Raw genomic sequence first — 144,179 nt, 5'->3', positions numbered from 1 at the left:
TCAATGGTAGAAAATATTATGTATATATATCATCTGATATATTTTTTTAAGTATGGCTTTTACATTTTTTCTTTAAACCAACATTTATTTGAAGTGGCTATTAAACTTCTTGATGAGTTTTTCTGCCTTGGAGTCTGCTGTTAGTCCCAAATAAAACCAAATACCTACTCAGATCTTTTTAACAGTTTACCAAGATTAAATGTGCCCAAACCATAACATTTCTGTGGGTTTGACATTCTAGATTCTGCTTTCAACCCAGCAGATGTTTAATTGGGGGAGGAAGGGAGAAAGAAATTTCCAGGTTTATGTAGCCATTAGCGGAAGTCAGAACAATAGATAGGCTTTAGCCAAGCCTCTATTTAAACATCCAGCCGTTTGAACCTGAAGAGGGTCTCTAATTAGTCAATTCTGGTTCCGTATAACTTTGGGCCCCATGGTTCAGCATTCAGTCCTTTAAATAGGTTATAGTAGTGGAATATCTTTGCACATACGAATCTCTGTATTATGAAAATTTTGTGACAGCTTTTAGAAAAGGGGCGTATCTATTAGATATTTTATTGGAGAACATTTATGAATATCAAGTCTCTGCTTAGTTCTAAGTCTTGGCTGATAGGATTTCTTGTGGATCCTATTTCTCTAATGAAATAATTTTCCACCTGGAACTGTCTTTCCTTCATTCTTGTTAGTTCTATTAAAGTCCAAATCAGTATACAAAAATTCAACTTTAATTTTAAAATATCACTTTGCTTGTGTGTAAAAGCCAAGGCGTTTTCATATAGGTATCAAATGTAAGTATAATGAAAACAGATTCTGACTACAGTAGTCCCCCTTTGTATTCTGGACATATGTTCCAAGACCCCCAGTGGATTCTTGAATTATGGATAGTACTGAACCTTATATATACCATGATAGTATACATACATACCTATGAAAAAGTTTAATTTATAAATGAGGTTTGGTGAGAGATTAACAACAATAAGTAATAATAAAAATAGAACAATTATAACAGTATACTGTAATAAAAGTTCTGCGGATGTGGTCTCTCTCTCTCTTGCTGTCTCAAAGTACCTTATTATACTGTACTAATCCTTCTTCTTGTGATGATGTGGGATGATAAGGTGCCTATATGATAAAGTGAAGTGAGGTGAATGAGGTAGGCATTGTGACTTAACGTTAAGCTAGTATTGATCTTCTGATGATAAGTCAGACGTCATCTGCTTCCAGACCACGGTTGACTGTGGGTAACTGAAACCTCAAAAACTAAAAACAAATATGAGGGGAACTACTGCACAAGGCAAAAGAGAAGGGGAGAAAGTATAGTCCTGAAATGCAGAAGATCTGACCTTTGTCCCAGTTCTGCCATTCATCATTAATCTCCCTTTGTTTTTTCATACAACAAGGTTAGGATATTGAAATAAAATATCAAAGGGTTTTTTTTAATTTCTAAAATTTCATAAATCTTGTAAGTATTAGAGAATGGGCATGTTCTATTTATTGTTATTTTACCTTTAAATCTTTGCAGGATATCTAGCACACCAATATTGTAATGACATCAGGGAATACCTTACAGTTTACAAACATCACATGTACTATTAGGTTATTATTTTTTATCTCTTTAGGCCCATCTCCCAGGAAAACGTAATTATGAGGACTAGAACAGATTGTTCCAAGAGAAAGTCTTCCTTTGAACAAAGAGGAAGATTTGTACTCCTAAAATCTCATCTGGTAGTTTTTGTAAAATATATGACCTATTAAATCTAAAATCAAAGCCCACTTAATACTTATTAAAATTGTTCAGCCTCTCATGAAATTTTACACACTGCAGATTAGGAAGAAAATGTATACATTTTTCAAAACTCATACCAATGACACCACCCTTTTTCATTAGCATCATATCAAAATACAAATTTATCCAGGACCTCCTTGAGGCAACATCTGTTCCGTATTTACTTTGCTATTACCAATCTTTTCAGTTTTCTTAAACCTACTTCTAAAGATAAACTTGATTTCATAGAAGTCTAATTTCAAACACTGTAGAACAAGGCCCCCTTTGTTGAATTCAGAATCTACAGTACTTAGATTATGGAAGTGTGTTTTTAATGAAGAACTTCATAGGAGGTATTTAGATCATTATTAATTTCATACGATACCAGTGGGAGCTCTATTAGCATTTCCCCTCTCTGCTATTCACAAAGTTATTGTGATGGTTTCATCATTTCCATAATGCATCATTGTTTTTCTCCTGACTTTTCCTGAGTTCCAGAGTAACATATTTCTCACCCCAAACCCTCTCAGGTGATTAGACTTTATAACTGCCCTCTGGGGCAACTTTATTTCATTTTGAGCAACTCTTGCAAGAAGTGCACACACACAAACTCATCCACAATACAAACGCACAATCCATTCACTTATTCGGTGAACACTCGTTGAGCACCTTTTATATCCTGGACACTCTGCTAAATATTGTGGATGTCAAGGTAAATATTACATGCTTTTCCTTTAAGCAGAGTGCAGTCTATTGGCTAAGACAGACGTATAGCTAAGCATTACAGTGAATCGTTAGGTGGCAGATTAATTCAGATAAGTGCAAAGCCCAGATACAGATCAGCAGGGGAAGGATTGCTAGGACAACACTTTTTAAATTGAAGATAAGAGTGAAGGCAGGGGCTGTGCTGCCACATGCTAGAGCTGGGACTGGGGATCCTCTTTATCTTCAAAGGAAGTCCACTTATTCTCCCACAGGGTGTAAATCGCATACACAAGTGGTTGGTTATTAGACCCTCTGAGCTTCACAACCCCATTCATTCGTTCTCATTCCTCAGACTCAAACCATGTATTCTCATTCCCCAGAGAAAAAAACCTCCTTCACTTTGGGATTCCTGCTTTCTAGTTACGACCTTCCTGTACCCTCCTTGCTGTTGTTCATCGACACCCTTGTCACCGCTCGTTTATCAAGGACCTCAGCACTCTGATCATCTTCTTTCTTGCCACCAATTTCCTAGCCGGTTTCAATGTCAATGCAGACAACCTGAACTAACAAACTTTCTGTGCAGGTCCCTGATCTTTTCAATTCCAGGGACCAGCACTGCCTGGTCCCTCCCACCTGGAACTTACCCACGCCCTCTTATTTGCTTGATCTGGATTCTTAAACTGCTTTCAGCAATTCCTTGCTTTGCATCCTATTTCTCACAATCCCTTCTTTTCAGTGCTCCAGTTCTTTGACCACATCAAGACCACCACCGCGTTACTCTCCATTTTCATTCTATCCTTCCAGCTTGTCTTTTCTTGACTTGTGTCTGCCTAAACCCAAAGGGTTATTAATTCATCCGCTTGAGACCGAGGGTGCCTGACACAAGCACCTGCTGAAGAAAACACGAAGCTTAGCTTTCTCTTTCTCAGCCTCATAGAAATCACTTTAATCTCCTACCAGCCAATCTCCTTGATGCCCTTGGTATTTTATTTATCACTTTCACCTGATGGCTGAAATTCACAATCATAGGAAAACACTGACCATCAGACCAGCACTGCTTTGACTTCTTGACCTCCTTCAGCCAACATCTGCATGCATCACAAACTATCCCCTTCCATTTCATTAGGAAGAGAGACACCCACCTCTGGTGAAAGCTAATCTCTCTCTAACCTTTATCTGGTTCTCATTTCTGCCTATATCCTCACCCACCTGATTCATCCATCACCTTTTTCTCTCTTCATACCAGCCTCTCATTTTCAATAGATTAACGTAGTTAAGTTACTTTCGACTAAAAAACCTTACTCCTTTCTGTTTCTGGTTCCTGCTCCATCTATTTCTTTCCCTTCTCCCCCTCTCATACCTAAGGGTCCACAAAAAAAAAAAAAAAAAAAAAAAAAAACATGTGCTCTTAGCTTCCACTTCCTCACCTATGCTTTATCAGTTTTTATAAAAAAATATTTTACATGTGTAAAATGATATGTATATATAAGATGTAAATGGTAATTAAAATGTGTCCAGAGTTCAGCTTAGGATATAGAATATTATCAATGCTTTTAAAATAAGCTTGTGGAGTGCCTGGGTGAGTTAATCCGTTAAGCGTCTGACTTCTGCTCAGGTCATGATCTCACGGTTTGTGAGTTCAAGCTCGACCTCGGGCTCTGCACTGATGGTGGGGAGCCTGCTTGGGATCCTCTGTCACCCTCTCTCTCTGCCCCTCCCCTGCTTGCTGTCTCTCGCAAAAATAAATAAACCTTAAAAAAAATAAGCTTGTATTTCCCTTCTCAATCCACCCCTTCCCCTACAAAGCAACCATGAATTTTTGCTCTTTTTCATTTGCTTCTCTATAATTTATATAGACCTCAATAATACAATTTCATTTTATATGTTTTGATTTTATATCATATCTATAATACTGTTTGTATTCTTCTATGACTTGCTTCGTTTGTTTGTTGTTTTTATTCCACACTAGGTTTGTGCAATGTATCTATATTGCTAAGCAGAGAAGTTGTGGTTCATAATGTGTTATAGCACAGGAATTTACTATAAATAGATGTTTCCAGTCGTTGCTATTATTCTATTGAACCACAGGACATTATATAGTTTCGTAGTTTAAAAATATTTGATTTCAAGTATTTACTGTGGTTTATTCTACACAGAAAGTTCTGTTGTAAACATTCTTGCACATGTCTTCTTATGCCACGTGTGAGAAATTTTCTAGGCCGGGACATCTCTATATTTACTACATAAGGTAAAATTATCTTGCAGATTTATTGTTCCAGTTAGTATCACCGTCATCAATGTTTAAAAGGTCCCATTGTTTCACATTCTTAACATCAGATGGTATAACAGGAAAAAATTGCAAATCTGTTAGATATAAAATTATATTTCATTGTTTTAAAAAAGCTTTTTTAAGATTTTTTTAATGTTTATTTATTGTTGAGAGAGAAAGAGAGAGAGCAGGGGAAGAGTCAGAGAGAGAGGGAGCAAGAGAGAGAGAGAGAAAATCCCAAGCAAATTCCATGGTCAGCGCAAGAGTCCAATGTGGGGCTTGAACCCACGAACCATGATATCACCACCTGAGACAAAATCAAGAGTCAGGTGTTGAACTGATTGAGCCGCCCAGGCATCCCTTGTTTAAAAAAAAAAAAAACTTTTTACTAAGACTATTTTTTTAGAGCAGTTTTAGGTTTACAGCAAAACTGAGGGAAAGGTACAGAGATTTCTCATATACTCCCTATCTCCACACTTGCATACTCTCCCCCTTTATTAATATACCCCACCAGAATGGCACATGTTATCAATCTTGGACCTACCCTGACACATGCCAGTCACCCAAAGTCTGTAGTTTACACTATAGTTCATTCTTGGTGTTGCATATTCTCTGGATCTGGACAAATGACGACATGTATCCATCATTAGGGTGACTTGAGAGTGTTTTTTCTGTCCTGGAAACCTACTGTTCTCTGCTTATCTGACCCTTCTTTTTCCCAACCCCTGGCAACTGCTGATCTTTTTACGTTCTCCATAGTTTTGCCTTTTCCAGAATGTCATATAGTTGGAATCTTATGTAGCCTTTCGGATTGGCCTTTTTCAGTTAGTAATATGCATTTAAGTTTCCTCCATGTTTTTCATGGCTTGATCATTTCTTTTTAGTGTTAATATTCCATTATCTGGATGTACTTCAGTTTATCCATTTACCTACTGAAGGATATTTTGGTTGCATTCGAGTTTGGGCAATTATGAACAAAGCTGCTATAAATACCTACATGCAGGTTTTTGTGTGGAAATAAATTTTCAACTTATTTCGGTAAATACCTTAAAACCTTTGGCCCATCTTAAATGGTTGTTTGTTTTCTTATTGTTGAGTGACTAGGTTTCACTGTTTTGGTGATCTTATGTCTCTGGACTGTGAACTTCACAAGTGTTTTTGTTTTTCTTCTCCCCCACTTAGGTGGGACAGGATGACTACAGCCGACTGGAGTTAGGATTTACCTCCCTGCCCAGGTCCATTGGGCTCTGATAATATCCCGGCCAGTTAGGCTCCCATCAACTAGTTTCTCCTGAAGTCAGCCCTTGTTTAAGAAGAACACAGATGATTTGGTTTATTTTAAAATGCTTCCTTTTCCCCTCCCCCTGCCAGAGCACCATTTTTCTCTGATATTTATTGTGGGAACCTGGTGGAGGTCTCAGAAGCAAAACTTAAAGTATTGTGGCCTCCCATGGCTAGGTTCCTGTGGAGTTTTTAACTCTCAGAGTTGTCCACACTGATGTCAAGCAACTTGTCAGGACAGGCCAGGCTTTTTCTTAGCGTGTTCCTGGTTCCCAGTGCTTTCCACGAGTGAATCTGCTCAGGTAAGTGGCAACACACTTTCTTGTCCTTTCCCCCCAATCTGGGGCACAACGTTCTCTTTGCTCTCAACTTTTCTCTGGACCCAAGAAAGATTGTTAATGTTGCATTCTTTTCAGCTTTGTACTTGTCTTTAGGATGGGGCATTGTCCAAACTCCTAATGTGCAGAATTGGCTTTTCTGGTTCGGTTTTTTTTGTTTGCTTGTTTATTTTTCTGGTTAGTAATGAGGTTGTGTACTTTTCGTATTTTAATTGGCTATTTGTGTATTTATGTTCCCCATTTTCTACTTAAAAAATTATTTAGTAAGTATTATCTGTAAATTTTGAATGCTAATTGTTTTCACTGATACAGCTGGTAAACACATCTTTCCAGTTGTGGCACATTTTTCCTCCTTGTTTTTAGGTTTTTAGCCTGTCTTTTGATGAACACGATGGTGTTCTTAATATTAATAGAGTCAAATTCACTAATTGTTTTCTTCAGTTTTTTTGTTGTTGCTGTTGTTGTTAAATCCTTTGCTACACGGGGATCTATTTCCGTTTGGTTATGCAAAAAGTTTTAAGTTGGGACTTTGACACTTAATTTTTAAATCCATTTAGAACTGATTTTTGAGTGAGATATGAGGTAGGAATCCATTTTCATTAAAAATATATATATGGATACCCTTTTCCAGGGCACTACCTATTGAGTCGTTCCTCTTTTGCTCACATATCCCGTTGTCAAAACTGGCCTACACCAAGTTTCCTTATAAGGAAACTTTGGTTTAATTCAGTGCCTGCTCTTCACTTCAGCTGATCTGTTTGTCTATTTCTGCACCAAAGAAACCATGATATCTGTGAGGGCATGTCTCCATGCTTGGTTTCAGGTTTCTTGACTCTAATCCTTCCACTTAAATTGTCAAATCAGGCTTTTAAACTTCAAGGAAAATCCATTTTAGAATTTGGAAGAAATTTCGTGGACTCAGTATATCCATTTGGGGATAACTGACATATTTAAAATATCGAATCTTTTATTTATGTATACATATTTCTTAACATACGTCTTTTAAAAGCTACTACAAAAATATGTATGTTTAATTCTACAAATTGTATTTTCTGTTTAAGTTTTGTATATTGATTATTTATAGTTGTTGAATTAAGCTCTTTTACTAATTTATATAATTTGTACCTTTCTTTGGGTTTTTAATGGAGATAATCATACCTGCAAATAATGAGGTTTTTTTTCCATTCTTTTTTATTCTTACATATTTTATTGAATTTGCTTGTTTTCATGTGCTTTCTAAGATCCTTAGTTCAATGTTAAATAAATGTGGTGATAGTGAGCATCTTTCTTTTATTCCTCTTTTGGAAGAGAATGATTTTACCATTTTACCAAAGACTATGATGTTTCTTAAGAAAAGTTGACACACACTCTTTGGGAAGAGTTGGGAAAGTTTCCTTCAACTCAAGTTTGCTGAGAATTTCTAATATGAATGAACACTGTATCTGTTCTGCTTGCAAAAAAGTGAGATGATTTTATGAGTTTTTACAGTTTGTGTTATTAATATAAATTAACTTCAAAAATTTTGACTAGCTTATATTTTGGAAAAAGTCAACTTAGTGTGTTTTTTAATATATTGTTGGATTTGGTTTGCCAATTTGTCACAGGATTTCAGCATCTGTGTTTATAATAAAGACTGAACCTATAATTTTTCTTTTGAGACTTTGCTTACTGGCTTTTGGAATCAAAATTATAATCTCATCAAACAAGTAAAAAAGAAGTGTCTCATCATGTTTAGTTTCTGGAAGAACATATGTGATCATTGGAATTACTTGTTCTTTATATATCTGGTAGAATTTGTTGTCACCGTGGGGACGTGGGACATGGGATGTTTTATGAGAGATCGCAGTTGAATTTTTTCAATGATTACAGTATGACACAGATCTACTAGTTCCTTCATATATCCATTTTTGTAAGAGATAATTTTCTGGAAATGTGCCCATTTCATCTAAGTTTTCAATGTATTGTGTGCAACATTTTACTATCATTCCAGTTTTTGTTATTTTGGAAGCTTCGCCAGCATTATTTATATATTTCCCCTTTCTTCTTGATCAATTTTGTCTGAAACATCTGTATTTGTGTTCAAAGAACAGATAAGGTTTTGTTGATCTCCTTATTGTATCTTTATTTTTTACTTTATTAATTTTGGGGTCTGTCTTTATCACCTCCTATGTTTGGGATTTTTGTTAATATTTTTCTAAACCAAGATGTCTGCTTAATTTATTTTAAGCTTTTCTAATACAAAAGCCTTACTATGTAAGGCTATAAATTGCTTTCTGTGAAATATCTATATTCTACGTTTTTTGATACATAATTTTTTTTATAATTATAAAACTTTCTAATATTTATTGATGGCTTTATGTTATTTAGAAGTGTTTTCAAATTCCTAAACATGAATCTTTTCATAATCTTCTTATTGACTTCAAACTTAATTTTGTTGTAGTTCTAGAATGTGATTCATGTTAAATCTTTGATATTTGTTTCATAACTGTTGCATGGTTTCTCTATATAGTCAGTATCATGAATGCTTGCAAATAAGGTTTTTCTCTAGTTGTTTTGTATTGTATTCTACATAATACAGTGAAAACCTGTTAATTGTGTTCTCAAAGTCTTCTATATCTTAACTGGATTTTTTTTTTGAGGGGAGGGGGAAACTAATGGATCTATCACTTGCCAACCAATATATCTCAAAAATCACTCACTATGACTTATGGATCTCTCTCTGCTAATTTTTACTGTGAACATTTGGAATTGTGAAATTTGGTGCGTGCGATTTCTTTATCATTAGGTAGTAACCCACTAACTGAAACCAGGTTTTTTACCTTAAGTTCAATTTTATCTATTTTATCTGCTATTAGTATAGCCACATTAACTTTAGTTTACCCTTTCATTGAAAAATGTAGGTTTATATTTTACTTTTATTTTTACTCTCTTATTTTGTGCTATTTATGCTTAATGCAGTTTAGAATTAACCTGCATCTTCATATGACTTCAGCACATTTTAACTCTGATCATGCTCTTTGTGACTAACTAGTTGTTTGATTTCTCCCTTGGTTATTATTTTTAAAACTCTCTTGCTGAAAATACCCTAAGGTATGTCATGTCCTTGCATAATTTTCTCCCTTTGAGTTTGGGGAGAGCTTGTGACTTGCTTCTAACCAATAGAACATAGCAAAAATACTGGGATGTCACTACCTTGATTACATTATATGGCCAGGGTGAAGGGATGATACATCCATTATTTACATACTGGAGAGATTGTCCTTAATAACTTGAAGTTAGATGTCATTTGTGGGAGGTTCTATGAAACAAAGTGGACTCCAGCTAACAGCCAGGAAAAGGTCTGGGTCATCAGTTGTAGAGCCTCAAGGAAATTAGTTCTGCTAATAATAGGAATGAACTTGAAATTGATCCTTTTTCAGTAGCCCTTCCATATGAGAACAGCTCATTTATGCCTTGACTGCAGTCATGTGAGACCCCAGGTCATATAACCCAACTATGTTGTATCCAGACTCCTGATCCTTGGAAACTTAGAGATAATAAATACTGGTTGTTTTAAGCCGCTAAGTTTGTGGTACTTTGTAACATAGCAATAGAAGACTAATATACTCTAAATTTATGTTGTATTATTTTATAAAGTTAATACTTGTTTAAGTTCACTCACTTTTACTATTTAATTTGCTCACCTTTCCTTCTTGAACTCAATTTTTCTGAAATGATTTTTTCTTAGTCTGGAAGTATGTATTTTAGAATTTCTTGTTTTTATTTTCTTCAAGTGATATTATAGTAGTATATAATTCTAGGTATGTAGCTATAAAATTGTTTTAATAAATGGGATCCTATATTACAGTTTCTGCCTTCTGTTGTTTGGAATTCAGTTATCATTACAGTTGTTTCTTTGGAGGTAGTGTGTTTTTCTCTCCGGATTTTTTTTTTTTTTTAATTTTTAATGTTTTACTTATTTTTAAGACCGAGAGAGACAGAGTGTGAGTGGGGATGGGGCAGAGAGAGAGGGAGACAGAGAATCTAAACCAGGTTCCAGGCACTGAGCTGTTAGCACAGAGCCTGATGTGGGGCTCGAACTCAGGAACCGTGAGATCATGACCTGAGCCGAAGTCGGACACTCAACTGACTGAGCCATCTGGGCGCCCCATCTCTCTGGATTTTTTTTAAAGGTGTTTTCATTTGTGTTCTCTAGTTTGCATAAGGCTGAGCTTACTTTGTTTCACTCATCCCTTCTGTTTCTCTGCTCTTTGTTTTTAGAATTTTGATTTGACTTAGATTACATCTTAATATTCTTTGCTTCATGTTCCTCAACTGCTTTCATGTTTCTTCTATAACTCTGTGTCTTCTCATGGGGCAAGGTGCTTCAGATCCATATTCCAGCTTGTTCCTGCTCTCCTCAGTCATGTCTGAGGCTAAGTGGCACACCTATCAAATTATTTTTTTAAAGTTCATTTATTTGTTCTAAGAGTGTGTGTGTGAGGGAGAGGGGGAGGGGGAGGGGGAGAGGGAGGGAGAGAGGTGGGGGGAGGGAGGGGGAAAGAGAGAGAATCCCAAGCAGTGTCCACACTGTCAGTGCAGAGCCTGATCTCGGCCTCGAATCCACAAACTGTGAGATTGTGACCCAACCCGAAATCAAGAGTTAGATATTTAAGTGAGCCACCCAGGTGCCCTGCGCACCTATCAAATTGTTACTTTAACTGTATTTTCATTCTATATGTCCAAGTTATTGTGGATTTTTATTTCAACTGCTCACTTTTCTTTATGTCACTTTGTCCTTACTCGTATCTTATTGAAGTTTATTTTTTTGAGAGAGCGTGAGTGAGCATGCATGAGCAGGGGAGGAGCAGAAAGAGAGGAAGAGAGGGGATCCCAAGCAGGCTCCGTGTTGTGAGCATGGAGCCCAACACAGGGCTTGAGCTAGAGAGCCATGAGGTCCTGACCTGAGCGGAAATCAAGAGTCTGAGGCTTAACCGACTGAGCCACTCAGGCGCCCTTTCCTTATTTGTTGTTGTTGGGTTTTTTTGTTTATTTGTTAGGTTTTTGTTTTTGTTTTACTTGAGATACGCTAATCTTGGAAATGTAACAATTGGAATATCTGAGCTCTTTCAAGGTCTGATTTGTTGAATGTGATGAAACATTCCGATGAAACTCTTTCACTGTTGCCTTTTTTCTTTTGTACTTTTAAATTCTGAGATGAGGTAGGAACTTGACAGGAGGAAATTCTTTGAGGCTTGATTTGATGGTTGATTCAACTCGAGAAAACTATTACCTTCTTCTGACAGGCGCTTGGGGAAGCTTTAAGCCTGGGTTTGCTGAAGTCTCTATCAGACTGCAGGCAGGGAAATGTGGGACGCTGGCCTATAGGAGGATTAGCTCTGGCTTAAGACTTACCAGAGGACATTTTGTTTATTTCTTAATTCAAGGCATATTTTGTTGGCATTTTCTTTTTTTCTAATTGACACTTTAACTGAAGATTCGGTTCTTTACAGGTCTCAGAACTGGAATCCAGCTCTTTGACCAGTACAGACCCGATTTTGTCAAGGTCAAAACCGAAGCTCTAGGTTACTGGAATTAACAGATGATTTCATTGCTTACAACTCTTTGAGTTAGTTTTTCCCACAAGTTTTGGCCTCTGATGACTCTGATCGTTTCTCTTACTCTCTCCAACTCAAACATTCAGGAGCTTTGCAGCAGGATCATTTTTCAGGATATTTACTCTGCCAATATTGTTGGAAAAGGAAGTCTCTGTCTACTCTTCACCTTCCTGTAACCAGGATTTGCCCTTAGCATTTTACAGAATCTACCCTTCGTCGGGTCACCAGTGACATCATAATTCCTAAGTAAAGTAAATTCCCATCAGGTCTTTGCTCCTTTTGTAGCCTGTGAAATTATCATCCGCTTTATTAATCACTTTTCTTCCTTACATTATCAGATGCCTTTTTCTTATTACATAGGCATGCACACAGACACATACACACACTAACTCAGCACCTGCCATTACCAACATGTAGTATGTTCTTTTTCACACTGCCTGCTTTCCTAATGAGGTCTACCAAGAAATAATAACAAACCAAGGAAATTTTCCCAATCCTTTTTCTGTCCAGTGGGGTAGTGGACATAGGTCTCAACAGCTCAATTTTCTAAAAAAAAAATTGTTAAAGAACCAATTGTCTTTGAAGACAGCACTGTCATTATTCTAAAAATGCCCCATCCCATCTTAGAATTTTCCCATTGCTTAAAATCCTGTTACTTGCTGATTTTATTGTACTCGTCCTTCATACTTGACTTATTTGCTTCAAATTACTAGTGATTAAATGGCTAGGTGCTCTTCTTTTAATGGCAGCTTTCCAATTCTATACAAGCTACAAAAGCCAACTTGAATAAAGCTGCTCTTGGAATAACTGGAGTGGAAGGTTCTAGAGTTACAAGCCACTTCACCACTAGAACACCAGGTTGGTTTGATTTTTGATTTTTTTTTTCTTTTCTTTTTTTTTTTTTAGCCACATGGCTGGGGCAGGATGCAGGCTCACTAGTGACTGTTCCACAGTCACTAATGAAAAAGATTGCTTCATGCCAAGCTGAACTTTGCTAGGAGAGTTGCCTCTCCATATTTTGTAGTAAAATTTTCTATGAATTAAAAGTTATAAATATCAGATCAAATACTAAGTGAGATCTAGACTTCCTGCCTTAGCTGTTGGCAAGAAACTGGAATAAAGCCTTTGCTGAGGAAAGCCCCCTCTTTCTAGACCAGAAACAGATGCACCCAGTTTCCCCTTCATCTCCAGCTCCTTATAGCCAGGCTGCTTCACTGGTTCCTGTGTGTGTTCAGTCATGATCTTCCCTTACGCCACCTGATCACCTTGTGTGGAGATCTTGGCATTAATCACCAGATAGGCCCTGGTGAGTATCACAGTTATATTGTTAAGATTGATACCCATTTGAGGCTAAGGTACAGACTCCCTCCTCCTCCCTCTTCCCCTCTCCTTGACTTGCAGGCACCCTCCCCCCTCCCTCACTCTAATGTAAATAAAATGAAAACAATTATATCTATAAGTAATGTTGACAATAGGCAGGAAGAAAAATAACCCCCAACTATTGGCTTCCCAGAACCTAGAAACCAACATCTCTCTTAACTCCTGTTTGAGGTAAAAGAAAGCAAAGGGACTTCAGTACTTATGTTGCCATGGTCAAAAGATCAATATAAGTTGTTATTTTTAACTCAGTTAAGAACTTGGGAACCTCTGCAACCGACCACTTCCCTTGTAAGTCTAGTCAATGGTTCTCCTATATGCTGAGAAAAATAGGTGAAGCCTGTTTCCAGGAGCCCCTGCAGTTGAGGTTGCCCACATTCAGGTAAAAGCCTGGGAAATAACTGAACCACCAGAAACCTACTCCTGAGACACAGAAGTAGAAAAAATTTACACACGTCGAAAAAGAGAAGTTGAGGTGTCATGGGTGTGGCAACTCCAGAAACTTCCTCATGGTAAAATGATACAGAAGTGTGTGCTACCCTATTGACAGAAGCTAAGACCAGTCTTTTTATAGCCACCGCAGAGAGTATCTTCAAGATTGCCAAGTGCTGAGATATTTTCAACTCCGGCACCTGGGACGACAGGAAGGGTGTATGCAACTGTGTGAGCGGCTCCCTTTGGAAGGAAGCTGGATGTGCTCTTGAGGACTGGTCATCATTTCCCTTTCTTGCAGCTAGGTAGAATTTAGTGACCTTCCATGTAGATTTTTTGAATTCCATATGAGAGCAAAATAACAAAATGATAACATTGATTTTATATCTAGGTTTTGTTTAAGGTCCACCTTAGGAGAAAATGACCTAAGAAGTAAATAGAAGGCGAATAAATAAAAGATCATTGTAGTCTCACCATTTATTCTATCTGTTGAGTTAGATTTTTATTTTGGCATCCAGGTTACTAGTTCTTATTTCTGTGTCTGAAATTCTATTTTGTAGTTATTGAATAATAAGTGTGTGTGTGTGTGTGTGTGTGTGTGTGTGTGTGTGTGTGTGTGAGAGAGAGAGAGAGAGAGAGAGAGACGTTTTTTAAGATGCTTCTACAAATTAATCAACTTCTCAGTTGGAATGTGCAGGTGTTAGACTGAGTGCCTCTGTGATTGTTGTGGGGTAACAGATGGGCTGTAAGGAAGAAGGAGAAAGTGCTGGCTGCATATAGGTCACAGCTTTTGATCTGTTCTGCTACAAGGATCATATACTCAAATAACTGAAAACATGTGGAAGTATATCAATGTTTTAGACTCCTGCCAGTATAAAGTGAAATAATTGTTTTGAACATAATAACTGGTCATCTTACTTAATATACTAATAATCATTGCTGGGTGATGATAATGTTTGAGTGTCTACGGGGTTGTGCTTCATATTAGGCATGAGGTAGTTTGATTAATCCTTCTAAGAACTCTGAAGTCAGCTCTGCTTTTATCCCCATTTAAAGGTTGAAGACAGACACAGAGATTTAACGATTTGCCCAGTCATTCAGCAGATAAGTGGTTAAGCCAGGATTTGAATGGAAGCTGCCTGACCTCTAAGCCTGAGATTTTAAGCTCTGCCTCAAAGGATCTGTTTGATTTATGTGTATTAATCTTAAAATGGAAACATAGAGACAATTTTTTATTTAGATTTTAACAACATGGACTTAGATTATAAAAGCACAGCAATTGGCAATATATCCTAAAGTCCTGTCTCTTAATTGGCTGGACTAGTTTTCCTCTGGGAAAGTTGTATTTATTGTCCTTTGATGGGGGCTGGGGGGTAGAATGACACTTTGATCCAGTCACTAGAGCTTCCTCCTAAAGACATGTGTCCAGAAAGGGATTTGAAGTTGAAAAATGTTTCCTTTTTCCTTAAGGCTATTCCACACACCCGTCTAATGAAATGGGAAGTTTTATGTTGAGAGATTCACTTAGTTCCTTCTCTTCCCAACTAACGGAGATTTTGGAGGCCACCAAAACAGGATCTGACACCAGAATAGGCTCCCTGTCATTGATCATATTTGAGAATGGTAGGTCATGAAATGTGACCGTTACGGTCAAGATAGAATAACATGGGCTTTCGATTTCTAGCTTCTTAATCCCTAGTTTAAAAACTTAGCTTTTGTAGATCTGCAAGTGGACTTTGAAAACAATAGCATGTTCTTTGAGATGGCTGGGAAGTGAATGAATATGTGAGATAAAAAGTTTTTTTTTTCCACATAGTAAAATATCAGACTATCTTCTTATGTGAACACACGTTCCAGCTTGTATTGCTTCTCCACAATAAATAGCCCATGCACATATACACAAACACATATATTAAACATTGGTGGTGTTTTTGGTTTTTGGTTTTTTTGGTGAAGGCACTATTCTTTTTAACATTTGAAAATCTTAAGCAGCACTATAGATGACTTCCAAATGGTAGACTTGTAGCACTTGTGGCAGTCTAAGAATGTGGAAGTCTGGAAAGCCCCTCAATGGATGCCGTGACATGACTAAAACCTGTGCTTTGAACAACTGCCTCTCAGAAAATACCCCCACACATATTATTGATGGGGATTATTTGACAACATGTAATAAGAAATAGTAATGTTTCCTGACTTAACTCTTTGAAAAGCAAAGAATGGCAAATGTTGCCCCAAAGGAACAAGCCAAGGTAGAACATCTTGTAATTCATCTACATGCAAGATGCATTCCTTTATGGAAAGTTTACTGAGAGGAAATGAATAATTGCACCTAGACTTGAGTATTTAAGTGTATGACACACAAATACAAATACTGCCTGAAAGTCTGCCTACCCTGGTGATGAGACAAGTATAGTTCTTTGTAAAGGGAGAAATTCCCAGAAATCGCCCTCTACGATTCTTTTCTCTAGCTTTACTCTCTTCTAAGCGCTTTCTTATGTGATTATTTTCCATTTAAAAGGTTCAAATGCAAAAACGTCTTAAGGACTTGTGAAGTGTTTTAACATCCTGACTGCAGAAAATAGATCTTCCATCCCTGTTTACATGTATACACACACCCTTAGACAGCTTGCAGCTTTGACCCTGTCCCCTGCCTCCACTACATACCACTCAAAAGCCAGATTAATTAAAAAAAAAAAGTTTAAATGGTTTATTTTTGTGAAACTGCGTGTGCGTTAGTGTGTGCGCAAGTGGGGGAGGGACAGAGAGAGAGGGGGGCAGAAAGAGAATCAGAAGCAAGCTCCAGGCAGCCTAGAGCTCATGAACTGTGAGATTGTGATCTTAGCGGGAGTCAGATGCTTAATCAACTGAGCCACCCAGGCAACCCCTCCCCCTCAGTAATTCTTAAATACAAATTACTTTTTGCTTATTCCTTGCTCTTCTTGGTTTCCAGTTACTTAGGATAAAAGACAAATCCTTCTCCTTGACTTTTGAGGTCTGGTGTGATTTGGCTCTATTTACTTCTTTAGCGTATAACATTCCACCCAACTTTTTGCTTACAATCTTCTACCATTGTAACTTCTTGCTGTTTCTCCCATAGACCATGCTTATTGCTGCCTGATGGCCTTTTGTCGACTTGAAATCTTGTCTTTTTATGTGGATTCCTCATTTTTATCTACCTACTTCCTCAAAAAGGCCACCCTTAGCCATTCCATTTGAATTGAGTCACTCAATTCTGGTCTTTCATAATCCACTGTTCTCTTCCTTTGTAATACTGGAGTATGTATTTTTGCACTTACTGTTTAAAGTGCATCTCTTCTGCCAGAAAATCAATGAAAAGAAGGCAGAAACAATATCTGCTTCATTTTCCATTATATATTCAGAACCTATCACTTCATTTGGTGCCATTGTATATGTGTATACAATAATGTTAATATTTTCAAATAAAAATCGTTTCTGGCTTCGAACTATTCTCCTTTCTCATCTCCAGTTACCTCCAGTTATCTCCCAAGAAACTTCAAAGTTATCCTGAATTTTACAGTGAAGTGAGGCAATACTAGATGTTTCACCAGTTGGTATACTTAGAAGACCAAAAAGCAACCAGTTAGCTAAGGTAATGTCACTAGCAATGTAACTTTTTTTTGGAAGAATTCCAACTCTAAATTTTGGTCCGTATCATCATTGTGATTATCTGAGATATGGTTGGCAGGATATGCCCAGATCTTAAAACTCTGGTTTTATTAGACCATAAAGACCATTTTGACCATAACTGTCACCTGGATTGGCTCTCTGACTCCTTCTGGTAATACACAGGTATGAAATGAAATCTGTACAATTGGTGGTTTGTATGGCGCAGACCAAGGAGCAATACCCATTCTTTGCTGGTAATTTGGGTGTCATGTTGATCTTGCCTTGAGCTGTAGATAAATCTACCATGCAGTCACTCTTAAAATGTCACATTTCAAACTGGTTGTGGTGATGGCTGCTTCTTACTAAGGCACAGGAAAGAACATCTAGGCAATATGGCTTTGAAGAATGTTGGAGAATATTTGAATCATTTCATTGAGAAATGTGACTGGTATCCCTTGACAGATTTCAATTGTCACATTGATTCACAAACAGAAATAACCTTCCTCACCACATCTCAAACATTTTTGAATGAGCTTCTGGAAAATGAAAAACATCTCTTAAAACACCGCGGACCATCCACTGAATGGGTTGCCTTTTCTTAGCACCATCTTCTGGCTTTTTCTCCATGCATAGCTTGCAATATTCCACAGTCTTTGATGATTCTCTTGTGGTGAGTCTACTTCTCAGACTAATGATGCAAATATAAAAAAAAAAAAAAACCTAGTATTTTCTTATAAAAATGTATAGATAAATTGACCTAGTGTACAAACCTTAGAGAAACTGATGCAAAATCTTTAGGCCAAATTTAGAGCACAGCTTGTTAAGCTGCATTTGTTGATAGAAAAATTTCATTGCCTTTCTTTAGATGGTTGAGAAAAATCCCCAAATGATGGCTCAGATCTGTGTAAGTGTGTGTGTTGCAATTTTTAAAATTCAAACACATAGGATTATTAAACTTGTAGCTGGGTAAACAAAAACCAAGATAACTCAAACATAGTAAATTTTGAAAAACAAGCAGACAACAACAAAACAATAGTCATCGTGTTGGATCCATAAGCAACACATTTCAGAGTATTTCAAAACTTGTATATACCAAGTAAATTGTACTTGGGGGAAAAATATGTCAGTTCAAGAACATATCTCAGAATTTTGGCTTGGCACAATACTTTTCAAATGTTAGCGATGTCTTTTTTTCCCTATCCAAAGGCATAGAAGCATGCATTAGTTCTCTGAATTTATATAAAAGTAGAAAGAAAAATTGTTTGTTAGTGTTGGATGCTTTCGTGCTTGTGTAACAAAAAATCTGGCTGAAATGCTTTGGCAAGTATGCAATGCATCATATACTATAATAACTTATGGTGTTTGGAAGAAAAATAAAAGCAGCGAAGATATTGTGGTTTTGAACTTGGCAAAAGAGTTGTAGAATGAAATTGGCCTATGTACTTTCACAAGAACTATTACAATGGGTAACAGACTTTCTAAGGATTGTAAGTAATGAGGTGATAAGCATCACATCCTACAATAATCTTTTAAGGGTCCATATATTTAGAGAATCTTAAAGGGAGATTATTTTATGGAGAAGGGTTTCTGGAAATATGAATAAATGAACTTTTTAATGTAGTTCAAGAAAGTCTTTAAGTTATATTCAAAAGGGATTTTAATATAGGAATGTTTTAATTACGTTAACATTGATAAATATTTAATGAATATCTCCTTTGTGCTGGTGTCTACCGAGGATATAAATATTAGTAGAAAAACAGACGCTGTTAATACAGAATTTATGTTCTCATGGCCTCCCATGTAGGCATATGTCTACAACAATGCTATAGGCCAAATAAATTTTATAAGGGAGTTTGGTTTTGGTAGTGGATCAGGAAAAGCCTTTGTTAGTGTCACTCTATAATCTGCAGGGAAGAAGTAACTATTCCCATTCTCAAAACAAATACCAAATACAGATTAATTAATATAACTACCTTCTCCAAAGATGGAAGAATACTAGTACAATGAATATGGGACAGAGAAAATGAAATCCTCAAATAGGTTTATTTAAGATCCTTTAATAATGAGTAGAGCATTCATTCATTCAATGAAGTTGGATGAGTTTAAATCTCCTTTTTGTATGTTGTCTCTCACCTCCTATCACAGATGTGGTCTTTGTGGGAGTGTCCACTGTTCTGAAGCAGCAGCTGTGAAAGGATCTTTTGGAAATTGGGATCCTCTTACTCTTAGTCTTAGAGTAAAGGGATAGGGGCAGTGGGTGAAGTACAAATGACCCAGATTTGTGTGGAGAGCAGAAGAGAGTTCACGATTTGTTATCTGGAAATCCCTATCTGGAAATCGGGAGCCCATTTTTTTTTTTTTAAATTGGAGTGAATCCCATGAAAATAACTCTCAGAAATCACACCAATATGGTGTCATATGCCACTAGCAGCTTGTAAAGGATTTTAGGATTTGGCATCCCAGCTGTTTCTTCTTAGGTACTTTTATGAAAGAGCTTTTGAAGTTAACCTTGGAAGTTAGGAAAGATTCCAAATGGCCAAAATAGGAAGAACATTCTAGAAAGAGGAAATAATAGGTATGCAGAAGAGTGAGGCAGGTTGTGGGTATGGGGAACAGAGCTGGGGGTAAAAGTTTCACAAGAGACAATGCTGGAAAGAGAGGTAGGGTCATATTGAAAGCTAACATGAGGAAGTTGTGACAAATTTATCAGGAGTTAGCATGTCTCTAACATTTCTACTTGAACATATGACCAAGAAATTTTTCATATATCCTAGAGGAAAATGTACCCTTCCCCTTTTCCTTAAAGTTCTGTCCCTTTGAATCTACTTTGTAGCCTTCAATTTCCCACTTCTGATTCTCAAAATTTATCAGGTATATCTGATAAATTACTCAGATTATAAATAGTTTTGTTTTCTGGGTATTAAAAGGTGTTGGCCAGCGTAATATCAAAATTGAAAGCTGTCATCCAGTTTATAATTTCTATTCTTCATGGGGGGTATTAAATTTTTTTTGTATACATTTATTTTCATTTAGGAATATTTTTATTTTAGGGTTATTGAATTATATGTATAGCAAATTTTACTGTGCATAACTGTACAGTTCTTTGATTTTTAACAACCACCATTATCAAGTTAGAGAACATTTCCCCTGTAACAAACAACTGTTTCTTGCTCCATTGTGGTCTCTGCCTTCTCCCGATCCCTTTCAACTCCTGATCATATTTCTGTCTTTATAGTTATGCCTTTTCTACAATGTCATATAAATGAAATTGTAGAATGTTTTTTATTTTTTGTTGGGCTTTTTTCTCTAGCATAATTCTCTGGATATGAACCAAGTTGTTGGGAATATCAGTATGTCCTTCTCATTGCTGAGTAATCTATTATTGTATGATGGACCAGAGTTAGTTAATCCATTCACCAGTTGATGAACTTGTGAGTTGTTTGTAGTTTTGGGCTATTAGGAAACAGAGCTGCTATGAACATTCACCTCTGGGTGATTTTGTAGAAATATACTTTGGATTTTCTTGATTTAATATTTAAGAGTGAAATTTCTGGGTCTTAATTTGTAAGAGAAGGAACCTATTTTCCAAAGAGGTTTTATCGTTTTGTATTCGTATCAGCAATTTTCTTTTTCTTTTTGTTTGTTTTTGTCTTTTTTTCCTTTTTGAGAGAGAGAGAGCACATGAGTGTGTGAGCAGGAAAGGAGCCCTCTCAGCTTACACATTCCCTCAGTTTCACTAATAGATGTGTTCGCGGCCAAAAAAAAAGGTGATGGGGGTGGGGGGGCTCTTGCTTTTCAAGAGAACTTGCAGCCAGCTCCTTATCTAGCCCACAGAAAAATGTATCGTTTGTTAATTATTGGTTCAAGGGAAGACTTTCTCTCTTTGCCTTCTCAAAATGCTGCCAATTTTTTGCTCTTGATTATTTTTAGATTGTCACCAAGCCCCACACTCCAAGAGAAACATGACAAATTCTCCCCCATGGGAGAAATCTAAAACATGCTTAGAACATTTGCTTCAAAGTTAATTGTCAGTGCTTTCTTCATGCAAGGATTTGTTTGATGTACCTGGATATAGATTATCAGTTGTGCAATTTAGCATGTGCTGCATGGATAGAAGGTCATTTAGGATCTTGGGTTTCTTGGTATTTCCTGGTTTTAGGGATCTCTGCTGTTGGTGAATGGCTTTTCTATGGGTCTGTTAACAGTTGCTTATTTGAAACATTGATATTATACTTCTTAAAACCATGTGTAATCATCATGCATGGGGTCCAGAGAGGGCCTCAAAGGTCTATGTTAATGTGAGATGTAGTTATTAATATTTAACATCCTAAAACAGATACTGAAAAATTTTTAATGTTTATCTTAGAGAGGGAAAGAGAGAGAGAGAGAACATGAGCAGGGAAGGCAGAGAGGGAGACACAGAATCTGAAGCAGGCTCCACGCTCTGAGCTGTCACCACAGAACCTAATGGGGAACTTGGATTCACAGACTGCGAGATCATGACCTGAGCCAAAGTCTAATGCTCAATTGACTGAGCCACCCAGGTATCCCCTAAAACAGATACTTTTAAAACACAGGAATACACAAGTACATTATCTATTAGACATCAGAGGAATGATACTATCACATGTCATGTAATCTCTGGAAAACTGCATTGTGCCCTTGTAAGAAAACAAATGAGAAAGATAAATAGCATTTTGGTATTATTATGAAAATAGTTTGGCATCATGAACCTTCTAAAATGATCTCAGGAACTTTCTAGGGGTCCCTGGACCATACTTAGACATCTGCTTGTCTGTGGTGAGGAGGGATTGGGATTTAGGAAAGATGCCTTGTGTTCTGGTCTCCCAACCCTTGACTTGGATGATGGCTTAAGACAAGAATGGGTAGTGGGGATAGGACAACCCATATATACTATGCTTTGAAAATGCTATATCCGTGGGATAAAGGTATGTTTTTCTTGACTAAGTAAATAGTAACTAGCCAAGCACTGGAAAACATTGGTAGATAAGACAGACTGTGCTCACATGGAGTGTGTTCTCTGCTTTCTAGAGGCAGACAAAATAGTAGACAAAGACACAGGTTAATTTGAAATCATGAGACTGTCAAAAGATAATTTGCATAGATCATGAATAGTAAACTCTAGGACAGAATTTAGGCTTCGGAAGTGGGCAGTAAAAAATTTTCTTTTCATAAAGATGATGGAAAGAGTATGGTATCATTTCAGGATACATAATAAAAATTGGTTTTTGTTAGTGTACTATGAGTACAGGAAACAACAGGCCCCCTATGCCACTCAAAGGGCTTCCATCCCTAATTCAACTCAACTGAAAACTTAGAGCAAGATTTTAGCAGGAACAAGATGGAGAAATGATTTGTGCCATGTTAAGTCCAATATTTCTTTGGGAATGAACATCTTACAAAATAGAGATGGCAAGTGCACGCTGAGAGGAGTCACACTCTACTACAAGCAGACATTTTGGTACCTATGTTCCAGTTGAAAAGTTTTGCCAAGGAATTTCTGCTAAGATTTTTCTGCCATCAAAGAGCCCTTTCTTGGAGAAAGACTTCTGATTGGAAATCATTCAGCAAATGTTACAGCTGAATTAATCTTTCATCCTTTGTCCTTCTAGGTACATAGTCTTAATTTATTACGTAGGTGTTGTAGGTGTGCATTTGGGAATGTGTTCTCTGTGACAGTATTTTCATAATTATTTACGTCTGTTGAAATTAATCAGCTCTAAATGTCTAATAAAAAATTCTGATTTAACTTTAATAAGAATTTCTAGTACAAAATTCGAAGTTAAATTCTGTGTTACAGGGGCACCTGGGTGGCTCAGTTGGTTAACCTTCTGACTTCTGGTCAGGTCATGATCTCATTGTTCATGGGTTTGAGCCCCGCATCAGGCTCTGTGCTGACAGGCCTAGAGCCTGCTTCACATTCTGTTTCCTTCTCTCTCTGCCCCTCGCCTGCTCATACACTGTCTTTCTCCCTGTCAAAATAAATAAACATTAAAAAAATAAATAAAATTCTGAGTTACAAGAAATCCATTTTCTCATCCATTCTAAGAAGTAGATGTATCATTTCTACTTGAGACTTAAAATATTTCAGTGTTTTTTTTGTTTAATTTTTGGGTTTTTTTTTTTTATTAAGAATGAGGTTTTTCTTCATTTGCTTACCCAGAATTATTAATTCATTGTTGACAAATGATTTTGCTTTGCATGACTTTGTATGATAAATGAATTTGGGTAAAATATTTAGAGAACTGGTAGGAATAATTAAGGGCTAGAATTAATAATCACAAGTTTCTTTTGTATATGTGATATGATATTTGTATTAAAGAATTTTTGTAACAGTGATTGTAGAACTTACATGCAAAGGAGCATTATACCTTCAAAGTAATCACTATAAAATAATGCTATTGTGTCTCCAAGTTTTAAACTTGATCTTACTGCTTTATGGCCACACCTCATAAAAATAGGCCATACCAGTAAAAATTGCATGTATTCCACAAATGTTTATAATGCTTAAAACTTTTAAACTGGACACAGAGCTGATTTTAAAATTCTTCGGTATTCCAAAGAGAGTATTATTATTAAACTTTACGCTAAATATTATTTAAAATACTGAAGTTGATGCTTCAGTATTAGTTCTCTGGCTTTTATTTGGTCAAAGTTTGTCCTTGTTTGGCATGAATGTTGAAGCTCCCATGACCCAGCTGTGCCATAATGTAAATACTTAACTTGCCACAGCATAAGAGGAAAAAAAGGAAACTCAAAGGATGGCAACAAAAACTCCTGCCCATTGCATCACATATTTTTTTTTTTCTTAAAAAACATAAAATACTTCTTCAGGTATTTTACTTCCTCTCTTGAAAGAAATGTTCGTTTTCTCTTACAGCAAAGCGAAAGCTGTGACAATCAGTGGAACTCTGCAGCAATACCAGCAACTTGTGGTGTGGGTGATTTTAGTTTGTTTCATCAAATCACAGCCATTGGCATAAAAGAAAAGTTCCAGGCCAAGAATAACAATCACTTGTGTTAGGCCTGGATTCTGTAAGGCTCTTAAGCGCCCTCTCACAATGCACGTATAAGACTACGAGCTCTTGGTATGAAGTGATTAAATATTTAGAGAAAATACATGTGTCTCAAATTCTGATGATTTTCTCCACTGTCCTATCAAATTGAGAAATTTATAAGAGGTAGAATAAGAAATACTAAAACAACCATATATGCATTTTTAAAAAGAACTATGATAACTGAAGAAACAAGGACTTCATAGATTGAAAAGATATATAAGAAATAACATGGAAAAGCAACAGTTTAAAATATTACAAACTTCTCTATTTCTGGAAGCAACGGAAGTAGATTGCTGAACTATATTGCATATAGACACAATGTGTAGTAATTCCAACAGGCATATTCTATTACTTCTGTTAGGGAGCTCTTCATTCCAACTGTTGACCCATGATATGTTTATCCATGAAATTAACCAATAAAAGCTAAAAAGAAAAAAATTCAGGGTTAGTGATATGTGGTTACTGGAGTACTCTTGAATGACTGCTCCAGGAACCATGGTCTTTGAAACTCTTATAGGAAACAGGTAATTGAAATAAGCATGTCTTGACCCAGTGATTGACTTGGATTAATAATTTATCTTAAAAAAAAAGATACTGGGCACAAACAATCATTACAGTGCCATTTTAAATGACAAAAATAAAATCAACTTAAATGTCAACATCCTGTAAATGGTTAAGTAAATCATGGTACATCGATAAGATGAAACATTTTGCTTCACATATTAAGAGGTATGTGAGTGTTTTAGAAAGCATGGTTATCTGCAGCTTGCTATTTTCAAATTCCCAATTATTTACTGTTTGTCTTTAGGCAGGTGACATAACCTCTTTGAATCATTTTCTTCATCACTAAAGTGGGATAAAATACTAAATACCTCACACAGTTGTTGTGAATCCCTTTAATAAATAAACTTAAAGCAGGACTTGCTTCTTAGAAAGCACTTAACAGAGATTAGCTATTAGTATACTTCAAATACATAAAAGTTTATATTTAGCAAGGTCATAAAAAAAGAACAGAAAAAAGACTGAAGGTAAACATCCAACAAGGTGCATAGATGTCTTTACCTGGTAGAACAGCTAGTAATCTCTGACTTTATATTTCTAACATTGTACATTCATGTGTTTTTAAAAGGGGAAGTTATTGAAACACTTGATGTAAGAAAGAAGGGCATGATGTCGGCCCTCATGAAGTTAAGAATTCAACTGAGGACCAGGGTTAAGAATAGGAGTAGCTATCATTTGGGGGAGAAGGAGTTAATACTAGCACAGAGACAGTAGATAAATGATCAGCAAGGATGGAAGAGATACCTAACCGGGAAGGTAGTGCTCCGCTAAGGCCTGACTGAATTAGGTTTAGGTACATGCGAACATCTATGCTTTTCAGAGTGATAAAACAATGAAAACAAAGGCAAGAGGAAATAAGGCAAAAGCAAAAGGAACAACTGTTGACAAGTCACTCAGATTGGTTGAAACATAAGATCACTGAAGTGACAGAAATCAGAAAGACTGTTTGGAACCCACAGTAGAAGGTCTTAAATGATAGGCTGTAAGTTAGGACTACTGAAGGCAGTTGACTCTGTTGAGGTTCGCATTATCTAGGGAAGGAGAGAGGAGGTTTTAACTCAGGTTGAAATCTTGTCTTCTACCTAAAGATATTAAACCATAGAACAAGCAAGATCATTGTACCCCTTTGATTCTTCTAAGTAAGTTTTTCCGTGAACACTCTCACATTACAGGTTAAGATCCTCTGGAGTCTGCCTGCATCTGACTTCCCCAATACTCTGTGTTGACCCGCATGCAGTGGTCTGTCACCTGTCTTCTGAGCAAATACCCCTTCACACATTTCCAACTATGGTCAAAAAACTCCTTTGTCCTCCCACTTGTCTTTTGGACTGTAATGCTGATTTCTACACCCAGCTCATTTTCAGGTTCCACGTTAGCCACGGTGGTCCTCGAAAGCTATCTGTGCTTGCTTTTTTTAAGACGTAGAAGTTCTGCCTGTTTTATACTGACTCAAGATCACTTGATACTCCTTTTTTTAAAAAAAAAATTTAATGTTTTTATTTATTTTTGAAGGAGAGAGAGAGACAGAGCATGAGCAGGAGAGGGACAGAGAGAGAGAGAGAGAGAGAGAGAGAGAGACAGTAACCCAAGCAGGCTCCAGGTTCTAAGCTGTCAGCACACAGCCCAGTATGGGGCTCAAACCCACAAACCGCGAGATCATGACCTGAGCCAAAGTCGGACGCCCAACCGACTGAGCTACCCAGGAGCCCCAGATCACTTGATACTCTTGATGCGAAATTATTTTTTTGGCCTGATATTTATTGTTAGTGGTTAACACCAGACGTGGGTTCAAGATGAAATTGTGATGCTTCTGGGTGTCCTCCATGTAGAATCTTTTACATGGAATGACCGCTTAGCTTATTCTTTTAAGTGTCTTTTTTTTTTTTTTTTTTTTTTTTTTTTAACTAAGTCCATGAACCATGAATTACTAAAACAACACTGGCTATATGAGAAGAGCTCACTTAATCTATCCCCTTCTGTTTCTGCACGGGTTTGTCGGAAAATAGATTTAATTTTCTCATTAAACACATGTAATTTTCAGATGTTACTAGTGTTTGTGCAATTCTTATTGAAGAGTTTTGGGTGTTTAGCAATGGTTTCCAAACACCATAGCAAAACCAAATTGGTTTCTAGCCTCAGATGATTTCTTCCTGCATAATTTTTTAAATGGAAGCAAAAATGAGATCTGTATTTAGAGCATTGAATGCATTGAATAATGTATTGAAAAATATTTGCAGATTAAAGCAGTCCATTTGGAGACTCTTAAATTCTGCTTCAGTTTTGCAATTAATAAAGGTGTATAAAACCAAGAAGTCATCCAGCTGACAGTGGGAAGATCCTCATTTAAAGGCACTTCATAATAAATGCTCCAAGGCAATAGTGAGGCTTACTGCTGATAACTTTTCCTCAATGGTGGCTTGATAAAAACATGCACATTAAGTATTTATAATTGTAACTTCATTTTTACATTAAAAATAGCACCAGCAAGGACTTTTAAATGACAACGCTCAGAGATTGGCAAGGGTATAGTAAATGAGCACTTTCCTACATCATTAGCAGGAATGTTGATTGGTTCCATATTTCTGTAGCATAATTTATTACATATTTCCAGAGGCTTTAGAATGAGCATACCCTTGAATATAACCATCCTACTTCTAAGAATTTTTCCTAAGGAAGTAATCCTGAATGTGCACGCAAATGTAGCTATTAAGATGCTTATCATTGCACGGTTAACATAGAGAAAAATTGGACATGAACAAAAGGTCCTGCAATTTTAGTATGATTATAAATAATTTATGATTTTCACATACCTATATATACATGGCAAGTGTATAGCCACCACATAATATTCGGGGAAAATACTTTCTGACATGGAATAACTTTCATGGTATGGTCAGTTACAATGAACCCACTGACAATTCTTCCAGAAAAACAAAATGTGTCTAACATTGGTGATAGGCTCCAAAGGTAACAGCTGATAAAAAGTGTTGAGGAACATACTACAACCACAAAGTTGAAGCACTGTTAAGGAATATAAAGAAGGTAAAACAGGGTGATGTGATAGAGACTGGAAGGCTGGGCATGGGCCACTTTGTCTAGACCAGTCAGGGGAGGCCTCTGACATTTGAATTGAAACCTGAATGAGGCGGGCTCTTGTAGATCTGGGCAAGAACATTCTAAGCAGAAGAAACAACAGCACAAAGGCCTTAGCGCAGATTGAGCTTATAATGTCTAGAAATGTATATATCAGAATGTTAACTAATAATGTTTACTTCCTACTGGTGGGATTACAGATTTGTTTTCACTTTATTGTAGTTGCTTCCCTGTAGTATTACTTATCCATAATTGACATGGACTAATTTTTAATGAGAAATTATAAAAAGTAATAATAAACTACCATTTTCATTTATGTGCATTCGGTGCACTTTTCCAAAATGATTGCTTATACTAACAAAGATAAGGCCTTAATCTAAAACTAAGAAGGGCATGCTTTGTCAACTGTATGATTAAAACAGCCAATTTTAGGGGCATCTGGGTGGCTCAGCTGGTTTAGCATCTGACTTTGGCTTAGGTCATGATCTCACAGTTCATGAGTTTGAGGCCCTCATCGGGCTGTCTGCTGTCAGCATAGAGCCTACTTTGGATCCTCTGTACCCCTCTCTTTCCACCCCTCCCATCTCTCTCTTCTCAAAAATAAATAATTTTTAGAAAATAGCCAATTTTATAGATCATTCTTATCTTGGCTTGCTGTTTTCTTCAGGAAGTAACTCGTTTAACCTCGGTGACATTCTATGGAAGTGTAATGAACATTTAAAGTTGCACATTTGCTAAAGAATCTAAATCTAGATTTACATGATGGCTCTGCACAGATTGGGGCAAATTTATTTTGGCTCAAAGTTATGATAAATGAAAAGCATCCCACTTAATACTAAAATCAAATAGAAGTGGGGGCAACAATCCTTTACACATGACTTCCGATAACATGAATCTGCTTTTAGACGCAAACGTACTACACATGACCTTACATACAGGACTTATATACAGCACCACTTGCCAGAAAAGAAAAATAAGACATGTGCTTTCTATTGATTGTGTAGGGAACAACTCATTGAATCATCACATTTCTTCCTAGTGAAATAAGCACTTTGGTCTTTGCTCCATTTTCTGATAAGAGGTTAATAAATAATCTAAGGGAAGGTACACATTTGAAATCACACTGTATAGCTATTCTCAGTTTCCTTTTATTTAAATCAATTTGATTTCTTCTCCAAACCTTGCTTGTTTGCTGTGGCAGCAGAGAGCAATGTGATTAGAACCACACAGCTGGTTAATTTACTAAAGATGCATAAGGTCTATGGAAAAAGAAGCTATTTCTTTGCAAAAAAATTTAAAGTTAACAATGCAAACTTTGTTTGGCAAAAGAAGGAAGAAGCTTTGACCTCCACAGGGCTAAATTTTTATGAGAAGTTGCACCCCTAAATTAAAATAAAGCATGTGTGGGATTCTGATTAAGTACACCTTTGGGGATATAGAAGAAGGAGAGATGGATTTTTTGGAGGAAGACCAGGGGGGAAAATCACTTTCTGCAAATTTTCCTTTGGTTTGGCTCTGCCTAGGGGATTGTTAGGATTTATCTGATCCTCTGAAGTTCTATCAGACTTTACCTTTTAATGAAAAGCAGGATAGGTTTAGAGTCCTAAGGGGCTCACTTGGTAGGAGCTTTAATTAAAATTGAAGGGTTTGTAAGAACATTTATATTAAACGTTTCAGTCCACTCGGTTTTCTTTCAGATGTATCTGCTGTTAAAAAAAAAATTAACTTCTCTGAAAATATGAGTCTATGGTTTAAAGCAGTTTATAAAGAAGACAGATCCGTGTGCTGTTCTATAGATGAAAGAACCTCACAAAGTCTTGCTAGGATAGACAATAAAACTGTTAGCTTGGATTACGTGTAAATCAAATTAAAACACATCAGACTAATATATTGAGTAATAGGAGACATAGTACTTAAGATTATTATTTTTAATTTAAATTTTAGTTAACATACCATGCAATATGGGTTTCAGGCGTAGGATTCAGTGATTCATCACTTACATACAACACCCAGTGCTTATCACAAGTGCCCGCCTTAGTACTCATTGCCTATCTAGTCCACCTCCCCGTCATCTCCCTCCCATCAACCCTCAGTTTGCTCTCTTTTGTTAAGAGTCTCTTGTGGTTTGTTCCCCTCTCTCCTCTTTCCCCCCCACCCCTTCCCATATGTTCATCGGCTTTGTTTCTTAAATTCCACATATGAGTGAAATCATATGGTATTTCTTTCTCAGATTGACTCATTTTGCTTAGCATAATATGTTCTAGCTTTGTCCAATTCATTGCAAATGGAAAGATTATCCATTCATCAGTTGATGGACATTTGGGCTTTCTCCATAATTTGGCCATTGTTGCTAGTGCTGCTATAAACATTGGGGTGCATGCATCCTTTCAAATCTGTATTTTTGTATCCTTTGGGTAAATACCTACTAGTGCAATTGCTGGATTGTAGGGTAGTTCTATTTTTGTTTTGTTTTGGTTTTTTTTTTGAGGAACCTCCATACTGTTTTCCAGAGTGACTTCACCAGTTTGCATTCCCACCAACAGTGCAAAAGTGTTGCCCTTTCTCTTCATCTTCACCAACACCTGTTGTTTCTCATGTTGCCAATTGTAGCTATTCTGACAGGTGTGAGGTGGTATCTCATTATGGTTTTGTATTTTTCTGACGAAGAATGATGTTGAGCATGTTTTTATGTGTCTGTTAGCTATCTGGATGTCTTCTTTGGAAAAGGATCTATTCATGTCTTCTGCCCATTCCTTTACTGGATTATTTGTTTTCTGGGTGTTGAGTTGGTAAGTTTTTATAGATTTTTAATACTAACCCTTTATCTGATAGGTCGTTTGCAAATATCTTCTATTCTGTCGGTTGCCTTTTAGTTTTGCTGATCGTTTCCTTCATTGTGCATAAGCTTTCTCTCTTGATGAGGTCCCAGTAGTTCATTTTTGCTTTTATTCTCTTGCCTCTGGAGACATAGATACAACATGTACTTTTTTCAGCTTTTAAAATACATGCTGTATCTTACATCTTAAAAGCTGATAAAGCTGAAATACACCATCTTAAACTAAAATTTGTAGAGATATTTGGATCCTTTCAATTAAAGAGATGAGAAACTACTGATTCCTTTTTTGAACTTTCTTAATTTGTCACCTTCAGATTTATTAAAGGAAAATGTAGATAAAATCATTATAACATAAACAAAAGCAATGAAGTGTATTAGTAAAATCAAGACAGGTTATTCTGACAACTAGAAGAATATTGTAACAAAACTTTTCATAGGTAAATTGCAAAATGTCTCTACATTCTAAAAGGTATTAAACAACTAAGGATGTTTTTGGGTTGAGGAGAGTCCTCCTATCCCTTGGAACACTCACATGCAGTCCATGACTTTGGAAATGCACCAATAGCCATGACATCAGGATCAAATAGTGGACCAAATGTTAGTAAAGTGTAGTCTGTTTTCTATTCATATAAAAACTTAAATCTGAGTTCTGGTATCAGCTCCCTGTACCCCATTGGATCCTTCAGTGCATTTCCTGGGAGGCAAGAACAGCCCTTGACCAATGCTCTTAAGTGTTTTCATGCTTTAAGATATTAAGATCTAACGTCAGGTCATTCTAACTCTTCAGTTGGTGATTCATTAGGCTCTGATCCAAAAAATGTTAATTATTCATCCAATTCACATTCCTTCTGTGAATAATGATCAACTCTGACTTAATATGAATACTTAATCCTTTGGTCTCTAGAAAAGGGAACTAAAATGCTTGGCTATTATGTGTCTAGCTTTCCTAAACATTTCACAATTCTCCCCATGTTTAAAATGTTCAGGGGGCATATATACTAACTTAAAATTAATAGACATTCTTAATAGAAATCCACCACCCATAGAATATTCACATACTCTTCCGCAATGGAAGAAATTCTTTGGGCTAAATCTTGGGATTGATCATAAAACCTCTAAATTAAGAACTATGTGATTAAAAATAGTAAAGGACAGTTAGACAAGCTGCCCAGTCATTCTGAGAACCCTGAAATAATCAGTGTGACCACATAGTCAGAGCGGAGGGACTGGCTCTCATCCAGTTGAACTTTGTGATTCAAGTTAATATGATTAAATATGGCTAAATTATGGTTAATACTGGTTAAATACAGTTAATAAATATTTCCACTCATTTCCTTTTTTGTTTGTCATGTTAATCATTAAGATGAGCAGTGGTGGATGCAGATAGACATTAGAGAGTATATGTGCTGATGTTCGGTAGAGAGAATGTAAGAGTGCTTCAATATCTGGTAACCCTGGGTAAATTCATTTTAAATTACCTTTTGAAACTTGACAGTTGGTGTTCCATGGCCCTACAGGTGCGTATTCTTGGTCCAAGTTCCATATTTTAAACATAAAACATTATACATTTCTACAGATAGAACCTGGTTGGATTAACGGCTGTTAGATACAATCTTTAGCTTTAAATCCTTTTCATTTTAAGCACAATTTTCTTGGTGAGTTCACCTGAGAGAATTTCTGTCCTGTCCCCAGGACCATCTCTCCCACCCTCCCATGAATTTCCTTTCCTCTGAGAGTCCTGCAAAGTCTCAGGGGACATGTTGCTATGCGAACTGCTTGACCACAAAAGAAGTAGAACTTGACCTCTTAGTCTGTAAAAGTTTTCATTACTCAATCAAGGTTAAATATTCCCGCTAGTTTGAGGAGATCGATTGTTTTATGAAGTTAATTCCCTAAGTGAAGAACTACTTCCTGTACAATTTGAGACACAGTGATCAAGAAATTTAAAAAAGAGCTCTGAAGATGAAGAATGTGCTCTGCCTAAGATTATGTGTTACAACCTTTTTTTTTTTTTTAACTTCAGGGAAAAATCTGAAATATTCCCTGAAATACTAAGAAACAGCAAATATCAGCTAAAGAAACACCTTTTGAACTATATGGCAAATATTAAAAAAAATTAAAACTAAAGTTGCATCAATGCTGGAAATAGCTACCAAATGAAAGGTGTTGACATGTCCTTGCAAGAGCAATACTAATGAGAAGGAGAGAAGGAAAAGAATCTTCAGTGGGGAAACCCATGCACATACCCACATATCTAGACATGTACACACACAAATGCATGATAATCCACTCATGTTCTTCCACATGTGTGTGTATTCCGATATTTTGGAACGTTCTCATTGCCAAATTTAGGTATATATTTTATACTGGACTGTTCAGTTAGCTATTTCTCTATGTCAACAGTTTCTACATGACTCTTCATTCTGTCTAAAACACCCAGATCAAAGTTTCAGAACACAGACCACTCACAATGAATAGATCCATTTCACTCTTGTTTCCGTTAGTTGAGTTATATCTTGACTGAGATTGATTTTATTTCTCCCCAAACTGTCATTAGAAATGTTACAAAAAGTAAATGCAATAAGGAAGAGATATACTGGACACATGAAATTTCAGTTAGAACTTTTAAAACCTTTTGAGAAAGGGAGTCATTAAAAAAAATACTTTGAATTAGGTGTAGGCAAGAAAGTTGTTAGCGATCAGGGAGGAAATAGTAATACTTGTAGAGAGATTCTGCACGTACTATGCTTTCTTTGCAAGTGTCTCTGGGTTCTCATTCCATTAGAAATAAAATCGGTCTAGGGTGCCTGGGTGGGTCAGTCGTTTAAGCATCTGACTCTTGGTTTAGGCTCAGGTCAGGATCTCAGGGTCATGAGACCAAGCCCCGAGTTGGACTCTGTGGTGACAGCATGGACCCTGCTTGGGATTTTCTTTCTCCCATTCTCTATGCCCCTTCCCCAGTCTCACATGAACCCAAGAGAAAGAGAGAGGAAGAAGGAAGAGAGAAATTGGTCTAGTAACTAACGATGATATAATGGTAGAAGTGACAAGTGCCATCGTTTTGAGAAGGTAAATTTCTATGTCTAAAGACAAGACTTGGTTCCATATCAAAAGATCAATCAAAAGTTGCACATTTACATGTTTTAAGTTTAAAAAAGAACCAAAGATATATATCTACATCATGTTTTCAAGACTTTCTGCATTTCACTGCATTTTTCATTTAACCAATTACCTATTAGTCTGGATCTCATCATGGAAAAGTGCTTCTAATGTCATTAACTTAAGCTGGTTTCATTGTACAAAGTACTTGAGTCAACTTACAAAAACAGAGGTTATAAAAGCATTTAAAATATTCTATGTAAAATGTACATAGATGTCAGGTAAAAGTATAAAATCAAAGCTCAGATTTTAAGGAAGTGAAACAACAGAGACCATAATAAAGCCAGTTTTATTTAGTTTTGAGACATGGGTCACATTAGTTTTCTAACTGCTAACGCAAAGAGAAACTGACTGCAAGATTCATAGTAGCCAAACTGAAATAAAAGAAAAATGAAAACAGACTAGTTGGTCAGGCAAAGCACAGCTTTTTCTGGTACTGAGAAAAATCTGATAAACAGCACTTCAGTCTGGCATGGTTGTTTGGATAGTGCAATATAGCTGAAATAAAATACATTTATAAAGTGCTCGAAAAACCCAAAAGAACTTGATACATGGCAGTATTGCAGTGTAAATTTCCAAGATAACCTTATACTAACAGCAGCTCATTCTGTAGCACTTGAACATTACCAGGAAGAGTTCACAGCTTATGTGGGTTATCTTCTTCACTTCAATCATAGAAGACAGGTGATAATGCTAGTGCCGTTTTAAGGACAAAAATTGGAGGCCCAGAGGCCAAGTTTATAGGACTAGTAGACATAAGAGCAGCCCCAGGATGCCATATTCCCTCCCATCATAAGGCTAGAAGTTATTTTATCCCAGTATTTTTAGCCCATACTGTTCAGCCTAGTCCTTGGACAGCTTCCCTGAGCTGCTTTTTCTGGCAGTTCTATTGAAACCTGCTGCCATATTTGAAACACCTGGATGGCTTAAAAAAAAAGAAAACTTTTTGGCTTCACCCCCAAAGATCCTGATGTCAGTTTTTCTGGAGAGGGGCTTGGCAGCAGGTATATTTTAAGATCACTTGAGATTGGAGCGCCTGGGAGCTCAATTGGTTAAGTGACTCTTGATTTTGGCTCAGGTCATGATCTCGCGGTTTGTGAGTTCAAGCCCTGCATTGGGCTCTATGCTGACAGTGTGGAGCCTGCTTGGGATTTTCTCTCCTGTCTCTCTCTCTCTCTCTCTCTCTGCCTGCCCCTCCTGTGCTTATGCGAACTCTTTCTCTCTCTCTCAAAATAAACAAGTCTGTAGGTTGAGGATCTATGGAGGTGAAGCAAGCACCTCTTTATTCTTAGTGATAAATAACATTTTGCAAAATAAGTGTCTTTATCCTCATCTTCTGGGCTATCATTGCAGGATGTGACGTAATTTTCCCCCTTCTCAGTTCCCTTCTGCTGCTACCAAATACAGGTAGTGAGCTAAGATAAGTGAAATTAATTCAGTCGTATACCTTCCTTTTTGGTACAAATTGCTAATTAATATCTAGGAATGATTCTCTTAGAAGCACCTTTCACCCGTCTCATGTTCATTGGGGATGAATGGTGGGAAAGGGAGGGGAAGGCTGCTTGTTACAAAGCATTCATCACTGTTCTTCCCTCTGTCCTCCTCACACCCCCCCCCCGCCCCATCCTGTCTCAGTCTGGTCCTTAAACACACTGGGGATTGGGCTGATTGCAGAAGGGTCTATTCAGCTACTACAGCTGCTTAGTCTGCTCCCTCCCCCCCCCCCCTTTTTTTTTGGCAGTTCTCATTAGGATCGATAAACTTATAATACCTCCCAGTTCCAGCTCTATAGCATGAGCTGCAATTCGTGGTTAACACAAAAAGTCCTTCCCCATCCTATTACGTTAATTTTTAGCCAAGCTTGATGACTTTTCTGTTTTTTTCTACTGCTATGTAACAAACCTAATTAAAGATTCAGAATTAAAAAGAAGATAAAAGGTGGCTAGTCATCTTACCAAGGGATGTTTGGTTTATCAAGGGTAAATTTACTTCATGAGTCTTAAATATTGAATCATGCTAGAATATTTCAAAAATGAGTCAACTTAGAAAACAGATACTTGCGTCTAAATGTTGGGAGTATATTTTTTGCATAAAGAAATCAAGCAAGGAGGTAAATGATAAAAAGCAAATAAAATAAAGGGCCCTGGGTGGCTCAGTTGGTTGAGCATCCAACTCTTGATTTAGGCTCAGGTCATGATCCCAGGGTTATGGGATCGAGTACCACGTCGGGCTGTCTTGTCATGCTCTCTTTCTCTCTTGCTAAAATATAAATTAATGAAATAAAATAAAAATTGCAAAGTTAAAAAATAAATTTTAATTTTTTTGTGCACAAAGAACTCTAAAATAGGTTTGGCATTATTAATGTCAGTTTTTCTTTACATTCCGCAGCACTGTCCGAATGTATTACAAAAATTAAGATGGATAAATGATGTAGAAGTGCCTGAGTCAGTTTCTGGCACATGGTGGGTGTATGAGACATATTAGCTGAGTGTGAATAGAGGTGGGGGTTAGCTTCAGGCCAGCAGACTGTATTCGGTGGGGGGTGAAGGATGTCACCCCCAGTACAGAGCTGAGAGAGACAGGCTTTCCCTTTTTTTCCAGCAGAGGAGATGGCGGGAAAAGGGCCCCTTTACCCTGGCCCTGTGCCAGGGCCTCGAGCTATTATTATTAGCTACCATAAATAACTTGAGTTGACACTGACATCCTTCCAGGCCATCACGTTTTAATAATGTTAGAGAATGTATGAACATGAAATGAGTTTTTAAGTACTTAGTATATGTTTGACTTCAGAGTCCTTTTACCAGTGAGATAACAAATCTAATAACAAGTGGTTACTTTAGTAAATCATTGTTGTTGAGCATTTGCCAAAAGGCAAAAACTGATAAATTGCCCTCGCTCTGTCACATGCTTTCTTTCTCCTTCCCTTTTGTCAATAGGGTATTAGTAAAACATGTTTCACGAATATTGCAGTGAGAAAGCCTCTCTCAAAATCACATGGGGCATATTGTAAGCTGACCTACTGTCATTGAAAGTAAATACAAAGGACTCTGGAATTTAGCTAGCTGGATGGCTCACAAGCACTGAGTAGGGGGTGGGGAACTTATCTTGAAGTGATGTTTGTATTTTCGCCCTTTACATACAATGAAGACATTTCACAACCCAGCTGGATGGTGCCTGATCTAGGAACATGTTGGAGCCTCCATACAGCTCTGGGCTCACCTTTTCTAAGCTTGTACTTATGACAACAGAGAATGGTATTGATTTCTTTCCATGCCCTACCACATCAGCAAAAACTCCATCTAGACGTGGAATATGGGATTTTATTTAGCTGGAATTGGTGCCGTTGAAAAATGGAATACCTTGAATTTACCATTTGAACAGAAGGAATTGTGCCTAATGATAATAATGTTTTTTTTTAACCTAACTTCAGTTGTGACCCCAAAATACAGTAAAGCTCCGAGACTCCTTTCAGGTTTAAAATTACTTAACTCTATATGCTAAAATTAAAACCTCTGTTTTAAGCTCATTGTCTTTCCCAACATAGAATTATTATTTTTTAAGGCAGCAGTTTTCAATTCAGGGTGATTTTGCCTTCTAGAGGACATTTGTCAATATCTGGAGACATTTAAGGTTGTCACAACTGGTGGTGTTGTGCTATAGGCATCTAGTGGGTTGCCATGGACTGATTATTTGTGTCCCATCAAGATTCATATGTTCACATACCTCATTCATTCACATTAGGTTAATGGTGTTTGGAGATGGGTTCTTGGGGAGGTAATTAGGTCATGAAACCCCTATATAATGGGATTAGTGTCCTCCTAAGAAGAGAAGCAGAGCTAGCTCTTACTCTGTTTTTGCCATATGAGGGAGGATACAATGAGAAGATGCTAGTCTCTAAATCAGGAAAAGGGCCTTGACCAAAACCTCATTCATGCTGGCACCCTAGTCATGGTCTTCTAGCCTCCACAACTGTGAAAAATAAGTGTGTAGTGTTTAAGCCATCAAATCTATAATACTAGGATATAGCACCCCAAACTAAGAGGTGACTAGAGCCCAGAGATGTTGCTGAACATCCTATGATGCATAGGACAGCTCTCCACAACAAATGTCTGGTCCCAAAATGTCAACAGTGCCGAGGTTGAGAAACCTGTGAGTGATGAATGAATGCATGTAGGAAAGAATGACGTGGGTTAGGGATGGGAATTTGTTAGGAGAGAAATCTAGCACTTGTATTTCCTGGCAACGTTTTGGTAGTTGCCTAGTTGCGATTTTGCAATGTTGATTTTTACTTAAGAGGAAGCAAAGCATGCTCAGACTGAGTGGGAGATACAGATGTGAACTGTCTTAATAATGAGACAGTTCCTCTGCCAAGGACACACAGGAATCCAATTTGCACATTTACACAAATAGAAGACATTGAAACGATTCATCTTCTTAGTTTTACTTTTTTTCTGAAAGAAGCTCTCAGGAGCAATTACATTCACCTTAACCATACCAAAAGAATTCCCTGATGGGACAACTCGTTACCATATCAGGAAAGAATAGTTCTCCATTGAAAGTATTGCATACCTTCCTGCTGGAGGCTCGGGTCTACACACACCAGGCCAGGGTGTTGCCTGTAAACACCTGGTATTCAAAAGTGTAGGCCAGCAACTTGGGAGCTGCCTAGGAGCTTGTTGGAAATGTAGATAGAGTCTCAGGCCCAGCCCGGACCTACTGAAGCAGAATCTGTGTTCTGATATTATCTAAGAGTGCGGAATTCTTGTTATGTGTGTTCAAGATTAAGAAGAACTGCTAGATGTCTTCATTCTGTGCTAATGAAGGCCTAAGTTTTGATAGTGTGAATGAAATGGATTTTACTCTTATCAAAATAGGTGGGCATTTGTTGATTACTAGTTGTGTTGCATTAGGCAAGTTGGTTTACCTTTTCAGCTTTAGTGTTGTCATTTGTAAGAGGAAAGAGGGAGGGATGAGAGGATCTGAAAGTTCTTTTCCGCTTTTGACGAAGGAGGGAAAATAGTATTTTTCTCCACTACACACATAACTTATAACTGAGTTGTCCTGATACGTGTAAACTTGAGAAAAAGAGCATTTCTAGTCATAGATGCACTAGCCCGTGTTAATTAATAGTCACTGAATTCTTATGCAAAATATTCCACCTCCAACCTTGAAAATGAGCCTACTCAAGTCCGGGGTGTGCCTTTCGCTTGGCACTCAGGTCTACTCTTTATAGGGACATTCTTTGCCGCCTTGGTTGCCTGAACATCATGTATAAATCATCCATTACCAAGCACTGCCCTTGTCTGCACAAGCAGGCTCTGCCTGGGGACTCCTGGGCAATGCCTACTTGGTCCTGGTCACCCCACTTGAGTCCCAAAGCAGAAGTGGCCCGCGTCCTTTGAAACCAGAAAGGCTGGGTACAGGTGTAGGAAGAGCTTTCAGCACAACTGACAAGGATGAAAAGTTTCTGCAGTTCAGCTTTTTTCAAGAGCTACGTCTGGAGAGTAATTTGGGGAGATAATCTTTTGCTTTTCTGTGTGCACAATTCAAGAGGCTTAGGATCACAACCGTGAGCCAAATCATGGACACCGCCACATCTCTGTTCCTGTGAAGTACTGGGGGGACCCTCAAAGTTATTTTTTCTCTGGAAATGGAAATTAATTAAAGCATAAAAGTAAAATTTGTTTTTACTGTAAACCATTTCCCACAAAAAATAGGTTTGTTATGGTGCAAGTAGCCAGGTATAAACTGCTCTATGATCTGGAAATGGAAATAATGTAACATTTCTTCACCTCTCAAATCAAATTAGAACTTGGTCCAGCTGCCAACCACTAGGTGAGCTAAACGCAGATGTTACTTCCTCTTTCTAGTTCATTCAAGATCTCAGAGGGCTTTTGTCTTGCTTCCGTGGCAGGTGGTGAGGTGGGATACCTGAGGGGGCATCCAGACTAGTGGCTACTGCAGACCTGGAGCTGTTGCTCATGTCGGGTGCTACTCAAACACATTCTGGCTGGCCTTGCAGCCCAGATGTGTTCAGTTTCCTGCTTGGGCCAGTGGGACTCTCGACAGATTAGTTAGTCCATTCTTACTGTCCCATGAGGAAGAGGTTGGACCTTAGAAAAAACTAGCCCTTCCGTTCTCCAAGAAGGACAAAGTTTATTTTGATTCCTTGCTAATGTGGCACAAGAGTCACCTCATGCCCCTCTGTGAACAGGGCACATGTAGAAAAGACAAATGGAGGTTAAATTCCCAGAAGGCCATCTGCTCTGTTTACAACGTTAACTTCAGAAAAAATCTCCTATATGTAAGCAGAGAAACACCTGTTCTTCTGAGTAAACCAGGGAATTTAAAAAACAAAGATGCATCTATGGAGAAGCAAATCTCAATTTTTTTACAGCTCCGTGGGTGTTTCAGGTGCTAAGCCTGGCTTGAAAATCCCTGCGGGAGGAAGAGAGCATGAATTGGGGAACCAAGCTACCCAGCTGTTCAGCTCTGTCACTTACTATCTCTATAAACTGAGGCAAATATCTACCTCTCTGAGGCTGTGTTTTTTTTTTTTTTTTTTTTTTTAAATATATGTACCATCTGTTGTGGGGGAAAAAACATACACCCCAGTATGTCTTTTATCATAATGGTAAAAATCATAGAATATTTATTAATACTTGGTACATTTTTTTAAAATTTTTTTTAACGTTTATTTATTTTTGAGACAGAGACAGAGCATGAACGGGGGAGGGTCAGAGAGAGAGGGAGACACAGAATCGGAAGCAGGCTCCAGGCTCTGGGCCATCATCAGCCCAGAGCCCGACGCGGGGCTCAAACTCACGGACCGTGAGATCCTGACCTGAGCTGAAGTCGGACGCTTAACCGACTGAGCCACCCAGGCGCCCCGTTACACTTGGTACATTTTTAAACACTGTAGTAGGATTTGCATTGCTACAATCTTTGAGAGCAATTTGGCAATTACCTTTCATTACTTTACATCTACATATCCTCTGAAGCTAATATTGCAATACTAAGAATTTAGCAAACAGTAATATCTCCAAAAGCATACAAGGATGTAAACATAAAGATGATTATTTCCACATTTTAGTAAAATAGTAAAAATGATAACCTAAATTCCCACTAATAGGGGACAGATTGGATAATTTGTGGCATATGCATACAATAAATGACTACCCAAATTCCTAGAAAGGAAAAAAAAATGAATTATATGAAGTGAAAAAGCTTCACACACACGCAAACATCACAATACATGGATGTGATTGCTTATGAATAGAAAATTAAAAAATATATATAGATAGATAGATAAATACAGCAGGCCATTAGGAAGAAGAGCGGTGAGGGGAGATGCTACTTTCACTGCTGTATGCATTCCTTTACTCTGATGTTTTTACAACTTTTGCAAACATGATTCATGTTTGGTCTTTTACATCGGACATATATTTTCTAAGCTGAAGCAAATAATGAAGATGAACAATGTTGATGATATTATTAATCCTACTGTTTGATAATAAACATATTATCATTGTGCATAATTTACTGCATCAAGGCTTCTCTTCTTGGTCTTGTGAATAATTGTCTCCCTTTGAACCGACTCTCTGCCAGGTGATCTATTCTAGCCAGGATCAACAGAACAAAGAGCTCTTTACTAATTTCATGGGACCACTTGGAAAAGAGACTGCTATAGGAGTTACATAGGACTTCTCAGAAAATTCTACCATTTAATTCCATTTCCTGGGCCATTACCAACACGTAAAACTGCGTCCTTCTGAAATGCTCCTTCTTCTATTACTGGTTTTAAGGGCAATTTCCTACCCCCTCCCCTGACTCCCAGGGAGCACTTGGCTATATTTGGAGAAATTTTTGGTTGTCATACTCCTGGTGGGGCTGTAATTGGCATCTCCTAGATAGAGGCCAGGGTTGCTGCTAAACATCTGACAATGCGCAGACCAGCTGTCCTGACAAGGAAGAATTAGCTGTTCCAAAATGTCACTAATGCCCCAAGAGAGAAACCATGCTCCACATCAGGACAGAGGGGACATTTCTTTTAAGCTGTTGGGGAAACTATGCTACCCTCATAAAGACAGTGTCTACTATTGATGGCTATCTTTTTTTAAAAGTTTATTGAGGTGAAATTTACCAATAAAATTATGAGATATTTCAAGTGTACAATGTTAGGATTTGAAGGACAGATGGATTGTGAAACGATTCCCCTCATTGACTTAATTAACACATATGTGACTTCACACATTGACCCCAATCCTCCCTTTTTTGATGAGAACATTAAAGTTCTACTATTAGAAAATTTCAACTATAAAATACAGTATGATCACCTCTAGTCAGCATGTCATACATTCGATCTTCTGACCTTATTCATCTTGTAGCTGAAAGTTTATGCCCTTTTACCAACTTCTCCCTATTTCTCCCACACTCCAGCCACTGGCATCTACTTTTCTACTCTTTGGTTTTTGAGTTTGACTTTTTTTTTTTATTCAACATATTGAAGTATTTGTCTTTCTCTGTCTGGCTTTTTTTCCCCAGGTCATGCTTTCCAGGTCATCCAAATTGTTTCAAATTACAGGATTTCCTTCTTTTTTAAGGTTGAATAATATTCCATTGTATTTATATAACACATTTTCTTGATCCATTTATCCTTCAGCAAACACTTAGGTTGTTTCCATACCTTAGTTGTTGTGATCAATTCTGCAATGAACAAGGGAGTACAGATACTTCTTCAAGATAATGGTTTTATATCTTTTGTATATATACCCAGAAGTAGGATTTGGAATCATAGGATATTTCCATTTTTAATTGGTTGAGGAACCTCCATACTACTTTCCATACTGGCTATACCAATTCATATTCCCACAGTGTGTAAAGATGACTTTTTTCCCCCACATTGTTGCCTGCATTTGTTACCTCTTGGCTTTTTGATAACAACCATCCTAACAGGTGTGAGGTGATAACTCATTATGCTTTTGATGTGCATTTTCCTGATGATTAGTGATGTTAAGCATCTTTTCATGTACCTGTTGGCCAGCTGTATATCTTCTTTAGAAAAAAAAATGTCTATTCAGGTCCTTTCTCCATTTTTTAATTTGGTTCTTTGCTTTTTTGCTATTGAGTTTTATGAGTTCCTTGTGTATTTTGGATGTTAACTCCTTATTAGATATGGGTTTGCAGATATTTTCTCTCATGGTATAGGTTGCCTTGCGATTTTGTCGATTGTTTCCTTTGCTGAGAAGAATGTTTTCAGTTCAATGTAGTCCCACTTGCTTAGTTTTACTTTTGTTGCCTTTACTTTTGGTGTCAAGTCCAAAAAAATCATTGCCAAGACCAAAGTTAAGGAGCTTACTCCCTATGTTTTTCTTCTAAGAGTTTTAAGGTTTCAGGTTGCACTTTTAACCTTTAATCCACTTTTATTTGATTTTTATGTACAGTATAAGATAGGAGTACAGTTTCATTTATTTGCTTGTGAATATACAGTTTTCCCAGTAACATTTATTGAAAACACTATCCTTTCCTCATTCAGTATTCTTAGAACTTCATCAAATGTTAGTTGATCATTTATGCAAAGACTGATTTCTGGGCTCTTTATTCTTCTCCATTGATCTATGAGGCTGTTCTTTTACCAATGCCATACAGTTTTAATGGCTATAGTTTTGTAATGCAGTTTGAAAGCCTCTAGCTTTTTCTTAAGATTCCTTGGCTACTCAGTACCTCTTGTGATTCCATACATATTTTAGGGTTTTTTTTCTGTTTCTGTGAAAAATGTCATTTGAATTTTGGTGGGGATTGCACTGAATCTGTAGATTGGGTTGGATGTATTTTCATTTTAAAATATTAATTCTTTAAATCCATGAACATACAGTAGATTTACATTTATTTATGCCATTTTTCAATTCTTTCATTAATATAGTTTTCACTGCTTAGATCTTTCACTTCCTTAGTTAGATTTATTCCTAAGTATTTTACTCTTTTTGATGCAGTTGCAAATGGTATTGTTTTCTTAATTTCTTTTTTTGATAATTCATTGTTACTATACAGAAATTCATCTGATTTTTGTTTATTTTTGTATCCTGCAACTTTACTAAATTCATTTATTCTAACAATTTTTGAGTGTTATCTTCAGGGTTTTCTATATGGAATATCCTGTCACCTTCAAATAGAGAAAATTTTTACTTCATATTTTCTAATTTGAATGGCTTTTATTTTTCTTGCCTGATTGCTCTGACTAGGACTTGCAATGCTACAATGAATGTAAGTACCAAGAGTAGGCATTCTTGATTTATTCCTGATCTTATAGGAAAAGTTTTGGCTTTTTACTATGAAGTATCATGTTGGCTGTGGGCTTGTCATATAGAGCCTTTATTATGTCAAGATATGTTCTGTATATACATAGATTGTTGAGTGATTTTTATCATGAAAGGATATTTTATTTTGTAAAATGCTTTTCCTGCATCTATTGAAATGATCATACAATTTGTATCCATCATTTTATGAATGTGGTGTTTCACACTGATTGATTTATAAATGTTAAACAGTCTTTGCGTCCCTGGAATAAATGCCACTTGATTCTGGTGTGTGATCCTTTTAATGTACTGTTGAATTCAGTTTGATAATATTTATCAAAGATTTTTGCATCTATGCTCATCAGGGATATTGGCTTGTAATGTTCTTTTCTCATAGTGTCCTTACCTGGCTTCAGAATCAGAGTATTGCTACCCTCGTAAAATGGGTCTGGAAGTTTTCTCTCTTCAGTTTTTTTTTTTTTTTTTTTTTTTTGGAAGAGTTTGAGAAAGATTGATAGTAATTTTTCTAAGAATGTTTGGTAGAGTTCACCAGTGAAACCATCTGCTCCTGGACTTGTATTTGTTGAAGAGTTTTTAATTACTGATTCAGTCTCCTTGCTAATAATTGGTGTGTTTAGATTTTCTATTTCTTCATGATTTAGTCTCGGTAGGTTGTATGTTTCAAGGAATTTATTCATTTCTTCTATGTTGTCTAATTTATTGGCACACAATTGTTCATGGTAGTCTCTTAAGAGTTTTTTGTACTTCTTGTCTTAGCAGTTGAAGTGTTTCCTCTTTCATTTCTAATTGTATTTACTTGAATCCTCTCTCTCTCTTCCTTGTTCTCTTTCTTTCTTTCTTTTTTTTTTTTTTTTTTTTCTTGAGCCTGGCTAAAGATTTGTCTACTTTGTTTATCTTTTCAAAACCCAGCTCTTGGCTTCATCAATTTTTCCTATGTCTTTTTAGTCTCAATCTTATTTATTTCCACTCTGATCTTTGTCATTTCTTTTCCTCTATAACTTTGAGCTTATTTATTGTTCTTTTTCTAGTTCTTGAGCTGTAAAGTTACGTTGTTTATTTGAGATCTTTCTTGTTTCATAGTGTAAATGTTTATTGCTATTAACTTTGTTCTCAGAATTGCTTTTGTTGCAATGCATAAATTTGGTATGCTGTGCTTCCATTTACATTTGTCTCAAGATGTTTTTTTATTGCACTTTGATTTCTTCTTTGACTCACTGGTGTTTCAGGAGTCTGTTATTTACACATATTTCTAAATTTTTCAGTTTTCTTCTTTTTTGTAATGTTTATTTTGAGAGAGAGAGAGAGAGAGAGAGAGAGCGCGCGCAAGTGGGGAAGGGGCAGAGAGGGAGCAAGAGAGAGAATCCAAAGCAGTTTCTGTGCTATCAGCACTGAGCAAATACAGGACTCAATTTTGCAAACCATGAGATCATCACGTGAGCTGAAATCAAGAGTTGGGCATTTAACCAACTGAGCCACACAGGTGCCCCATCAGTTTTCTTCTTTTAATTGATTTCTAGTTTCTTAACATTGTGGTTGGGAAAAATGTTTGATATATTTCAATTTTCTTAAATTTATTAAGACTTGTTTTGTGACCTCACATAAGTTGTAGGCCGGAGAATATTCTGTGTACATTTGAGAAGAATGTATTCTGTTTTTGAATGGAAACTTCTATAAATATATGTTACGTATAACTTTTGTAATGTGTAGTTTGAGTTCATTTTTTAATTTATTTTCTGCCTGAATGATCTATCCATTGTTGAAAGTCAGATTTTAAAGTACCCCTCCATTATTATTTTTTCTCCCTTCAGATGTTAAATTTGTTTTATATATTTAGGCTCTCGTATGCTGAGTGCATAAATATTTACTAGTGGTATATCCTCCAGATAAAAGGACCTCTCTATCATTGTATAATGATCTTTTTGATCTCTTATTACAGTTTTGGCTTAAAGTCTGTTTTGTCTGATATTAAGTATGGTTACCCCTGCTTGCTTTTGGCTTCTATTTGCATTAGATAGCTTTTTTCTCCCTTTAGTTTCAGCCTATGTGTGTCCTTAAAGCTAAAGGGAGTCTCTTGTAGACAATATATAAGTCAGTCTTATTTTTATATCCATTCTGCTACTCTATGTCTTTTGATTGGAGAATTTTAATCCTTTTTTTTAATGTTTATTTATTTTTGAGAGATATATGGAGAGAGAGAGGAGGTGGGGGAGGGGTAGAGAGAGGGAGGGAGAGACAGAATCCGAAGCAGGCTTCAGGCTCTGAGCTGCCAGCACAGAGCCCCACGTGGGGCTCAAACTCACAAACCACAAGATTGTGACCTGAGCTGGAGTCAGATGCTTATCTGATTGAGCCACCCAGGCACCCCTACTTCCTTTTTATTTAAAGTAATTATTGATAGGTATGATCATACTATTGCCATTTTGTTAACTGTTTCCTGGTTATTTTAGAAATCCTTTGTTCCTTTGTTCCTCTTTTCCTTTGTGATTTGAAGATTTTTTTATGGTGGTGTGCTTAGCTTTATCTTTGTGTATTTACTCTTTGTGGTTATCATGAGGCATATATGCTATATACATAAAGCATATATATCAGTCTATTTTAAGCTGGTAACAACTTAACTTTGAGTGTATACAAAAGCTCTGAATTTTAACTCTCCCAACATTTTATGTTTTGATGTCACAATTTATACATTTTTACCATGTGTATCCATTAACAAATGATTATAGTTATGGTTCTTTTTAATAACTTTTATCTTTATACTAGAGTTGTAACTGATTTACCTACCACATTTACCACATTAGAGTATTCTGAATTTAATTATATATTTATGTTTACCACTGAATTTTATATCATATTTTTCCTTTTGCTAATTGACATCCTTTTGGTTCAGCTTGAAGAACCCTCTTTAACCTTGCTTGTAAGACTAGTCTCATGTTGATGAATACCTTCTGATTTTGTTTGTTTGGGAAACGATTTATCCTTCACTTCTGAAGGACAACTTTGCAAGGTAGAGTATTCATGTTGGTATTTTTTTTTCTTTCAGCATTTTGAATATATCTTATTATTCCCTTCTGGCCTGCAAAGTAGCTGCTGAAAAATCTGCTGATAGTCTTTTGAGGGTTCCCTTGTATGTAACAACTTACTTCTTTACTGCTGCTTTTAAGATTATTTCCTTGTCTTTAACTTTTGGCAATTTAATTATAATGTGTCTTGGTGTAGATATCTTTAGATTCTTCTTATTTGGAATTCTATAGGATTCCTGGATCTGCACCTGGATGTGCATTTCTTTCCTGAGATTAGGGAAGTTTCAGCCACTACTTCTTTGAATAAGCTTTTTGCCTCTTTCTCTCTCTTTTCTCCTTGTAGAGCCTCTATCATGTGAATATTGGTCTGGTCTGCTTGATTGTGTCCTATAAGTGCCTTCAGTTATCTTCACTGTTTCTCCTTGATTTTTCTTCTTGTTACTCTAATTGGATGAATCCCACTGCTGTGTCTTTGAGTTTACTGATCATTTCTTTCATTTGATTGAGTTTGTTATTGAATCCCTCTATTGAATTTTTCAGTTAATTTATTCTTCAATTCTATGGTTTCTGTTTGGTAGACTTTTAAAAAATACTTATTTATTTTTGAGAGAGTGCAAGGGGGAGGGGGCAGAGAGAGAGGGACAGAGGATCAGAAACAGGTTCTCTATTGACAGGCTGACAGCAGTGAAACCAAGGTGGTGCTGCAACTCAGAAATCGCAAGATCGTGACCTGAGCTGTCATACTTTCAACGAACTGTGTCACTCAGGTGCTTGCTGTTTGGTAATTTTTAATATTTTCTATTTTTTTGTTCTTGTTGAAATTCTTTGTTCATACTTTGCTCTCTGGATCTCGGTGAATATCTTGATGATTGTTATTTATCAAGTAGATTATGTACATCTTTTTCATTAAAAATCTATTTCTGGAAATTGATCTTGTTCTTTTGTTTGAAACATACTTTGGTTTCTTTATTTTGCTTGCCTTTTTGTTGGTTTCTGTGCATTAGATAAAACATCCACCTTCTAGGTCTTAACAGAGTGGCCTCAAGTAGGAGATAAACCTCATCTATCAGTTTGGCCTGGGCTCTCAGTTTTCTTTCAACCTTTGTGATTGTCCAAGCTGCCTTTTTGTTCTTAGTGAATCCCAGTAGTTGAAGGCATGCCGAGACCTATCATTGTCCAAAAGGAAAGGAGTGCCTTCAGTGCCAGATGTAGATTAAATGGAAGCTGGAAGCTCAGGCAGCAGCTGAAAATGTATGCAGTTAAGTCCCTTTCAGGGAAAAACAAGGAGATGGGTGTTCTGTCATTCTTTGCCTATCCTGGGCTCAGGTATATAGCCATAGGAAGGTGATCCTGACTGACTTCTATAGTCTTACTGGACTTGTAAGTGGAAGCCCCTTAGCTACTACAGTAGGCATACCAGGGATTCACCCTTTGAGCAGAAGCTGCAAAAGCTGGGGCATGGACATGTGTACATGCTCCTTCCAGGGAGATACTGGTGGCTTGGAGAAGACTACAAGCAGTCAGTGGGAGAGGTGTTGGTCAGTTTCCTTGGTTTTTAGGGATGAGTGCAGCCAGCCCCTATATGTGTGCTAAGTTAGAAGCCTGACTGAGGCAGCAGCTTTCAAAGTTTGCAGATGTATGTTTTCAGACAAAGACTAAATGACGGGCAATTTTGCCTGCTCTCTCTGCACTGAATCCTAGGGGCAGAGCCTTAACAGCAAGTGCTTCCACAATGCTAACAACTGCTCCTTTGTTTGCTGTTGGTGTGGACACAGTCTTTGTTAGCTTTATGTTTTGGGGGACTGTCCCTCAGTTGAAAGTCTTAAAAGTTAAGTACTAAATGTTAGGTCCAAACCCTGTGCTCCTCAGGGAGAAGCTGAGAGTTGGGAGTTCCCTCCCAAATGTGTGGTGTTGTGCCAGGGGTAGGGTTTATGGCAAAGTGTACCTCAGCCTTTCCTGCCCATTTTGATGTTGGTATTTTCTCATTTGCCTGATGTGTAGGAGTTGTTCATTAGTTTCTAGATTTCGTTCATTGCTTTGTAACTATAGATTTGATGTGTGTGGGGGAGAAGGGGAATTTGGGAACCTCCTACGTTTCCACCTTGATTGAGCTCCTCATTCATAACTATCTTGATGGTTTGTGTCAAACTTTTAGGCACTTGTAGATTTTTAACTGAAGCAATTAAGGAAGATTAAAGAATTTGAATCTTCTAACGTGTACACTGGCACCATTATAAAACAAGGAAAACAATCATGCCATGAGCATCATTGACATTGTATTCCAAGTTAAGCGATGAATGTTAAATGATCTCACAGCATCAGTTATAGCCAATACCGCAGCGTGTAGTAATCACGGTTGGAACCAGAATTATTTTTCTTTCTTTTCTTTTTTTACATTCTTAAAAATTATTCCAAGAACTAAAAATGAATTTGGTTAGAATGAGAACACATAAAATAAAATAGGATAGCATGAAAAGAAAAATAAATGCAAAATAAAGCAGTAACAATATAAACTGGAGTAGGAGGTTAATGCAAGTTAGGGAGAGATAAAAATGTAACCCAAATGTGCGAGCTCTAAAGGCATAAATCATTGTTCTAGTTGTTCCCTGATTTGGTTTTAAGTTGCCTGGTGTTCAAAATAAAAAGAGAGTCAATTACAGTTTGATGAGGAGAAAACATGCTGTTTTCCTAGTTCTAACACTAAGAAAGCATATGGATCCTTTCTAAAGGACTTAAATACATCCCCCACTGTAAATGCCGTAATTTCTTAAAACTGCTTTTCCTAGTACCCCGCAATAAAAATTCAGATCAAAAACACCAAAACAAAACTCAATGAAACTCTCTGCGAGGATGGTGAAAATAACATGCCTAAACCACAAAGAGTTTTGTGATGGTTAATCTTGACTAAAAGAAAAATTTAGAGTATGTTTATATGTGATACAACTAAGAGACCATACAGTGAGTACTTTGGGTGTGAAAATAACATTAAACTCTTCCACATATTAAAAAGCTGGATAGGGGAATCTATGTGCTTAGGCAGAGAAATGGCAGATAAGTTTAATGTAAAAGGGCATACCATAGCTATTCTAATCTTACCTATAAAATAATAGGACTCTGAACCATAGGAACAGTCCAAGAGAAGATCCTGGGATCTTTTACCATAGTTCAGAATTTTCTCAAATATTTTCCTTGGAATAACTAACATCATTGGATGAGCTCTGAAGATGGTTCCATCGTCAAGTAAGTTTGGAAAATATTAAACACCAGTTCCCTCTCTTGGATAATCATGATCTGCAGTAACACATTAGAGACCTGTAATAAAGGATATCTGATTAACTTTTCTTTGCCTAAGTTTTCCCAAACTTATTTGATCATCAAATCCACATGTTGACATCTTGTGTGACTAATATTCTATAAAACCATGCATTTAAAAACATTTTGTAGTTTCAGAAGACATTGACTTGATGTGCTGTTAAGATTAAAATAGCTTTAAAAATGTCATTGTGAAGAAAGTTCTAGCAAAGGAAACAATAGACATTAACTCAAACTCTTGCATACCACAGCCAGAATACAATTCTGGTCAATCTATTTCAAAAAAAGTGTGGCTTCCTCAAAATACCAAAAGGCTAGTGAAAAATTGTATATTGAACACTTGGAACATGGAAGAAAAACAGAAGTCAGAGTTCCTTTCTGTACTATTAAATCTGGTAAGATGACTTTTAAATGAATTTTTAAATGCTATAGCTGTGATTTTAAAGAAAGCATGGGAGTCTATTATCTAAGTGTTGTCATACTTCTGTTTTAAACAGATACTGATGTAAGTCTTGAAATGTCCATTTTTCAATTAAGAACTTTGATAAATACACAAATGTGAGTATAAATTTTACAAATGGACTTTGTGCAGAGAGGCACACGTTAATTTTCCAGGAAAGATTCAGTTCAGTCAAGAGCGAGGAGCCATCATGAACATCTTAGCTGATGAATGTTCAGTGGGAGATACTTAATTTTATATTTCACTTTAATAAAGGAGGGAAACTTTCTGAATGATTGGTCAGTCAAATGGCCAAATCTTAAATTTGGTTTTATTTGCTAGACAAATGAGGAGCATTTTAGGTAGAATAAGCATTAATTATCTCCCATTCTAGCCTCAATTTCCTCAACTATAGTGATAATAACTTTTCAATAGTAACTCCTCAATAGATTCCAAAGTAGTAATCCTGCCTTGCTATCTGAGAGTTAACCCAGTTGAGCACTTGACCTTCAAGAGAAATTGTAGCTGCTTGGTGCATGTAGTTAAATCAACGATTCAACTCTTGTACCCGATCAGAGACCACCTTGAAATATTTTTTTTTTTTAAGTTAGAACTTGGAAAAAAAATAATCAAAATTTGAACTTGGAAGACAGATGACTTGAGCAGAGACTTTGATGCCACCTGTTAGTCGCTATGTGTGCTGAATAATCTTTTTTGATTGTTTTCAGTAAAAACTCCCCTTATACTAGAGTAGTCAAAATTAATTCTGAAAATGGATAGGAAATTGCTGTGCAAATAACACATTGAAAAAATGTATGCTGTACTATCTTCAGAAAAAAGAAAAAAAGCTTTTCTGATAGTTTTGGGTGGCTTCCTCTCTTTTTTATAAATTCTATTTCTTAAGCATATGCTTCTTGCCACTTATTCTTTTTTAATGATCTTTATTAGACATGAGTACATGATCACATCATGGTACCTACCAGTAAAAAAACAAAAGCAAAAACTTTTCATACTCAAGCACTTTAAATGCATGGCTGTAAAGTGATGTGCAAAATAGTTTTGTTAATTTTAAATGCAGAACAAACACTTAAAGATGCATATCTGACGCTACTTGTGTAATGTCTAACTTACTGAAATAAAGCAATTTTTCTTCTAGGAATTAAGCCAATTTTTTGGGTTATTTGGAAAGATCAGACACATTTATCAGGACCTTCTTCAGAAACACATGTGGGGCTGTAAGCAATGTATTTCCTGGCTTCTGACATGAGCTAAACATCTGGAAAAGCCAAAGCTGTAATGAAGCTGTGAGTTGGCTGTGTTCTTGCACATTTCTTTGCAATGCCAAAGCAAGGCTGGAGCCCATCAGGCACCACTATCATCCTCATAAAGTGGAGGTCCTTTTGCAGGCCCAGATGTGTCTAAGGGTGGAGAGGAAGGATGGGGAACACTGCCAGACCTTCCTGATCCTCCCTTGCAGAAAGGCCAAGAAGAGATATGGAGAACAGCTTGTCTATTCTTCTCTATATAGTATTATAATGGAAGAGTAAATATTTTCCTCATAATGGCTCCCCTGCCTTCTGAAAATTTATAACCATGGTGTTGGTTTTCTATTGATGCTGTAACAACCACAAATTTTGTGGCTTCAAACAATACAAATGTATAATTTTGCAGTACTGCAGGTCAGAAATCCTAAAATCAAGGTGTTGGTAGAGCTGCCTTCAAGCACTAGGGAAGGCTTGGTTTCCTTGTCCTTTCCAGCTCCTGGAAGCTGCCCATATTCCTTGGCCTGTGGCCCTCCATCTTCAAGGCAAGCAGCAGACTATCTTTAAATCTCTCTGTCTCTCTCTCTCTCATTGACCTACGCTTCTGTCATCACATCTCTTTATCTGACCCTGACATTCCTGCCTTCCTCATAGGAACTTGGTATACACCAAGATAATCAAGGATAGCCTTCCTATCTCCATCTTAATAACATCTACGAAGTCTTTTGCTATCTAGTCTGGGGATTCAAATATGAACATCTTTGGCAGTTGGGGTGGGGGAGGCATTAGTCTGTCTACCACAATCATCTTGGTCATTTTGATTGCTTTTTTAGAATACTTTCATCATGTGTCAATTGGGACAATTATATTTACCTTATGGGATGTATCATGAGTCAACGAGATAATCTGGATTATGCAATATGGCAAAGCCCTTGAATGATGGCCTTGGGAAAATTTACTCTTTGAAAGTATTGTTCATTCAGAAGTACAAAGCTTGGATTCTGTACCCACTACTGCCTCTGTGACCTGAACAGGCAGCTTTGCCTTTTGGCTCTGTTTCCTCATCTGTATGCATAAGTGGAGTTTTCAGATCAGGCTATGAGGATTGGTAGCCCTGACATAAGTTTCAGTATAACCCCACCTACAAAAGAAAGGACTTACAACCTTCCCACAGTCCCACCCACTTATTTATAAGAGTATTGGGGCAATGTTTCTCTGGTGTCCACACATCAGTTCTCAAGTCATCGCACTGGGTGCCCTCTTGGTTCTCTGGTCCAGCCAAGAAAACTGAGAATCTATAAGATAGGAAACAGTACAATATGTTAGACAACTAGGATTGGGAATATGAGAGGGGCCAACAAACAAAAAATCTCATGGACATTGCAAATAATTTTACAAAAGCAGCGTCAAAGAGAATGATAATGAAGACACTGCCATAGCCTCTGGAAAGGCAGACAGGATTAAAACCAGTATTCAGAGTCATCATCACATTATCTTAAGGCACTACTTCTGCACTGAGCCAGTCTATCTGCTGTAAATGCTCCTAAGTTTTATTGGCCAACATTTTATCTTACTCATCCCTCCATAGGAGAAAGGCCAAGTGGGTGACAGCCACTGTCCACATTCTTCAAATATGTGAAACAAATCCATCAGTGGTCCTGGGCACAAGGGATTTGATTTTTTCCCATTTTTTTCCTTTGGTTGAAAGTGTAAGAGGCAGTGACATGGAAAACTGGGCTGGCTCTGCCAGCTCAGAGCATCTCAGAATAGTCCATTCTAAGGTCTAGATGGAAGACTGGGGAATAGAGCAGGTGATCCCTGTTTGACTTTTGGGCTAAGTTACCATTTGTAATGATGACAAATTTTCCTATTTCTTCGTTATTTCTCAATAGCTTCAAAATTCAAACGGAAAAGAGATTGCTATTTGTTTTTTGTTAAATGCTTTATGCTATCAACCAAAATCTATTTCTTCTTCTTCCATAGAAATATAATGTTAGCTGGGCCGATGGTTGCAACCAGGTGTGACCACGTGACTAACTTCGTGGGTACAGAATGTGGGCAGAAGTGTAGTATGTGTAATTTCTAACTTACTTTCTCAAAGATCCATGGTCTGGGAGAGTTCCTTCCTTTCCTTCCTCCTGGTTGGAAAAGACAGTGGCTAGAGCATATTGAGGATGGAAGGCTTGCCCGACCTGTCTGGGTGGCTTTGTGGAGTAAAGCCTATTTATAATAGACCAATGTCTATTTTTGACACGATGCACTTTTGGTCTCTTCATTATTACCAGATTGGCCTTTACCCCAACTAATACAGTTTACAAAAATTTTAAGAGCTAGCAATTTTAACATTTATTATCATGTGCTAGTGACTATGCTGAGCACTTTACATGTATTATCCTATTAGTTTTCCAGAAGATCCTATAAGGTAAACCTCATTATTTTATCTTCTTTTTTTTTTAAATGTTTTTCATTTATTTTTGAGAGAGAGAGCGAGTGAGTGAGCAAGCATGAGTGGGGGAGGGGCAGAGAGAGAGAGGTGGACAAAGAACCTGAAGCAGGCTCCAGGCTCTGAGCTGTCAGCATAGAGCCCAACATGGGGCTCCAACTCACAAACTGACATCATGACCTGCACAGAAGTCCGAGGCTTAATCGAGACTGAGCCACCCAGGTGTCCCTATCTTCTTTCTACATAGAAGGGAACTAAAGGCACATAAAATTTAAATAAGATCCTCATATCACACGTCTAACAAGAGAGCAGAGCCAGAGTTCAAACATAATGTACCCTGGCATATTGCGTTGGGACAAGGACTTGGGGCAGAGTGTTAAAGTCACAGTTTCAGAACAATTTCCAAGGAGCTTTAGAATAATGTATTTTGAGGATAGAGAGTATTTCTGGTTTGTCATGTTATCTCTGTGGTCAAGAATGGGGAGCATGTCCAGCAAGGAAAGCAGTATGCTTGAAAGAGCAAGCAGAACAGTCATAAGTGATGGAGGCAATTTTCTGTGGGCTTTCTGCAAATTTTGCAGAAGGTACCAATTTCTTTTGTTCGGAAATAATCTTTTCAAGATGTTCGCGTAGTGAACAGCCTCAGAACAGGTAGTGTCTCCTTTCACAGCAAAGGGTCAGGCATGCCTACCACCATTAAAAAAGATGAGCGTTCCCTCAGTTTAGGGTTCCTTTCTTTTAAGTGCATGTCAAGATGTTTGTCTTGCCTTGTGGGGAACCAACACAGATGCTAATCAGTTGATAGAATTAAGAGGAAGGGAAGTATCTTCAAAGGGAATAGAAATTAATACCCTAGAAAATAGATACCCACGTAGAATTTGTTAAATTCTAACTATGTTAACCTAATTCTAAAACACAGATTACAGTCTCTCTTCTAGGTCTTTATGCCAGAGTCCTCAAATTGGACGTCAATACCCTAAAATGTCAATAAATAGGTAGTTTAGAAAACATTTTAAAGATACAGCATCATGGAAAAATGAAGTTGAGAATAACTGTATAGATATTCTGCAAGCATTACAATATCCAGCATTATCTGAAACTATAATTCTGAATAAAAGAAAATAAGCAGTTTCATGTATCAAGGGTAAAAATGGTATTTGAGTATTTTGATTTTCCTAAGTGGAGAATAATGTGACCTTCTTGTATTGGGGAAAATATACTGGACCAGAACTCAAGATACATGAGGTCAGTGTATCACCAACTAAAGAGACTTGTACAGGATAGTCTGTTTTCTTTTCAAATATAAAATGGGGGGACATGAAATAAATCATTCCAAAGATCATATCTAACACAGAAATTATGTAATCACAGATTGTCAGAAGTAGAAGGAAATTGAGTAGTGATAATGTGATATATATACACATCAGAATTTTGAATTTTCTCATAAATTGTAAATGATCATTTCTAAAGACAGATCATTATAGTTCATATCTGCCTAATTCATCTCCAAGTATCTTTTAATGATAGTCTTCTTTACATTAAGGTAAACTCTAATAGCTTGTAACTTTTATCATTGATCCTCAATTAACTTCTGTACCATAAACAAGAATGTTTTTTCCCCCGCGTTAGTATGTCAGTTATCTGAAGCAATCATGTCACAGACAATTCTTTTGTTTTCTAGTGTCTTAGTTCCTGATTCCTATTAATTCTTCTATGTATGAATTTGTATTCCCTCATGGTTCTCATTGGTTTTAAAATGTGAGTTGCTTCATGCAGGCTGTATACATCAGATACCACAGATATAATTTTGTCTATCCATCCTCCTGAAAAATTTCGTTGGAGCCTAGGGCCTAGGGCCTTTTTAGGGCCTAGTTTCAGAAGCTGATCCTTAGGAGCTGTGGATCCTGTCCAAGCTGGTGGTGGGATTGGAGGTGGGGAAGGAAGCCAAAACGTGTTCTGCCTAGGGTGAAGTTTTAAAAATTTCAATTAAACAGCACAGGAAAGCAAACTAGACAGACATAAATTCTATCCAAGCAAGTGTTGATATCTTAAAGATCATATACTAGGAAAGCAGACAAGTTTACCTAATGAAGGTGATTTTGCTTCTCAGGTGGGAGTCAGAGGGTCCCCAGGACAGGGTAGCCTAGGGCGGGCCTCCACATTCTAATAATTAAATCATAAGAATGTGTTGTTTTCCACATTTTAATGTACATATGAATCGTCAGAAATGCTTGTTAAAAATAAGATTTTCGGGGCACTTGGGTGGCTCGGTTGAGCATCCGACTTCGGCTCAGGTCATGATCTCGTGGTTTGTGGGTTCGAGCCCTGGGTCAGGCTCTGTGCTGATGGCTCAGAGCCTGGAGCCTGCTTCGGATTCTGTGTCTCCTTCTCTCTCAGCCCCTCCCCAACTTGTGTTCTGTCTCTCTCTGTCTCTCAAAAATAAATAAATGTAAAAAAAAACAATTAAAAAAACAAGATTCTCAAGATTTTTGAGCATGAAGTGTCTTCAGAAATCTAACTTTTATAGCATTCTTCATATGATATGAATGCAAGATGGCCCATGAACACCCAGGAAAATACACTATTTCTGGTTTATTCATGGACCCCATGTCCTAAGGACCTGGACCGTTAGTGAGGGACTCCCTCCTGATGGGAGGGAGTAAAATAGAAACTATTCAACTGGGTTCTTGAACATCAATCTCAAACTACACCCTATTGCACTTGGTTGGCTAAATGTTCATGGAATGAATGATTTCTTACTCCCTCTCTCTAACCACTCCCAAATCCTTGCTTGTTGAAAACATGTCTTTAATTTTAAAACTTCTCTCAATCCCTATAATTGTTTGTCTCCTACACAATCCTTTGCCATCTTATGTAGAAGATTTTTGCCCCTTAGTTTGCCTTTTCCGAGGTGTGGGTCAGCACATCATTCTAGCTGAGTTCTAGCTGTGATTGTAATCTAAAGTTTGTAAGATCGTTGAAGTACAGAAGCAAAAGATGCCACTGTCCAGTGGAAGTGACTCCTATGGTAATGGAGAGGGAAGCACAGAGATGGAGGTGTGAACAAAAATGATGGGAGAATCACTAGATTTATGAGGGAGAATGGTTCATTCAGTTTTGTTCAAAGACCATTTAAGTTTCTTGTAGGATATTTAAAAACGGTACTAAATATTGTACAAAATAAACCATGGAAAGTCCGGGCCAGAAACTCAGAGGAGAGGTCTAGACCACACACAGAGTCATACATAAGTGATATAATTAGGTGAGATCATGAAGACAGAAACATACAGAGACAAGAGGAAAAGGGACAGACCAAACCTTATAAAAATGTCTATCTGTAGAGTTACAGAAGGTTGGACAGAGGGACAAAGAGTGATCCGAGATCAAGAAATTTGAGGACAATGATAGGGAAGCCAAGGAAAGAAAATATTAAGGAAGAAAAACTTTCCCCTTAATAGTACACTTGCACCCCATAAAATTGGAAATAGTGAAATTCAGAGTGTGAAGATTAAATAAGAGGTCAGTGATGAAGTAAAGCAAGCAAGTCATAGCCAGCTGCTCTATTCAGTAATGAAAACAAAACAGAAGAATGATATAGTTTGATTTCTTTTCCTTAGAAGGGAATGGACTATGCTTGTACGCTGAAGAAACCATTGCACTGAAGATGTGAGCAAGTGGAGTAAGGGAAATCTGAGAGGATGGTTGGCAGAAACGTAAAAGTCAAAGAGTAGAATACTGAAGTTGATGTCAGATTGTTTCCAGTCAAATTAGAATGTTATTGTAGCCAGAAATGAGGAGGCCACGGGCTGGGGGGTAGATATTAGAAAGATGAGGTTAGATGAGTGGGGGGTAGATATTAGATGGGTTCACTGAGACAGAAGTCTTACGTTTTCTATAAAAGAGGTACAGAGGTAGGCAGACAAAGGTTGGGTTTCTGGCTCTAAGTTCTGAGGAACCTTGGCTCATCATATTGTGGCTTCACCTTTCTAGTTTCTAGCTTCTGTTTTACAGGCTCCAGGGAACTTCTAGCTCTGTCTTCATCACGTGCACACGTGCTGGCTAGCAGAGGAAAGGGCAAACGCAAACTAGGTTCCGTGCCGCTGCATCATGTGTACTGAGGCATCCTTTCTGGAAGTTACCACACAGATTTTCCTTTCATATATTTGGCCAAAACTCACATTAGCTACACTTATCCATGAAGGAGGCTGGAAAATGTAGTCTTTTTCCCTCATTGTGACCAGAGGAAAGTCACAGTTCTCCTACAATGAAAGAAGGGAAGATGCTATTGCCAGTCGCTGCCACAGACACGGTAAACGTTTTTGGTGAGGCCATCAGTTCTGTCACTTTGTCTAGTTGACCAGGAAAAGAAGGTGTTTTGGCCCGGGCTATGGATGGGAGTGGCAGTTGCCAAGGAGGTGGTGAGCAATTTAAGTATACAAGCAAAAATACTGTTGAAATCCTGATACTGAGGTCCAGGCTGAGGGACTGAAAAAGAACGGACTGCATGCTAGGAACTGGAGAGGACAATAAGGTGAAGAGCTAGTTGAACAAAGAAAATAGGATTGGGAAAGGAGAGAAAATAGTGTGATTACAAAAGCAAATTTCAAGTTGGCAGAGTGAAGGCATTTACATGTGCTCCAAGTCTGAGCTGTGGCTGTACTCCTCTGGAATGGAAAAGTAGATGATTAGAGTTGATGTGTAGGAATTACAGAAGGATCCTTGAGGATGATGATGTCAGGAGATAAAAGTGGAAAGGGACATTGACCTGGAGACTAAAAACCAAGATGTTCATCAAATCAACAGTGAACAGATTGAGAAGGATTAGTGTCCTGGAGTGACTGGGTGGCTCAGTTGGTTAAGCGTCTGACTTCAGCTCGAGTCATGATCTCGCAGTTGGTGGGTTCAAGCCTTGCATCGGGCTCTGTGCTGACAGCGTGGAGCCTGGAGCCTACTTCAGATTCTGTCTCCATCTCTGTCCCTCCCCTGCTCATGCTCTGTCTCTCTCTCTCTTTCTCTCTCAAATATAAAACAATGTAAAAAAAGGATTAGTGTCAGGCACAGATTTACCTCCAACTGAGAAGAGGTTACATGGCTATCACAGGGAAATAGTAAAAGCAGATAGTTATTGAGTAGTTGCTATGTGGCTATCATCAAACTGTTTATTTAATATGAAAATGATTTCTTTGTTAATGTCTATTTTTGAGACAGAGTGCGAGCGGAGTAGAGAGAAAGAGACGCAGAATCTGCAGCAGACTCTAGGCTCTGAGTTGTCAGCACAGAGCTGGACATGGGGCTCAAACTCATGAGCTGTGAGATCATGAGCTGTGACTGAGCCAAAGTCGGACGCTTAACCAACTGAGCCACCCAGGTCCCCTAGAAAATGATTTTTAAGTAAACTATTTTGGAATAATTTTAGATTTAAATTAGAGATGCAAAAATAGAGCATTTTTTTTAATGTTTATTATTTTTGAGGGAGAGCAAGCAGGGGAGGGAAAGGGAGAGAGGGAAACACAGAATGGGAAGCAGACTATAGGCTCTGAGCTGTCAGCACAGAGCCTGAGGTGGGGCTCAAACTTACTGCGAGATCATGACCTGAGCTGAAGTTGGCTGCTTAACAGATTGAGCCACCCAAGCACCCCGAAAAAATAGAGCAAGTTTTCATCCCCTTCATTCAGGTTCCTCTAACACCACACAGTGTCTTTCATAGCCATGGGACATTGGTGAAACAAGGAAATAAATTAATGTCAAGCAAACTTTATTGGGATTTCTGTAACTGTTGCTGTTTTTTGTCAAATTGGACCCTTGTTTGCAGCTGTGTCCTTTTTCAATGGCAGGATGCAATCCAAGATGCTGTAATATATTTAGTGCCCATTTACCTCCTTAGTCTCCTTTGGTCTGTGACAGTGTCTTGGTCTGTTTTTCTTGAGCTTGACATTTTACAGAATACTCAGGAATTTTGTGCATTGTTTCTCACTTCAGGTTTGTCTGATACTTTCACACAATTAGACTGGGATTCAGTAGAGCTGAAGTGTGCTTGTCAGAGCATCACTTAGGGAGAACACGCTGCCATGACTTACCCTTGGTGATGTCAACCCCAATCACTGGGTTAAAGCAGTGCTTGCCAGATTGCTACAGTGTAAAGTCATTATGGTTTGTTTTTTTTTTTTTTTTTTTTTTTTTCCTTTTCTGGACTCTGTTCTTGGGAAGCAAGTTACTAAGTTCGGCCCACATTCAAAAGGAAGGGGTACTAAGCTCCATCTATTGGGAGAATGTAGTATCTACAAACACTTAGGATTCTTCTGTAAAGAAAATTTACCCCTTCTTGCTCATTTATGTGTTTAATCATTTATATAGATCAGGATGGACTCAGAATATTTATTTTATTCTTTGGGTTTTAATCCAATGCTGTTGTTATGTTATTCAAATTGTTCCAGTTTTGGCCATTGGGAACTAAGTAGTTTATCATAAATCATTTATTGAATCCTCCAACAATCCAGTGAGGCAGGTATTATGGTTATCCTTATTTTGTAGAAACTATGACTCAGAGTAAGAGATCTTCCCAATGATTCATATATGTACAAAGCCAGGAATCACACTCCAGAGCCTGTGTGCTAAGCTTTGCTATGCTCTCAGAGGGAGAAGATGTTCCACAATGTCAGTCAGTGATTAGCAGAGGTAAGATAAGAGACAACAGGTTTTGCAGCAGTTCATCATAAAGGCAGGAGTTGCAGAATGGATGAGCTTCCAAAGGTACAGTATATAGAAAAAAAAAAAAAAAAGACAAAATGTCAGAACCAAGTCTGTTACCAGGTGGAAGAAGGGAGAGTAGCTAACACAGGAAAGACAAGGACTGATAGAAGGTTTCAGGACAATGGATGTCACGGAAGCTAAGGGAAGAAAAAAGTTCACCGATGGTACAAATGGTACAATTTGGCCTGCAGGGATAGAGAATTAGCCTCTGGTGGGAAGGAAGTTAAGTGAACGTCCATAAAGCATTTTAATAGAAAGATGAAAAATAAAACAAGATTTTAGGAGATAAAAAATTATTTTAGAGAAAGGAGGTAAAGAATTTAGTAAGAAAAGGATGCAGGGTCAAGTAAGTATTTTCCAGGCTGGAGGGAGAAGCAGCACAGAGAGAAGTTTATAGAACAAAGACTGGACAGGGGCAATGTAGACACTATGTGCACAAGACTTGGAAAGGCAGGGTATTCATCTGGAAGTTAGGGGAAGCTCTCCTCACATACAGTAGGTGAGCCTAAGAGATCAAGGGTAGTGGCACTGTTGAGGTCAAGGTACAGACACACTAAGGATGCGTTACAGGTTTCTGATGATTTCAATTGTATTAGTAACACTAGAAGCAAGGTCATCCGCAGACACTGGGAGGCAAACATGAGAGTACTATCCAGTCCTGTGAGTAACTACCACCACTGGTCAGTATTTGACAGGCTCGGTGAAGGGGCACAACTGGAAGTCATTCCTGCTGATCGAAGCCACTGGAGTGAAAGCAAAGACAATTATCATGATCTTGATTTTTTTACTTGATGTTTTCAGATCAAATGGTTAAAACTGAATATGGAACTCTTAGACAAAAGACACAGTATTTCTAAAATGTCCAAATTAAGTATGGTGTTGGTCACTTGCCATGCTTATATGTCGAGCGTTGAGAAGAAATATCTAATGATTGTAATGATTGTAATGGCTAAACATAAGACTAATGTAAAAAAAGTTAATAGAATGAAAACTGTTGTTTTAGGATTTTTTTCTTCAAATAATTCTAATTGCAACATTCTTAGTGAATGTTTTCCTGAGTTTAATGCCAAAGGCGTAACGTATCATTTATATTTGTTAGAAGATAGGCTTAAGCAATAATTTTTCTAATCTGAGAACAAAATACAACATGAGTTGTTTTAAAAACTCATCAAATATTATTAAAAGCGGAGTTTTAAAATTTAATCTGAGACACTAACACCACTACATCTGTAACACCAATACAAAGTTTAAAAGAGTACTCCATTTCAGAAGCATTTTAATCTGCGACGTTACTTGAAGAGCCTTTTTTATATCCATGTAAAGGCTAAAATATCCATGGGCAGAATTTCATAAATTATTTCTTCGTGTCTCCTTCAATATTATAGATTGCCTTTAATATCGTTAAAACACTGTACTAAACATGCTCTTTTCCTCTATATGAACCAGAAAGAATTTACATTAAAACATGTAATTTATACTTGATTTTATTACCATATATTATTGTATACAATTTTGTTTGATAAGGATATTATAAATCATATTTTGAACAAAATATGTATGACATAGGTATGCAGTAATATTTTGAAGAAAAAAGTCATGAAAACATCTACCAAAAATTTAGTAATACTGAAAAACACTAGTTGGTGCAGAGTAATGAATGAAAGCTTCCTCATACACTGGAACACAGGCAAATCTCCTGGTACCGGAAGAACAACTTGGTTTAGGAAAAGTTCAAATTAGACATACCCACATACTCAGAAGTGCACATTATCTAAGAAATGAGTCCCTCATTAGACTAGCACACGGAGCATTCTCTGTTTGGCACTTAGCAATACAGACAAATGTGTATTTGGTTTAATGTGATTTTATTATTCTTAAATACATTTTATTTTATATAGATAAAAATATACAATATTGCTTTAAAAGTTTTTAATTTTGTAAGTGTAGAACTGTCATCCTATTCACACTTTAAAAAGCCTATTTTTCCACTAAATAATTCACCCAACGGCATGTGGAAGACACTAACAAAAATGGTTATTGTGAAGGCTTTTAATGAAAAGCTTAAATGTAAAAATGGAATATTAAGCCAGACCACTGGTCTAAACCTTTAGTGATACCTCATACTGGAAACAAATTATGAAATGTTTTAGACAAATTGTTTTTTTTCCTTAAATTGATTCTATGGATTCAAAGAATGAACTGAAAATTCATAGAACTGACATATTTTTTTCTGAAGCCACTTTGATATTCATTAATTTACTAAAAAAAAAAATAAGTGAAAATAGTGCATTTTAATACTATACCTTGGTTTAAGATTCCATCATGTTTTTTATAGAATACATGAAAAATGTGCCTGCCCTTCAGATGTCACATTTAAATAAATGAGTCTTTTTTAAAAATTACCTGAGGACAGTAGAGTTATCGGGGGGATCATTTGCCTTACCAGTAATAAAGGCCATTGTATCCTAGAAACAATGTACTGTTTGAAGTTAAGAGAATGGCATGGGTGTCTTAAGACCAAAGTAAAAGCAGTTGGATTCATTATTTGATATTTTTAAAAGACGCAAGACTATATGTAAGACTCAAATTACGTGCATATATAAGGTATAGACTATTTTCAAATGAAAGCTTGAAAATACTTTAAATATAATTTTGTTCATTATAAACTATATAAATGCACCAATCGTGTCACTCATAACAATACTTTGCATCAAACATTGCCACGTTCAAACTTCACGCTCCTCAAATATGAGAAAAAACAAATAGTTTCCACTGTACTAGTAAGTGAAAGTTATAAAGTCAACACATTCTACCTTAAAGTTCATTCTAGGTCTAAAGTAGTTTTTAAAGAATTTATACACAGTGAAATGGTGATTAAAGAGCTAGAAATAAAGCTACTTCCTCCTCGTTGCAAGTTGATAAACACGGTCCCATTCAAGCAGATCTTTGCACATCTGCAACACTGAACCACCATGGTGGAGATTTCAGTAAAGGTAAGTTGCAGTGTATCTCTTTCTCCCGAAAACACTGTTGACATTTTAGTGCTGCAGTCTTTATTTGATCAAAAAATAATTTGGAAAGACATTTTACTTTCAAAATTTTTCAACGTAAGGCACATAGCAACATTTAATATGTAGAAGCAACTAGGTAATAAATATTTTTTCAATCATAACTTGCCCTTTTCCTGAAGAAAGTGGGTGAGTAGTGCAGTTAAAACATGCCTGGACTAATACAAATGACTGAATTTAAGAAATACAAATAATATTTGTGTGCAGAAAGTTATTAAAAAGTTTACTTTCTATCAAATATACATCCTACAGTGTTATAGGTATAAAAAATTGTGAGGCACTTACACAACAAAGGAGGAAAGCACTGAGATTATCTTTTTATAAAAGCACCAAACCACTTATTTTAACATCTGAGATAAAAGAAGATAAAAGTAAATAGTTTGTTATTTGGTGTACTAATAAGAATAGATAAGTTGAAAACTCAAAAGTATTCCATTTTTTTCTGACAGAAATTTTTTATTTAAAAGTGTCATAAAGTTCCCCTGAATAAATTTTGTATATTCTCTAGTACTCAGACTATAAAGTGAATTCAATAAAGATAGCATCTCCCTCTCTCTGGCAGTACACTTTCTTTTTTAATGACTATAGTATATGTAGTTTTGGTAATTTTTTTTTAACTCTTAAAAACATTAAAATTTGGTTTGGAATAATAGTGCGAACAACATACATCAATGCCTCCATGTAAAGTTGCTGATGTCCAACACTGATAGTTCTATTATTCTGTAATCTTCTTTAATCCATGGTGAAAAATGGGCTTGGCATTACAGGAATCCACTGGATGTCAAATCGGGGAAAGGTCTGGCTTCTGACATGTGATGAAGGGGCTGAAGGTGTGTGGGAGTCTGAGTGCTATTTATATTATTTAATTCAGCTGGATAGGTTTCATTTAAAACTCCTCCATTCTGAAACTGCAAACAAAAATAGCAATGCAACTTATTAGATTTTTCAAGTATCTTAAGCCACTAAATGATATATTAAAAAGTATTTTTAAAATCTTTGTCTTGCATGTTAAACTTCAGATTCTTTACATCATTCAATGAAGACCAACACAGCAAATATTATGTATTAGCTGCATTTATAACAATTTGGTTTCTCCATTAGATGGTACAGATGTGTGATACATGGGTCTCAGCTCAGAAGTGGTATTAGAGTATTTGATTAACAAATTGCCTTTGGTCTGGATAGGAAATGATGGATCAGAGAGTACCAGTTATGAATCACAGTTAGACATATCCGTCATACATAGGTTGGCTTTGACCAGATTTCATCTCAGGCAAGTTCTGGGTACCAAAGTCTTGACTGCATTCAAAATGACTAGACTGGACTGCAGACGTAGAACTTTTCTATAAGAGGTCATTTCTGATAGAAGCATCTTAATATTCCTAAAATATTACAGCACGGGTATGATTTCCTAAACCATTTTTATTTGTTACAGGCTTTTAGTAAGTGCTATAAAAAAGTATCCTAATTATAGATTTTTATCAAATAAAATGCTTGCTCTTGTCCTCTTATAATGCAAATAGTCTAATGAGTCTACAACTGCTACTAAAAAAAAAAAAAAAGCAAAACCAGATACATAGTCTGTACGCTTTTATAGATTATAGGGCCTTTGTATTGGATATAGTTAGTGAAAGTTATGGAAATTTTCATATAGATCAAAATCATACCCTTAATTCCTTGAAACACAGATTTAAAAGATCCTCTAAAACACACATTAAATATATAGTGAAAGTCATATAATCCAGGTCTTCAGTGAATGGCAGCTGTGGAGCCTTCAAATGGAAGTTATTATGCAGAGAATGGTAGCCTTTGATTAAGTTACGCTTACCAGTCATTAACACAATGCAGGTCAGCAATTGTCTTGAAGTATGTTATCAAAAACAATGCTATTCAATAAAATAATACTGTGAGCCACGTAGGCAATTTTTAAAAGTAACTCCCTGGGGAAATACATAGGTCTACAGACTTGCTATTAACTCACTGTTCATAAAGAAGTAATACAAAGTGGCAGGGAGGGGAGAAAAAAAAAAACTCGAAAGAACCTGGTAATGAAATTTTAGGTTATGTAAATTATTAAGTTGTCAACAACTTACTCAAGTTACCTATCCATGGTACTTCATAGCAATGTTGTGAGAGTGTACTGAATAATTCTGATATAATTGAAGATGTCAGAAATGAAGATAAGAAAAACTTTCATTACCATTTTCTATCAAAAAACTCCTATACAAGCCAAATGTAAGACAATTACAAATGTTAACTTGAATCTTTGTTGCTAATCTATAATACACAGAAAACAGAAACCACTGAACTTAGTTTAAATCAAGATTTTCTTCAAAAGCCTACTTAATTATACTATAAAATGAACTCAATATTTTCTAACAGAAAAGCATGAATGAAAAAATGATGTATTCCCCAGTGGCCACAGAGAGTAGCTACCGTTACTGTTTAAATCTAAATATATATATATATATATATATATATATATATATACACACACATATATATATACACACACACACACAATGTTTAAATGTAAAATATATAATCTAAAATATATATATACATACATATATGTTTAAATGTAAAAAATATATATACATAATCTAAAATATATATATATATATATATATATATATACATACACACACACATATATATATATTTTTTAGATTTAAAGTGTGCTTGCTGCTAGAAGTATTCTGATGACATAAAGATATAGGGGCTCCTGGATGGCTCAGTTGGTAGAGCATGTGAGTTTTGATCTCAGGGTTGTGAGTTCAAGCCCCTTAAAAAATAAGTACAAATTTTGGGGGGTCCTGGGTGGCTCAGCCTGTTAAGTGTCCGGCTCTAGATTTCGGCTCAGGTCAGGATCTCACAATTCATAAGTACAAGCCCCGCCATGGGGATCGGTGCTGACAGTGCAGAGCCTGCTTGGGATTCTCTCTCTCTCCCTCTTTCTCTGCTTCCCCTGCTTGATCTGTCTCTCTCTCAAATAAACAAACAAAACTTCTAGACAAGTAGAAAATTTAGCACAGTACCCAGCTTGACCACATGAGAGAAAGCCAGTAAGTTATGCTTTTTTACAAGATGCTAAAAAAAAACATTCCATCTTGAAGGATAAAATGAGGATTGGGCAGATAACATGGAGGGATTGCCATAGAACACTGAGGAGCCTCAGACTGAATTCAGGGATCACCAAGGACAAAGGTGTCTGAAAAAAGCACAACTGTATTGACTTTAACCTGATTTTAACACATACAAAAAAGATTGAGCTTTAAGAAATTACTTTTAAAAATGCAAATATATATTTGAAGTTTGATATTTAAAAAAAAAGGTTTTTTTTAAGTTTATTTACTTTTGAGAGAGAGAGACAGAGAGTGAGTGGGGGATGGAGACACAGAATTGGAAGTAGGCTCCAGGCTCTGAGTGGTCAACAACAGAGCCCAAAGTGGGGCTGGAACTCACAAACCATGAGATCAAGACCAAAGTTGGACGCTTAACCAACTGAGACACCCAGGCGCCTCTGAACTCTGAATTTTTAAAGGGTCCTGTAATTATTAAGAACAGAGATAAACCAAAGGATCTATTCTAAACAATATATGACATACTCATGTTGCTGTAGCCCTTGATTTTTTTCTCCTTGGCTGTTCAGTTAAAAAAGATCTATTAGTATTAGTAACACACTACTACTGGAAAAGTACTGGCTTATTAAAAAATAGTCACATAAAAAATTTATAATTGAGGTCTATAAATGTAAGAAGAATCACTAAAAAGGTTTACTCAGCCTGAGAAAACCCTTACCTTGTTTAAAAATGCCTGTGGGTCCGGCATTGTTGGATTGTACCGCATCTGGGCCTCGTGGCCGTGCGGAGGTTCCGGCTGGCACTGGTACATGGACACAGCCCCGGCATAACACGTCTGAGGAGTTACTATGGGCGACTCTGGAGTAAGTCCGTGTGTTTGGTTCTCAGGAGCTTGTAAACACGTGAAAAAATCTTCTAAATTAGAAGTAGTAGGGTACGGGGATGGTTCGAAGTTCCCTAAGGGAAAGTCTAACTGTGGCCCCTGGGAATGTTGTGGCAGCACAGACTGATCACAGGGGATAAAGTTGTGTGTATAAGGCATAGCATCCGTCTCAGATTTGTAGGGACACTCTTGACTGGTCCCAGGTAAGTCTGAAAGGACATTATACTGCTGTAGCTCTTGCTGTGGACAACCAAAAGGCACAGACTGGTTAGCGCTCCAATTGGCAAACATGCCATTAACTTGCATATGCTGCATTTTCTGACACAGTTGTTGCTGCTGCTCCGATGCTACGAGGTTTTGCTGGTGCTGCAGCCGCTGCTGCTGCTGTTCTAGCTGCAGGTGCTCCTGTACCATACAACTTGAGTTCACAGCCACGGCCTGTTGCTGCTGGTAACCGGGACACTGGAAGGCAGGCTTGCTTAAAGAATCTTGGACATAGGTCAGGATTTCATCTGTGAGGTCAATATCTCTGAAGTCATCCTCACCAGAAAAGTCAGTTCTGAAAAATTCCTCATTCTGTTGCATGTCTTTGATATCTTCAAAATCAATGCCTAGGTGTTTCATAATGCTGTACAAGTCACTATTTCTGTTGTCTGCAAAGGGCCCTGATTGACCTCCAGAGATTGCTGGGTTCATATCCTGAGACTGACCTATTTGCTCATGTTTCAGGATACTGTTATTTCCCACTGGTGCCATACTGTCTTGCCAATTACTGCATTCATTCATAGGTTCGTTAAAAAGATTTCTTTCAAAAGCTGTGTTACTGGAAGCAGGATAGAGATAAATAGACTCATCTTGTTGCATCATGGCACCCAGGAGGGAATTGGGATTGAAAGATTCCTTATTTAGAGTTGATGTGGTAGCAGACTCTCTTCCACAAGCAGTAGTTTTAGTCCTCACTGGTAAGGGATCCATCATGGGAGGAAAAGGGTTATTTACCTGGTATAACACAGCTTCTCCAGAAGTAAACATAAAAGGCAACTTCATAGTTCGTTTTCGTAAATGCTCTGTTCCTTCTTCATCTCTAAAATTGGGTATGAGAAAAAAAAAAAGTTATATCAAACACTTAGAAAAATGTAATAGAAAAACAATATAAAAGCAAAATACATTGTAATTGAGTTTGATCTGGAGCATGAACTTTACTTTGACATAAATGTTCCAGATAACAAGTGTTAGAAAACTTGTTAGAAAAATTTAAGTCATTTAGAATTTATCCCAGAATTTAGTCATTATATCCATTCTCAGTTTCCACCCCTGAAATCCTCCTGAAAAAAATAAATTCAAAGTGGAATAAAGATCCAACTATAAAAACAAACTATAACACTTAGGAATTAACCATCCCAGCCAAGGCAACCCCTGTGCAGAGCAACTAGGGACTCCTTGCCCTCTACAGCACTAGTCATTCAGCCAAATGTGCCAGAGACATGCAACCTACATAGGAGATCTTCCTACACAAGTCTGCTCCTTCAAGATTGGGAGTACCTGTTAAACCTAATGAGAAAGTCAAAATGAGAAAATAGGATAACACTTCGAACAAAAGAGTAAGACAAAACTTGAGAAAAACTAAACAAAATGGAGATAAACAATCTACCTGATAAAGAGTTCAAAGAAATGCTCACTGGACTTGGGAGAAGAGTAGACATACTCAGTGACTGCTTCAGCCAAGAGACATAAAATATAAAAAAAAAAATCAGAGTTTAATACAATAACTAAAATGAAAAATACAGAAGGAATCAACAACAGGTCAGACGATGCAGAAGAATGGATCAGTGATCTGGAGCACAGGTAATGGAAAGTAGGCAAGGAGAACAGCAAAAAGAAAAAGGATAAGTTAAGGGGTCTCTGAGACAACATCAAACACACAAACATTCACATTATAGGGCTCCTAGAAGAAGAAGACAGAAGGAAAGGGACTGAAAAATTCCCTAAACTGGGGAAGGAAACAGGTTTTCTGGTCCAGGAAGCAGCCAAACTCTGCAGGCCAGAAGGGGCTGTCATGAGATATTCCAAGTACTGAAAGGAAAGAAACCTACAGCAAGGCTGTCACTCAGAATTGAAGAAGAGATGAAAACTTTCCCACACAAAAGTTAAAGGGAATTCATCACCACTAAACCACTTAAAAGAAATGTAAAGGGACTTCTTTCAGGAAAAAATAGGTCACAACAAGAAGTGAGAAAATTAAGAAAGGAAAATTGTCACTGGCAAACCTAGAGTACAGGCAGGAGATCAATCATTTATAAATGCATGATTTAACCTTATGATGATGAAAAGACAAAAGTAGTAAAAATGAATTAGATCTAAATATTAGTTTAGGTAATCAAAGATAAAACATACCATCAAATATATAAAAAATGGAGAGGGCAGCAAAAACATAGTACTTTTAGAAATGTGTTCAAACTTAAGCAACCATCAACCATCAACTTAATATAAACTGCTATATACTTGGGATGTTATATATGAACCTTAAGGTTACTGCAGACCAAAAATATGTAAAAGATTTAAAAAATAATATCAAATAAAGAGAAAGAAATCCAAGTATGACACTGAAGAAAGATACCCATCAGAAGGGAAGCAAGAAAATAAGAAGGGAAAAGAGAAGAACTACAAAAAAAAATCAGAACAGTGAACACAATGGCAATTAATGTATTAATTAAATATAAATGGTCTAAATGCTTCAATCAAAAGATATAAGGTGACTGGAAAAAAAACAAGACCCATCTATATGCTACCTATAAGAGACTAACTTCAGACTAAAGACAAATTCAGACTAAAAGTGAAGGGATATGAAAATATTTTCCATGCAAATGAAAGCAAAATAAAATAAGCTGGGGTAACAATACTTAAAAGACAAAATACATTTTAAAACAAAGACTATAACAAGAGACAAGGAAGGCATTGCATAATGATAAAGGGATCAATCCAACAAAAGGATATAACAAATGCAAATATCTATGCACCTAGTAGAGGATCAGTAAATATATGAAGCCTAAATGAAAGACATAAAGGGACACAAAATGACAGTAATACAACAGTAGTAGGGGACTTGAGCACCCCACTTACATCAGTGGATAAATCATCTGGGCAAAACATTAATGAGGAAACAGTGGCTTTGAATGATACATTAGACCAGATGGAGTTAATCTATAACAGGGAATTCCATCTAAAAGAAGTAGAATGCACATTCAAATGCACACAGAACATTCTCTAAGACAGATCATGTTAAGTCACAAAACTAGTGTCAGTAAATTTGAGACTGAAATCCAAACAAGGATTTTTTCTGACCACAGATAAATGAAACTAGAAATCAACTGTAAGGGAAAAAAAAAAAAAAAAACCTAGAAAAAACACAAATACATGGAGGCTGAACAACAGGGTATTAAAAAACCAAAGGAATGACAAAGAAATGAAAAAGGAAATCAGAAAATACCTGGACACAAATGAAAATGGAAATACAGTGGTCCAAATCTTTGGGACACAGCCAAAGTAGTTCTAAGTAGTTGAAACCAATACAGGCCTATCTCAAGAAACCAGGAAAATCTGAAACAAATCTAACCCTTCACCCAAAGCAACTAGAAAAAGAATAAACACAAAGTTAGAAGGAAGGAAATACTAAAGATCAGAGCAGAAATACATGAAATAGAGACTACAAAGAAATGATTAATGAAACCAACAGCCTTTGTAAAGATAATCAATAAAACTTTAGCGAGGATCTAGAAAAAAAGAGAGAAAATGCAAATAAATAAAATCAGAAATAAAAGAAGTAACAACCAACCCTACAGAAATATGAGAGACTATATGAAAAATTGTATGCCGACAAATTGGAAAACAAAAACAAAACCAAATGATTAGGACTGCACCAAAATAAAAGGCTTCTGCAAAGTGAAAAAAACAATCAACAAAATGAAAAGACAACCTACTGAATAGAAGATATTTGCAAATGATGTATCTAATAAGGGGTTAATATCCAAAATATATAAATAATTCATACAACTTACCAAAAAGAATCTGATTAAAAAGAGAACCTGATAGACATTTTTCCAGGGAAGATAACAGACGACTAACAGACAGATGAAAAGATGTTCAACATCACTAATTATCAGGGAAATGCACATCAAAACTACAATGAGATACCACCTCACACCAGTTTGAATGGCTACCATCAAAAACAAGAAATAACAAGTGGTAGTGAGGGTGTGGAGGAAAGGGAGCCCTCATGCACTGTTGGTGGGAATGTAAACTGGCACAGCCACTGTGGAAAACAGTATAGAAGCTCCTCAAAAAATTAAAAAAATAACCACCACGCAATTCAGTAATTTCACTGCTGGGTGTTTACCCAAAGAAAATGAAAACACTAACTCAAAAGGAGAGAGACACCCTTATGTTTATTACAACACTGCTTACGATAGCCAAAATATGGAAGCAACCTATTGAACAGAAGAGAGGATAAAGAAGATATGGTATATTGCTCAGCCATAAAAAAGAATGAAATCCTGCTATCTATAAAAACATGGATGGACCTACAAGGTGTTACACTAAGTGAAAGTTAGAGAAAGATGAATAGCATATGATTTCACTTACATGGAATTTAGAAAACTAACAAAACACACACACACAAAAACAGATACAGTTTCATAAATAGAGAACAAATTGGTGGTTGCCAGACTGAAGGTGCTGGGAGGATGGGTTAAATAGACAAATGGGATTAAGAGGTATAAACTCCCAGTTATAATAAATTATGGGGATGAAAAGTACGACACAGGGAATACGGTCAATAATACTGTAATAACTTTATATGCTGACAGATGGCAGCTACACTTACGGTAAGCACTACATAATGTGTATCATTGTTGAATCACTATGTTGTACATTCGAAACTAATAAAATATTGTATGTTAATTATACTTAAAAAATCTCAGAAATCTGAGTGGGAAGAGTCATGTGTAAATAAAATGTAGAATCTCTATAGGAAAATACTAGCATAATTGACATAAAAATTAAAAATCTTACATGGCACAAGCATTCATAAATCAAGTTTATACATGGATAAAATGTGTCATGTTTGTAATTTCACATGTATACTACATATAGTATGTGTGTGTATAAATATATCCAACTTAACACCCATAGGAAGTAAAGAGCTCCAATGAGGACCCAGAGAGAAGCAAACAACATAGAGAAAATAGACAAACAATATGAACGGACAATTCATAGAAGGAAAATGCCCTAGAAAGATACAAAAGATGTCCTGCCTCATTGGTAATGAGAAAATGCAACCAATAACCTTTGAATAACTAACAAGCAAACTCAAATAGTAAAAATATGAACAGCCCAAATGAAACCACTGATAAATGAAGAGCACTATACCTGCAATAGAACATAGATTCTTTACCAGAGTACATGGGATACGTTACTAACACTGACTATATATTTAACCATAAAACATTTGATCATAAATGATACAAAAAATACAAATTTCAAAACACTGACATCACACACAGAATGTTTTCTAACTTCAGTGGAATTGATGTAAAATTCAATAACAAAAACACCAGGGGCACCTGGGTGGCTCAGTCGGTTGAGTGTCCAACTTTGGCTCAGATCACAATCTCAAGGTTCATGGGTTCAAGCCCCACATTGGGCTCTGTGCTGACAGCACAGAGCCTGGAGCCTGCTTTGGATTCTGTGTCTCCCTATCTCTCTGCCCCTCCCCCACTCACGTGCACTTGCTCTAGAAGACATTAAGAAAATTTTTTTTTAAAACAAAAAACCCAGAAAATCCCCAATGTAAAAAGTACATACTACTATATTTAAAAATCATGAATAGAAAAAACAAGACACATCAAAACACGAGGACTGTAGTTAAAGTTGTGCTTAAGGGGGAATTGATAAAGGCTGGAAAAATAGCAAATATACCCAAAGAGGGTAGAAGGAAAAAAGTAATAAGCAGATATAAATGCAGCAGAAAACAAGCAAACAATAGGAAAAATCAACAAACCAAAAGTTGGATCCTTGAGAGGATTAGAAACTAATGGCTTTGTAGCAATATTATTTGAGAAGGCACAGTTTGCTAATAACAATGTTTCTTTAAAAGTCAGTACAGATACTACAAAATGAAAAGGAAATACAGCATAAAAGAGAAAAATCATCATCATGTTAATGAATCCAGAAATATTTAACAAAATTCAGCACCCATCATGATAACATTTAGTAAACTAAAGAGAAGGGAAGCTCTTAAATTAAAAACATATATATATATATACACACACACACACGAATATATATATTATACGTATATATACATGAGTGTACATATACTTAAACAAAAATATATATTTAGTAGCAAAATGTATATAATCTATATGGATATATGAATATAATGTATATAAATACAGAATATATGTATATATGTATGCATGTAGTATCTAGATATTGTATATGTGTGTATACATACACACGTGTGTGTGTGTGTGTGTGTGTGTGTATATATAATTTAATAGCAAAAGCACTACCACAACATCATACTTGATGGTAAAATATTAAAAGATTCCCCCTGAGACTGGTAATAAGACAAAAACAAAACCTGATATCATTATTTCTTTCACATTTTACTGAGGGCCTAACCAGTGCAATAAAGGAATTTTAAAAAATAATAAATGTCTAAAGATTAAAAAAATTATTGCAAATGTTATGTAGTAAATTGTGAAGGATCCACACACTTATGAGAATAAGTGGATTTCAATAAGTTCACTGAATACAAGCCAGCATTAAAAAATTCAACGATTAGAAACTGGTGTACACATGCATACTATTCTTTTTAATGTTTTATTTATTTATTTTTTTGACCAAAAGAGTGGAAGGGGGAGAACAGACAGAGAATCTCAAGCAGGCTCCATGATGTCAGTACAAGAGCCTGACTTGGGGCTCGATCTCACGAACCATGAGATCATGACCTGAGCTGAAATCAAGAGCTGGATACTTAACTGACTGAGCCACCCAGGCACCACACCATGCACACCATTTAAAAACAGCATCACAAAACATCAAACAACTAGAAATAAAATTAAGAAAAAGATACGTAAGAGTCAGGTAAGAAAAATACAACCCATTATTAAGATAAAGACATAGGTACAGACTCATGTACCCATATGCACATACATATATTAACCATGTTCAAGGGTTGGAAGAGTCAGTATTGTAAAGACGCTGATTATCCCAAAATAAGCTCTAGTTTCAATGCTATTCCGTTCAAAATCACAACAGATACTCCGGTGAAATCTGACAACTTATTTCTAAAATATAAAGGATAAAGAAGAGAGGAGACAATGCTAGAGGAGAACAAAAATTCCTCAACTAATATGGAAAGCTGACACACAAATATCAAGATTTATTATAAAGATGTAGTAATAAAGATAATGTGCTATTGAGGTGAAAACAGACAAGTAGACTAATGGAATCCAAAAACAGAACCACAGACACAATCCCCTGATCAAAATGCAGTGGAGCAGGGAAAAAAAGCAGCCTTGTCAATAAGTGATTCTGATCAACTGGATATACATATAAAGGAAAATATTAATATTGATCTTACCTCAAGTCACATACAAACAAAACATCAGCTCTCTAGAGCGTAGAAAACATTTCTAATACAAATATCTGACAAAATGCTTATTTACAGAATCTATATGAAACACAAAAACCTCTGCTTGTTTAGAAAACATGTACTAAACACAGGACTGTTATGCATTTATTTTATATATGGCACTAGCTTTTCATCTTTCCTTCATACATCAGAAAAAAACCTGGAGTTTTCTTTGGTTATTCTCTTTCTGTAATTCCACCTATTTAGTTGTTCAATAAAGTTTGTCAATTCTGTCTTCTCAATGTCCTTCATTTATGCCTTGTTTCTTTACATATTTTCAGTTTTTACTTCCAGAGAAAATTCTCATAGAATTTATTTTGAGGTTTTCATGTAAGAGGATTTAAAAACCAAAGTGTTATTAAAAAAAAAAAAAAAAGAAATGAAGACATGAAACATTTTGTCTTTGTACTTACGTCAGTGGTCTCTGAGTTGCAATGATATAATCTGGTCTTCCATTTTTATACACTAAGCGTGCATTAGACTGAACCCAGGTCCATCGATTGTCTTTGGTGAGAAGCCTGAATACTATCATGCCACTTTCTCCAGTCTTAATCACTAAAACAAAATCCAAAAATTATCAAACCTGAAAACAACATTTTAATTCTTTTTAATGTTTGTTTATTTCTGAGAGACAGAGACACAGCATGAGTGAGGAAAGGGCTGAGAGACAGGAAGACACAGAATCTGAAGCAAGCTCCAGGCTCTGAGCTGTCAGCACAGAGCCCCACGTGGGGATCGAACTCAAGAACCATAAGATCATGATTTGACACGAAGTCAGTCGCTTAACTGACTGAGCCACCCAAGTGCCCCTGAAATCAACATTTTAAAGAAAACCTCTGAAACAAAGCCCTTATGACATATTTTTTGGACATATTTCTTTTATCACCAAAGATGATATATGTCTTGATAACTTTAAACACAATATATTAAAATGTATGGAAACAGTTCTTCAGAGTTGTTTATTTTCTACTACAGACTAAACATTATTTAAAAAAAAAATTTTTCTTAATGTTTATTTTTCAGAGAGAGAGACAGAGCACGAGGTAGGAAGAGGCAGAGAGACAGTGGGGACACAGAATCCGAAGGAGGCTCCAGGCTCTGAGCTGTCAGCAAAGAGCCCGACATGGGGCTCGAACTCCCAAACCATGAGATCATGACTTGAGCCGAAGTCAGTCACTTAACCAACTGAGCCACCCAGGCGCCCCAAGACTAAATTTATTATTTAGTAGATTAAAGGGAAGATTAAATCAGAAAATTCTGGTAATACATCTAACTACAGAGAGGGTACACAATTTGGGGAAAACAAAACTATTAAAATTAATTTCATTTTAAAAAGGGAATGTTTCTACCACTTAGGATTTTATTTAACCATTTTAAAGCATAATCTATATTAGCATAGATTTATAAATTAACGATACCATTTAAAATGCCGTTAAAAATTGAGCAAAACATTGGGCAAAATGTTCATTTTCATAGTAATTAAAGTACTAGACTCTTGCATGGTAAGTGTAAGGCAGTTAATAAATTGAGTGTAATTCAGGTTAATCATAATGGTTTGACATCAACTGTAAGTTTATCCAGTTGCTTTAAACTCATTACCTTTTGTGAAATTGGAAACATGTACTAGAATATATGCAGTTTTTTGGGACACATTCATAACAAAATACAACTTACTCCGGATATGGTACTCTGCACAATAAAGCATATCAGCAGCATGAATAAATTGATATCCTGATCCTCTCATGCACAACTCTGCTTCAGTGTAGCCTAAAACAAGTTTTCCTCTGTTTAAAAAAAAAAAAAAAAAGGTAAATAAGAAATTAAAATTTAACATAAATGAAATAAACAACCTAATTGATCAGCTATATGCTATTTTCTGCACTGTTTTCCTTGATTCAGAATTTCATATGAGCAGTAGAAAAAACCATATTCATGCAAGTGCTCTCTTTTGTTTATGACTGTTAATACCAGTTTTATTTTCTTCTTCTGAAAAAAAAAAAAAAAACTGTTGAAAATTAGCATGGCTAAAGATGAATCTAACAGAGTAGATTATGTAGGTAAAACAGAATCTTTAATAAAAACCTAGAAAGCATATACTCCATTTCAAGGGGCAAAGCTTTTCACATCTGTCTGCATTCCTGTATTAGGGGAAAACCAATTATAGGTTTTGACACAGTATGAATGCTAATATCACAGTCTACCTCATAATTTTCTGGAAGTTACTCAACTTCTAGGGCTAAAAATCAAATAGAGTCTGTGCATTAAAAAATGTAAAACAAACCAACAAATGTCATCAGGATAGTGAATCTTACTAATACAAGCAAATCATCTTTATGACACAGAAACTGTGACAAGTATCGTAAAAAAAATTACAAGAGGATTTGTGAGCCTGATGAAATTATTTTAAAAGGCTACACTGAAAGAGTATGAAATAACAGCTAATTTAATAATAAACATTATAATTTACACTACATGTTTTACATACTAAAAGAGATTTGCTACAACAAAATATACGTTTAATGAAAGAAAACTGAACAAGTTTTACTTACTTGGCATCACAACCAGTAGGTGTAAAGTCCAATTTGTGTTTGGTTCTAAAGATGAAGTTTTTGGTTCGAATTTCAAGTATGGAGGGTGGCTGCAGTGGAGTAGCTATTGCAAACAAAGCCAACTGAGGTGGAAGGATTGACCCATCTTTGCCTTTCTTGTTCTGTCCGTGAAGATACTTTAACCTCCCCTGGAAATTCATTGCCTTTAAAAAACCAAAACCGGCTTATTAAAATTAACCCTTTAAAACTGTTAATTTCCAAAGGCTCAATCATGGCCATTTCCAGTGTTGTTGATAATTCCATAAAAGTTCCTGAGGCTGACTGATGTTACTTCCATTCTTTTCTCCACAAGAAGCCCATTATAATTATCCCAAAAGGCAATACGAATTAGATGCTAAAGGGGCAGCCCAATAAGGTACTCCTTTTTAACTGTCACAACAAAAATACCCGTATCATCTTCTGAGCTCACAAATGCCCTGTCATTCACACCTAGAGGACGTAGCTCCTTCCCCCCGTAGCATTCAATACATGTTTCCTGAATGAACGAATAATGCTAAAGTCATCAAGTACACATTAATTTTCAAATAGAGATGAGCTATATTCCACAGCTCATGCTCTATTTCATAACTCATGGCAATCTTTCATATACAGATAAAATGCAATTTCATTAAAGTGCTAAAATTAATCATAAAATCACATAAAGAATGCAGAACTCAAAGTAACAATAAAGGGTACTTTTAGAAGATCGAGGAAACAAAGATGATTTAAACGTGAACATGATCAACTTAGTTGCTTAAAACAGTATTAATCAGGCTGAGGGATGATTCTGACCTCAGTATGATATGGTAGCAGCACAAGGAACCAAAGACCCAATTACACAAATTCCACCTGAGAAATACATATTAGCTGATCATCAGTACTAGGAAAGCTATCTCAAAGCACAATTCTAACTCTGGGTCAGCAAAATTATCTTCAGAAATAAACACATTAACAAAAATCACTGTTTGCTAATAATGTTTAAGATCTGGTTACTTCAAATTCCTGCTAATTCACAAGAGTAATATGCACTATGCTTTGTACTGTCTTCTGTGCCTAGTGGAGTGCACTTCCTTAAGGACAAACACAGTATGAATCTGAGCATCCTGCGAAAGCTGCTCCCTGATTATCCTGTTCAGGTGTTCAGAACAACAGCATCTCATACCAGATGACTACTTTGCAATCATGAATATACAACCATTTTTCTTTCTTTTTAAATGTTTTTATTTATTTTTTTAGAGAGAGACTGCAAGCAGGGGAGGGGCAGAGAGAGAGTAAGACACAATCTGGAGCAGGCTCCAGGCTCCAAGCTGTCAGCACAGAGCCCAACACGAGGTTCAAACACACAAACCATGAGATCATAACCTGAGCCTAAGCCGGACGCTTAACTGACTGATTTACCCAGGTGGCCCTACAACTATTTTTCTATATGGCAGTTACTGTAGCTGTGTAGCAAAGGACATGATAATTTTCTGTTCAGCAGGAATTAAATGCAAAGAGGGTTTAAAGCAACAGTCTGCTGCTAAACGGCTACTAAGTTCTCTTTTACATAAAAAAGTCCCAGAAATATTTTGCCAAGATACAAAGTCCATGTTATTTCACTCAGCCTTTGTTACTATATCCTAAAAGATCGAGATTTGGAGTTATGGAAAATACTAGAAATCTGAAAAAAAAAAAAGTTACTTTCCTTCATGCAATTATTTTATAAAGGAGGTTTTTAAAATCAAACTCAAATCTAACCGAAGAAAATGGTTTCGACATTTATTTCTTACTTTCTGAACTGCAATTGCCAGTATCATAAGATTTTGCACCTTACCAGGAAACCGGATGAATTATCCAGGAGACACCTTAGTCGGCACACGAAGCTCCTCTCCATAAAGGAAGAGTTTTCTGGAGGAAGCTGGTCTGGGTTATAACAGACTGCTGGCTGCGGGAGGCCATTAGCTTCTAGAGAAATAATAGCAACACAAATTTACATCCCATTTTGCTGTACAATCAGGTGTTTTGGGATAGATAAAATTTGTGTTAATTTCTTAACCGGATTCTATTCTGAATACAAAAATGAAGAATCATTTTCAGAAGAGGAGCTAATGAAAAGAAATACACATACAGAATATCACTTTGACTACACAGAACTTCACCTACTCAGTTTTGTTTTTATTTCTATTGTCAATAATCTTCATATTCTCTAACACTTTTTATCTTCTTAACACCTTCACACATTTCTAAAAGCATTGATTGAGAAAAGATTTTACCCTTGGATTTTTATTTGGTGCATTTTACAGACAGAACAACTTCTACACACTCCAGGATCAACCTTATGCATTCCTTCCAATCTTTCAAAAGTTATTTGTATAAAATATATTACCAAGTATGGTAACACTTCCTCGCTTGAAATTCATCAGTGGGGGTCATTTGTCAAAATATTCCTTAGGTCTTCAGTCTGTGACTTGACTGTGACATACAACTGCAGACTCCTGTCTTTCCACTTCTTCCCAACCTTAACCAAGGAGTTATATGCCTCCAAAGGTTCTCTGCCTCCTTTCACAGACTTACATTAAAAACTCCCCAACACTATCTTTCGGTAAACATTCTTACCATCAATTCTTTGTCCAGAGTCTGCACACTGCGTAGGGTTTAATGTCCAGTGCAGCTGACGCTGAAATTCAGGCCGATCTTCAGTGTGAATAAGTTCATACACACTCTGGTGTATGACATCAGACTAAAGAAAAAACATACAGGGAAATTTTTTTAAAGCCGTGATTAAAAAAATGTGTCTTACTAAGTTAATTTCAAAATGTAGCTACATTACGGGGTGGTCGTTAATGGTGATGAATGCACATGAATCAGACAGATGATCACAGAGCTGTCCAGTCATCCAAGATAGGAAAAGCTAGAGAGAGGGGAGCACTGTCACTGGTGAGCAAGAGTTCCTTGCCATCACTTCCCTAGCTGAATGCTCTTCAATTATAGAAGTCAACTCTTCACTCCTTCATGGCAACACATTAAGTTCTGTGTCTTTTTAGCCACTTGTTGATCTTTTAAATCCTATTTCTTTCACAAACGCTTGTCTGAAAATCCAGTTGTCTTAGACTTCTCTAAGCTTAAGAGTACTAAATTATTTCTTTCACTGTCCTCTAATGACTTTCTTTAACGTTAAATTTTTATTTCCGATCCACTCTGGAAGAATAAGGGATTATACCTTTACCAGGTCAGAATCCTTCTTCTACCACTTGACTCTCCACAAGATAGGCTTTGTCTCAGAGCCAGGTTCCACTGGTTTAGCTATCTATACTTAAACCTCCTTGTGAACGTAACTAGCATTAAACCATCTCTATGCAGTCCATTACCCGATTACCAGAGTTCTTCTCTGAAACACAGACTGTAGCACAGGTTCCCTTAACAAAAAAAGCTTAGAGGCTTCCACTGTGTACTTAACAGAGTTTAAACTTCAGTCGGTTTAACAGTGTAGACACTGTTACTCAAGCCAGCAGTCTCAGCATCACCTGTGAGATTGTTTGACATACGAATTCATAGGCCCCACTCTGACGTACTAAATCAGAGTATGTCGGAGTGGGGACCAAAGATTTTAGTTTCGCATCAAGTTCTTCCAGTGAGTCTTAACACATTAGAATTTAAGAACTAGTGATACATAAGAATAGCTAGGGGCGCCTGGGTGGCTCAGTCGGTTGAGCGGCCGACTTCGGCTCAGGTCATGATCTCACGGTCCGTGAGTTCAAGCCCCGCGTCGGGCTCTGTGCTGACAGCTCGGAGCCTGGAGCCTGTTTCGGATTCTGTGTCTCCCTCTCTCTGACCCTCCCCCATTCATGCTCTGTCTCTCTCTGTCTCAAAAATAAAAAAAATAAAAAAAAAAATAAACGTTAAAAAAAAATAAAATAAAAAAAAAAGAATAGCTAGCAGTCAAGTGTACTTACAAAGTGTTCTCACATCATATCAGATGCTCTTGTCCCTCAAATACAACAAACACCACTCCATTTATGCACCATTTATTCAAGAACATTAAACAAACCAAATACATTCATCTCTTTAAGCACTTCCAGTCTACTGCTTAGAGTAGTGCTTCTATCTCTTCTTTCCTGTGCTCCTCCTACACTAAAGTCCACCCTCTGAATCTTATGCTTAAATACCATTTGCATCAGGAAAGCTTCCATTATCAGCATTAAGTCAGAATTAAAGATATAAACCATGGTATTTTGCCTGTACCTTTACATATCACCTCATTCATTTCAGAGCTGCCGCATGCCCTCCATAGTATCCATAACTAATTTGATGGCAAATAATCTCCTGTCTGCCCCCCATCCAATGTTTCTATATATAAGAGATTCCTTAATAAGTGAAAGATGAAACACAATATCCATGAATCTCATAAAACATTTAAGAAAATTATAATGCAGTAAGTTATTAACAGTATAGAAACTATTAGCTGCAAAAAGATGATTTTTATTTTATAAGCATATTTTAATTGACATTTTCTATATATAAGTCAACTCTTCACTCCTTCATGGCAACACATTAAGTTCTGTGCCTTGTTAGCCACTTGTTGATCTTTTAAATCCTATTTCTTTCACAAACGCTTGTCTGAAAATCCAGTTGTGGATTTTATATATATATTATATATATATATTATATATATATATTATATATATAACATATATATAACATATATATATATAATATATATATATAATATATATATATAGAAAATGACATTTTCTATATATAAAGTATCAATTACATCCCTAAAATGTATGATACATAGAGTTAATTTCTAAAAAGATTTTAAATGACCCAAGAAAAATATATTTACCTGCTGGAACCCTAAGTAATCTTGTATAGTAGAAGAAGCATAAAAGACCAAAGCATCTGTAGTGACAACCAGCACGAAGCCATTCAGAGCCTACAAAGAAAAAGATTAGTAATTAGAAAAAGATTCTAAAATTAGTAATGTGACTAAATAACAATATGGTCACTCATAAATAATGAGGTTGCTTAAGGCTGTTACTTTATTGCCGAAAATTTTTCTCTTTAAAATGGCTAAAATCACACCTCATAAACACAGATACACTGTATACTGTGGGATGAGTGGAATCTATTCATACCTTTTGATTTAGGTAAGGAAAAGCTTACAGCTAAATTTAATGCTCAGTCACAGTAACTTCAGTAAAATCGGTTTCGTCTTCCTCGTGCTTCAGATATTGCTTTAAATATACTGTATATTTTTACTGTACATGTTTTTTAAATTGTATAAACATGTATTATAATCTATCACATTGCTTTTTAGAGAAAGATAGTCTGTAAAGATGCTTATTATTTTCTGAAGAGAAATTTGATAGAACATCTTTGCACAGACCATTCACACATTGAAGCAATTTGAAATCTGAATACTCCCAAAGCATTAAAACAATTTAAAAACTTTTATTGGCAACATAATCACATATATGGACTGCACATAAAATACACATACATGTAATACAAATATACACTTTAATTACTAATATATTCAAGTTTAAAGCTGTCATTTTATATAAGACAAATGTCCATCTAATTACTAATATAGTCAAGTTTAAAGCTATCATTTTATATGTGCTATTTCTATTATTTTCATCTATATTAAACTTCTTTTTCTTTCAATTTTACCTGCTTTTGGCCAATTTTTATTTTTATTATTCCCTTCGCTCCTCTACTTTCAGCTTGGAAATTTATATTTTTTTCTATTCTTTCAATCATTACTCAAGTCCACTGTTAATATTTCTATACTCTTGGATAAAAGAAAGAGTATTTATTTGGATCACTTTAAACATTTATGGTTATCACATATTTTATCTCCATAAGCCTTCACTGTTTCCTGCTTCAGTTCAGCTCAGCAGAGTTCGATGTGTTCTTTGCTGTTATCATGCTAAACCCTTCTGAGACTCTCCTCTTCTTCATGTAAAAGGAGACATGGTGTGGTTTAGTGAGAACCATACAGTTTGGAGTCAGATTTGAACTGGATTGCTTTCCCAGTCTCTTATTATCTCTGTGGCTTTGGTTATTTATGCCTTCAAATTTTAGTGTCATCATTTGAAAAACAGGCAATTTGGTTAAGAGCCTATTTCATCTTAGCGCCTGGCACAGAGTCGGCACTCAATTAACATAAGGCACCATTACTATAAGGTTGTGGAAATGAGCAAATATTTACATGACCATGCTTTGTGAACTGTTGAGGTATATAATGACAACAATTAGCTAATTCAACACTTAATCAATGATGACAAACTGAAGAGGACACCTATCAAGTACTGGAACTAGAGAATTACCAAGACATTGCCACTGTGCTTAGAATGCTAGCAAAGTCAGGTAGGTATCTACCTTAGTTATTAGATACAGTAGATGAACAGCAACTGTCTTCCTTTTTACTCTAATTTTTTTCATCTTCAAGATTCTTGGTCTCTAATATACGCCTGCAAAACTGACTGCAAAGACAATAAACAGCATCTACTATTTAACAGCCACTTTTCTAAACGTTTTTGTTTATTCATCAACATTCCATTGAGGTAGGTTCCATATTCCAGTATTGCAATCAGGTAAACGAGGTGAACTGCAAAACAACTTGCCAAAGGTCACAGAGCGAAGCTGAGCCAGGAAACAACTAGCCTTGCTCAATGAAGCCTGTCCACGTACCTATCATGGTCTGCCTCCTCTAGGAGTATTGCTCGCCAGCTGTGGCAGGACTGTTACACTTTTAATCCCAACTGGGCTCTAAAGTTCTTGATTTCAGAGATTATGGCTACAATGCCTGGTGATTTCCCCAGAAGGAATGGGGCTGGCACCCACCAGGAACTTAAATATTTACTCATTAACACCCTACAAATTATTCTTAAATTTCAGTTGGCAGTAATAATAGATACACCGTTTTTGTATTTTTTCCTTCCAAAAATATCTTCTTTTTAGATAGGAGTATCCATTTACCATATGCATTTTATTTTGTAGAGTGTCCTGCTTTCTCAAACAGTGAAATGAATTTAGTACTTTCCAATGAGCTCATTATACCAGAAGACACAAAGATAATTTAAGTTATAATGCCACACTCTCTTAGACGGTGAATTGTCAGAAATAAAAAGCCTTTAAAAAGAATATATGCATCCTGATTTTATGTATATCTCAAATGATCTTAAATACTATATGGAAGAGAGTTATTATACTGAAAGAGTCAATAACAATATGGTAATTACATATTAATGAAAGAAATTATCATTCTTTAGACTTACAAAAATTTGCCCTACCTATCTGAAAGTCATGTTGAGGTTCACTTACTATTTAACGTAAGACAAATAAACTGCAATCAGTATCAGTAGTGTTACTTATTGTTTCAATGGCTGTTAACTCAACAACAAAGCTGTTGATTATAATCAGCACCACAGTAAATAGCACCAGACAGAATGTGATGAAATAAATGAAAATAAATGTCTGAAATAAATAATGGCTAATGAGAAGATACAAAAAGTCATTTTTTCTTCATTTTTATTCCTGGTAAAACAGTAATAAATTTAAGCTAAGTTTAAAAGTAATTATTTAAAATTTTTGCTAATAAACTATTATGTAACATTTTCTTTATGTATCTCCTTAGTTAAAACCAAAGGAAAAGATTTCTCATTAAAAAGTTTCATGCCAGAGGGTATACTCTACCTCTGGAAACATTCTCTATGTCTGAGGGATAATTGGTTGATAATCACATGTTGAAAGTATAAAGTTAGATGCCATTATGGCAACTGTATATAATGAAGTATGCCATTTTCACGTGTCTACAAGGTTTTTGGTCAGCTATTTCAGAAGAGATAACAGCCAAGCATGATACTAGCAAATCAGATAACGTGTGATGCTTCCATTCCAAATGGAAAATCTACTACTGATATGCAATATAATTCATAACAGATGCATTTATTTTAAAGACCTAAATGTTTTCAATTTTCAGATAATTAAAAAAATGAGACTAGATTTTCATTAGTATTATTTTTATTCTTTGTCGTTGACATAGAATATGTTTACAATTTGCCTAAATATTCTATGAGGGAAAAAAAAAATCATTGGCCCATAATTTAAACAGTTTTACCAAATGTTAAGCATTCCATATGTGATTATTTTCATTTGAAATAAAGGACTTCCTTATTACTTACTACATAACCCATGGTGTGTGTTTAATCACATGAAGCAACAATTATTAGAATGTTTTCCTATAACCTGAAGAAGGAGTCTTCACGTTTCAAGCTATTATATACATAAACATCCTCAGCCAGGGACAGGTTGAGTACTCATGCTTGAATATATTTAATTTGCTTAACCTAATGGGTGCAAAACTTAATTTTCGTAATTACAAAATTATAATAAAAAATGTTATAAATTGTTGGGTTACACATAAGCATTTTCAGAAATGAAGGAATTAATGGAGCTACCAAAGTTGCGGCTACTTTCTGTTACAACGGCAAACGAAGTTCTTCACTAGGTTCACCGGGTAGAATTGAAGATGATCACTTAATAGTAATAACATATCAAAGCACACATCCTCATTCTATCTTTTTTTAACAAAACAAATACCTGAGAATTTTAGATGACAATCAAGCATCCTATCAATTCCAAGAAATAGAGTAAAAAAAAAGAAAATTAAAATGTTTTCACAGACAAATCTAGAAACTAGGTTCTAAAACAAAAATTAGGACTTACAGCTGTTAAGAAAATCTGTAGCGTGTTGATAAGACATACCCCATAGCTAAGAGTTAAGAGCATAGTGAAAAATAAAATTCAGGTAAGAACATTTTTGAACTGTTAAGTAAATACAATTAACTGCTTTAATGAAGCTATAGTCCTGAAAAGGTACATATAAATTCGGTGTCTTAAATGAGAACCTTTAAAATAATGTAGGAGTTTTGCTATTTAAAGAAATACAATAGGGAAACTGATAGGTAGACTTCTAATCCACTCGATACCATTACACTTTTTCATATAGTAGCATTATACCACTGTTGCAGTCCCAGTAAACGTGGCATGAAGCACCCTGGGTGAGTTCTAAGTAAACGGGAGTAACTGAAAGACTGATCAATTAGTCTTCCATTTACAATGTTTTTTATTAGGAGAAGCTATATTTACTAAAATTCACCTGTAATAAGAATTCTCCTTCTTGCAGACTCAGGCCTTCTCTGAATTTTGTTCTACAGTTTTCCTGAACTCCATTTCTGTCAGCTGGGGAGGCCTGTAATGCAACTGTGGAGAAAAGGAAAAAGCAACGATAGAGTGAGCGATTTCAAAGGGCTATAATGGAAAAATCTCTATATACCTAACAAAGACACAATTTGAAATACTGGTATCTACTGCTACTATAACGACTAAGCAAATATTCCTTTGTCAATGAGCGGTTTCCGAGTCAATGGACAGATCGCTAAAAATTATTAATTACAAATAAACAATTTATTTAAATTAATAAAAACAACTTCTGATGAGCTCATTATGATTTCTGGCACATAACTTAAGAGTTTTAAAGACCTGCATGGTACCTCTATAACTACGCCTCCCATTTCTCTTTACTCATGAAAATAAATGATTTTCATACTAATATACACTTATCTAAACAGTGAACTAGTAGTGGTGAGGAGAAAGAATCAACCATATGCTTTATTAAGAAATATATTTCCATCAAGTTTAGAATCTTCTTGTCTAACTTTTGGGTAAAAAAGGGATTAGTATTGTTAGTAGAGTCTTGCTAAATTTATAAATCAACTCATGGAGAATTAACATCGTTGTGATTTTGAATCATTCTATCCAATAACATGTATTTTCTTCCTTTTGTTCATATCTGTATTTTTTTGTCTCACTAGAATATTTTAAAGTTTCCACAAAAAAAGATTTGTACATTTTTATGTTTATTCCTATGTATTCCATCCTGTAAAGTGCCTTCCCCTTCCTAACTGCTTGTGGATTATGGATTGAAGGGGAAGTCTGTTGCCATGGTGGGATGCTTGCTTACTTCTGGAGGTAGCATGTTATAATGCTCTCTCTCTTCCCCTCCCATCTCTCTTCTTCATAGTGTGTGTGTGTGTGTAGCTTGGGAGGCACCACAGCTGAGGGTACTAATAATTGCTGCTATGTTCTTAGAATTTTTCCAAGCACTCTCAAATATTATCTCATTTAATAGTAGTATCTGGCAGAATTAAGTTCAAATCTTAGCTTTGCCATTTATTAAAATGTGTAGGGTCTTTGAGCCTCCGTCCTAATATGTGAACTGGTAATCAAAAACTAACAAACAAAAAAACAATTTTGCAGGGTTATTGTTAAGAATAATGAGAATATATGTGAAGTTCCTGGCATTCAGCAGCTCAATAGTAGTTCAATAAATGGTAAATTATTAGCAGTGTTTCCCAGATCCTATAGATTATCTTGTTATAATACGCAACCTTTTAGATACAATTACAATACAGTATTTCCATTTTTCTGATCTATTTTTAACCTTCAATATCAAATAAGAGAAATCATTAAGTGAAACTGACTTTGACATTCCTTTTAAGACTCATTTCATTAGATTTTTATTGCACCAAAGATAATCTGGCTTGGCAAAAAACAAGATTTACTAATAACCAGATTTTCTCTCCAGTTGAGCAAAGCCTCACATATAAAACATTTTCACGCTGAAGTATATTTTCTGGTAAGTCAGTGCATGCGTCACACTGGAATCTTATGCCAAGTTCTTGCTTTTGCAGAACTTGAAACATACCACTTTGAAAGAAGAGGCCAAAAGTTTGGCCTCTGAATGTAACAATTTCAAGAGGCCAAAGAACATATTTCCTTGGGCCAAAAAAATAGTTTGAGGTACATAAATTGATCTAACAGTTAATCAAGACCAAAGGAAATGGTTAATCTTTCTCAATGTAAGTAGAAGAGAAAAAGGCTTTTTCTCCTTTCCTGTTCTGTTGCTGCTTGCTTTCTAATGGTCAAATTTGACTGAGTGCATTAAAACCTCACAATGTCAGGGTTAACTATACTCTCACTTTTCCAAAAGCTCCAGTGCAAGGCACCATTTAAGAGTTACACCAGGGGTGCCTGGGTGGCTCAGTGGGTTGAGCGTCTGACTTTGGCTCAGGTCATGATCTCACCATTTGTGAGTTCAAGCCCCACATCAGGCTCTGTGCTGACAGCTTGGAGCCTGGAGCTTGCTTCGGATTCTGTGTCTCCCTCTCTCTCTGCCCCTCCCCCACTTGTGCTCTGTCTCTCTCTCTCTCAAAGGCAAATAAACATTAAAAAAAAAAAAAAAAGAGTTAACACCAAATATCAGTAAGATTTACTGTTAACTTCCGAGCAGTGCTAGTGCTGGGTCATAGGGTAGATCTATTATTAATTTTTTGAGGAACCTCCACACTGTTTTCCAGAGTGGCTCCACCAGTTTGCATTCTCACCAACAGCGCAAGAGGGTTCCCAGCAATAACACTGCTAGGAATTTACCCAAGAGATACAGGAGTGCTGATGCATAGGGGCACTTGTACCCCAATGTTTATAGCAGCACTTTCAACAATAGCCAAATGATGGAAAGAGCCTGAATGTCCATCAACTGATGAATGGATAAAGAAATTGTGGGTTATATACACAATGGAATACTACATGGCAATGAAAAAGAATGAAATATGGCCTTTTGTAGCAACGTAGATTGAACTGGAGAGTGTTATGCTAAGTGAAATAAGTCATACAAAGAAAGACACACACCATATGTTTTCACTCGTATGTGGATCCTGAGAAACTTAACAGAAGACCAGGGGGAGGGGAAGGGAAAAAAAAAAGTTAGAGAGGGAGGGAGCCAAACTATAAGAGACCGTTAAAAACTGAGAATAAACTGAGGGTTGATGGGGGGTGGGGGAGAGGGGAAAATGGGTGATGGGCATTGAGGAAGGCACCTGTTGGGATGAGCAATGGGTGTTGTATGGAAAGCAATTTGACACATTTCATATTAAAGAAAAAAAGGTTTACTGTTAAAAAGAAAACAACAAAACCAAAACCTACACATTGCAAAAAGCAAAGTATGTAATTATAAAAATGGATAGATATTACTAGTATCAAATTTTAAAATGTCTAAATTATCAGGAATCTCTTAAAATTAATTTTCAATTAAAACAACTGGTGTCAGTTCCAACCAGAGCTACTGGACCACTGACACTATTCAACTCAGAACAAGTTACAATTTGTTTCTGGCTTTGTATTAGGGATATTAGCTGATGTAATTAGAAATCAGACTCTGCCCTTAGCTGGGAATATAAGTTATAGAAATAAAGAACCAAGAATGTCAGAAATGATTAAGTAGCAAAATGGGATTTAATTAAAGTTTTACAGGATCTTGGAAGAAAAAAGAAAACAAACCCTTTTTAAACAACAGGGCTTACAATTCTAAATGTTGGAAGGTTTATGTTTAATATGTGTAACTGCTTAAGTAGGAAAAGTGACAACTACATTTTAGGGAAGGATCACTGGAGAGTTCTTCCAAAGATATTTCTGTTGCTCTTAGGTTTAAGATTAATAACTAGTTAATAACTAGTTAATAAGGTTAATAAGGATTTAAATAAATACTGTGCAAAGATGAGTCCAGGAATGATGCATTCCCTTCGCATTCTCGTTTTACAAATATACTAATGTGACTTTTTAGAGATCTTACTTTACGTCTGGGCCTCCAGTCCCAAACTATGCCCCTCCATGAAGTTTGTCCTCTGTTTCCTGACCTCATACCTACCACCTCTCCCTTCTTAAAACTGCTTGAGCTACTTTAATACTAGTCATTTTCATGTATGCATTTCTCCCCTTGATTAGAAAGCCACAGAAGAGTGAGATGACTTGGGGTACTGGCACCAGTGTACTTCCTACCATTGAAGTGGCCTAAAATAATTTCCTTAGTAATAAGATGTGATACGTAACTGAGCACACACTGTATGCCAAGCAGTTTCCATACACTAGATCTTATCAGTCTTCCAAACAGTATCCTGGGAGATTGGTATTATTTGGTCCTTTCAATGAAACTGAGACTTAGAGAGGTTAGGAAACCGTCTCCAGGTCAGAGGGCTTAAAGCAGTGAAGTCTAGATCAAACCCAGGTAGCCTACTCGTGCAAGCTATTATTAACCACATGCTGGACTCCTCACCTACGGCAACCACCTCTGACCTTTAGTGTCTTCATCTTTAAGTGAGGACAAGGATACTTCTGGAGACAAATTCTTGTTAGGGCTAAAGTAAGATGTGGAGTACCTAAGTAATACCTAGAATCACAATTTACAGCCCAGGATTGAGATAATTGAGATAATGGGCTATATGTTGAGTTGATACACCCTCAAATCATTATGAAAATCAACACTGAAAATGCACATCAGGGGGGCACCTAGATGGTTCAGTCGGTTAAGCATCTAACTCTTGGTTTCAGCTCAGGTCATAATCTCGAGATTTCATGAGTTCAAGCCCCACGTCAGGCTCTGCACTGGCAGTATGGAATCTGCTTGGGATTCTCTCTCTCCTTCTTTCTGCCCCTCCACCACTCATACTGTCTGTCTCTCAAAATAAATAAACTTAAAAAAAAATTTTTTTAATGCACACCAGAGATAAGTGAGCATATTTTCATTTCTAAACAGGGAGTATTAATGAATATCATCTATTAGGACTGCTATGATGCCTATACATTACAGATTTGAAAGCACTTCACAATGATGAATTGTTATAAAACTTATATGAATAATCAGATGCATAGGACACTTACACATTACATCACTGGAATGAAATATACAATATTTCACAGAAACAAAACGTAGCATCTGAAAGTAAGTCACAGCCAATTCTGTTACATGAGAAGCATTTGCTATAATAAATAGACACTTGTTAAAATCCTCCCCATCTGCAAGAATACACTTTCTAAAATATAAAGATGTGACTTTGAACAGTCTGAGGAATATTAAGATTTTATAGCATCAAAATATTTCACCTAATTCTTCATTGAGAAGTCATTGAAGCCATTATACAAGAATTTAATCTAATGGATGAATGAATCTAGAGGGTAAATATCATCGGAGCATTATCAAATGGTCATTTAAACAAGTGATTCAAGTCTTAACTCCCACATGTATTTAACCATATCCATTTCCTATATGACACCTTCCTTCCTTATACATCTAAACTAGGATTTCCATTTCTCCTATAAACTAAAAATCTCCTCTTTGAAAGCATGCTCTGAAGTGTTCAACAGAGAAATTCATGAGGAAGAAATATTGCATATGGTAAATTATATTTTGTAGGCTACTGTATTTGTAATTAAACAGAAAGATGACATGGTAAGTATCTTGCCAGGAAAAAGCATAAGATTTTTAAATCTCTACTTATTGATTTAAATTCAATTTATTTTATAATAATTATTATCCCCTTTATTACTTCTGGCAGAAAAAGTTAAATTCCATTTGCACACTGATATAAGCATAAGAGAGAGCAAAGCTATCACTATAAAATTCAACCACATAAACTTCTATAAATTAGGAAGAGTTAAGTAATGCAGTAATTCTTAAATATAAACAAAACATTCCTAGTTTAGTCCAATATGGATCAGTATTTGTAAATAATTTCCAAATAATATATTAACTGTACCTAAGGGGAGCTTCTTCTACATACTTTGGGGTAAAAGAAATATTTCAACTCTAAGTTTTTGTTTGTAAATGAAGTGTTCTTCTTTCAAGGAAAAGAAGGAAGAAAAAGAAGGAAGAAACTGAAATTCAAGAAAACTATGCTACATGCTGAGTTCCTAGGACACAAAGACTAGGTCTATATAGTTTACACAATACTTTCCCCTATGATATTGACAGATTTTTTTTTTCTACCTAGAAATTTCTAATCATCAAAGGCAGAAATAAAGTAAATTCAGTTTTTGAAAATGCAAATGCATGCTTCTATCTTTAAGAATGAATGTAGGTTGCATGACTGGTAGTCTATCTTTTTAGCCAATCTAAAACACATTATTTTAAAGCCGAGTAAGTCCTTAAAAGTTAGACCTATTCCTGCTCTCAATTAAGTGGAAATTGACTAGATGTTATTTAACATTTCCCCAGTTTTCCATTTAGCGATCATCAATTCTACTGTAACTGTGTTAGGGCCCTGAGGTAATGGAACCAACAAGAGCAGTTAGTTTACCTTTGTAGTGGGGAACGAGTTGCACTGAGCTTTCTACATATTCAAGACTGGAATTCAAACTGCATTCTAAGTAGCAGAATTTAACCAATTAAAGCAGTGATTCTCAAACGTTCATAGACAGTACAATTACCTAGAAGGCTACCGCTATTAAAAGACACTGCGGGACCTCACCCTCTAAAATTTCTGATTTAGGAGATCTAGGATGGGGCCTTATAGTTTGCGTCGCTAACAAGTTCCCAAGTGATGCTGGGACCAGGTGCCACATTTTGAGAACCAGTGACTCTAGAAATTCACAAACTTTTAAATGTTCTGAATCTCATTCTCTTATTATTTTTTTTTAAATTATTATTCCTCTGCTTAAAGAGTGCTTTCATTAATATGAATGTCTTCAGTAAATGACTCAATGCCACTTTTATAAAGATCAAAACAGAAGCACATAATTTAAGACTAAAATATAAAGCAAAAAATTCTGTATATATATAAAAATGTAACAAATATAAATATATGTATAAATATAAATGTACAAATGTATAAATATATGTACAAATATAAATAAATGTAACAAAAAATTCTGTATATATATAAATACAGCAAGTAGCACATAGCCCACAGTGTATTCCTCACCAAAGCAAGCCATGTCACTTTTCCCTGAACAAAGTGTCTAGATTTCAGTGTGTGCCACTTCTGAAGAGGAAACAATATGGGGAAATAAATAATTACATATTATGCTTAAACGCTAAAAAGTTTACTAGCAAATTTCTATCTCTAAATCAAAATATAAAATTAACTCAAGAGATTGTCAGAGAATATTAACGCCAGGTCTGAAAGGCCTCTATGCATATCCAACAATGACAACAAAATTGCCCATTAAAAGAAGTAAAATATCAGTGTTCCGTAATTAATAATTATAATTTATAATTTTAGTTGTAAAATTTACTTCATACAGCTCATACTTTTAGGATAAATCCACCATAAACTTAGCACATGAGGGAGGCAAACATTCTTATTGTCCATGCTGAGACGATGAAGGCTCTGGGCAACAGTGAGGTTAAAGGTCTTATCTAAGGCCAAAGGCTTAGCCTCTATGTCTCCTGCCTGCCAGTGCTTTTGTTCCGTGACAATCCGCCTCTGCCATCCTAAGATAAAGAGACAGGAGGCTGACTCCATAACAGAGAGACCAGACGTAATGACACTAGACACTATTAACACTCCAGTTGACAACAATATCTGTAAAAGTGACCATAAGAGGCACGCCACATCATATGAGAAAGTTTAAGGCTAGAAGAAAGCAGAATAATTCAATACAATTTTAGGTTAGATTGATTCGAAGTGACTGCTTGTTTCCCTTCCCAACCTCTACGGCAAGCACCTGAATGGCTTTCTGGCTTCTATGGACAGTCGGGGACAAGAAATGATCTCCTGCAGGAATATAATTTTTCTCTCTGGACTGTGATGTCATTTTAGTTTACACTTTCATGTGCAATTTTCTTTTGAGCCTCTAAGAACTTGAAATAGCAAAAGCTTTTTTTTTTCATGGATATACATCTTCAAATTTACATCCAAGTTAGTTAGTATATAATGCTGTAATGATTTCAGGAGTAGAATCCGGGGATTCATCCCCTACATATAACATCCAGTATCCTCCTTAATGCTGCTCCCATTTAGCCCATCCCACCACCCACAACCTCTCCACCAACCCTCAGTTTGTTCTCTATATTTAAGTTTCTTATGTTTTCATACAGTTTCATACTCCATGTACACACAGATTTGCTCTCCTTCACTGCTCCTTAAAAGATCTCATCTCTGGTATTTTTCGTCTTATTCTATATGCTCTCCTCTGGAATATTTTATTCACTTTCATGGTTTAAAATATTATTTCAACTGTATTATAATGATTCCAAAATCTAAATCTCCAGCTATTGAACAAACAAGAATTTGAGCTATGGGGTGCCTGGGTGGCTCAGTCAGTTAAGTGTCTGACTTTGGCTCAGGTCATAACTTCACGGTTTGTGGGTTCGAGCCCTGCATCAGGCTCTGTGCTGACAGCTGGGAGCAGGGAGCCTGGAGCCTGCTTCGGATTCTGTGTCTCCCTCTCTCTCTCTGCCCCTCCTCCACTCATGTTCTGTGTTTGTCTCTCAAAAATGAATAAACGTTAAAAAATTTTTTTAAAAATGGTTGATCAAAAAGTAGAAAAGCTGTAAAAGCATGATTTCAAAATACGACATAAATATGATTACTAACTAAAAATGATTAATGGTAATGTAACTATATTTCAGGCCTTAAAGCGATTAATTAATGTAACTATATGAGGCCTTAAAGCGATTAATTTTCTACTATACGTAAATACAATTTCTAAAACACTACAACAAGATGATGCTGTAGATTTGCATTAACCAGATCACACACACACACACACACAAATCAAATTAACACACACACACAAAATATCAAATTAACTACAGACATTTAAAATCTTTATTTGGGGGAAAAAAGGAAAAATTGCAAGTTGGAGGGCTTTAATATTACCCCAATGGGTGTGCCCAGGTGCCTCAGTAGGTTATGCGTCTGACTTCAGCTCAGGTCATGATCTCATGATTCGTGGGTTTGAGCCCCACATCCGGCTCTGTGCTGGCAGCTCGGAGCCTGGAGCCTGCTTCAGATTCTGTCTCTCTCTCTCTCTCTCTCTGCCCTTCCCTTGCTCATGTTCTGTCTCTCACTCTCTCTCAAAAATAAAATAAACATTAAAAAAATTGTTTTTAATTTTACCCCAGTGGTAATCTTCCTAAAAAAAAAAAAAAAAAAAAAAAAAGCTAAATGCATCAATTTATGACCACCTGGACCTGCTCATGGCCAAGCAATTAAGGATCCTACAGACATATAATGCTAAGTATGATCAAAGAGAAAACCCATTTAAAAAGCAGTAAATTTACAAGAGGAAAAAAAGCAAAACATAATAAAAGATATAGCAAGTTCAGGTTCAGTCTGAATCTTTAATATGCACTTGTTGTCTTTTTTGAAAATACCTATCAAAGCAAATGAATACTCAGTGATGAAAGTATCCTATATAAAATATCATAAAATGTTAAATTTATTCACAGAATCTAATGAATCTTGTAAGTTACAATATCTGAAGAAAAGAGAAAGTATATTCCTTATCCAAAGAGATCATATTATTAAATGTAAGAGCCAGGATTTAATACAATTTCAAATGGGCTCAATAAAAATATTCTACTATTCCTTTTATTTGTCCCTGTTTCAGTTTACATCGATTATAGAAAGTCCATACATTAAAATTTAAAAGAACCTTTACATTTTTAAATCTTTACATTTTATAGCTTTAATTATGTAGCTATCATGAATGTTATAATTAGTTTCATGTTTAGAATATGAATTCTGGAAAAAAATATATAATTCAATTATAGTAAGGTAGATAACACCACACATAAGTGAAACTGAATCCTATATGATGATTTCAAACATGCTCATCATTTACACAAACAAACCTACCATAGAACTTTCTGGAATTAAGAAATCACATTTGCTGTGGTACCACATTGCTGAAACTTTTGCAAACTACTTGCTATACAGTAACTTCAAAATTATATAATGTAGATGAATATAGCATACAAATCCCATGAATGAAAAGCACACATATAATAAAACCCTTAAACTTTATAAAATTTCAACCCCTGAAAGGGCTTTTTATTTCATTCATTTCTCTGCCTGTTCAAGCTCATTCTCTGCACATGTTTCTCAAGACAGTGTTCTGGGTTACTCAGACACCAAAACAGGATTGAAATCCAGAGAAACACACAAGCTCAAGATGAATAAACACAATAGCTCTCTTTTGAAAACCTAATGAACTGGAAATGAACTGTTAACTAAAGACAAAAGGAAGACCAAGAAAAGAGCACGGGCAATTTTTTAATTTAAAATAAAGTCAACAAAGATCCATATTCGACAATGAGGTTGACTAAATGTTAGATCACCACATCATGTAAGTTAACTATTGTTATCCTCCCCTCTTAGAGCATTTTTTAGACTTCATGAATTTAGAACATTCCACTATGTAAATAATACTACACTTTATAAAATGGTGATTATTTTAAGTACATGTAATGGTTCAGAATGATTTTCCCCTATGTTACTTAGTTTTTAAAATAACCAGAAACTACTCCCTATAACAGCTGCCTATGCAGGAGTTGGGAATTAGATCTCAGGTCCTCAAACTTGCCAGGCTTACTGAAACCTAGACAAAATCATCTCTTTCTTGTGTTTAAGTTTTCCTTTCCACAGGTTAAATTTATGTATCTCAATTATAAAGATGTCACAAAATATAACCCATGACATATATAATGGAGTATGTAAAAGACTTCACAGTTAATAATTATATTTTAATGGTGTAATATATACTATGAATATTTTATTGACATAATACTACATGCCACTGATCCGTACTACTGCCTCACTGAAAGAAAACTTTTCTGCCTTTTCTACCTCATTAGATACTTGTGCCTCAGCAGACATATGAATTGTAATTTTGGGAATGCTGTCCAAAAGTAAAGTAATTTAAATGCAACACTGACATAATAATGAATATTTTAAAAAGAGACAATGAAATCTAACTCAAATTTTTTAGATGCTACAATTACTCTTACCAAGAATATGACATTACCATACTGATTCCAATCAGTCAACAAACCCAATGTCCACTGTTTGACTTGGAACTAATAGACACAATACAAGAAGAAACAAGCCTTTCCCTTAATACCACCCAATTTTAAAGGCTGGGTTATAACCACCCAAATCCTAGTCTCCCTGAATAAACTATTACTGGTCATAGTCAGTAAATTATTTAAACTTCTTAGATATTTTCCCTCTCAGAGGTAACATGATATTTGAGTTTAATACTCATTTTGTAACTCGGGTCTTCCTTTTATGCTCCTCTTTTCTTTTTAATTAAAAAAGTATGTTTTAATCTTAACATTCTAGAATTTGGTGAAAAAGTTTAAATATAATGTTAAAGACTTTAGTCTTCCATTCTGTATTTCCAGGACCTAAGTCCACACTGACTTGTCAGGTCACAGCTCTGTGTGATCCTATAACTGTCCTCAGGCTCCCCTCTGGTCTGATTTAATTTGCCTTGACAGGCAAAAATGGCACTTTACCGTGTTTAATCACCAACATCAGAAAACATCAATTTTGGATTGTGGGTATTTTTTTCTTTTTTTCAATATTTGTTTATGTTTATTTATTTGAGAGAGAGTGTATGTGCACAGTTAGTGGGGAGGAGGAGAGAGAGAGGGCGAGAGAGAATCTGCTGTTAGCAGATGCCCAATGCAGGTTTCGATCCCAGGAACTACAAGATCATGACTTGAGCCAAAATCAAAAGTCAGACACTTAACCAACTGAGCCACCCAGGTGCCCCTGGGTATTAATTTTCTAAAGACAGAAAAGACACTACAAAGAAACTTCAAAGATACATAATTTAGAGGAGTCTTTATAAAAAGAAATAGGCACGGAAAAATAAAAGAGAACCCAGAAGAGCAATGTTACTGAGGAAATTGAATAGAACTTCAACAGCTTTTACTATTTTAATCTATCATTATTAATATATTGTTATTAATCCTTAAAATATGTCTACATGTGTCCATTGTGCATAAATTAAAAATAAAGTATCACCTTATTCTTATCAAATTTACAAAAGAGAGTGATTTTTTTTTAAATACATAGCTCTATTTGAACATTCCGTCTACACTAATAAAAATTTTTTTAAGTCCCAAGACTGCCAGACTGCTGGCAGGTACAAAAGGAGCATCCAACAAAGAAGCAAAGAACCAGCGAATCAGGAACAATACTCATAAAGAGAAGGCAAAGGAACAGAGAGACAGGCAAGGAATGCAAAGGGAAGTACTGATTGGAGAAGGATACAGTTGATACTAGTTCATCCTAAAAAGATGTATGTAGCTTTCACATTTGCATCTTTAAATTCTTGTACACACTTCACTGTATGACCCAGCCAATCAGAGACCATGTAAAAAAATTTACTGCTACAATTCCATAAAATATTTCTCATATTTGCATATTTATAGATAGAAAATAAAATAACTGATAGAACCAAAAACTGTAATTGGCGACTAGCAGAGAGAGTATCTGGCAAAAGCAAAATATTAACATCTGAAACTAAGTTCCACAACTGTACATTTAAATCCATAATCTAAAATTTCAACATGAATTTTACATTGTTTTTCAGATATAAGTTAGTGAAACTGAGTTAATAAATATTTACTGAATGCCTACTATGGGACGGACCTTGTTCTAAGTATGTTAAGGTACAATAGGACACATAATACCCTCAAGGAGTTTCCATTCTAGTTAGTGAAACAGGCGATATATAGGAATTTTAAGTGCACCAGAAAAACCAAAGCACTATAATATAGAAATGAAAATGTTTGTAATGATTACTTCATTTGTGGCATAAACAGAATACAAACTGAAAAATAATTGTCTGAGCTTTATTTTCTAGAATATAGTTTACAAGTTTTCAAGGATTCAGTATTCAAAGATTCCCTCAATTATTTCTTCAGTTCAAACCAAAATAACTAACAGAACTTCTAATCTTCTTACTTCCTTTGAAATATTCCCTAAGTAGTGCATTATAAATACTGAATAGGTACATTTTTAAAGGATTTCACATACTATATTTATCACAGTTGCTGAAACACTAGACCTTGAGCTATTAGAGAGCGGAAATCTTTTTCTACCTCTTTTTCTTTTTTGTGAATTCAGCACCTGCACAGGGTTTAGAATAAAGTGCAATCCTGAATTACAAATTTATTATATAATAATTTTAATCTAATAGTGTCAAAGAAAGTGCTAACTTTATCATACCTGAAAAATAAATATTTTGTTCAAAGTTGTATTTCAGAATGTTTTGATCAATTAGAAATGGATAAATAGTAGTGTACTTAAATCCTAAGTGCTGCTTTTCAGACAGTCAGAGCAGTATTAGAGTCATGGCTCCAAAGTTTAAGAAGATCCACCCAAGCTGGATTATTTAAACTTGCAATAAATAGATGTATTTTCTTGGAAAAATATCTATTGTTACTGTAAAACTTGAGTTTCCTTTTTAACAAGATTGTATGATTACTCGTTTATATTGTTCTTTCCGCAGGAATCACACACCCCCTGTTTGCATCCTGTTATTCACTTAGAGCTTCCCTTCACTTCGCTATACTGTTTTCCCTAGTAGGAGAGTGGTTTTACTGCACATTAGAATCCTAAACTGTCCGCATGCTCCAAGTCTCCTGGTTTGTAGCATTTAGCATCTGTTCAGATCTTAAACATTACCTCGAAAAATGAATTGTCTGCGTCCTTTCAAAATATTGAATTGCCATCCTACATCACTGGAGGCCTGGAAAAGACTGGAATCTTTTCTACTGATTGTGTCTCTCAGTTTCCATCTAATTCTGTGAACAACTTAAGAAACTACTTAGGGTATACATTCCACTAAAACCTAAGCAAACACATTTATATTCTTCTTAAAATTTTGTACATTTGGATTTGTTTTTCTGAAGGCAAAGAGACAATTTTTTAAGTAATTCAGGCGTAATCAAAACCAAGTTAAACCAATGCCTCAGACTCATCTAGGATCCGTAATAAAAATACAGACTCCTTGGTTCTACACTGAAGCCACTCAGAATCAGCAATAAGAGTGGCATGCCCTAGAATGTGCCTTTTAATAACCTTTCCAGGTTATTCTGATACACACTGAAGTTTAAAAACTGTAATGCAAATGACCTAAAATTAAAGGTAATGTAACTGATGAAGGAATGATGAAGGATAATAAGATCCTATTGTTAAATACATTGAACCAGAATGAAAAATTAACTCATTAATGAAGAGCTAAGAAAATAACTGTTAATACGTAAGACCTCCAAAAGGAGCCCAGCTATGCTATAATAACATTCTTTGTAAGTAGGTTTGAAATCTACCTTACTTGGGGTATTCAACAGGACACATGTGTCTCATGAAAAAAATCTATCTATCTATATAAACTTATACATTAAACATACATATATTACTTTAATTAGCATATGTGTGTGTGCATAGATATAAACACACACACTGCCTAGAAAATGGTAATTATGTTAGTGCTTAAATGGTACCTGGCTACTTGCTAAGTAGCTTCAGTGCTAACCCACTATTTCTTTTCTTTTAATTTTTTTTTTTTTTTGAGAGAGAAAGGGAGAATCAGTGTGTTGAAGGGGCAGAGAAAGGGAGAGAGGGAGAGAGAGAGAGAGAGAGAGAAAGACAGAGAATCCCAAGCAGGCTCTGCACCTTCAGTGCAGACCCCGATTCAGAGCTCAAACTGACGAACCGTGAGATCATGACCTGAGCTGAGATTGGTCCAATGCTTAACTGACTGAGCCACCCAAGAGCCCCTTACCCACTACTTATAAACAGGGCACAATCTATACATTTTTTTTTAAGTGTATTTATTTATTTTGAGAGAGAGAGAGAGAGAGAGAGAGAGGGAGGGGGGCACTTGTGCTCACACATGCACAAATGAGTGGGGGAGAGGGAGAAAGGGAGAGAGAGAGACACAGAGAGAGAGAGAGAGAGAGACACAGAGAGAGAGAGAGAGACACAGAGAGAGAGAGAGAGACAGAGAGAGAGAAAGAGAGAGAGACAGAGACAGAGAGAGAGAGAGAATCCCAAGCAGGCTCTATGCTTAAAGGGCAGAGTCCTACATGGGGCTTAATCCCAGGAACGGTGAGATCATAACCTTAGCCGTAATCTAGAGGCAGATGCTTAACTGAGTCACCCAGGTGCCCCTTGTCTCTTTTTAACATTTATAGTTTGATTTCCTATCATATAGGAGCAAGAAACGAAAAGGCAAAAATGACTAACATCAATGCATCTTTACCAAAGTCAAGGAATAACATCTATCTGGCTTCTAGTCAGTCAACTTTCTAAGGGCAGAAACCAGATCCTGTTTGTCATAGAACCCCTTGCCACAAGGTCAAGCAGTAAGCACTGCATGTGAACTAATGCCGAGGATTAGGACAGCATTCCACAAAGCTGGGAGTGGTTACAGTCTATGATAGGGGCTCCCAAACTTCCACATACATCCAGCCCCACCACTCTACCAGAGTTTTATTCTGCAGGTCTAGGGTGGGCCCAAGATCTGGCATTTGTAACAAGTTCCCAGGTGACACTACTGCTGCTTATCTGGGGACTACACTTTGAGAACCACAGATCAGGGGAAAGTCCTCAGGACTGTGCTATATAAATGGTTCCCAGAAAAGAGAAGTAATTGGAAGATGGTTAGGAAAAACAACACAGGGCATCCAGAAACCAGGGTTCTAGTTCCAACTCTATCAAAGAATTACTGTTTAGTTGATAAACACACACTCACACTCTCTCACTCTCACACACACACACAAACACACACACACACACACACACACACACACACACACACACCACTGAATCCCACATAACCCATCCTAGAGATGAAGAATCTGGTGTAAAGGAAAATTCAAAGACTTTATAGATAAGAAACAATTTTAAGTGTCTACTATGAACCTTTAAACATATAATCTGACCTGAAATGATTATCCTCATAATCAGTGTGTATTGCCCAAATCACAACTGTTAAACTACATAGTTTTTATCCAAAATAAAGATCATACACAGCAAGCAAATAAAAAAATGCCCAGCCTAAACACAGCAAACCATTTAAATATAAACCTGCAGGGAAATAGCTGTTTTCCAATATTCTAAACACATATTATAAATTCAAGTATCTGTAGATGGGTCTAGGGCAGCAGCAGCAGCAGCATCTGAGACCCTGTTAGAAATGCAAAGTGTTGGCCCACTTGGGTGGCTCAGTCGGTTAAGGGTCTGACTTCGGCTCAGGTCATGATCTCACAGCTTATGAGTTCGAGCCCCACATCGGGCTCTATGCTCACAGCTCAGAGCCTGCTGGAGCCTGCTTCAGATGCTGTGTCCCTTATCTCTCTCTGCCCTCCCCCACTCGTGTTCTGTCTCACTTCTGTCTCTCAAAATGAAATAACTGTTAAAAAAAATGCAAAATCTCTGACTACCACCTAAACCTACTAAATAAGAACTCCCATCTTAGTAAGATCCCTATGTGATTTGTAGATACTCAAAGTTTGAGAAGCACTGACTAGGGCACTCAGATTTTATCACTAATTCTTTACTCTGTTTGTAAAATTGCATGATATATTTAAAAGAATCAACATTTCCCCCCCCCAAAAAAATCTATTTCTGACATATAAACAGATAAAAAGAGAAACTGAGGAATTATTTTACATAAGAATATGCAATGAAACTTTATTTTCCAACAAAAATTTCCAATAAAATACTTAATTGCTATGAAATCATATATGATTAGAAAGTAACTTCATGGCTGAGTAAACTGAGGTACAGGGATGCTAAATGGTTTGGTTAAAATCAAATAGTTTATCATGGCACAATGAGATTGAAATCCAATTCTGACTCCTGTAATATAATACTCCTTCTGGTGGAAAAAAATTATTTACATTTTCCTGGAGTAAACACACGGTTAATATATAGTAGTAGAAGTGTACATAATTTTTTTAAAGAATAAATATCTACCCAAACATATTGAAGGAAATGAGCAAAAATATGTCATAGTATATGTGTTTTATTCCCTTCATCGAGAGATTGAGAGAGAGAGAGAGAGAGAGAGAGAGGGAGGGAGGGACAGAGACTTTAAAAAACTGCATTGGAAGGAGTAGTGGAACTGGAAACTATATGGACATAACTTTCAAACCTATGATTTTCACAGAATGACACTACAAATCAGGCAAGTGGAAGCATCTTTCTGATGAATGAACCTGGAACACGTATTTTTAGAAATACTACAAGTTTGGCTCTGATACTTAAATTTTAATATATAGCAATAAACAAAACTTCTTCTTACCATCAAAGAAGCTCTTGGCTCTTAGGTAACTGACACTGAGCCTGAGAACTGAAAGTTTGTCCAGCTTATTAATAACATCTTGTGGAAAAGGCAGCAGGCTAGCCAAACGGTCCAACTCTGTATTAAGTCGGTCTCTATGTCGCTTGGAAGGATTTGACTTGATTCCTTCAGGTGGGATTGGCTTGACACTGAAAAACAAACAAAATACCACGAAATAAGATAGATGAAGTAAAAATTTCTATTGCATTATAGCTCTTCAGGTATTTCTCTAATTAAACAAACACCAAAAAGTCTACTCAAGTTTACGTAAATCCCTTCAAAAGGCTCCTTTGTATCGTAATTAAGAAAAACAAACAAAAAAAATTGGTAAAATTCCTCATAATGTTTTATTAAAAGCTTATGAACTCATCTTAAGAAAATGCTGAGTGCATCTTATATACTTCATACTTCCTTCACTTCATACATTTGTGGTACAGTGATTCCCAGTAACAAATCCAGTAGGATTATTTTTTCAAACCCAGACACTGTTCCAGAAAGAAATGAAAAAGAAATCTGCAATTAATTATGTGAAGATTACGCTTCCTTTGCTATCTTCCTCAAGAAGCATCTTGGCATCATTTATGATGTAGATAAATAGGAGCTACCCTAATCACCCAAGCTTCCTATATTTAACACTTTCATCCTGTCAGTGACAACTATTCAAAGTCCTTCTGGCACCTCTATATGGTCATCTAGGCATTTAATGGGGTCCTCCAATATTTAAAAAAAAAATTGGCTTTGGTTATTTATATTTGTTGAGTGACAGATATTAGAGGTTAACTGTGATCCCTTGCAAATTTTGCTTTTAGGGCTGGTCAAAAATTCTACTTAATTATTAGCTTTCATAGCTTATGTCTTAGAAAATTCAATGAATCCCCAACATGTAGCATGATTTTCATCTGAGAGAAAAGATATTTATAGTTAGGAGTAGAACCTGAGTTCAGATATGAGAAACTGCATAACTTCACAGAAAGGTCTTAGCCAGGATTTCACAGCAGTAATTCATTATTTAAATGAACTGACAGATCATCACACACACAATGAAATATAGACAAGATATTAAAAAAAAAAAAAAAACCAAAAACAAAAAACAAAACCAAAGATCATGCCTCTTCACCTTTCCATTTGCCAGAAAAATAAAATCTTATGCAGGGCATTCTTACAACAAAGACATTTCCCTCCAGTTTTATTGAGAAGACAAAAGCAATTCAAATGATGGAATCTTCAAAAGTAGAAATTGGCCTGAATATAGTGCTGATTTAATCAAAATATTTCTAGATACTTTATGTTTTCAATGTTGTATGTGGAGAAGTAATACTTTATTTAAAAATTAATAAAAAGTCAATAAAGGGGCACCTGGGTGGCTCAGTCAGTTAAGCATCTGACTTCGGCTCAGGTCACAATCTCACGGTTCACGTGTTCAAGCCCCGTGTTGGGCTCTGTGCTGACAGCTGGGAGCCTGGAGCCTGCTTCGGATTCTGTGTCTCCCTCTCCCTCTGCCCCTCCCCACCCCTCTTTCTCTCTCTTTCTCTCTCTCTCTCTCTCTCTCTCTCTCTCTCTCTCAGAAATTAATAAATATTAAAAAAAAATCTTTTTTAAAGTCAATAAAAATTTTAATGTTTGTTATATATTGTCCCCAACAAGTAATTTCTTCAGAACTTATCTATTTCTGTTTTTATTACAGTTCATGTTCTTTCTTTCTTTCTTTCTTTCTTTCTTTCTTTCTTTCTTTTTTTTAATGTTTTACTTTTTAAGACAGAGAGAGACAGAGCATAAGTGGGGATACGGCAGAGACAGAGGGAGACACAGAATCCGAAGCAGGCTCCAGGCTCTGAGCTGTTAGCACAGAGCCTGACGCGGGGCTTGAACTCACGAACTGAGATCATGACCTGAGCTGAAGTCGGACGCTTAACCAACTGAGCCACCCAGGCGCCCCCAGTTCATGTTATTTCTACAAAAGTAAGAATTAATAAATTGATAAAGTATATGGCATACATACAAAATAAATCAGGTACTTTCTCCAGACTGTGTAATTGCATACTTAGCAGAAACAGATGATTCTTTCTCTATTTTTCCTTAATCATACTGCATTTGTAATCAAATTCAAGTCATCTCTAAATTTCTTCAATTAATCAAATGATTTTCAAAAGTTACCTATAATGCATGTCTACCTCCCTGAATAATTCTCTGATTAATCTCTTGTTGACACAAATATTTACTTGCAGTTATCATGTCCTGGGTAATCTAGGAAAACATTCCTCTCCTACATATTCAAAAAGTGTTATGGGAGCAAAGTATGTGAGCAACTAACTACTTGAATTAAGATCTTTATAGACAAGGTAGTATCTGAGATAGACCTTTAAAGATGAACGGGATTTCAGGAGGAGGCAGGGCTGAGAAATGGTGGCCTGTGAAAAGTCCCCTGTCCGTAGTGTGAAGCATAGAGTACAAGAGAGAGGAGAAAGGGGAAAGTGGTTGTGGCCACATTCATGCAACAAATAGTAACCACCTACCATGGGCAAGGCACAGAAGACTCAGCAGTGAACTATACTACATGTACTAATGTTCCTGTTCTCATGAAGCTTACATTCCAGTGGCAGGAAACATAAATAACTAGTTGAGTGAATAAATAAACATATAACTTTCAGAGCTGCTAAGTGTTAAAAAGAAAAATAAAGCAAGATAAGGAACTAAAGAGTGACAAGCATGCTGGTTTTGATAGCCAGGAAGGGTCTCTGATGTTACATTTCAGCACAGACATAAATACAACGAAGGAGTGAGCTATGTGGGTATCTGATGAAAAAAAAAATGTTCAAGATAGAGCAAACAGACAATTTCCTCACAGAAATGGTGTAAAATTAGACTCTGGTATCTGGGAGTCATCTGAAGCTCTGAGCTGGGATTTACATGACCAGTCTTGTGTTTTACTAAGCTGACTCTGGTGATGACGAGCATGAAATGTAGGGCAACTCTCAGTGAAGCTAGCACTTGTTTCTAAAATACAAATCTACAACACTCCTCGGATTTAAAAATTTCAGTCGCTCTGGACAGTCCATGTTCCTTAGCCTAGAAGCAAAATACCTCTTGATCTTTTATAGCCCCCTAACTATTCCTCTGGCCTCATTTCCTGCAGCCAAAGCCTTTCTTGTCCATTATACTCCAGACAGAAGAAAGTACTTAGTTATCAATATATACTTTGGTGCTTTCATACATGTTACTCTCCGGAATCCTCTTGTTCTGTCTCATCCGCTACAAAGCCGTGCTCAATTAGATGACTTCTGTAAAGTCCTCCCTGACCTACTCACAATGGATCCCTCTTGTACTACTTCTGTACCTTATGCATCTTAAGCAAATGTCTTATACAACCATTCCATTAAGGAATACCCTGTGCAGATAGTATTTCCAATAAACTGAAAACGCATTTCGTCTCGCACTCTTGGTAGCTTTCCAGTAATGATTATAAAACATCGGGGACAAGACAGTAACACAATGAACCAAGACAAACTAAGAGGACACAGAGAAATAACAATCACGATACAAAAAAAGAAAAAAAAAATCATTCAAGATATTGCTCCATGAAGTCCTGCTGTCCATCTTGTGCTGTCTCTCTGCAGTGCTCAACCATGAGCTAGATGAACCTACTTCTTTGCACAACATAAAACTTTCCACAGCTCTAATGTGTTATCTATCATACACATTATGGGATATTTAGCATGAGATCAAATTTCTTAAGTGTTATGTAACTGGTAATACTTAGACTTGTTTATTGCTCTTATGCCTGTAAACTTGATCGTTTTTGTATCCCCAGTGCTCAACATAGTACTATCCACAGAGTGGACCTTCAATTAATGTTTGCTGATCAAAAGTATCTGGAAAAAGAGTTATCAGGACCTGACCAAAGGCAGTGATAGGAAAGAAAGTAAGGCCTGGTATGAGATACTTCAACACAGCACTTTATGCCCATCATAAAGCTTGCTATATAGCAAGACTCCAATGTTTGCTGATGGGGCACAGGAAGTACGGAAGAGGAAAACATGGAGTGAGGAAGAAGCAGGTTGGGGTAAGGACTATACTTCCTAATGGAAGGTACACCAAACAAAGAGAACGAGACGAGAGGACAGAGCTTGATGATACAGACATTTAGGCATAACGTTGGGGAAGAGGCACAGGCAAAGACAACAGAGGAGGAATTACAAGAAGACAGGAAAAGAACCAGGTTGGAATATTCTGGATATTACAAAACAAAATCAAATACACAGAAAAATTAAATAAGAAGTACCCACCGGATGTGGCATTTCAAATGCACTACTGCTAAAAGTAAAGCAACCGACGTGGCATACTCTGTCACTGATTTTGTGAGAAATGTTTACAACTATTTTGTGAAAGTATTTCATTCTTATCTACACATCTTAAAGATGCGCATAATAATTCGATAGAAAAAGTAAACTTACATCGGTTACACCTGACTTGGGTTATGCTAGTACTTTTACTTTCGTATCGCCTTTAAATCTATGCCAAAATATATACTGCCAACTACCTATTTAAATAAGAGGCTATATTTGAAATATAAACAAACATCCCTGTAACCTTAGACTTGGGAGATCTGAAGTTAAGATATCTCTTGACATAGAGAGACCACTGATGTTGATAAAGAGAAGAAGCAATTTATTATTTTCTTAAAGCCTTACCTCAAAACCTTGTCCCAACCTGCAAATCAAAACTGTTGTGAAATCAAGACTCTAGCTGACTGTGTGCCATGCTTCTGTTTTCAAAGCCCTGCATGCTGTAAGTACTGCTATTGAGAAGCCCAACGCCACATCCAATGCTAATATGAGTGCCATCTTTAAAGCCTTTTCAATATCCCAGTGTAGAGTGTCTATTAGACTCCTCACTTGCGCCCAGTGTTGAAAACAAGTTAAATGTCTAACCCAGTTTAATCTGGGTTACTATAAGTTACCACAACTGTAAATGTTTATGTTTTCATATGACATTTATCATAAAACCTCAAATCTCACGCAAAAATACAGTTTCAGTAATCCTATGAGATTAAAGCAACGTTTTCTAACAGATTACCTATCGCAGTACTGAGTCTGCTCTATCAGCTTTTTCCTCTCAGTGATTTAATCTATTCCCACTGCTTCTGTCAATTTACCAATAAATTGCTAATCTTTATTTCCAGCTCCTGTACCTGGGTGTCTTCTCATTTACATTTTCCAGAATTTAGGCACCCCCTTCTTAGCATGTGATACGGTACTACTCTTCACTTTAGCCAATGGCTATGAAACTGAAATAATCCTCAATAAATCTCTGCCCCATACTGACTTTACTCAAGCCATTCATTCACCATTTCCACCTCAATGGCTTCAGTGTGTACTTATTTATCTCTGAAAGTAAATGTTAAATGTTTCAAGTCATAAATTATATGATTAATGTAACATTGGACAGGTGATCTGTGACACAAATAAAGTCATATTTCATTGGCAGGGTGAATACAGCTGGATATTTTACTTTCCCAGATGAAGGGGGAAAAAATCTACAGAAACTTCTGAGAATTCTAGCTGAAAGTCACTTTTAATGAGCCAGAATTCTTCAATCACCTGCTGCTGCCACTGTATAGTTGTGATGAGTCCTTCCCTTTCCCCCTTTTTGCTATACCTAAGGATAGGCAATAAGGTTCAAACAGCACATAATCTCTAGCACAAGACTTTAACAGTGAAAACCTGGAACATGAAAGATGCCCTAGAAATCACGGTTACTTCCAAAATCCTGAAAAAAGTCATTGAAAGTGTTTCCTTTTTCCTTTCTTATATGAATGTATATATTTTTTTTGGTATGTCCTTTGGAACCCATATAAAAAGTATCTACTATACTAAAATCACTAAAGCATGACAATTTTAAGTGGTGGTCAATTGTTTAGTAAATAATTGTAAATACTGACTGTGTGCATGGTATTAAGAAGCTCTGGTGGCTACAAACGCAAATAAAAGCCTGAGCTAACCTTGAAGAACTTATCTTTCTTACTAGGAGGAGATGCATTATAAGAAGGCAATATCAAACAAATGTGTCATACAGTTGCCATAAAAGTGATGCTCAGGAGTTCAGGAAAGTAAGAGCAGGTAGAGCAATAGGGGAAGGTTCATGAAGATCTGGCATCTAAACCAGGTCTAAAAAGACAGGTAAGTCACTTCTGGTTTTGTGACAGCCAAGTACATAGCTCTCTAAAAAGATCCTTCTCTTCAGATAATTCATGCTAGAAAGGAAAACAAGAGACAGAAACAATCTGTATCCAATAAATCTAAAAGATAGCTAAACCCAGATATAAATAATACGGAGATGAAAAACGGGTACAAACAAAATCAATGATAACAAAGAACAGGAAGGAAAATGTACTTACAGTATATTACTTAGCTCAGCAGTAAACAATATTTACAGTTAAAAAATACGGAAACACCCAAAGTTAATTTAACCCGTAACAGTGAAAAAGTTATATTGGGAGAGTGAAGAAGGTGAGGGGGGGAGGAGATATGAAGTAACAATCACTTTAACTATGACAATAAAACATCAACAGAAAATACCTAATATGCTGAAAAGATAGCATGATACACATACCCTTGACTTATTTAACCATGCATGTGTTATTTAATAGGCATACTGTCCCAAAAAAGTATTTCAATCAAAGGGAAAAGAGCAAAATGAAAAATATAAGACAAAGCAAACAATACACTTCAAGTAGAAAAATCTGCAAATAAACTATTACTACTAGTATTAGAACTTCATACACGCATGCGCGCGCGCGCACACACACACACACACACACACACACGCTCACAAACCCAACATTTAAGTTGAATTACCTACCTCTCCTCTCTTTTTTGCCTATGAAATTGACAATTCACATTTTAAAGCAAAAATGCAAGGACACAGGCACTCTCCCATACTATGCACAGGAACAATTTTTTTTTGTAGAGTAATTTGATAATATTTCAAAGGATATTTGGCTCAACCTTGAAAGTATGCATACACACCTTTGTACCTCCAAATTCCACGTAAAGGAATTTTTCCTAAGGAAACAACTAAGAATCTGCATAGAAACTCATGTATCTCAAGGATATTCTCTGAAATACCAGATAAAATATTAAGAAGTTGGAAGTAACAGAATTTCCCCCCAAAACAAAAATAGTTAAATAAATCATGGAACATTTATAGAATGGAGTACTATGCAGCCACTGAAAACCATATAGGAATTATAAAGAAAGGGAGGCAGGTAGTAAATCATAAGAAAGACCAAGAGGAAAGACCATGAATGCAAGTACGGAGGTAAGCACAAGTCTGGCAAACAGTAAATCATTTATTTCATATAACACTAATTAATGTTATTATTGCAAATAACACTAATTATTTAAGGAGAAACAGGGGGCATTAAGGAAATCCCTAGTATATGGGTGTGCCATAAAAATCACTAAACTTACTTACCTGAGCACTATTGTGAAGTTGGTAATAACATAAGCTTTGTAGCCATAAGACCTGAAATCAGATATTCAAACTCAGCTTTCTCATTTGCTACCTAACAATTCTGAATCTGAATCCCAGATCCCTATCTATAAAATAAATAGTAATACCTTTTCACACTACCATCATAAAAATAAAATAAAATGTAAAACACTGTGCACATATATATCACAATAAGTACTAATGAACAGTAACTTTTTGATAAACTTTTGGGCAAAAAAAAATCCATTTAAAAAAAAACTGCGGAAGTAGAAAGGTACTGTTGTTAGAGATTTGCATGGTATTTATTTCTAAGTAACTGTCCTAATTATATACAATGCTAAGCACGCACTATATAAGTTAGATGTCAGTGAAGTACCACATTTCAGCCATAATCATAATTGAGAACATAATCATATACTGCCTCTTACAGGAGAACTGATTGTTCTGTGATAATGTAAGCTACAATTATTTATAGAATAGAATTTTCCATTTCATTTATATCATTAAACAATGGCTTACAGTCTTTACAGTTTATAAAAGTTTTGTTCTTCTCATTTTAGTTGTGAGACTGACTGTGTAGGTATTGACTGTGCTCCTTTGCTGGTCAATCACTTGCTTGGATCTACAAGAGCAAGGAAACTAGACTTCATCCTTTAGTTTAGACCTAATGCTCTTTCCATTTATTTCTCATTTTTCCCTCTTTTTGCCAGTTATTTTTCATAAATGCTGATAACTAAACACTTTCACTTATTCATTTCATAGTTCCAATATGTAAGGATCTCTGTAGTCATTATGCATAAACTAAGGAAAGCTATCTGAAAAATATGATAAAACAATAATTATGGAAGTGAAAAGACCTATCCCTTTATTTTAAAAGCTATTTGGGAAATGATACCATAGTATATTTATATGAAATACTTTCAGTAAAACAATATATAATTTTATTCCACTACTATATATAAATGAGGCTTATGAAGCTTAAATAAACAGTAACTTAGCAAATATAGCAACAAAGACCATGCTTTTATATTATATAACTAGTATATTAAGGTAACCAGGATCATCTAATACTGAGAAGTTATTACCCATACAGGCATTTCATGATGGCTGTCTTGATCACCACTGCTGTGACTATCATTTTTAAGTGTGGATGTCATTTACTCAACACCTATTATTTACCAACAATCAGTAATAACTTTGTAGAAAAACAGTAAATTGAAGTACTGCTCGACTTTTCCAGTAGTAACAAAACTTTAAAAAATGTAAAAATATATACAAAGTTATTATCAACAGGAAAAAAAGATTCTATTTAATTCAATGGTATCCTTTTCACCTACCTTCATGAGACAAAGTAACTAAACAAATGAACAATACTTTCATCTCCAAAGAAAACAAAACAGGAACATAATTTAAATTAAAAAGAAGAATTTCATTTGTTTGTGTTCTAAGCAGAGTGATTACATATAGAGCAACACCTTAAGGAAAGCAACGGTAGAATCCATTCCTAAGGGTATCTTTGGAAATTTCCTTTAGGAACATGGGTCTGGTGCAAGGTTGGTTAGGATCCTTTAATTTCCTAACTTAATTATTGCAAAAAGAAGGGAAACATTTACTGAGCATCTACTATGTACAAGATACTTTAGTGGGATTAAATTTAACACATTTAAGTTGTATTTGGTGCCAATTAGATAATTTTCAATGTTAGACTTGCCACTAGGGGGAGATTATCTTGTTTAATACAGTCAATTGAAGAGGGACTGGAAGAGCTTCAGATTAAAGTTGTCACATACTTGATTATAAAATTTTATGAAACTGGATATTAAATTGACTGTATTGTTAACAGTCCTATAATTATGATACAACATATCTTTTTTTTCTTTAAGTAAAATAAAATGACTCTCACTTAAGGGATCAAAGTTAAATACCATTTTCAGCTCAGACTAGTCGTGTTTTTCTGATAATGCTGGCATATTTTAGACCTCATTAGCTAAAAACTAGTAATTTAAATGCATGTTAAACGTAGCATTAGGTTTAATGGCCACATTCCTAAAATAAACCTTGACTAACTGCATTATAAAGTAATCCGTTTTTCATTCAGGTAAAAACAACTTATAATCAATTTCACGTGATTCTGCAAATGCCAGCACTAGGCTTTCCTTAAGGGAGCAATATGGTGACATGTTAAGGCATTTATATGACTACAAGCAACACAAAGTACTCAATAAAGATCAGATAAAATCTATACTAAAATAAAATGAACGTGAACGTGGATAATGTTTTAGTTATACTGTATTACAAGAGATTGTTAAATACAAATGTATTTACAAGTTTTCTGAAGTATATTAAAACGCTAAAATAAAACAACGAAAGATAGATCTTACATAAATAAAATGCTAACTAAAAGCCAAAGATGTTAAACTTTATAATGAATACAACATTAAGGCTTTTGATTAAAAAAAAAAAAAAAGTCATCTAGATGCTTTGTTACGACAATGATTAAAACCTAAAAATTCATCACAGAGATCTTCAAGTTTTCTGACCATACACAGAAAACCCATGATACTGCCTTTATATTAGGCTAAGTATACTACTGTATTAACAAATACATAGAAGAGGCATTTGGGATGCCTCTGGTTATTTTAAATAACCACCAAACACAAGGCCGAGTTAGACAAATACATTTTTATATAAGGAACTCCTTTATAAAATATAAGTATTTTAAGCCAATGCCACAGAAAATTGCTGACTAGGCAGTATTCCTAATGCCAGCCACACTGCAGGATAAGACTTCCAAATTTTAATCAGTCTACTTATAGGTTAGTATCTCCTCTTAAGGCCAAGTCTAGACCTGAAGAACTATAATTGAAATTCTAAAAGGAAATTAAAACTTCAGAATAATGAAACTTTTAAACCTGTTACTGGTTCCAAACACATATTCTGAATTGTGATTTTTCTGATCTGGATTAGTGATCTAAACTGAGTTTTAAGCAAAGTGTACACTTCTGACTTGTTCTGAGTAAACGTTTCTGTTCTTAAAATGGTTTATGAAGACTTGAAAAAAATGTTAAGTAGCTCAAAGATCAAATTAGTAATAAACACGTGAATATAACGATCTCAGCAATCTGTGTCAAGCATTAATTTTTTTTCCTGAACATTATTTTAATGTATTTACCATCTCACACAAATATATATCACCAAAACAAATATCTAAGTTTCTAATTAATCTATTAGAATCGATAAAACTTTGAAGGAAGGGAAAAAGAGAAAAATGCTAAGAATGCAAACGTGTTTCAGTAATTCCAGCTTTAAATCTTTCACTTTACAGACCCTAAAATCACTTCAAAAGTGGTAAGAAAAGTCCCCAAAAGGGTGGCTGAAAATACAAATCCCCCGCTGTATCCTGTCCACTACACTCAATTCATCCCTGCTCCCCTGTATATACATTTAACCGATATGATCACGTTGAGCGCTACAAAATTACTGCCAAATAAGTAAATAAGAGCCGGTTGCAGAGACCAAAAAATACCTTCAGAGGAACTCAGACCCTTTTTTGCAGACGGCACGTGTTTAGCTCTTTAAAACATCTGGCCCTGCCAGGATGAAAATAATAACCGTCCTCTAACCCAACCAATGAAAATATTAAAAATCGAAGAGGATTTCAAGGCGGTTTTGTGTTAATTAATCCACCAGTCCCACTGGGCAGGCTAGACCAGTCAACAAATTAAGACCACAGAAAAGAGAGGTGCAGATGGGTGGGGGTGCGGGAGGGTGCGTGTGCACCGCGAAGTGGGAGGGGGTGCATTTTTTTTAAATGCGATCATTAAAAACTAAAAACCCAAGGCCTGGGTCTGTCGACCGGCCTCTAAATCTCGATTTCACGGACTGTATCGCGAATGAACCTAATCTCTGCACGGCGGGGATTTGGAGGTGGGGTGGGGCCGCCTCCCGCACCGGGGTGCAGTGGCGCACACTCCGCGCGGAAGACTAGCTCTGCACACTCACGTTTTCTGCACCGGCTTCCGCCGCTTGCGACTGGCGTAGGTGATGTGAGAGCTGCTGCTGTTCATGGTGCCCAGCCGGCGGCGGCTCCTCCCCAGGAGCGGGCGCAGACGGCCAGGTTCCCGGGACCCGGAGCGACCCGGACGACTGCAGCGGCCGGCGCCGGATTCCACGAAGTCGCGCCCGCTCCACCTGCGTCCTCGCGAGGACGCCGCGCGCCCCGAACCCTGGCTCCCGCAGCCCCGCGCGTCCAGGTGCGCCGCCCGGGCCTGGCGCTGAGGGGCGAGGGGCGGAGACCGAAGAGCAAGGCGGCGCAGGTGCCTTCAACACCCGCAGAGGCGGCGTAGCGCTGTCCGCAGGTAGGCGGCCCGGGTGGAGGAGGAGCCTGGGCAGCCTGTTTGCAATACCGGCCTGGGTCGCGCGCTGTGGCGCCGCGCCCCGTGACCGTCGCCGCGGCCCCTCGGGTAAGGGAGGCGCAGCTCCGCTGCTCCTGGGGCTTCCCCTATCCCGGGTGCTTCCCGCCTGCAGAGCTCAGACTTCGGCCGCACTCCCCTACCACCAGCTTCCGCTAGACTACGCAGCTGCCTCTGCTTTGAGCCGGTGGTCCTGATCACGTTTTCGGGACCGAGCGTCGAGGGGACTCTCCCAGCGTTGCTTCTGGACTCAGTGCACAGCGGCTGAAGAGCAGAAGCGCCCCGACTCCACTGCGGCCCCGCCCAGCTCGTTGTAGCCCCGCCCTATGCCACTTGGCCACGCCCCTCATTACATTCCCTTGAGGGCCCCACCCTCCCTGCGCGTGATGACGTAAAACGTAACGACGCCCTCCCCCCTCCGCGTAGCTGTCTTCTTTAGGTCAAGGGGAGGATTCTGTGAAAACATTTCCACACCTCTAGAAGGGAGGTGTGACAACAGATTACGTAGAGCCAAACTCTGTAGCTAGACTAGCTCAAGGAGACATGCCAAATAGTGAGCTTAACTTCACCTATGTGAGAGACAGTGACTCAGCTAACTTTTGGCTAAGAGTTACAGTGAGCTGGCAGATAACCAATGGGACTCTAAATATTTTCCTAGAGGGGAAAGCTTCATTCAGGAGGCCACATCTGAGTTGAACTAGAAGGCTAAGAGTTTCCTTGGTCTTTTGTTGTTGTTGTTTCCTTACCAGTCAGAATAACTTTGTTACTCTCCAGCCAGATTTCGATAGGATGGAAAGGAAACAACGAAGAAGGAAAGGAGGCACTTAGAGATAAGAAGTGGTCTGGTATGATTGGAGAGAGGCACTGGAAGAGAACTTCAGGACTTCTAGGATCAAATCAGAAAGCCTTGATGAAGAGTCTAGATTTTATTTTGTAGTCAGTGGAAACCTTTTAAAGATACGCAGCATGAAAGTGACATTGTGGTGTCCTAGAAAAGTCACTCTGGGAGGAAAGTGCAAACTGTATTACAGGAGAGCAAGGCTGGATGCAAGGGGAGTAGTAAGAGAGTTGTTGAAATAGTTCAGGTGAAAGTCCAAGGAAGTAGCAGTGGGACAGAAAAGAACAAATAGATGATGATAAAAAAGGATAAGAAAATAGAAGAGAGCGCACTCAAATGGCCCATGATTTCTTACCCTGTGCTGGTAACCAAGATAGTGAACACAGAGAAGTTTATTTGCTTGTCAGCAACAAAGTGCATCTAGACCAGGATGCCTAGATGACATCTCACACCATATTCTATCCTACATTTTAACATGTCTTCAAGCCCTTTCCAAACTGGTAAGTTTCTTACCTCAAGTGCCATTGATGGATAAATTGAGCTTATCATTTTATTTAGCTGATACTGCTTTATCATTGGCTTTACCATTCTCTAGATCAACCTATGAAATATCTTCAACTCCTCTTCGACTTCCTTCCTAATTATTAAAGAAAGTGCTATTACATTTTGTTCTTTGCAATGTCCCTATTCATCTCCCTCTACCTTATTCTTCAATAATTACAGAGAGTGCCCAGCTCAAATCCCATACCATTTGGTATTCTTCAACTGATATTATCCTCTCCATACATTAATTCATCAAGAGATATTTTGAGAGTAACACCTATGTGTCAGAAATTGTTCTAGTACTGGGAAGATAATGGTGAACAAAACCAGAAATATAACAGCCTGTCAAGGAATATGGGAATATGGTGATCTAGTAAATGAATTTGACCAAGTCATGCAGGCAAAGATAGACTTTCCAAAAAAATAAAAAATAAAAAAATAAAAACAAAAACAAAAAAAAAATGGTAATTGAGTTGAGGTCTGAAGGATAAGCAGGGTTACCTAGGAGAAAGGAGGGAAGAACATTCCAAGCCATTGAAACAGTACAAGCAACATCGCTTTAGTGGGAAAAAGCTTGACTGATACAAGGGATCAAAACAAGTTCAGGGCATAAATGGTGAAATTTGTGTTTCAAAAATAATACCGTATCTGCAGGGTGTAGAATAGATTAAAGAAGGAGGAGCAGAGTAGAATGGATGGAAGTAATACTCCTTAGGAAATCATTTGTAGTAGCCCAGCCCAGAGATGACAATCATTGATACTAGGATGGAGATGATGATGGAGATGAAGTAAGTAGACTACATTCTATAGACATTTGGGAGGCCTCAGAAGATAGAGTGGATATATGACAGAGAAGAGGATGTATCAAAAACTTAATAATTTTCTGGACTATGTACCTGGCTGTGTGATACTGGCATGTACTTTTGGGAAATCACTAATATAGCTCGGATCTCTTATGTTTGAAGTGCCTTTGATACATCTAAGAGAAGATGTCAAGTAGGTGATAAGACATACAAGTTTGTAATTCAAAGAAGATGTGTAAGCTGGAGACATAAATTTAGAAGTCATTTGCATTTAAGGGCACCTAGGTGGCTCATTTAGTTGAGTGTCTGACTCTTGATTTTAGCTCAGGTCATGATGCCAGGGTCCTAGGATCCCAGGATCCAGCCCAGCATCAGGCTCCATGCTCAGCATGGAGAAGAGCAATTCTCTTCTCTCTCTCCCTCTGCCCCTCTCCCCTGCTCATGCATGTACTCTCTCTCTCTCTCTCTCTCTCTCTCTCTCTCTCTCTCTCAAAAAAAAAAAAAAAAAAGTGTTTGGCTGACAGAGCATGGAGTTTATATGGTACAAATATATACTGGAAAATATATACTGGAAAAGAAGGACTATGTCCCAAAGAACTTCAATATATAATATCTAATAGCTGGATAGAAGATTGTGGTCCTATAAAACCAAGTGAAAAAGTCACTAGAAACAGGAAAATAACAGGATAACAGGAAAATAAGACCATCATGTCATAGAGAACAATGTGGAAAAATATCAGGTGTGGTTCACAGAAATGAATGCTGTTGATAGGTTCAAATAAGATGAGAACTGAAAATGTCTTTGTTGGCTTCTCAACATGCAACCATTGGTGACTTTAGTGAACAGTATGTTGATGGACTAATGACCTGCAAGTAAGATTGATGCATACAGAATCCAATCCACTTCTGTATTGGGGGTGAAGAAATGGCATAAGCAAACACAGTTCTTTCTTTCTAACAATTTCTTTTTTAAAAAAGTTTGGCTGTGAAAGGGAGGGACCTGCGATGGTAGCTAGTGGGGAGTAAAGGGTTAAATTGAGGTAGGTGTGTGTGTGTGTGTGTGTGTGTGTGTGTGTGTGTGTGTGAGCGTGCACGCTTTAATGGGTGCTACTTAAGCAGTTGAGACAGAGAGGAGATTGAGATTGTGAAAGAAAAGGAGCAGTGAAGGAACAATAGATATTAAAAATAGTAAGGGCAGGGAAGAATGAGTTCCAAAGCAGAACAGGAGAATTAGGATTATAGTAGATTAGGTAATGGCAGAAAAATCTCCTCTAGTGCTTTACTCTTCATGGTGGTCCATGGCTTCTCGGGAAGTTATATGAAATGGAGACTTCACTTGGGTGTCTCTACAGAATCAGAATCTGAATTTTGAATAGAATTTGAGTCAGAATTAGAATTCTGAATTTTGATAACTGAAGTGTACATAAAGTTTGAGGAGCACTACACCACAGAAGCTGGAGGAAAGGACAATGGGTGAGATGCAGTAGCTGGTAATTTTTGATCAGAAAGATAAAGATGTGATGAGGAGGGTATTCTAGCATGACCTAAAAGGAAACCAGGTCTGTTTTGTGGTTGATGATTTTGTTTTAGTTTTACAAGTTGATAAAATAAAGGTGATCTGGGAAATGGCAACAGGGAAGGAAGTGGACATAGACCCCATACCCTGGATGTGTGATGAGAGAAAATAATTAGGCACCATTTGGGAGATGTCCAGCCTCAGGGAAAGCTAGCTTTCAGCTTAAGGCAAAAGAGGGAGCAAGTTCCCAAAAATGACAGACTTTGCTGTCTCTATTTGACCTTCTCTTTTATTTCTCCATCTCTGCATTCCTGTCCATCACCATTCTATGTAAAATGTATAAAGTGTAAACAAATAATTTCCTCCTAGCAGAGGAACTTCTGGGGTGAAAAATGCATTTTGAAACTCAATTTATTGATTGTGTAACTTGAAGCTCCTTTTAGAAAAGAAGTATATGAAATGAATTAAATCCCATGAAGCAATTTTAGGGGTTTTTTTTTTGTTTGTTTGTTTTACAAAATGTCCACCTTTAAAAACAATATATAATTTCTTGTCAAGTTAGCCAACGTACAGTATATACAGTGTGCTCTTGGCTTCAGGAGTAGATTCCCATGATTCATTGCTTACATACAACACCCAGTGTTCATCCCAACAAGTGGCCTCCTCAATGCCCATCACCCATTTTCCCTTCTCCCCCACTCCCCCGCACCAACCCTCAGCTTGTTCTTCATATTCAAGAGTCTCTTATGGTTTGCCTGCCTCTTTGTTTGAAACTATTTTTCCCCACTCCCTTCCCCCATGGTCTTAAGTTTTTCAAATTCCACATATGAGCAAAAACATATGACATCTGTCTTTCTCTGACTGATTTTTTCACTTAGCATAGTACCCTCCAGTTCCATCCACGTTGTTACAAATGCAAGATTTCATTCTTTCTCATTGCCCAGTAGTATTCCATTATATGTACATATATAAACCACATCTTCTTTATCCATTCATCAGTTGATGGACATTTGAGTTCTTTCCATAATTTGGCTGTTGTTGAGAGTGCTGCTGTAAACATTGGGGTACATGTGCCCCTAGAAATAGCACTCCTGTATCCTTTGGATAAATTCCTAGTAGTGCTATTGCTGGGTTGTGGGGTTGTTCTATTTTTAATTTTTTGAGGGACCCCCACACTGCTTTTCAAAGTGACTGCACCAATTTGCATTCCCACCAACAGTACAAGGGGGTTCCCATTTCTCTACATCCTCGCCAACATCTGTTGTTTCCTGAGTTGTCAGTTTTAGCCACTCTGATTCTAATGTGACCTAGTATCTCAGTGTGGTTTTGATTTGTCAAAATGTCCACCCTTTTTAAGGTTGTTAGTTACTTGGTACAGTCATTCTCTGTCTTTTCTCCTACTTCCATACCCTAATTTTCTGCTTGACTTCAGGACTATTTTCATTATCCAGAAATCCTATGATGCTATACTATATTACAGTCTTAGTAATTGATTTTTGTATACCAATAATATGATTTTCAGGATTTATTTTAATAGTGACATCATGCACTTCCCTGACAAATTTTGCTTAGTATGTCAATGAAATCAGTCTTTGTAGTATAATGCCCTTAAAAAAAAAAAAATGTTGTCACTTTCTAAAAACTATCACTTGCTACTTCTAACATGACCACTGTTGAACATGATTCTCAAAGTGTGGTTTCTGGCCATCACTAAGATTTAAAATTTTTCTGTGAGCAATTTTTATGTAATAACATTCTTTCTTTCTTATAATAAAAAAAATGCCTTTAGGAGTTTATGAATACATTACTGCCTTATCAAAGCAATGTTACCTTCTTATTTCATTTATGTGGGATGGCTTTTTAAGGTTTCAGACGCAGCTATAGGTCTGTGTGTTCCTTTTTGCTGCTACATATTGTGAGAAAAAGAAGTAGGTTTTAGGAATGCTATTATAAATAGTAGCTGTTTTAGAATAAAGGGAAATAACTAAATTGAACGCTAACCCTATTCTGTCACAGTACATGTATTCATCCATTTCACTTAGCCAACACAATGACATCAGTTGGACACTATGCAAACCACTAGCTCCATGTAGTTCAGAGCTTCAACATTAAATCGTACTTCTTCCTTTTGATGACATCATACCTTTGTGATGCTGGGTTTTGTTAAGTTGTAGTTATAAAACACAAGGACCATGAGAAAATGACAGTGGAATGGAAAATGAGGGTAGTGATTCTAATCCAATTCCAAGATTTGAGAATTTGTAAAGTGCCGATAGATGTGCACATCTTATTAAGAATGAAATAAATTTTTTTTAATGTGTATTATTTTTTTAAATAGCTACAAAGTGGTTAAGACAGACATATGTAATTTTGGCCCTAACTACTTAATAATGGGAATTGTAAAGTATTTCTTTTACCCTGTGATGTTGTGAAAAAAATTACTGAGACACTAAGAGTACCATGAACTGGGAAAGTCTGGGAATCTGTGACATAGCTAAACCCTTCCTTTAACAGATGAGAAGCTTCAGGCCCAGGGAGATAAAGTGGCCTGCTTATGATAGCCTAGAAGTCAGGTCTTAGGACTTCTATTCCAGGCAAAAATATTTTATCTGTGTACTGGTTTGATTCATTTCTTAAAAAATAATCAGTTTATACATCACTTGCTTTGACTCTAACACTAAAGATCAGACATAAATATCTATTGGCTATTTCTAAGTGCTTAATACCTTTTTTCCTTCTTGGATAATCTATGACAATGTCATAGGCAGAAGCCAAAAATAAAAAGTGATTAGTAGGTGTTGAAAACTTTTGGAAATACCTCTTAGGGTAATACTAATCTTAACATGAACAAGTCAACTCCAATAAAATGTAGGAATCATTTATTAGTCAAAATTATTTTTGTTTACTTAGGGTTAATGTTTTGTTATCAGAAACATCAAGAGTTTTAACACATGAAAGAACATTCTTAAAATATTAACATGTATTCCATTTAGATTTTGACTTTTGCTTGCTGGAACTTTTATTCTTGTAAATGTGAAATTTGATGACATGATAGATTATGAAGAAGCTTTATGTTTTACATGCTAAGATTCATATCTGATTTATTAAACATTTATTAAATTACACATGTATAAATATTTTTGTTTAAAGTTATTTAAATTTAAAGATAAATGTATTTGAGATTCCCGTAACGATACATAGTTTATGCACTTTAAACGATCATATAGAAGAAATTGAAAGGAAGATCAAATATATTTATATGAAAGAGATATTTTTAAAAATCATATTAAACACGTACAGAAAACGTAAGGAAATGTAAATTATTGTGACATTTTGATTTAAAATCTGTAATGTGGACCCGCTAAAGATTACCACATTCTTATGCATATTAAAAAGCAAAAACAATGTTTTCTTTCTTGAAAATGTTTAACTTGGATTTACTAGATCTGTAAACAGTGGTTCTCTACTGTTGTACATTGTAATCACTTGGGAGCTTTAAAAAATACTTATGTCTGGGGTTTCTTTACAAAGATTTTGATTTCGTGATGTAGGTTGCAGCCTGGGCATAAACATTTTCAGGACTAACAGTTGTACGGTGGTAATGCAGACGATCCTTATTCTCAGGAAATGCTTGCTGTCACATTTAAGTGTGAAATAGCCTTGTGTCTGTAACTTAATCTAAGAATGATCTAGCAAAAAAAAAAAAAAATACACACCAACATACGCATATATGCATGTTGGTACAAACATATATACCACTGTGAAAAGTATATAGGTATTTGTATTATGCTTTCAACTTTTCCATATGTTGAAATTTTCACAATAAAAAGAAAAACTAATAGCAAAAGCAAATAACCTTTTCCCCTCAAGTTTAAAATTTAGAAACAAAACAATTATTTGAAACCTAATAACTGTGTCAGTGAGAGATGAAGCCAGGACTGATATATTAATCATACGGCACTTGCTAAGATAAAGCTTTAGACCTTTCTCTAACCCTTGATATTCTAAGAAACAGATGGAAGATAATTTAAAAGACTCACATGAAATTTCTGCACTTCTGTAGTGTGAGAACAAACCGAGAAGTCTAGGTCCCCATTTTGCAGCATCTGTGGGCTGAGGAATATATGTGTTATTAGTTGCGCATTTCAAGAATTTAGCTGGTTTATACTGACTACAAATCATTCATTCTACCATTCGTTATATATACTAAAATGCTAATAGTTTCTAATACGTGACAAATATTCTTCTACTTGTTCTTACACTATAAATTTGAAATTTCTTCTTTATCCATTTTCTTGCATATTCTCCCTGGATTGTATAAAACTTTATAGTGCATCAATAATCAGGATTTATATCTGTAAGGCTTACATGTTAAAATAACAGGTTTTTAAAAAAATATTTTGGGAAAAATGTTAACTTGCACACCACATTAAATCTTTTCACATTAGTACTATGCAGAACAAGAATGATAAGTAAGGGTCCTAGGACCCTATCAATCAAACCCTGCACCAAGTGTTGTAAAAATATCCCATTACCTGATTGGTAAATTGATAATGACAATGGAGATCTGGTTGCATAATTAATCAAGTGGATATAACTAAGGGTGGAGTGTCCTGTATAACACCAGGTTCTCCACCCTTCCCTCCTAAGGCAGGGTGGAAGAATTTCCCTTGTAAAACTAAAAACTTAAGTTGAGTTGCTTTCCTGACTGAACACAGATGGACTTCCCATATGCCTTTACAGAGGCAAGGAGTCCTGATGGAAATGGATTGGAAGGATTCAATTCATTCCCAGTTTTGAATAAATCTCTTACATTCTTTCAGTCCCTGCATTGGGTTGAATCCTTGCTGGTTATCTGAATCAATAAAGAATAACATAAAGTAAATGTGTCTCTAAAAAAGAGCATGGAGAGCAAACAATTATTTTGGAGTACATTAGTATTTAAAGAAATGCCAACTAGATTATAATGTAAACAATCCTTATCTAAACTCTTCAGAAACCAGGATTTTCAAAAATTTATTATTGTTTTTCCATATTAAACTAAGATTTTATGAGTGCTCAGCTTTCTAACCAACTTTTCACATGATTTTTGAAGCAAATCACCACCACCATCACCAAAAATAATTAGTCAACACGCACATTAGTAAAAACAGTAATCTGAATCTCCTAAAGTGCTTTCATTGTATAAAGTAGATGAAAGATATAAAGTACAAACTTTGACTTTTTATTCTCAAACATCTCAGAGTTACATGTTAACGTTTCAAGAACTGAATTTTTTATGTAGTAACACGGATTTAACTCCTTTTTTTCATTTTAATATAGTACTGTTAGGTCTAAATAGACACATATCTAATAATTTATGTTCTTTTAATGTTTACTTAAGGAATTTCTGTGCTTAGATCATTAAATGTGCATATAAAAATATGTTTCCAAAGTTCCTTTAAAAATCATCATTTGGAATGAAAATTATGGTCTAATTGATATTAATGAGGTATTACTGATACACTAAAAAATTTCCATTTATCCAAATATTTTATTTACATATACTGTATTTTTAATTTTAATATTAAAATACAAACCAGAAGATCTCTTCTAAGAGAATTTTCATTCTAATTTTCTTTTATGTATCATTAAAATTCAAGAGGACTTGACATCACAAATCTTTCCTTTTTCAGTGTTTTTTTTTTTTTTTTTTTTTTAATATGGTTAGCAGAAAACACAAATAAACGTAAGGTACAAATAGCACCATATTGGCAGGTTTTACCCGGCAGAAAGAAAGCCACGAATGTAGTCTCTAGTAATGTCCTTCCCCCCGTTTTAATAAGAAGGTTTGTGTTGTTCTGACATTAAATGGATTAAGCAGCAAGCCTGCTGAGAAAAATACTCAAAGGTATTAAACCCTTGCAGTGTTGGTTTAACTGTAAGTACTGTAAAATAAGATTAAGTCTGAGTTTGGAAGAAGAACTGGATTTGACATAAGACTAAAAGGTAACAATATTCACAGATGCCTGAATTAATGCTTCAGTGAAAAATATAATTAGCACAAGATTTGAAAATATGTCTCCTTTGGCAAATGTCTTCAGAGAGTAATCAGTGCTGTAGACTGATGTAGTGGAAAGAGCACTGGGCAAGTAGCCAAAATCTTTGAATTCAAGTTTGTTGCTTTAGCACTCACAAGTTCTGTGACCTTGGATGAGAAGTTTCTAAAGTTTTTGAATTGCAGGATTGTGGATGTGGCCAATTGGCAACCATTCTCCATTTTATAGTGTGCGTTTCTGGACTGCAGTCACCCCAGATTTCTGGGCAATTGAGGTTGCAGATGCAAATTAGGTTCAGCCAATTAAACGTACTTGTTGAGATTTGGAAGGCAGAAGTCAAGTGAAGGTCATCTTCCTGCCGCTTGCATTGTTTTCTGCCAATAAGCGAGATTGTGAAGACATGATTTTGTGTGATAGTTTCCAGCGTCCAAGTTCTTGTTTCATGGGTTGTGAGACGCTGTTGCAGTGGCAGAAGTGGTGATTTCTTGAGCCCTTATGTGTAGCTCCAGTTGGGTGTTTTTGAACTCAATAAATTCCATAGTGACTTCTGGATTCCTCACCTTTCTGATTGAAGCAGAAGTAGTAGTTCCCCTAATAGGTCAGTTCTGCTGCGTTCTGGAAACATTTCTTGATGCCTAGCCTGGAGCCTCTGTCTCTAGACTTTCCAATTACTTTGTAAGCTTTTAATTCCCTATATTGAATTTCAGTCTACCTCAAGTATCTGGAGCTTATTCATTTTCCTGAACTGAACCCTAGCTGACACACACTTAAGCAAATTTCATTCATACAGCACAGGGCAGTCATGAAGACCAAACTGTACCACCTAAGTGTACTCCATATCGTTTCCTCTTTTTTGAAAGATGGGTAGTCATGATAAACAGCTATTAAAATTGTCTTGTGGTATTTTCACGTCATTAATTTTACTCAGATAATATTTATCTAAACATGTTTTGTGAAGTATTGGTTCTGTTGGGCGAATATCATAGAAAAAGCAATGGTGTATTTAATAGGTAGCTAGGTATTATAAATCTCTGATTCCTAAGAATGTCCATGTGTTTGAATACCTTTCTTGTAACTGGAATGGATAGTTTTCACTTCAATTTTATATTTTCCTGGTAATGTTTCATTTTTATGACGGCAGTAATTAGAAGCACTATGGCCAGTTCCATAAGTGGAAATGTACTGACAGACATGCAAGTCTGTCAAGATGTCGAGAAGGTTTGGAAACATTTTGCCTCAGGGTCTCATACTTTCTAAATAAAGAGAATAAAAATAAAATCCTTGTTTAGCACCTTTTTTTCAGAAACATTTGTAGTTGCATATGTGGAGCTAAGACACATTTTACCTTTCAACTAGCTTATATGCCCAACTACCATTAACACACCAATCCTCTTCAGATTAATTTACTGACGTTACTTCACTGTTCTTCAGTTTCAACTTGGCTCCTGACCCCTGTCTCCATTTCTGTGTGTCTTATTCTGTGCCCCTTAGGCTTCCAATGAGTTATTTTCTCTCTTCTAAAAGATCTTATTACATTGACTTTTTTTTCCCCCTTGAGACTTTCTTAGAAAATATGTATCATATCTATCTTATGATAAATATGGAGAGAGTCTTATTATACCGGTCTTATTATATTGCTCTTGGTCCTTTCAAGACTTAAATTCAGTTGGACCTCGTGATAAATACCCTCTATTTCCCCTCAATAGGTGAATTCAGAAAATAAGAGATTTACAGTGAGTACTCATTACTTTCTTATCTAATTTTAAATATAGACAGAATAAACTACATTGAATTTTCTAGTGCTCTGTGAATAAAAGTTTATTTACTTCCACATATATAAAATTCCACCATACAACCCTATGTTCACGATTAAATCTATCATTTCTAAGCCAATTATAACCTTAGTTTCTAATTTTAACCTTAATTGGTTCCTAATATTTAGATTTACCTAATAAATACCCATTTCATCTTAGATACTGTCATGAACTTTGTTCTGAAAATATTTTGTTCTGAATACGTACTCCACTTCCCTTCTGAAGAACCTGTAGTTTCTCCTTGTTCATCAAGTCAACTTATTTTTTTACTGTTTTTTTTTTTTAAGTTTATTTATTTTGAGAGAGAGAGAGTGCACGCACAAGCAGGGGCAGAGAGAGAGGGATAGGGAGAATCCCAAGCAGACTCCACACTGTCAGAGCAGAGACTGAAGCAGGGCTCGAACCCATGAACCGTGAGATCATGACCTGAGCCAAAATCAGGAGTTGGACACTCAACTAACTGAGCCACGCAAGTGTCCCCATCAAACCAACTTTAAATAGCCATCCTAAGAAACCTCATCAATGTGTCTAATTTTACTTTCTTATCTAATTGTATCTTCCCCATTCCCTAACACATGCCCTCCATTGCAGTCAGACCAATTTTCTTATGATTTTCTAAAAATGTCAAATTTATACTTGTCTCTTTAGCATCATGTTTGTTGGAAAACTTACTGTCCATGTACTCAAATTGAACCCATTAATTTCATAAATTACTGGCTTGTGTCATGTGTTCTTCACATTAATTTATACTGTATCTTATAATTTTTTTTATTAACAAGCTATATTTCCCATGTAATTGATGATTGTGCTGGTGAAATGTTAAGTGCTTAATCAGTATGTGTTTGAGTTTAATTTATATACTTAATACAACATAGCCTAGACATTTTATTGCTGACGTTAAACATCCTAAAAATTACATTCATGGTTTTTTAATTGTTGGTTTAGTCACAAGTTTTCTCATCTACAGTGACTCTTTTTTTCATATGTCAGTAACAAGTATGGTATATTACTTGTAGTTCAAGAGAATCTGTATAGTAACTTATATGCTGAAGCCAGATAATTTCACTACTTGTGCAGTATAATACTCATTTGATAGGCGTAAAGGATGCATTCATTCAACAACTGTTCAAGTATCTGCGAGGTACTCAGTAATGGGGATGGCATAAAGAATAAAATACGGACCTTGCATTGCTTTCAGAAAATTTACCGGGTGTACAGGGTGAGCAGTGTGAACAGGATATCACTATGGAGCATGATGAACTTGAAGATTATGGTTATGATGTACTCTGAAAGTACATAAAAATGACCCCCCCCCCAAAAAAAAAAGACGTCTAACCTCGGGGATTCTGAAGTGACAAGGAGTAGGCATTACTCCAGCAAACGGGCTTGAGAAAGTCAGAGGAAACCCAGACCAAGGTCTAATGACAGTGAAAGAAATTCTTGCTTGGCAGGTGAAGGTTTAAGATACAGGAAAAATGACTTAATTAAATTTTTCTGCTGGTATATTTAGTTCTGATTCAGATTTCATGATTTGAGCTCTAGTTTCTACCTTGAAACTTAACAAAATTACATCCAGTCACAAGAACATGCTGGGAATAATACATTTTTTAAAATAATATTTCATAAACAATTATTATTCCTAAAATGTCTACAAGGGGAAAATTCTTTTCCTTCTCTTTCAGGTCACACTTTTTTTAAGTTTTATTTATTTTTTGAGAGAGAGAGAGCACAAGCAAGGGAGGGGCAGAGAGAGAGAGAGACAGAAGAGGACAGAGGATCTGAAGCAGGCTCTGCACTCACAGTCTGAAGCTGACAGTCTCAGGCTGACAGCGTGACAGGCTAACAGCGTGACAGGCTGACAGCAGTGAGCCCGATGTGGGAGTGAAACTCACAAAACACAGTATCAAGACCTGAGCCAAAGTCAGAGGCTCAACCAACTGAGTCACCCAGGCACCCCTCAGGTCACATTTCTAAAGAGCTTTACAGAAGGAGTGTTCTCAAGAGAAGGACATGCGAGAAGTAGGATGGGGTAGGAGAAGGAGCTAAGGAGGCACGTGAGCCACCATGGGGCCCAGCTTCAGTTTGGTCCTATGGGTGACTCTGGAGCTCAACTGAATCCAGAGTTGGTCCCACATTGAGGCAAGAGGCCTGGCTTGTGTTAGGGAGGAGGAAAGGGAGGATAACCTCCTGGATGCAGAATGCAGTGACTTCCACAGAGCAGAGGGAAATTTTAAGGAAAAAGGGAAAGCAATGAGCCTGGTCAGCCAACACTCAGAGCATCTGGGGGATGGGTGCAGCTGGGTACAGCAGGTGGTAAAGGGGATTTGGGTGGGAAACTAACAGGACCCCCTAAACCATGCTTATTCCATTTTCAGGATTTTGAAGGCCAACCAAAAAATGCTTGTTTGTTCAAATGTCTACTATAGTTTCATGTATAATGAAACTTAACTGGCTTTGTTGGTTTTTAGAAAAGTAAGTAATTTAGAGAATACAGAAGTTATATACTATACATTTAGCCTAAGACACATCTATCTGACATGATGAATTCAGTCTTAGTGAGGTTACAATCATTGCTTCTAAGTTTTATCATATACTAGAAAACTGCCCAGACATTAGCCATCAGTTTGGAAAATAAGAGTCACACTGTGATGATGATTTATTGTTTTATTGTTTTGCTGGTTTTGTTTTAGGCAAAGCCTCCATTTCTTTCCTTAATTTTTTTCCCTACAATTTTTCTTTTCATCTTAGTTCTTTTTTCCCTCTTTTTATTTTTTCGCATTCCTCTCTTTTCTCTCTCCCTGCCTTCTACCCCTCCCTTTTTTTCTTTCTTTTCCCAGTGTTGTGAACTTCCTGTCATAGGATAACTAAAGCTCAACCTGGAACTGAGAAGAAACAAATTGTTTCAGGAATTTGGATGTGCTTGTTTTTGTTTGTTTGTTTGTTTGTTTTTCTTATTAATTCACTTAAAACTTTTTGAACCATTTCATGATTGTGATCTCTGAATTTTAGTCTTGGACATTCACTTCCAAACCACCTTCCAACAAATTAAATAACATTTGTTTATTGTATTTCTTCATCATTAAACTGTGGTGAATTTAGAGAATGTTCTTTGAAATGACATTCTTGAGAAAGAAGTTCTTTAGAGATCCTGCAACCCAGGGATCAAGGATTTCCTGAAACTGTTGTGCTTAGCTAAGTTATTTATCTATGTTTGTATGAAGTCAACTTGTCATTAAAACATAATTAATATTACATTATTTTTTGGTCAAGGACACACTAAACATTTAGTGCAGCATGCACAACTTTCAGGAATGTAGAACCATAAACAACTAGTTGTATATAGTTATGACATAAGGTGACTTTTACAATGTGCAGTGCTACTGTTGCAAATTAAATGAGCACCAGAACTAACTGCACCCAGGAATTGACCTAACTGAATCCAAGACTATAGGCTGACATAATTTAGCACTAATAATTTAAAGCATTTTTTGCCTCCAGATAGTGGCTCTGTTGATGATGATATGAAACTGTGACGTAATTGTGATTGTGCTGTATTTTGTGAATATCTGTTGTGCTACATAGCAACCAGAATACTAATCACAATGGCAGCTCAGTCATTGGTTTACTCAATTGTTGGAAGGGGTGCTGTGTGTATCCCTAAGCCAATGACCTGTCCTTGTTATTGTGGTGACACTGGGCAGAAGCACAAACAGCTTGGTGCACTCATATTAGCACAAACTGCACTAGTCGAGATCATGTGGATAAAGTAGTCCATTGTCTTCCTTTTGATTCATAAGCACTGTAAGAAGTATTCTCAAACAGTTTTAACATATTTGCATTCAATTCCCATATAGGTTATGTACAATGCATATTATTTATGTAAATTTTCAATTCTCAATCTGAATAAAATCTACCTTTTCCATTCAGTCCTTTTCCAAAAAGAAAAATGAAAATTAGTGTTTACTGAATATAGGCCCCGTGCATTTTATATACTTTCTGGCACTTAATCTTCACAACAATGCTATGAAACAGATAATTTAAAAAAAAAAAATGAAATTCACAAACTATAAAATTCACCACTTTAAGGTGTACAATTGCGTATTTTTTGTGTATTCATTAATTTATGAAACCATCAATATTATATAATTCCAGAACGTTTTCATCACCCCACCCCCCCAAAAAAAAAACCCTGTAGTCATTCAGTCACTCTCTATTCTCCCTTCTACCAGCTCTTAGAAAACCACTAATCTACTCTCTGTCTCTCGGGCTCTATCTGTTCCCGACATTTAATATAAATCAAATCATACAATATATAGTCTTTGAGATTAGCTACTTTCATTTCCCATAATGTTTTCAAGGTTCACCCATGTTGCAGTATCTATCAGTATTTCTTTTTTATGGCTAAATGACATATCATTCTGTTGACAGAGTACATTTTGTCCTCCCAGTTCATCACTTGATGGACAAGTGGGTTGTTTCCACTTGTTGGCTATTTTGAATAATACTATTATGAACATTCATGTCCAAGTTTTTGTGTGGACATGTTTTCATTCCTCTTGGGCATAAATCTAGACGTACAATTCTGGGGCATATGATAACTTTATATTAAAATTTTTGAGGAAATGCCAAACTGTTTCGCAAGTGGCTTCAACATTTTACGTTCCCACTGACAAGCTATGAGGGTTCCCATTTCTTCATATCCTTGCCATACTTGTCACTGTTGTTCTTTTTTTATTATAGCCATCTTGGTGGCCACTTGGTTAAGGTTTTTTTTTTTCATTTTTCTAATAACTAATGATGCCGTACATCTTTTAATGTGTTTATTACACATTCGTGTATCTTCTTTGGAGAAATACCTACTCAAATGCTTTGCCCATTTTTAATTAGTTTATCTTAGTGTCTTATAGGACTTTTTTTTTATATATTCTGACTTCTAGACTCTTAACAAATAATATGAGTTGCAAATATTCTCTTCTGTGGGTCAACTTTTTTTCTTGATAGTGACCTTTAATACACAAAGTTTTAACTTTTAATGAAGTCCAGTTAATCTATTTTTTTTCTTTTGGCTGCTTACACTTTTGGTGTCACATCTAAGAAATCATAATCAAATCTGAGGTCAAAAAGATTTGCCTGCAGATTTTCTTTTTGAGAGCTTTATAGTTTTATAGTTACATATTTATATAAATTTTCGATTCTCAAAGTGAATAAAGTCTACCTTTTTTGTTCAGTCCTTTTTTTAAATAAAAAAAAATGAAAATTAGTGTTTATTGAATACAGGCCCTGTGCATTTTATGTACTTTCTCTCAAACTTACAACCCTATGAAACAGGTACTTTTGAAAATGAAAATTAGTTTTGAGAGTTTTATAGTTTTAGTTATTGCATTTAAAATTTGATCCACTTTGAGTTAATTTTTGTACATAATGTGAGGTAAAGTCTAACTTCATTCTTTTGCATCTGAATATTCAGGCATCCCAGTCTTTTTGTTTAAAAGACTATTCACGGGTGCCTGGGTGGCTCAGTCAGATAAGCATCCGACTTTGACTCAGGTCATTATCTCACAGTTTGTGGGTTCGAGCCCCTGTCGGGCTCTGTGCTGACAGCTCAGAGCCTGAAGCCTGCTTTGGATACTCTGTCTCCCTCTCTATGCCCCTCCCCTGATCATGCTCTGTCTCTGTCTCTCAAAAATAAATAAATTAATTAATCGATTAATTTAATTTAATTAAAAATGGCTATTCTTGCTCTTATTGAATTATGTGGGCATCTTCCCTCCAATATTAATCATTGTCTTCTTTTTAAACAGACTTTCATGGACTTTTTTATATCACTTCCAAGCCTTCTCTTATCTTTTTATTTTGGCATTTCTTAAATCTCATTTCTTGCCCCAAATGATGTTTATACCAAGGGATCAAGTTCAAAAATGTCACTTTATTCATATCTTCTTGTAACAATTTTCCCTTCAGATTTGTGTCAGCTTGTCAAAAGTGAAAGACAAACTTCAAGAAGATAGGTAATATAAATTTTAAAAATTTAAATATATTTTGGAGCATTTACATAATATTTAAAAATCACTTAAATTTAAAATGTATAGGGAAAATGGCCATATCAAAGATATATTCTGTTGAGGTTGTCTCTCTACATAAAGATACTAAACTTCAAAGACAGATAAAGACTGACTACAATTCATTATATAGGCATGTATTAAATAACTGCCATTACACTGATTGAATGTAATTTATGATTGAATACCTCCCATTAATACTAATTCTAGGAAAACTAGAAAGCTTTTCCTCTAGTACTTACCTGGAAATGGAGCAAGATCACTAAATATGTGATCACATTCAAGCTTTATGGTAGGGGCACAAGTATTATAGAACTGGGAACAACTAATTTTGCCTCAGGGAGTTACTTAGTAGGTGATACACATTGAAGAGATCTTGCAAATAAACTCTTCCAAGAGGAGAAGGCAAATGATTTCCAGCCCACTGGATGACATATACAAGGCAGAGAAGTATGAGAAGAGAACAGGAGGTATCGAGCAAATGAACTGTGGTTTCGTGACTCGACACTAGAATGTATATGGGAAATATGCTGGCAACTGAGGACTGAGAGGTGGGTTGAGGCCAGATTATAGATTGGCTTCAAGAGTATGTACTTGATCCTCTAGGCCACTGGAAATCATGAGAGTTTTTAAGCTGGAGATGATCCATTGTTTATCATAGTTTATATGTTATTGTAGCAACCTGTTTTCAATTTTAACCTTCTATTATACTATAAGAGAGACAGTATAACACAGTGGTCAAAAACTTGGATGCCAGAGACACAAATGTCAGTTCAAACTGAGTCATCTGACCTGTACATTTATGCAGTTTTAAGTAAGTTATATAATCTCTAAGGCTCTGTTTCCTTTTCTGTAAACCTCACAGATTTGTTGTAAGAATTAAATGAGATAATACAGGTAAAATATTTAGCACTGTTCCTGGAACATATTACATGCTCAGTAAATGATAGTTAATATAAAAATGTCTTTGAAGGCTTCCTTGTCTGTCTAGTGCCAAGGCAGTCCGTAGGACTCTAATGAGGATTTTATAATGACATAATGAGTTTAAGTGTTTAGTCCCACAGCATTTGGAAATACAGGTCTAGAGTGTAAGAGTGAGTTTAGGCATGTTGTTATTGGCTATAAATTGGACTATTACCCAAACATAAATAAAGAATCAAACATAAAGAATGGGGAGTAGTTGTAGAGCTTCACAAGAGAGAGCAGAAAATAAAGAGAGAATATTCTCATGGTTTAGGGGCACGCAACCTGTGTGCAATTATGAAAACTCAGTTCTTTTCCACAGAGAATATTCACATACATAGAATGTTTTGTATGGAGTTTTAGGGATTCATAGACATCATGAACTCATCCCAAGAACCTCTAAAAATAAGGAAATGATAAAGAATAAAAACATAAGACTTCTAAAAAAGATCAAGAAAAATCCATAAAAGAATACATACAAATTTAGACTATCTATGGTGACTATTTAAGAACCTAGGATCTTTTTTTTTTTAAATTATTTCTAATGTTTATTTAATTTTCAGAGATAGTGACAGAGCAGGAGTTGGGGAGGAGCAGAGAGAGAGGGAGACACAGAATCCAAAGCAGGCTCCACATTCTGAGCTGTCAGTACAGAGCCCAATGCAGGGCTCAAACCCACAAACTGTGAGATCATGACCTGATCTGAAGTTGGCCACTTAACTGACTGAGCCACCCAGATGCTCCAAGAAACTGGGATCTTTGCTGGTGATATGGACTAGGAAATCAAGAACAACAATTGTTTAGCATCAGGATTAGATCCTTACTTATCCATGTAACCAAGTTCAAACCAAGTATCTGGGCAAAGAAAAGCCTCTTGCAGTGTGACAACTTTATGGTTAAACATTTTATGGATTTCCTCCAAGTACATTAGTAAAATACTGAGGGTAGACATCAGGCAGAGTATACTGTATCCATATTGTTTTTCACATGTGTGTTTCTAATCACCACCAAAATGGCAAGCCCATAGGATGTCCAGATAATGATGTTTTCTAATTCTCAAGTTGAGGAGAAAATCCTATTTAGACATAGTGGTTTATGTAGATAGAGTGGTAGAAAAATCTTCATAAAATGTGTATGTTTCTTTCTTCCTAATTTAAACACATTTTCCATGTTTCAGAGTCCCAATTTCTTTATCTCTTAAAAAAAAGGAAATAAAGATTTAAAGGTCCTTAGAATTATATTTATAACCAAGTCCTATTGATGAAGGAGGTTATTCTTATTGATTAATTGGAGTCTCCTCATCTCTTTGAACCACAATGCTTTAGTAATTAACACGTTTCATCCATTGTGAGAATTATTCATCTTATTTTAACTGGTGGTAAGCATGAGGATTAAGGCTAGACCTGATTTTTGTTCTATCCTTCATAAACGACTAAAACTATTCTAGGAAGCAAGACTGAGGGTAGGAGGATAGACTAGAGGCAGGTGTGTATTTCCTTGTGTATTTCAATAATTATGCAATCATTTATTAAGAACCTACTGTGTCCTAGAAAATATGTTAGGTGCTAAAGAAAAAAAGATAAGTATGACACTTTCCCTTTCTTCAAAAGTTCACTCAATCTATTTGAGGAACCAACATATAAATAATTATAATGCACAGCGGAGAATGAATTTAGCTTCCCTGGAGTTTGGGAGAATGGGATCTTGTCATGGAAATCACAAAGAAAAGGTGACACTTGAGAAAAAAATCTCATAGATGAAATATGAATTTACCTGAAAGGTGAAGGGGAAGGGGAAGAGAATTCCAGGGAAGGAGAACAGCATGTTCAAAGGCAGGGTGGCAAAAATAAGCAGTGTGTTTCTTGAATTACAAGGTGTTCAGTTATGTTATATGTAAAAGGTGGGAGACAGAATAAATGAGCTGCCAAGTATCCTGCATCTTATGAAAAAATTTCAGTGAGCAGCTGCTTGAAGGCCAGAGTTGATTCATCAAATTTCTGAAGCTGTATCTTATTCATGTGAAAGTTTGCTGTGATTACTTTGTGATGTTTGTCTTGGGCTTGTAGTCTAGAAGGGGTATTCTTGCTCAAAGAAAAGAAAATCTTTACTTGTTCTGGGGAAATCGCTGGCAAAAGAAACTGGAAAAATTGGCCGGAGCAGAGCATAAAGAGCCTTAAAAATTATGGCAAAGCTCTTTTGTGCCTAAGAGGTCCATGGACTTGTTTTAATAAGGCTATTTTTAGAGCGGTTTTCGTTCACAGGTCCATAGGTTTTCCTTGAGTAATTATTAATGAATGTGATGTTGTGCAAACTTTATTTGGAAAAATTACTGGTAGCAATTTTGAAATCAACAGGAAAAAAAATAAGACGAGTGAAGCGGTTATTATAATACAAAAATAAAGGCCTGAACTAAAGGCATAAGAAAAGAGAGAACAGGCTGGATTTGACAAGTATTTCTTGGGTAAATAGTATTTGATACTTGACAGATGTGGAGAGAGAAGTTTTCTAGAATGACTCCCATGTGTCGTTCTTAGTCATTAGGCAGATAGCGATGCCATTAAGGAGACAGGGAATTAAAGAGTATATGGTGGGAGGTGGATCAGTTTGGTGTTGGACATCCTGAGTATAAATTTCAGGTTGGACATAAAAAGAAAGATATATGATAGGCATCTGAAAAATGATTCTGATGGCTAAGGAAAGAGGAAAGTTCCAGGAATACATACTTGGGGTCCTTAGAACATAGCTACCAGGTAATCCTATTGTGCAGAAGGGATACACTAAAAAAGCCAACTGGTCACCAAGACAAAGATTTAAAGAGTGGCTTTATATTCCCCATCACAGATCCCTGTTTTATTTTTAACTATGAAGAACCAGAGAAGTTGTTATTGCTTCACAGTTTTTAGGACCCCCCCCCAGGAATAAATAATCTATATAAACGATATAATTGCATCCTATCATCATGGAGTATTTTTCCCTATTAAGGTCTCCTTCAAAGCAAATAATTTTATTAAATATTTACCTTTTTAATGTATAGAAAGATTTACTTGTAAGTTGAGCATGTCATCTCAATTTATGGCATGTAAAAAAGCTAAATATTTTGGAGATATAAATTTGTCTGGATGATTCACCTCCAGTATTTTCAGGAATGATGCCTTCTGTACAGACTATACACAGGTTGGGGATGGCTGGTGAAATCATAGCTCAGGGAGCGAAAGAACACCACCATAGAGCCTAAGCCCTTGGAGGTGTCCTAGAGGTATTATTTGGAGTTGGCTTTATCTTTGGACCCTAACAAAGCATTTGATGTTCTGGGATGTAGAGGGGCCAGGTAAAGTTTTGGCCCTATCCTAACAGAACCAAGGTCACAATAGCAGGTTCACAGTGGTAGGGTTGGTTTCAGCAAGATTGTCACAAATTTACCATGGGAAAGGTGTGGGGTGTGCATATGTGTGTATGGTGGGGAGGAGGCAAAAATTCACCTAAAATACATTTGAGAATGATTTCTTCTGATACCAGTTCCAAATTCCATTTCTATTTCTGGGTGGGGCTTGGTCACTGAACAGGAAACTTGAGTGACAGTCCTCAGATTCCCGAGAATCAACAGGTTCACACTCCACCCCCAACAAAAATGCCATGCATATCATTGTACTCTGTGAAATGAACAGGAATACAGATGGAAGGGAATCAAGAAGGTCCCAGGACTTCATGCTGTGGCATGGCATAGACCACTGGGCTGTGGGTGAAGGGACAACAACACAGCCTGAGGGAGCTTGGCCAGAGGGTGCGGTCAAGTCCTGGAATTTTCCATGGTAAAGTGGGTACATTGAAGAAACAGGATTGGGTTAAAACATATGACTTCCTCTTCCTATGGGAGATCTCCAGGGTGGCCTGAGGCTAGGCTCCTGGTTCTCTCCCACTTTCTCAAGGCCCCATGCCAGGCTTTGACTCATCTGGGTCAATCTCTTATCCTCAGCAGCTCTAGCAGTCCCAATGTATTTAGAAGGGTCCTTTCCAGGAAGGGCTACACTCTACATGCATGAACACTGGAGTCTGGAGAGGCCAGGGACACTTCTAGGATTGCCTCGACTACTACAATTTTTCTTTATTTTTTCTGGCAATACTTCCACACTTTATTCACTCATATACCCTTGGACAGTCTACCAGTTGCAAGATCAGCTTTGCAGGGTACAGACACCAGCTCTACCACACCTGGAATCGTGATGATAAGCAAATCATTTTTTAAAACATTACACAATGAGCATTATATCCTAGGAAGGTTCTTACAACAGCACAAATTAAAACCTGTGGTTTTCAGAACATTTTTAGACAATGTATAAGACAGATGAAAATGCAGCTTCTCTGGCTCATTGAAGGCTGAGACTGCCCAATGTGGCTATCAAGTGGTCTTCTATAAACATTTAGGTCTTACTAGAACATATTTTGGAAACAATAACATATATGGAGGTTAACCATTCCCACCCTGCTGCCCAAAACACCTTCGTCATTACTGAACTGCTCCCGTCTTCACATTTCAGTGTTTCCTCCTCCAAGGGTGCATGAGGACTGGCTTGGACCTACCTGTGTGAGATGGTTGTGCACCTCTTCCCAATTTTGTGTTCATTTATGTCATGTTGATAGCTTGAAATTAGCCACAGTGGAAGTATTTATACCATAGAAATCAGCAAGCCCTACAAATGAGAGCTCTTCTTCCCCCAGAGCTGTTAAACAATTACTAATACCTTTCTCTCTCTTTCTCTCTTCCTCTCTCTCTGTCTCTCTCTCCTTCTCTCTTTCCTCACGCCATCACTTCTCAATTCTGGAAATATAGGACAAACGAGAAAACTTTTATCTTTGTGCCCCTGAACTGACCATATACTTTCTCTAGATTCATTTTTCCCCCTTGGGTAGTACTACCACTAAAGATTACAGTGATGCCTTTCTCTTCCTGTTTTTGACTTGTGAGAAGAGACTTTTTTTCTTCTCATTTACTGTTCCCATGAAGAAGGAACACCATCTGAGCAACACTCCTGGCTTCCTGCTCTGCCTCCTTGTCACTTATAGTGAAAGATGGAGAATGAGTTATATGACAACATAGCATCTGTTGACCCGTGTTTCTCAAAGAGGCGAAGTACTAGGAAACTTCACCTTTTTATCCTTGCTTCTCTGCTGTGGACAAATGAGAGGAAGGATTTCTAGGATAGTCTGTGCTACACACCCAAACTTGAGCTCCTTGGGCTGTCCCAAAACCAAACTAGGGAAGCGGTTTGGAGGGAAGTCAGTTTGCAAGTTGTTTTGCTGCAGACCTAAAGCCAAGTTCTCCAATTGATTTATCAAGCATATAACTGACACTTAGATATTTGTCTGTCTCCGACATCTTCATTATCAAGAGAGGAAGGAAAGAATTTAAAACTTTAAATAACCCCTAAAAGTCCAACAACTTGTACATACTTTGAGACTGCCCCACTATCACTTCCTCTGTGTGAAGACTTCCCTAGGCAGACCAGCCAAATCTTTTCTCTTCCTGTTCAACTGTTGAAGAGTTTATTTTGAATAACTCACCCAGAACTTATAATATACTACTTTATTTATGCATGCATACATCTAACCCCTTAAGTAGAAATGGATCCATTGTTTCTTCTCATGCCTCTAGAAGGGTACACAAATAACTAGTAAGAGTGGTTCTGTCACGAGAGGCTAAAGAACATTGTGGTGAGAGAGATTTATTTTCAGTATGCCTTTTGAAGATTCTGGAGTTGTCTGACATTATCTTTTCAAAAACAAATGTATTAAGAGAATAAACTCTCAAACTAATAAAAAATGTAAAATAAAACTTTATTACAATCTTCTACAAGCTATTGTTTGATCATTAGAAACTGCATACCTGTATAATACCAACCTAACTCCATTTGGAATTGTCTTATGGGACCATACTTTATTATGCCTTGGACTTTTACTGAGAAACAATTTTAAAAATGAACATTAGTTACTGTATATGCCTCTGCCTCTGTATTTTTCTGAAGAACTGGTGCCTTTTTTAATAGTCCATAGGTTGAAAATTACTCGTAGGGACACCTCGGTGGCTCAGTTGGTTAAGCTCCTCACTCTTGATTTTGGTTCAGGCCATGATCTCAGGATCGTGGGATCAAGCCTGGCATTGGGCTCTGCTCTTAGTGTGGAGCCTGCTTAAGATTCTCTCTCTCCCTCTACCTCTGGCCCTTGCCTGTTTGCACTGTCCCTGTCTCTCAAAACGGAATTTTTTTTAAAAAAAGAGGAAGAAAGGAAATTACTCCCACAACTCTGAATCAGAAAAAAAAAATATTTCTCCTTCTGAACTATATGGTTGCTCAAGTTATGTGAGTCATTTATCACATTAAAAAAAAAAAAGCCATACAAACTGTGGTCAATCTAAAGCCTGTGCTTTATCCCAATATGGAAAACAGATGAACATTGAACTACTGTGATCGACTCAGACCTAAGAGGCCTAGGTCCTGACACTTGTCTTTAACCTTCCTTAGGGAGTACTAATTTGATATTCATTGCTCCAAACCATGAAAGTGAAGTAATCATCATGTTTCCCTTTTTCCCTTGTGAAGTGGGAGGCTCAGAACCAAGATTTGTCTTTTCTTATGTATTTCCTAGAGTGAAATCTCTTAATACACCATTTCCCCTCTCTCCTTTGTTTTCTGTAATTATTTAAAGTTAGTATATCTGTGCTTGAAGGTGCTCTGAAAACACTTTAATTCCATTAGATTGATTGTATATACATAAGCCCAGTATTTAATTTCTCAACTTGATGGAAATAGACTCTGAGTTAGTTTCCCCAACATTAGAGTCTTTCTCATCCTCCATAGCAGATTTCCATAAAGCATATGGTAGGAAGTCAGTAGATGATGATTTAGGATAAACAGACCTCAATACATCTCTAATAGTTTCAGTTGAACTCTAAGATCCAAAATGAAAATATAGTGATGGATTATATAGTTAAAATACAAAACTGTTTGTGAATTCTGTATTTGTCAAACAAAACTGAATTGGTAATTGTGTGTCTTTAAAAAAAAATTCATTTTGAGAAAAACATTTGCCCGCATCAGTTACTATACTCAAAACCAAGAAATGATTCATATAACCTGAAGCTCATAAAACTGACAACAGCTATATCTATTTAAGACTATGAATTGTGACTCTCATACAGCTGGAGAATGATTCACTGTAACAGTTGCTAAATACAGTAGCGGCCTTTTCCATATCAACATCATAACAATTGGTAATAACTGGGTTCACAGTGAAGCATGAGCTCAGGAAACTGACAATGTCATGTTCCAAAGCTAGATTTGTAAAGGGCGCCAAAGTGGTGTCAGAGCAAATAAATGCCAACCTGGAAATTCATCTTTATGACAATCAAATCTGCAACTTTCCTATTCTCCTTAACAAGGTCTGTAAATTTGCAATAGGTACTGATTTGCAATAGGTACTGCAATAGGTACTGAAGGAAAAATATGCAAAAACAATTCTCCAGCCTTAATGAAAATTCAATTAAACTTTTTTTGTTGTTGAAAACCTAACTGTGGCTAGACACCATATTAAGACATTCAAGGTTTACGAGAGGAGTAGGACATTTAAGATAACATGTAGAGCTTCCATGGGAAGAATAAGAAAAAAAAATAAGGAAAAAGATCAGCAGAATGCCAGAATTCAGGAGCTTATGTGAGCGTTGTTCCTCAACATACTGTGATGCTGCTGCTCTTAGGACATACCTAAGGGTCAGACCTGTGGTCCTTCTCTCAGTTTCAACTGTCCTGGGCTAAGATTATTGTTATTATTTAAGCACCTGTTAAGGCACAGGTGCTAAATTCTGACCTTTATAACCTATTGTAGGAAGCAGAAGGCAACATACTTACCAAAACTTACAAGTAACAATTCTCCTTCCTAACTAGCTCAGGTCTGCTTGAAGAACCATTCATTTTCCCCTGGCTTTCAGCTGTAGGATATGGAAAACATTGAAGCATGCTAACCAATCAAAATTCAAGAACTAAAATTCAAGAACCAGGTACCCCTATTAGATTTATCATGATCCTTGATTCACTTTCTTGATGCTTTCTTCATCAGTCCTTGCAATTTAGTTGATAGAAAAAGTATTGGTCATTCCTCTGTCAGATCAATGGTGTCATATAAACAGGGGACAGCCCCTGTGGGTTTGAACTCTGCCTTCTACACATGTGAATTTAGAGTAGTATAACCAACTGTCCCTTTTTGCCTTGGACTGTCCCACTAGCACTGCAAGTCCTGTGTCAGGTGAAACTAACTCTCTGGCAAAGCAGGAAAGCGGGGCACTCTAAATCCTGTCCTAAATGGCCCCCAATAATTCATTTTTTTTAACTCAGCCAAAACCTGCAACTAACATCCAATCACAGTATTACTGGGTTCTCGTAGGTGCCAGATTGTAACCGTTTGAGGAAGATACTATTATTAACCCCACTTTACTAATGAAGAAACTATGCATTGAGAATTTAAGTAACTGGTCCAGGTCTCC

At 36.4% G+C, this 144,179-nt stretch overlaps 1 protein-coding gene across 1 annotated transcript; it reads right to left on the bottom strand.

The window, feature by feature from the left end:
• Positions 1-63,129: 63,129 nt before the first annotated feature.
• Positions 63,130-116,812, bottom strand: AHR (aryl hydrocarbon receptor). The gene is made up of 11 exons (XM_042919581.1): positions 116,666-116,812; positions 105,134-105,321; positions 88,128-88,231; positions 83,805-83,894; positions 81,575-81,698; positions 80,793-80,923; positions 78,941-79,143; positions 78,066-78,175; positions 76,805-76,946; positions 68,531-69,779; positions 63,130-65,637 (listed from the first exon to the last, which is right to left on the bottom strand). Exons 1-11 carry the CDS (start codon positions 116,728-116,730, stop codon positions 65,491-65,493), a joined length of 2,553 nt encoding a protein of 850 aa, XP_042775515.1. The 5' UTR covers positions 116,731-116,812; the 3' UTR covers positions 63,130-65,490.
• Between the last annotated feature and the right edge of the window lie 27,367 nt (positions 116,813-144,179).

The sequence above is a fragment of the Panthera leo genome, chromosome A2, assembly GCF_018350215.1.
Source record: "Panthera leo isolate Ple1 chromosome A2, P.leo_Ple1_pat1.1, whole genome shotgun sequence".
Taxonomy (NCBI): Eukaryota; Metazoa; Chordata; class Mammalia; order Carnivora; family Felidae; genus Panthera; species Panthera leo.
The sequence above is the reverse complement of the archived record's forward strand: the minus strand, read 5'-3'. Positions and strand labels throughout refer to the sequence as shown.

Excerpts from the sequence above, each read along its gene's own strand:
- AHR (XM_042919581.1), bottom strand. The coding sequence starts at position 116,730 with ATGAACAGCAGCAGCTCTCACATCACCTACGCCAGTCGCAAGCGGCGG. Across the intron at positions 105,322-116,665 it reads CGGAAGCCGGTGCAGAAAAC|TGTCAAGCCAATCCCACCTG; the intron begins GTGAGTGTGCAG and ends TTTGTTTTTCAG. Across the intron at positions 88,232-105,133 it reads AGCCAAGAGCTTCTTTGATG|TTGCATTACAGGCCTCCCCA; the intron begins GTAAGAAGAAGT and ends TTTTCTCCACAG.